Here is a 119,681-nt window from a genome sequence, read left to right as displayed (position 1 = left end):
AACTGTGAAAACATATCATATATTTCAGATTCTTCAAATAGCCACCCTTTGCCTTGATGACAGCTTTGCACACTCTTGGCATTCTCTTAACCAACTTCACCTGGAATGCTTTTCCAACAGTCTTGAAGGAGTTCACACATATGCTGAGCACTTGTTGGCTGTTTTTCCTTTACTCTGCGGTCCTACTCATCTCAAAACATCTCAATTTGGTTGAGGTCGGGGGATTGAGGAGGCCAGGTTATCTAATGCAGCACTCCGTCACTCTCCTTCTTGGTAAAATAGCCCTTACACCGCCTGGAGGTGTGTTGGGTCATTGTCCTGTTGAAAAACAAATACATTCTCCTGAGTGGTGCAGTGGTCTAAGGCAAGCTGTGCAGTTAGAGATCCTGGTTGGAGTCCAGGCTCTGTCGCAGCCGGCCGCGACCGGGAGACCCATGGGGCGGCACACAATTGGCCCAGCGTCATTGGCCCAGCGTCGTCCGGGTTAGGGGAGGGTTTGGCCAGCAGGGATGTTCTTGTCCCATCGAGCTCTAGCGACTCCTGTGGCGAGCCGGGCGCAATGCACACTGACAGGGTTGCCAGGTGTATGGTGTTTCCTCCGACCCATTGGTGCGCCTGGCTTCCGGGTTAAGCAGGCATTGTGTCAAGAAGCAGTGCGGCTTGGCTGGGTTGTGTTTTGGAGGACGCACGGCTCTCGACCTTCGCCTCTCCCGAGTCCATACGGGAGTTGCAGCGATGAGACAAGACTGTAACTACCAATTGGATACCACGAAAAAGGTGTAAAAGTAACAAACAATTGTTTTTATTTTTTTATAATAATTTATTAAAACAAATGATAGTCCGACTAAGCCCAAACCAGATGGGATGACGTATAGCTGCAGAATGCTGTTGTAGCCATGCTGGTTAAGTGTGAATTCAAAATAAATCACAGACAGTGTCAACAGCAAAGCATCCCCACACCATAACACCTCCTCCTCCTCCATGCTTTATGGTAGGAAATACACATGCAGAGATCATCTGTTCACCCACACCGCATCTCACAAAGACATGGCAGTTGGAACCAAAAATCTCAAATTTGGGCTCCAGACCAAAGGACACATTGATTGTGTTTAATGGCCCAAGAAAGTCTCTTCTTCTTATTGGTGTCCTTTAATAGTGGTTTTTTTGCAGCAATTCAACTATAAAGGCCTGATTCACACAGTCTCCTTTGAACAGTTGATGTTGAGATGTGTCAGTTACTTGAACTCTGTGAAGCATTTATTTGGGCAGCAATATCTGAGGCTGGTAACTCCAATGAACTTATCCTCTGCAGCAGAGGTAACTCTGGGTCTTCCATTGCTGGGGTAGTCCTCATGAGAGCCAGTTTCATCATAGAGCTTGATTGTTTTTGCAACTACACTTGAAATATTCCGTATTGACTGACCTTCATGTCATAAAGTAATGATGGACTGTTGTTTCTCTTTGCTTATTTGAGCTGTTCTTGCCATAATATGGACTTGGTATTTTACCAAATAGGGCTATCTTCTGTATACCCCCCCACCTTGTCAAAACACAATTGATTGTGTCAAATGCATTAAAAAGGAAAGAAATTCCACTTTTAATAAGGCACACCTGTTAATTGAAATGCATTCCAGGTGACTTTCTCATGAAGCTGGTTGAGAGAATGCCAAGAGTGTGCAAAGCTGTCATCAAGGCAAAGGCTGGCTACTTTGAAGAATATAAAATATATTTGGATTTGTTTAACACTTTTTTGGTTACTACATGATTCCATATGTGTTATTTCATTGTTTTGATGTCTTCACTATTTTTTTTTCAATGTAGAAAATAGTAAAAATAAAGAAAAACCCTTGAATGAGTAGGTGTTCTAAAAGTTTTGACCGGTAGTGTAGAGCCTTCAGTGCTTTTTTCCCGTGGGCTGTGGCCCCCCTTGTCTGAATTTGGTCAATATGTCCTCCAAAAGACTTTATAGCCCACTGTGGCAAAGACTATACTTTCAGGAGTTAAACAACACAATAAAAAATCACCTTGTTTGTCTCATTCTTCCAATCTAGCTAGTGACTTTATAAAACACAATATTTGGTATTTGTATTTTATATTATAACAACGATATAGGAAAGCATCTGGTGGCAAAGTAGCCAAAAACATAAAATTATTAATTCATTCAAGGTTTACAAATATGCCCAATCAATAGAACATTATGTCAGAAAACAATAGTCTAAACCCAATGTCTCTACCAAATATGGTTGAAAAGTTACCGATGATTTACTCTGAGATATTTAACCTCACAACACCAAATATGGAACACATACAACCAAGTGCGGTGCAGTCTAAACTAGTAATGGTCACAGCAAATGATCATTATTATTTCATCAACACTGTCAAGTACAAGTATATGAATGTTATAATATTGTAGAGAACAAGCTAATGATTAATTCTATGTAATTTCTAATGACATAAGGCAAAGAAAACAACGTTTGGACATGAATTTCGTAGCTCCCTCCTGAATTGACCCTTTTTCTCTCTACATTGTATAGCAAGTAAGTGAATATATAAAAAGAATATGTCATTCATCAGACGCTTTTATCCAAAGCGACATACAATAAAACCTGCTGTCGTTTATGTATGGGTGGTGACGGGAATCGAACCCACTACCCTGGCGTTGCAAGCGTCATGCTCTATCATGGTCATGGGTGCACCTCAGCCACGCTCAAGGTCCTAAACAATATCTTAACCGCCATCTATAAGAAACAATACTGTGCAGCCGTATTCATTGACCTGGCCAAGGCTTTCGACTCTGTCAATCACCACATCTTTATCGACAGACTCAACAGCCTTGGTTTCTCAAATGGTTGCCTCGCCTGGTTCATCAACTACTTCTCCGATAGAGTTCAGTGTGTAAAATCGGCTTCCTGTAGTCCGGGCCTCTGGCAGTCTCTATGGGGGTGCCACAGGGTTCAATTCTTGGTCCGACTCTCTTCTATGTATACTTCAATGATGTCGCTGTAACGATTGTCATCTGGAGAAGGAGAAGAGGACCAAGTAGCAGCGTGACAAGTATTCATTATACCTTTTAATCAATAAAAACACTTATACAAAAAACAACAAAGCGACAAACGAACAGTTCTGCAAGGTGACATACACTAAACAGAAAACAACCACCCACAAACAAAATTGGGAAAACAGGCTACCTAAGTATGGCTCTCAATCAGAGACACCGATAGACAGCTGCCTCTGATTGGGAACCATACCAGGCCAAACACATAGAAATAGAAAACCTAGACCTACAACATAGAATACCCACCCACATCACACCCTGACCAAACTAAAAATAGAAACATACAAAACAATCTACGGACAGGGCGTGACAGTACCCCCCCCCCCCCCAAAGGTGCGGACTCCGGCCGCAACACCTGAACCAATAGGGGAGGGTCTGGGTGGGCATTACACCGCGGTGGCGGCTCTGGTGCGGGACGTAGACCCCACTCCACCTTAGTCTTGGCCCCCTTATGTAGCGCCTCTGGAGACCCTTGCCGCCGACCCCGGACTGGGGACCCTTACAACGGACCCCGAATAGGAGGGAAACTCTGGCAGCGCCGGACAGGCGGGAGGCTCTGGCAGCGCCGGACAGGCGGGAGGCTCTGGCAGCGCCGGACAGGCGGGAGGCTCTGGCAGCGCCGGACAGGCGGGAGGCTCTGGCAGCGCCGGACAGGCGGGAGACTCTGGCTGCTCCGGACAGGCGGGAGGCTCTGGCTGCTCCGGACAGGCGGGAGGCTCTGGCAGCGCCGGACAGGCGGGAGACTCTGGCTGCTCCGGACAGGAGGGAGACTCTGGCTGCTCCGGAAAGGAGGGAGACTCTGGCTGCTCCGGACAGGAGGGAGACTGGCTGCTCCGGACAGGAGGGCGTCGCTGGAGGCTGAAGATATCCCTCTAGTGGTGTGGGAGCTGTGCTTTGGCAAAGTGGGTGGGGTTATATCCTGCCTGTTTGGCCCTGTTCGGGGGTATCATCGGATGGGGCCACAATGTCTCCTGACCCCTCCTGTCTCAGCCTCCAGTATTTATGCTGCAGTAGTTTATGTGTCTGGAGTACTTCTCCTGTCTTATCCGGTGTCCTGTGTGAATTTAAGTATGCTCTCTCTAATTCTCTCTTTCTTTCTCGGAGGACCTGAGCACTAGGACCATGCCTCAGGACTACCTGGCATGATGACTCCTTGCTGTCCCCAGTCCACCTGGCTTTGCTGCTGCTCCAGTTTCAACTGTTCTGCCTGCGGCTATGGAACCCTGACCTGTTCACCGGACGTGCTACCTGTCCCAGACCTGCTGTTTTCAACTCTCTAGAGACAGCAGGAGCGGTAGAGATACTCTTAATGATCGGCTATGAAAAGACAACTGACATTTACTCCTGAGGTGCTGACTTGTTGCACCCTCGACAACTACTGTGATTATTATTTTTTGACCATGCTGGTCATTTATGAACATTACAACATCTTGGCAATGTTCTGTTATAATCGTTGTGCGTTACCAGGGTAACCGGGGTAAACTACCAAGTGTGCTGCTAGACTAGCTCAACTATGCTCTAGTTAAACTACTGGCCTTTTATTGTCCATAAATATAGCAAGTAAACTTCAACACGTTCCGTGAAGACACATAAGAAATATACCTAGCTACGAATCTGTTGATTGTGTTATTGAGCATTTTGCCCAGGATATTTTCTAACACAAAAATGTCACAGTTAGAAAACGGTATCGTTAGTAGCTAGCTAGATAGGTGATGTTGTAAATTGCTTGGCTAATTTCGCTCGAATTCAGTGTTCACAGACCATCAGGATGTCGGTTCCTTTGTCTGGGGTAGAGCTGCTCAGAGTGTGTACAGTGCTCCAGGACTGTGAGGCACAGCTGTCAGTGCTGGGTCACATCATGCCCGACACCTACAGGGGTCGTCCAGAAGCTGATAAGGTATTATCTGATTATCCTCAGCTAACATTATACGCGGAGCTAATGTCAGTTGGCTTTTTCAAGCGATGAAGCGTCTTTAGCAAATGAATGGTATGCTTGCTATCTAAGCTGTAATTTTCTCCTATTCAGCCCGTATTCATATGTTTTTGTGGAAGTTTGTGTCAGCCGACATTGCACAGGTCCTTGAACAGCAGAAAGGGGCAGAGCAGAACCTGAAAGCAGCCCGTCAGTTTGAGAGAGAGTCTGGGAGACTGTCAGATGCCACCCGTGAGCTGCACAGATCCCAGAAGGAACTGAACCGCACACTAGAGGAGAACCCACTGTCCCCTGACAACCTGGCCAAGGTGCAGAGAGACAGGTGGGTTCCAGATAGCTCTTGTTCGGGGCTTTAGTGCACGTTCCGACTTGGACCAGAGCTAGGTTCCAGACAATTTAATAAAATAGAAGCCCACAACTCTGTGCTTCAAACAGAGATGTATTATGATTTATTATGCACACGAGACAACTTTTCATTGGGATCTTTTTCAGGTCAACCACTGAACTAAACACATTGCCATTGTTTACATTTGTCAAACATTTCCAAGGTGCAGAGCAGACTGTATTAACTGTGAATCCAAAAAGTACCCTGTATGCCATCTACCTCATACATAACGATCATGCTCTCTCTCTCTCTCTCTCTCTGTCTTCCTGGCATACAGTCAGTTTGTGGCTCACGTGATTGCTGATGTGTTGGCAGAGCTGCAAGAGAAAGGGACCTTTCACAGCTTGCTTTTCGCTGTGGGAGAAGAGAAAAGAAGGAAGGCCAACCTCCAGGACATAATAATCAGGTCAGGTTATGGTCAATATGAATATGTAGGCTAATAATTCATTGTCTGTGCAGGCAATAGTCAAATTCTTTCAAAACCCACACAAAGAGGAGGCTGCTGAGGGGAGGGTGGCTTGTAATAATATCTGGAATGTTGTAAATGGAATGGTATCAAACGCATGGATGTGTATGATACCGTTCCAGCCATTTCTATGAGCCTGTTTTATTTTGATTGAAAACAGAGCTATAATTTGTCTTTGCTTATTATAGGACTTGCATACAGTGTCTGCCTTAAAATTCAATCTAAAAAGGGATTACATTTGATGTTTTTTCCGATAGATCTACACAACCTACTCCACATTTTCAAAGTGAAAGAAAGTTATAGAACATTTTCCCCAAAAATAAATATGTAGTGAGGGCCAGCCAGCGAGAGCATAGCAAACATGTCGCAGTGGTGGGTAGTATATGGGGCTTTGGTGACAAAACGGATGGCACTGTGATAGACTACATCCAGTTTGCTGAGTAGAGTGTTGGAGGCTATTTTGTAAATGACATTGCCGAAGTCAAGGATCGGTAGGATAGTTAGTTTTACGAGGGTATGTTTGGCAGCATAAGTGAAGGAGACTTTGTTGCGAAATAGGAAGCCGATTCCAGATTTAATTTTGGATTGGAGATGCTTAATGTGAGTCTGGAAGGAGAGTTTACAGTCTAACCAGACACCTGGTATTTGCAATTGTCCACATATTCTAAGTCAGAACCGTCCAGAGTAGTGATGCTAGTCGGGCGGGAGGGTGCGGGCAGAAATCGGTTCAAGAGCATGCATTTAGTTTTACTAGCATTTAAAAGCAGTTGGAGGCCACGGAAGGAGTGTTGTATGGCATTGAAGCTCGTTTGGAGGTTTGTTAGCACAATGTCCAAAGAAGGGCCAGATGTATACAAAATGGTGTCGTCTGCGTAGAGGTGGATCAGAGAATCACCAGCAGCAAGAGCGACGTCATTGATATATACAGAGAAAAGAGTAGGCCCGAGAATTGAACCCTGTGCCACCCCCATAGAGACTGCCAGAGGTCTGGACAACAGGCCCTCCAATTTGACACACTGAACTCTATCAGAGAAATAGTTGGTGAACCAAGCGAGGCAGTCATTTGAGAAACCAAGTCTATTGAGTCTGCCGATAAGAATGCGGTGATTGACAGAGTCGACAGCCTTGGCCAGGTCAATGAAGACGGCTGCACAGTACTGTCTTTTTTCGATGGCGGTTATGATATCTTTTAGGACCTTGAGCGTGGCTGAGGTGCACCCATGACCAGCTCGGAAACCAGATTGCATAGTGGAGAAGGTATGGTGGGATTTGAAATGGTCAGTGATCTGTTTATTAACTTGGCTTTTGAAGATTTTAGAAAGGCAGGGCAGGATGGATATAGGTCTATAACAGTTTGGGTCTAGAGTGTCTCCCCCTTTGAAGAGTGGGATGACCGTGGCAGCTTTCCAATCTTTGGGGATCTCAGACGATACGAGAGGTTGAATAGGCTAGTAATAGGAGTTGCAACAATTTCGGCAGATCATTTTAGAAAGAGAGGGTGCAGATTGTCTAGCCCAGCTGATTTGTAGAGATCCATGCTGTCCCCAGTCCGCCTGGCCTTGCTGCTATTCCAGTTTCAACTGTTCTGCCTGCGGTTACGGAACCCCTACCTGTCCCAGACCTGCTGTTTTCAACTCTTAATGATCGGCTATGAAAAGCCAACTGAGATTTATTCCTGATTATTATTTGACCATGCTTGTCATTTATGAACATTTTGAAAATCTTGGCTCTCTCTAATTTTCTCCTTCTCTCTTTCTTTCTCTCGGAGGACCTGAGCCCTAGGACCATACGTCGGGACTACCGGGCGTGGTGACTCCTTGCTGTCCCCAGTCCGCCTGGCCTTGCTGCTATTCCAGTTTCAACTGTTCTGCCTGCGGTTATGGAACCGCCACCTGTCCCAGACCTGTTGTTTTTCAACTCTTAATGATCGGCTATGAAAAGCCAACTGAAAATTATTCATGATTATTATTTGACCATGCTTGTCACTTATGAACATTTTTGAACATCTTGGCATAGTTCTGTTATAATCTCCACCCGGCACAGCCAGAAGAGGACTGGCCACCCCTCATAGCCTGGTTCCTCTCTAGGTTTCTTCCTAGGTTTTGGCCTTTCTAGGGAGTTTTTCCTAGCCACCGTGCTTCTACACCTGCATTACTAGCTGTTTGGGGTTTTAGGCTGGGTTTCTGTACAGCACTTCGAGATATTAGCTGATGTACGAAGGGCTATATAAAATAAACTTGATCCAGATTTTGCAGCTCTTACAGAACATCAGCTGTCTGTATTTGGGTGGGGGAGGCGGCGAGGGGGGGGGCTTGGGCAAGTTGCTGCAGGGGGTGCTGAGATGTTGGCCGGAATAGGGGTAGCCAGGTGGAAAGCATGGCCAGCAGTAGAAAAATCCTTATTGAAACTATCGATTATCGGAGATTTAACGGTGGTGACAGTGTTTCCTATCCTCAGTGAAGTGGGCAGCTGGGAGGAGGTGCTCTTATTCTCAATGGACTTAAGTGTCCCAAAACTTTTTGGAATTAGTGCTACAGGATGCACATTTCTGGTCAAGGGCAGTCAAGTCTGGGGTGAACCAAGGGCTATATCTGTTTTTAGTTCTACATTTTTTGAATGGGGCATGCATATTTAAGATGGTGAGTAAAGCACTTTTGAAGAGCAACCAGGCATCCTCTACTGACAGGATGAGGTCAATATCCTTCCAGGATACGCGGGCCAGGTTGATTAGAAAGGCCTGCTCGCTGAAGTGTTTTAGGGAGCGTTTGACAGTGATGAGGGGTGGTCGTTTGACCGTGAACCCATTACGCACGCAGGCAATGAGGCAGTGATCACTGAGATCCTGGTTGAAGACAGCAGAGGTATTTAGAGGGTAAGTTGGTCAGGATGATATCTAAGAGGTTGGTTACGGATTTAGTGTTGTATCTGGTAGGTTCCTTGATAATTTGTGTGAGATTGAGATTGAGCATCTAGCTTAGATTGTAGGACGGCCGGGGTGTTAAGCATGTCCCAGTTTAGGTCACCTAACAGTACGAACTCTGAAGATAGATGGGGGCGATGAATTCACATATGGTGTCCAAGGCACAGCTGGGGGCTGAAGGGGTCTATAACAAGCGGTAACGGTGAGAGACTTGTTTCTGGAAAGGTGGATTTTCAAAAGTATAAGCTCGAATTGTTTAGGCACAGACCTGGATAGTATGACAGAACTCTGCAGGCTCTCTCTGCAGTAGATTGCAACTCCGCCACCTTTGGCACTTCTACCTTGTCGGAAAATGTTATAGTTAGGGATGGAAATTTCAGGATTTTTGGTGGCCTTCCTAAGCTAGGATTATGACACAGCTAGGGCATCCGGGTTGGCGGAGTGTGCTAAAGCAGTGAATAAAACAAACTTAGGGAGGATGTTTCTAATGTTAACATGCATGAAACCAAGGTTTTTTACGGTTACAGAAGTCAACAAATGAGAGCGCATGGGGAATGTGAGTGATGTTGGGGGCTGCAGGGCCTGGGTTAACTTCTACATCACCAGAGGAACAGAGGAGGAGTAGGATAAGTGTACGCCTAAAGGCTAAAAGAACTGGTCGTCTAGTGTGTTTGGAACAGAGAGTAAAAGGAGCAGATTTCTGGCCGCTGAAGAATAGATTCAAGGCATAATGTACAGACAAGGGTATGGTAGGATGTAAGTACAGTGGAGGTACGCCTAGGCATTGAGTGACGATCAGAGAGGTTTTGTTCTTAGAGGCACCATTTAAGCCAGGTGAGGTCACCGCATGTGTGAGGGGTGGAACAAAAGGGCTAGCTAAGGCATATTGAGCAGAGCTGGAGGCTCTACAGTGAAATAAGACAATAATCACTAACCAACATAATGACATTAGGGAGAGGCATGTGTAGCCGAGTGATCATAGGGTCCATTGAGTAACTTGGCGAGCTGAAGACACGGCAATTCAGGCAGCTAGCAGGCCGGGGCTAGCAGGCTAGCAGATGGGCCTCAGGGGGACGTCGCAACGGAAGAGCCTGTAGAAACCCCCTCGGACGGTTACGTCGGCAGACCAGTTGTAATGGATCAGCGTGGATCGGTGTCGGCAGTAAAGGGGTCCAGGCCAATTTGCAAAAGAGGTATTGTAGCCCAGGAATTGACTGATGGATCTCTGCGGCTAGCCAGGAGATGGGCCTAGCTCGAGGCTAGCTCCAGGCTAACTGGTGCTTGCTTCGGGACAGAAACGTTAGCCAGTTGTAGCCACTCGGATAGCAGCTAGCTAGCTGCGATGATCCGGTGTAAAGTTTCAGAGCTTGCGGTAGGAATCCGGAGATGTGGTGGTGAAAAATCAGTCCGATATGCTCTGGGTTGATATCGCGCTGTGCAGACTGGCAGGATTTGATCGGGCTGAGGCCGACGTAAATCTTAAATACTTGGTGGAAGCACCTTTGGCAGACATTACAGCTGTGAATTCTACCAACTTTGCACAACTCTTAGGGCAAAATATATCCATTTTTTTTGTCAAAATTGAGAAAGTTCATTACATTTGGTTGGGGATCATTGACAGAAAGCGATATTTAAACCTCGTCTCTGATTTTTTTTAAGCAGATTTAAGTCAGGACTGAGACTAGACCACTCAGGAACAGTCAACACCTCTTGGAAAGCCCTTCTGGTGTCTTTTGCATAAAAATGTGTGTAGTTGTTCACAGAAGACTGAGGTGGGTTTCTCTGTAACTTTTTAACTGGGCTTTTCTTCTTTCATATTTATTTTGATCCTAACAAACTCCTCAGTTCCTGCCGGTGACAAGCATACCCATAACATGATCCCAATACTTGGAAATACAAAGATATCAACAACATTGCATTCACTCCATATTCCTGGCCTGTATGACAAAGTGAAAAGAAATAGCCGATGTTAAAAAAAAATCCACTAGATGGGAACGGAGGTAAGATGGCAGACTCTACACAGCGGTGCAGATTGCCTCAAGATAAAATCATAATATTCAATATCTGTAAGACTAAATATTAGAACTTTACATACTCGTGGGTAATAACCTTCAATCTGGATAACACAAAACAACTCATCAGGCTTAAGAAATGTATCGACAAATATTACAACAACAAGCAACACCAAAGATGACAGAGTAAACAAGGAGAACCAATCTCCAAAAGAAAATGAGACTGACGGACACAGACGATTTATGCTTTTCACTACCGGGAATGGTAAGGGTGGAAACCAATCTGTTAAAATCGATCGACGACAAACTGCATACTTGAATTAGTTAGGAAAGATATAAAGGAGTTGAAGGCGAGCCTCGAGACGAGTGACGAAAAAGCTGCGACAATGGAGAAAGAAACAAACAAGCTTAAAGGGACAGTCAATAAGATTGAAATGGACGTTAAATGAACTTAAAGGAGAACATCTTTCTGAGAGAAGCCTTACTTGACATACAGAATAGATCTATGAGAGAAAATATGGTACTTACTGCTATCCAAGAAAAAGGAGAAGTTCCTGAAAATGTGGTGAAGGAATTCCTTCTTACAGCGCTTCAGAACCCACGCGAAGCTGTTGACAAAATCCAACTTGAACGTGTACACTGTTTCGGACAGAGAGGACCCGAGATATGAGCGCTCAATCTTTGCCAAATTTGCTTTCTTTAAAGATAAAATAATGGTTGAAAGCCTGGGTAAAAGACTCACTGGCATGAAAATAGGCATGAATGATAAGTTCCGAAGGAAATTGCAGAACGGCGCAAAGCTCTGTACCCAATCTTCAAGGAGAAGATATTAAAAAGGAAAAGTGTAGCTCTCGTAGTCGATAAACTGTATATTGATAACCAAATGTTCCGAGACACAGACTACTCCATGGCTATTCTAAATATTACAAAGTTCCCATAGAGGATTCTAATAATGGAACACTCAATATTAGCCATGGTCGGGATTGTAATTTAAAAAAATATCTAGAAAAGCAATAAAATACAACAATTTAAATAAATAAACTACAACTACACTATACCATTCTAGGTAGGGAATGTTGGAAAAATAATTAGTATTAGACTTTCCATTTATTGTATTTTATGAATTGATAAGATAGCATTGAAGAAAGGATAATTAACTAAATTGTACATCTTAAAATACAAGGAACTGGAACACAAAAGTACTGAATCAACATGGAAGAGATAAAACACAGAGGACACAGTATGTGGGTATGTGCAGGAGTATTGTGATGGAAGGTGGGGTGTGTGTTTTTGTGTTTGAAAAAGTGTGGAGTTGAGTCAGTGAAAAAGGATAGTGGTTGCAAATCCCAGAGCCCATGTGTGCTTGTGAGCAGGGGTTATGAGAGCTTTCAATTTTGTGCAGATGTGGGATATACATTTTAAAATATATTATACATGTAGTTGATTTATTTATTGGCCTATACCCAACCCTATACCTGAGCGACCCATACGCTAAGGAGAAGTCCTTATCTGTTTTATGGACCTACCGTAAGTAGCCTATACGCAGCCAAATCAGAAAGATGAATGTGGTCTGAGACCTACTAAAGCAGCACGACACACTCAAGATTCTGAGCCTGCCTGGCAGGGTTGGTCCTACAAAGCCAAATCCCCCTGATGGGAGAGCATAATATACAAGGAAATTCTCAAAGCTGCTAATGAGAACCTTGAAGACCTTGTACCTAACTGGTGGAGATTCCAGTGGGGTGTCCCCACCCAGACAGTGGCAGTGCTGGCAACACTAGCTGCAGTAACCAATGGGGAGGGGGTCACACTCGGACAATCAGAGAGGGGGCATATTATTGTGGCCCTGGTGGCAAAGGTCTGACAACACAGAGATGCTTGGGAATATGGTCACAACGGGGGACCGTTGGGGTGTAGCTGAGTTTCATCAGCTAGGACGTGACAATGGTTAATCAAATCTCCCTATTATTGCTACGTTTTGCATGCCTTCTCAAACAGCTTCAACTGTATATCAAGTTCTTTCTTGAGTTGGGCTCAGTGATGGAACAACTGAATAGTGGGGAACAATTGGAGGTTTACTTAGTAGCAATGCAAATATCATGGTATAGCTATATGGACACTCAATCACTATGGTACTTTTAAATGGTGAGTTTACAAACATATATTATGATAAATAGATTTGAAACTTGTATCTCAATATGGTAAATGGTGAAATAAGTATAGCCAGTTATAATGAATGGCTTAGCAGATAATAAGAAAAGACGATCAGTATTTACCTGGCTAAAAGAGAAGAAGTTTAATATATATTGTTTACAGGAAACTCATTCAACTATTTTAGATGAAGTTGTGTGGAAAAAGGACTAGGGAGGCGAAATATATTTCTCCCATGGGCAAAGAAACTCGAAAGGGGTAATGATATTAATTAACAGTAATTTTGATCCGAATGTGCAAATTGTCCAAACAGATCATCAAGGTAGATGGGTGAATGTAAATATGTTATTGGACCATAAACAGATATGGCTCATTAACCTTTACGGACCAAATTATGATGATCCACGCTTCTTTGAAAATATATATAATAGTTTATCAACCATACAAGCTATACAAGACTGTATTATCATGGTGGGAGATTATATTACGGTTTTAAATACCGCTATGGACCGTAAAGGAAATGACACTACAAACTATCCCCTTCATACACTTAAGGAAATCCCGAATATCATGGATATATTGGAACTAGTGGCTATATGGAGGCTTAAATATCCTGACCTAGTGAGATATACATGGCAGAGGCTCAATCAATTTAGTCGTCTTGACTACTTTCTCTCTGGCACCAAAAGTTAGTGTTGATAGGGGACAGATTGCAGTCGGAGCATCAAATAATTGGCATATATATTACTCTTACAGAATTTCCACGTGGGCGAGGATATTGAAAATGTAGTTAAAGCCTAATGGATGACAACTTGTTTTTAACTAGAACAGAAGTATTTATAACTGACTATTTCCGACAAAACATAGGTATTAGAGGTCGACCGATTATGATTTTTCAACACCGATACCGATTATTGGAGGACCAAAAAAAGCTGATACCGATTAAATCGGCCGATTTTTATATATATATATACATATATATATATATATGTGTGTGTATGTAATAATAACAATTACAACAATACTAGATTAACACTTTTATTTTAACTTAATATAATACATAACTAAAATCTATGTAGTCTCAAATAAATAATGAAACATGCTCAATTTGGTTTAAATAATGCAAAAACACAGTGTTGGGAACAAAGTAAAAGTGCAATATGTGTCATGTAAAAAAGCGAACGTTTATGTTCCTTGCTCTGAACATATGAAAGCTGGTGGTTCAATATTCCCAGTTAAGAAGTTTTAGGTTGTAGTTATTATAGGAATTATGACGCGTCGACTATTTCTCTCTATACCATTTGTATTTAATGTACCTTAGACTATTTGATGCTCTTATAGGCACTTTAGTATTCCCATCCCAATCTCGGTAGTTGATAGGCTTGAAGTCATAAACAGCACTGTGCTTCAAGCATTGCTAAGAGCTGCTGGAAAATGCAGGAAAGTGCTGTTTGAATGAATGCTTACGAGCATGCTGCTGATTTACCGATTGTTATGAAAACATGAAATCGGCCCTAATTAATCAGACGACCTCTAATAGGTATAGAAGATCCCCTTATTGTATGGGACAATTTTAAATCCAATTCAGTACTCATCTCTAAAACAAAAGCAATTTAGGTCAAAATAATACATATTTTTTATTGAACCTTTATTTAACTAGGCAAGTCAGTTAAGAACAAATTGTTATTTACAATGACAGCCTAGGAACAGTGGGTTAACTGCCTTGTTCAGGAGGAGAACGACAGATTTTTACCTTGTCAGCTCGGGGATTCGATCTTGCAACCTTTCAGTTACTAGTCCAACGCTCTAACCACTAGGCTACCTGCCACCCGGGCTTAGTGGGACTATCATTTGTTTTTCAACAGGACAATGACCCAACACACCTCCAGGCTGTGTAAGGGCTATTTGACCAAGAAGGAGAGTGATGTGTGCTGCATCAGATGACCTGGCCGCCACAATCCCCCGACCTCAACTAAATTGAGATGGTTTAGGATGAGTCGGACCACAGAGTGAAGGAAAAGCAGCCAACAAGTGCTCAGCATATGTGGGAACTCCTTCAAGACTTTTGGAAAAGCATTCCAGATGAAGCTGGTTGAGAGAAAGCCAAGTGTGCGCAAATCTGTCATCAAGGCAAAGGGTGGCTATTTGAAGAATCTCAAATGATTTGTTTAACACTTTTTTGGTTACTACATGATTCCATATGTGTTATTTCATAGTTTTGATGTCTTCAAAATGATTCTACAATGTAGAAAATAGTAAAAACAAAGAAAAACCCTTGAATGAGTAGGTGTAATTTTAAATACATTTGCCAACATTTCAAAAAAAATAAAAAAAAATAAAGGGTTATTGTGTGTACATCGTGAGAATTTTTATTTATTTAATACATTTTGAATTCAGGCAGTAACAGAATAAAATGTAGAATAAGCACTGTGCAAGGCATTTGGAAAATATTCAGACCCCTTGATTTTCCCACATTTTGTTACGTTAGACTTATTCTAAATTTAAAAAATCCTCAATCTACACGCAATACCCCATAATGACGTGAACAATTTTTTTATTTTGTTTATAAAAATAAAAAAACGTGCCTTTTTTACATAAGTATTCAGACCCTTTGACATGAGACTCGAAATTGAGCTCAGGTGCACCCTGTTATCATTGATCATCCTTGAGATGTTTCTACATCTTCATTGGAGTCCACCTGTGGTAAATTCATTTGATTGGACATGATTTGGAAAGTCACACACCTGTCTATATAAAGTCCCGCAGTTGACAGTGCATGTCAGAGAAAAAACAAGCCATGAGGTCAAAGGAATTGTCCGTTGAGCTCCGAGACAGGATTGTGTCAAGGCACAGATCTGGGGAAGGGTACCAAAGAAAATTCTGCAGCATTGAAGGTCCCCAAGAACACAGTGGCCTCCATTCTTAAATGGAATAAGTTTAGATCCACCAACAATCTTCTTAGAGTTGGCCGCCCGGCCAAACTGAGCAATCGGGGGAGAAGGGCCTTGGTCAGGGAGGTGACCAAGAACCCGATGGTCACTCTGACAGAGCTCCAGGGTTCCTCTGTGGAGATGGGAGAACCTTCCAGAAGGACGACCATCTCTGCAGCACTCCACCAATCAGGCCTTTATGGTAGTGGCCAGACGGAAGCCACTCCTCCGTAAAAGGCACATGACAGCCTGTTTGCCAAAAGGCACCTAAAGGACTCTGAGCATGAGAAACAAGATTCTCTGCTCTGATGAAACCAAATTGAACTCTTTGGCCTGAATGCCAAGTGCCATGTCTGGAAGAAACCTGGCACCATCCCTACAGTGAAGCATGGTGGTGGCAGCATCATGCTGTGGGAATCGCTGCCAAAGGTACTTCAACAATGTACTGAGTAAAGAGTCTGAATACTTACAGTACCAGTCAAAAGTTTGGACACACCTACTCATTCAAGGGTTTCTTTATTTTTACTATTTTCTACATTGTAGAATAATAGTGAATACATCAAAACTATGAAATTACACATATGGAATCATGTAGTAACCACTGGGTTGAGATTGGGTGATTGTGGAGGCAGGTCAACTGATGCAGCATTTCATTACTCTCTTTCTTGGTCAAATAGCCCTTACCCAGCATGGAAGTGTGTTGGGTCATTGTCCTGTTGAAAAACAAATGATAGTGGGACTAAGCGCAAACCAGATGGGATGGTGTTTCACTGCAGAATGCTGTGATAGCCATGCTGGTTAAGTGTGCCTTGAATTCTAAATAAATCACTGACAGTGTCACCAGCAAAGCACCATCACACCTCTTCCTCCATGCTTCACAATGGGAATCACACATGCGGAGGTCATCCGTTCACCTACTCCGCGTCTCACAAAGACACGGCGGTTGTAACCAAAAAGTTTGCAAATTTGGACTCATCAGACCAAAAGGACACATTTCCACTGGTCTAATGTCCATTGCTCGTGTTTCTTGGCCCAAGCAAGTCTCTTCTTATTGTGTCCTTTTGTATTGGTTTCTTTGCAGCAATTCGACCATGAAGGCCTGATTCACACATTCTCCTCTGAACAATTGATGTTGAGATGTGTCTGTTACTTGAACACTGAAGCATTTATTTGGGCTGCAATTTCTGAAGCTGGTAATTCTAATGAACTTATCCTCTGCAGCAGAGGTAACTCTGGGTCTTCCTTTCCTGTGGCAGACCTCATGAGAGAGAGTTTCATCATAGCGCTTGATGGTTTTTGCAACTGCACTTGAAGAAACTTTCAAAGTTCTTGAAAATGTCCACATTGACTGACCTTCATGTCTTAATGATGGACTGTCGTTTCTCTTTGCTTATTTGAGCTGTTCTTGCCATAATATGGACTTGGTATTTTACCAAATAGGGCTATCATCTGTATACCACCCCTGCCTTGAAACAACACAACTGATTGGCTCAAATGCAATAAGAAGGAAATAAATTCAATAATTTAACTTTTAACAAGGGACACCTGTTAATTGAAATACATTCCAGGTGACTACCTCATGAACCTGGTTGAGAGAATGCCAAGGTCTACTCACACTTACACATTGAGCCTGATTGCTGTCTGTGTGTATTGCAGGGAGGAGGGCAGCCAGCAGAGGATCAAAGCTCTTCAGAGACAGCTGCTTGACATCCGCAAGGAAAAAACTCTGGAGCTGCAGGTACCATAACTGAGGAAGACAACGGAGACACATTCCTTCACGTGCCCGATATGATTTTCAATCTAGTAATGGGCAAGATTAGAATTAGGCTACACATTGACTGACTCTTGGTGGTGCTCCAAGTTCCTTGAGGGTGTCAGACGTCGATGTCTTTGAAAATCGGGGTGCCTCCCTGTTTTTCATTCTCAGGTAAATACATGACAAAGTATTGGCAACTTATGTAATACTTTGCCCAAACTGTCTTAATGTTGTCCCTTTAGCGACGTGAAGAGATGACTGCCCACCTGAAGGACCAGCTACAGGGGATGAAGGCTAAAACTGGGCTGGAGAGGAAGTATGTGAAGAGCAGCGCGGAGCTGCTGGTGTACCAGGGACAGAAGATCAACACACACTCTGAGAAGCAGCTGGAGGATGAGATCAGGGTGTGTGTCTTTGTGGTACTGTCCAGAATCATCCCCTAGCCCCTAAGGCTGTGTTTACACAGGCAGCCAAATCTGATCTTTTGCCCAATTAGTGGCAAAGATCTGATCTTATTGGTCAAAAGACCAATTAGTGGTAAAAGATCAGAATTGGGCTGCCTGTGTAAACGCAGTCTAAGTGCCTCATGCAGTGGCGGATTGGCAATTCTGGCATATGCCAGATGGGCTGGACCATTTTTGTTGTTGGGTAGGCTGGTCGAAATTGACACACACACACAAATATATATTTTTATATAAAGACATGGCCGGCGGCCCATGGGCCTGTTAAGATTTGTTATACAGAGTTTTGCGCAATTTCTATGTTATACTAATCTATAATGCGCTTTTGGCTGACCAGTGGGCAACAGCCATCTAGTTAATGTGTATTGAGTTTCCACTTCCTCTGATGTTGAACCTCAAGTTAATTAGCCTATGATATTACTTAGTGCACATATGTATTTAAATGTTATGTGTCAACACTGCTCCCAGTGTCTAATTAGGGTGTGTAGGGTCAGGGTGTGTGTGGGGGGGGTGAGTTGGCAGCGCATGTAGTGATGTGGGCTGGTGTGGATGAAATGCCAGGGATGAATTATTGTTCCAGTCCACCCATGAAGATCTCATAGAATTGGGTAGGTATTGCTTTTTGCTAATACCTACACATTTCTTGTAGCTATCCCATCCTTTCAGATCTACACAAGTGGCTAGGGGGTGTTTCTGGACAGAGCCTTTGGTGTGACTTGGCTACAGACTTTGTAGTAACTGTGAGGTTTGGCTGTACAGAGATGGTTACCACTATATGTGCATCTGTGTAATCATTGTTCCTCTGTCCTCAGCTACAGCAGAAGAGGTTGGAGGAGGAGAGGAGAGTTCATATGGAGACGGAGACTTTCCTCAAGGAACATCAGACAGTACGTGTGCAGTGGTGGTTGGAAAATGGCATGACATGACTTGTGTATAGGAGCATAATTGATCTTTTGTGTGACATATACAGTACCGGTCAAAAGTTTTAAAATACCTACTCATTCCAGGGTTTTCTTTATTTTTACTAATTTTCTACATTCTAGAATAATAGTGAACACATCAAAACAATGAAATAACACATGGAATCATGTAGTAACCAAAAAAGTGTTAAAAAACAACAGGACAATGACCCAACACACCTCCAGGCTGTGTAAGGGCTATTTGACCAAGAAGGAGAGTGATGGAGTGCTGCATCAGATGACCAGGCCTCCACAAAAACCCCGACCTTACCCAAATTGAGATGGTTTGGTATGAGTCGGACCGCAGAGTGATAGAAAAGCAGCCAACAAGTGCTCAGCATATGTGGGAACTTCTTCAAGACTGTTGAAAAAGCATTCCAGGTGAAGCTGTTTGAGAGAATGCCAAGAGTGTGCAAAGCAGTCATCAAGGCAAAGGGTGGCTATTTAAAGTATAAAATATATTGATTTTTTTGAACACTTTTTTGGTTACTACATGATTCCATATGTGTTATTTCATAGTTTTGATGTCTTCACTATTATTCTACAATGTAGATAATAGTTAAAAAATAAAGGAAAACCCTTGAATGAGTAGGTGTTCTAAAACTTTTGACCGATATTGTATATTGGGTGTAGTAGGATGACTTGGTACATTCTTTGAGCTGCCATCTAAATGCTGTTATTTTATTGCAATAGTAGAATCCCAAATCAATCCCTAGCACCTATTCAGGGTTCGGCAACCTTTACGACAGCAATAGCAATTAAAACATTTTTAATCACAAAAAATGCGTTGTGGGAGCTGTACAAGAAATTGATGAGCCCTTGTCTCTAGAGCAATAGCGGCCATAGCTGGGATTTAGCACCACGAATAGCTGCAGATCAAATCACTGCAAAATCTGACTTTCAGAACCACAAAACAGTGGACAGCGGCCGTCAGCAGAGCCATATTTGTCTGTCAGGTGAAGCTGCAACATTGTGTGTTTGTGTGCACCTCTCAGAGTCTGGGGGAGAAGCTGGAGGTGTGGATGGAGCGCTATGAGAGAGACATGGAGGACAAGCAGCAGGAGCTCAACAGCCTGAGGAACAACAAAGCTAACAATCTCTCCCAGCTCCAGGAGCTGGCCAAGAAGGTGAGGACAAAGCCTGGGTTGATTTCATTAGGCACCAAACAGGGAAAAACAGACTGAAATGGGGAGGGACCACCTGGACTTTTCTAAAAAGAAACAGTAGTTTTCATTTTCCATTGAATAATGTGCTTCGGTGTGCCCTAATGAATACAACCCTGGTCTGCATGGCTCACAACCCATTTCTTTCTGTAGTATACAGTTTAACGCACTGACACTAGGTAATGAATAGGATAGTAGGCCTGATATACACTGAGTATACCAAACATTAGGAACACCGTCCTATTATTGAGTTGCACATCCCACCTGCAAATAAACTGTTATTACAAGTCCTCAGATCATTAAAGGGGAAATCTGCAGTTGCTACATACGTTTTTTAAACTTTTAAATGAATTGTATACTACATAGCCAAAAGTATGTGGACACCCCTTCAAAGTAGTGGATTCTATAACTAAACCGAGATAGACCACAGTCTGTCGTTTTCAATATATTGTCGCGTTCTAGCATGCATCTGCATATTTCCGTTGGGGAACGCCTACTCTGTGAAGTGCGCCTGTGCAATAACTCAATTCACCCTTGCACTCCTAAACAACGCAATTTTAAAAAACTTTTACCCTTTTGCAAAGTCTACAAAACATAGTCCACTCTGTTCATAACAGATTGTAGTTTTGGGAACAAAAAACTGTATTGAGATCAAATGTTTCATCAAGGAGAAAATGTGCAGAATGACGGCCAAAATCCACCTTCTCCAACTGCAGGTCAGTGGGCTTCCTCTCACTACCATATTTGGTACTGAGTGGAAACGCCAAGCAGATGCTTCACATCTGGTGAAATATCTGTCTCATTGTTCTGTGACACAATCTTCATAGACAAACATTGGCAGTAGAATGGCCCTTACTGAAGAGTTCAGTGACTTTCAACGTGCAATTGTCATAGGATGCCACCTTTCCAAAAAGTCAGTTTGTCAAATTTCTGCCCTGCTAGAGCTGCACTGGTCAACTGTAGGTGCTCTTATTGTGAAGTGGAAACGTCTAGGAGCAACAACAGCTCAGCCGCGAAGTGGTAGGCCACACAAGCTCACAGAATGGGACCGCCGAGTCCAGAAGCGCGTAAAAATGTCTGTCCTCGGTTGCAACACTCACTACCGAGTTCCAAACTGCCTCTGGAAGCAACGTCAGCACAAGAACTGTTCATCAGGAGCTCCATGTAATGAGTTTCCATACATAGCTTATTACTAAAATAGACTGCAAATTGCCGCTTTTAGAAAGTATACCCGTATGGAACAGAAATTGTACTCTGGATATTGACTCGGTCTTTGTACTTTCTTCTGTTCCAGTACAGAGACATTGAGCAGGTGGTCATCGAGGACAGGATGGAGAAAGAGGCCCTACGCAGGAAGCTGGAGAAGGAACATATGGAGCGAGACGCAGCCACCAAGGTAATCATTGAACAATCTTTAATAAATCACCACCACCTGCCCAGCAAGGAAACCAATCACATCCAGTGGCAGTGCAGTGTTTAATGCCATGCATCTTGTTCACAACTGTACTCTCCTCTTCTTTTGTTCATTACACTAAATCATTTTCTTATTCCCTGTCTGTCACTTGCAGATCCAGTCGTGGTGGAGGGGAACATTAGTGCGACGCGGCCTGGGCCCCTATAAGAAAGGCAAGACGCCCAAGTCCAAGGAGGGAAAGAAGGGAAAGAAGGGAAAGAAGAAAAAGTGAGGTGTCCCTTCTTCAAGAGCTCCAGTGAAAGGAAACCAAAAAAAATTCTCAATACAGACATGTTACTTTTCATCAATGTTCAATTCCTGATTACAGACAATCTAAGTCGACACTGGCCTGTAGGCAAATATATCTTCAATGAGAAAAGCTTTTTTTTTTTTTTTAACAGAGTAAAGTTGGCATGGTCATTTTGAATACTACTACCACCATTACCAGGTTCTTACTTATATGCAGTCTAACACAAGGGCAAGAATGGTAATAAACAAGCGTACTCATGAGACTGAAATGGGTAACTTTTATTAATGCACTTTAAAGAATTCCAAATATTAATTCCAGAAAATAATAATTCAATTTTGTACATGTTTTCAGGGACAATTTCTCAGCAAACGGTGTAAAAAGTTAAAAAGACCATGTTGCGGTCATGAAAGAAGGTCCTCTCTTTATCTGGTACCTACTTGTAAACATATGGAATGTATCTATTTTACTGTACAAATGTCACAGGGTCCAGACCCAGCAGTAGGGGCACATGATTTCTGCTGGAGAAAGCCCAAGTCAGTCGACATAAGTTAGGAGGGGTGAAAATATCTAAACAAAACATTTATAATATATTTAAAATCTCCTTTAACTTCCCTTTTCAGAACTCTGAGTCTTATCAAAAACAAAGTTAAAATGGCAAAAACATACCTCTGATATATTTTTTCACTTCAGAAGCTACGTAGGCTGATTCCCAGTCTACATCGCTTTTACTCTAGGGATGTGCATCTATGTAGGCAGCTCGCTTTTACTGTAGGGATGTGCATTTAAGTAGGCTGATTCCCAGTCTACATCGCTTTTACTGTAGGGATGTGCATCTATGTAGGCAGATTCCCAGTCTACATCGCTTTTACTGTAGGGATGTGCATCTATGTAGGCAGCCTATGTAGCTTTTACTGTAGGGATGTGCAACTAAGTAGGCAGCCTACGTAGCTTTTACTGTAGGGATGTGCATCTATGTAGGCAGCCTACGTAGCTTTTACTGTAGGGATGTGCAACTAAGTAGGCAGCCTACGTAGCTTTCACTGTAGGGATGTGCATCTATGTAGGCAGCCTACGTAGCTTTTACTGTAGGGATGTGCATCTATGTAGGCAGATTCCCAGTCTACATCGCTTTTACTGTAGGGATGTGCATTTAAGTAGGCAGATTCCCAGTCTACATCGCTTTTACTGTAGGGATGTGCATCTATGTAGGCAGATTCCCAGTCTACATCGCTTTTACTGTAGGGATGTGCATATATGTACACTGTAGGGATGTGAATCTATGTAGGCAGATTCCCAGTCTACATCGCTTTTACTGTAGGGATGTGCATTTAAGTAGGCAGATTCCCAGTCTACATCGCTTTTACTGTAGGGATGTGCATCTATGTAGGCAGTCTATGTAGCTTTTACTGTAGGGATGTGCAACTAAGTAGGCAGCCTACGTAGCTTTTACTGTAGGGATGTGCATCTAAGTAGACAGCCTACATAGCTTTTACTGTTGGGATGTGCATCTATGTAGGCAGCCTATGTAGCTTTTACTGTAGGGATGTGCAACTAAGTAGGTAGCCTACGTAGCTTTTACTGTAGGGATGTGCATCTATGTAGGCAGCCTACGTAGCCTACGTAGCTTTTACTGTAGGGATGTGCATTTAAGTAGGCAGCCTACGTAGCTTTTACTGTAGGGATGTGCATCTATGTAGGCAGCCTACGTAGCTTTTACTGTAGGGATGTGCATTTAAGTAGGCAGCCTACGTAGCTTTTACTGTAGGGATGTGCATCTATGTAGGCAGCCTACGTAGCTTTTACTGTAGGGATGTGCATTTAAGTAGGCAGCCTACGTAGCTTTTACTGTAGGGATGTGCATCTATGTAGGCAGCCTACGTAGCTTTTACTGTAGGGATGTGCATCAAAGTCGGCAGCCTACGTAGCTTCTGAAAGGAAAAATATATATCAGAGGTATGTTTTTACCATTTTAACTTTCTTTTAGATAAGAGTTCTGAAAAGGGAGGCTGGGAATCTGCCTACAAGATCCCTGACCCCATCAATCAGTGGTCCTTGGGTCAGTCTTCACCAGAGTATTATTGTCAGCTCTAAGGCTAGCACTCCCTCATCCCCCTCCCTGGGAACGAGAGGTTGTGTCTGCCTCATTAGAACTAAGAGTCAGTCCGTTAACCTGACTCTCTGTGGGTAACACTGCTCTAAGTAGAGCTGGGCCATGTTCATTAGGGCATGCAACTGAACTGCAATGTTTCTTATTGGACAAGTACAGGTAATCCCTGTTTCAGTGTGTTTTCTTCTGTTTGGTGCCTAATGAACACGACCTTGTCAATGGGGTTCACTAAGGACAGCGCTAGTGACAAATAAATACTGTTCCGGTCTGGCAGATTACTGTAACCGCTGCCAGACCAAATTAGCAATATGCACACCTGTGTGTGTAGCAAGAGCCACATTGTGTCTATAAGATGTGGTTGAACAATTCACCAAAAACAACTTGATCATGAGAAAAATTGGTGTCTTGAAGGTGTCTTGAACACTGTCAATAGTTAAATCTGTAGATCCATTTGAATGTCATACAAACTTGGCTACATGTAGTGATAAAAAGATTAGTTCTGTGCATGAGGGAGACACTGTCATATTCACTACTACTTGTCTACGGTCTCAACTCCCCATGTTGAACTCACATGTGAGGGTGATGAGGTGGTTTGTAAAAAATACAAGAAAAAAAGAAACAACGTTTGTTTGTAGAAAATAAAAAAGGTAGTGTATGTTTATCCCCAGTGCCTTAGCCCCAGAACCTGGCCGGCCCCAACAGCTCATCAGTAGAGTGGACTACAATAAGAAATAACCGTTACTGCAAGATAAAAACATAGATACTAATGCAAAGTTGCAGGCCTTGATGTCATGCTGTCAGTCAACCTGCCCATACATACACCCTTGATTAGAGACTTGACTGAGCTGTGCTCAAGGAAGAAGTTGCCTGTAAACACTGGTCTAGGATCAGCTTGAACCAATCCCACTCGTAACACTAACCTTTTAAGAGGCCTGTTTTCTTTTCTTATAGTACTTTTTATTTTACTTCCCTGGCCCAGCGCTTAGGGACATCGTCCAATCCATGTAGCTACACGAGAACGCAACTCCTTGTGGAAAAACACATGAATTACAGCTTTATACATGGGTGATTCTACAGAAGCGGTGCAAATTGCAATCCCAACCTGAAAAAAAAGATATATATATAAAAAAAATTAAAAGCTAAGTCTCCAAACTTAGAACATATCGTGATGTATATAGATGTCCTAAGGCAATACCAAATATATTGTTAAATTAATATAGTACAAAGTAATTGTTTATACACATTTCTTTTGAGAGGTGTTCTATTATATTGAAAGATACTGATCTAATAAGCAGTTGTTTATTTTTAAACATTTCCCCCAAAAAATGCTGTCCCACATTTTGACGTCACTAACTAAACACACACAATAAAAGACTGTGCCTTAAGCAACTCCTACAAATATCACCAGGTGTTGGGATTGCACCCCTCTCCAGCATGACCACATGGTGAGTAGTCTATCTGCAAACATTTCCGATAAAAAATTTTGAGCAAGTTGGTAAATCTTCATCTATTTTTAAATAGTGTCAGTACCAAACATCTCATATATCAAGAAATGTGTAAAGTACGCTTTTGGGATGTACATACAGTGCATTCAGAAAGTATTCAGACCCCATGACTTTTTCCCCACTCATCAATCTACACACAATACCCTATAATGACGAAGCAAAAACATTTTTTTTAAAACATTTTTGCACATGTATAAAAAAGAAAAAAATGGAAATATCACATTTACCTAAGTATTCAGGCCCTTTATTTCGTACTTTGTTGAAGCACCTTTTGCAGCGATTACAGCCTTGACTCTACAAGCCTAGCACACTTATATTTGGGGAGTTTCTTCCCATTCTTCTCTGCAGATCCTCTCAAGCTCTGTCAGGTTGGATGGGGAGCGTCGCTGCACAGCTATTTTCAAGTCTCTCCAGAGATTCCAGGCTCTGGCTGGGCCCCTCAAGGACATTCAGAGACGTGTCCTGAAGCCAGTCCTGCGTTGTCTTGGCTGTGCGCTTAGGGTCATTGTCTTGTTGGAAGGTAAACCTTCACCCCAGTCTGAGGTCCTGAGTGCTCTGGAGCAGGTTTTCATCAAGGATCTCTGTACTTTGCTCTGTTCATCTTTCCCTCGATCCTGATTAGTCTCCCAGTCCCTGCCACTGAAAAATGTCCCCACAGCCTGATGCTGCCACCACCACCATCTTTCACCTTAGTGATGGTGCCAGGTTTCCTCCAGACGTGACACTTGGTATTCAGGCCAAAGAGTTGGTTTCATCAGAGCAGAGAATCTTGTTTCTCATGGTCTGAGAGTCCTTTGGGTGCCTTTCGGCAAACTCAAAGCGGGCTGTCAAGTGCCTTTTACTGAGTGGCGGCTTCCGTCTGGCCACTCTACCATAAAGGCCTGATTGGTGGAGTGCTGCAGAGATGGTTGTCCTTCTGGAAGGTTCTCCCATCTCCACAGAGAAACTCGGGAGCTCTGTCAGAATGACCATCGGGTTCTTGGTCACCTCCTAGCTCTAGGAAGAGACTTGGTGGTTCCAAACGTAAGAATAATGGAGGCCACTGTGTTTTTGGGGACCTTCAATGCTGCAGACATTTTTTGGTACCCTTCCCCTACGGACAATTTCTTCGACCTCATGGCTTGGTTTTTGCTCTAACATGCACTGTCAACTGTTGGAGCTTATATAGACAGGTGTGTGCCTCTGCAAACCATGTCCAATCAAGTTGTAGTAACAGCTCAAGGATTATCAATGGAAACAGGATGCACCTGAGCTAAATTTCGAGTCTCATAGCAAAAGATCTGCATAGTTACGTAAATAAGATATTTAATTAAAAAACATTTTTTTAGATACATTTTAAAACAAAAAAACTGCTTCCGCGTTGTTAATATGGGGTATTGTGTGTAGATTGATGAGGTGAAAAAAATATTGTATGTTTTAGAATAAGGCTGTAACGTAAGAAGATGTGGAAATTAAAGATAGCTAGCAATATGTTAGCCAGTGGAGGCTGCTGAGGGGAGGACGGCTCATAATACTGTACTCTATATCATCTACTGCATCTTGCCATCTTTATGTAATACATGTATCACTAGCCACTTTAAACTATGCCACTTTATGTTTACATACCCTACATTACTCATCTCATATGTATATACTGTACTCTATACCATCTACTGCATCTTGCCTATGCCGTTCTGTACCATCACTCATTCATATATCTTTATGTACATATTCTTTATCCCTTTACACTTGTGTGTATAAGGTAGTAGTTGTGGAATTGTTAGGTTAGATTACTTGTTGGTTATTACTGCATTGTCGGAACTAGAAGCACAAGCATTTCGCTACATTCGCATTAACATCTGCTAACCATGTGTATGTGACAAATAAAATTTGATTTGATAATAATGGCTGGAACAGCGCAAATAGAATGGCAACAAACCATGTGTTTGATACCATTCCATGCATTCCGTTCCAGCCATTGCAACAAGCCCGTCCTCCCAAATGAAGGTGCCAACAACCTCATTTGATGTTCAAAATAAGTCAAACTGAAAAAGTCACAACCGAAACAATTGACACCATGGAGATATACAGAGGTTTCATCTTTGTATCTATGCCATTATGGCATCTGTGACAGAACGGGCAGTGCCATTGAGGCCATCTTCATATTTTAAAGTTGCATGCGCCATGATGGCAAAGGACAAATAAAAGTGATGGGGCAAAATGCATTCTGGATATCTTGAATGTTTAGTGTGGTGTGGAAAGTTGTCAGTCAAAACTGACTGAGCTACAGAGGACCACCATGTACCCACGTTCAAAATTGCACCTTGTGCATTATACTACTACAACGTTCAGGAGAAAATTGAAAGCCTGACTGAGTCCCCCCCCCCAAGACCACATTCGGTCTTTAACTTGTCATGGTCTCAACTCACTGGGTCTGGATCTTGGGACCAACAAAGTCCTGGTAGAAATCTTGGTCTTGGCTTCTGGATATTACCTTACTCTTTGGTTTACAAACAATAAGCAACCCAATTTGAAGAAGCCAATGCTCTCTGATCATTGGCTGATCACTTCCAAACCCATAGGAATCCCCACACAGTTGACTACTTTTAAATAGTGGAAGCCCTCAATGGCAATGTCTATACTGAACGAGTTATAGCTATCGGAGTCCTCCATTTATGTCTATGATTGACACCCTTGCCACCGAAACGCCTGTTATTTTGTCAATTTGGTTTGCAAATTATTTCTCCAATGAATCTATAATGGAAGGTTAATCAAAATAATCACTATTGTGCATTGCAACTTTTGCACTGTGTTTTGTAATAACACTTTTTGGGGGAGGGGGGGGGTTAAGGTAAATTCAGATAAATATTTCAAATATGCAATACAAACAAAGTGTGAGAGTAGTATATATGTCCACCTGAAATATGTTGGAAGACGTGTGCTGAAAGTTGGGGAAAAATAGGATACAAATGCTTTTTTTTTTGTCCCAGTTTGCACCACTTCTGTATAATGACCCTGAGGGTGGAAAACATTAAGAAAACCTGCTTTCTCCATGACCGACTGACCAGGTGAAAGCTGATCCTTTATTAAATCCACTTCAAATCAGTGTAGATGAAGGGGAGGAGACAGGTTAAAGAAGGAGTTTTTAGACTTGAGACAATTGAGACATGGATTGTGTATGTGTGCCATTCAGAGGGTGAATGGGCAAGAAGATATTTAAGTGCCTTTGAACGGGGTATGGTAGTAGATGCCAGGCTCACCGGTTTGTGTCAAGTTTTTACACTCTACAGTTTCCAGTGTGTATCAAGAATGGTTCACCACCCAAAGGACATCCAGCCAACTTGACAACTGTGGGAAGCATTGGAGTCATCATGGGCCAGCATCCCTGTAGAATGCTTTCGACACCTTGTAGAGTCTAGGCCCTGACGAATTGAGGCTGTTCTGGGGGTGCAACTGAATATTAGGAAGGTGTTCGTAATGTTTTGTACACATTTTGAGAAAGTATAAAGCGTAGATTCCCGGAGCGCCCTCTCTCTCTCTAATCCAGCATCGGTTTTTGATTCAGCCAGCTCCTGATTTGACCACAATAACAAAACAAAAAAAGACGGGTTCATTTAATAACAGCCATTTTAAGTGTTGGCAGCATCAATGTTCCCATGACGACAGACCACCACCGTTATTGTTGCTCTTTGTAGCACATGACCTTAAAAGGTTACTTATGCAACCGACAACTTCCTAGTCTCCTAACCCTTCCCCATACACCCACCCAACCCCTCTGACATGCAAGGATCTAACATGTGAAAGTAAAAGGAATATGAAAAATAAGATGAAATAATAATAGAAAATAAAACAACCCCTACTGAACATAGATAAGAGGAGGATGGAGAGAGAAGTCAAATGACTAATAATAGAAAATAAAAAAACACTCTTACTCGCCGTCCAACTGACTGTTTGTCTGGGACAATCTCGGTTGTCCATCTGTTCGTCCGTCAGTCTTTAGAGGCTGCAAGTCGTAAGCAGTCTGTGTGAGGACACAGAGGAAGAGACAGTCATCCCTTTCTTTGACGTACTCGTGCTCCCTCTTCTCTCTTAATTGGGGAAGACCTGTCTGGGAAGGCTGGGTGACCCTGTATGGTTGAGGGGGAGGGGGTTGAGGGGAAGTGGGGGGTGGTCGAGACGGAAAGCCATATAACGTACATTCGGAGAGCGAGAGGGTGGGTCCTGTATCTGTCCATCTATGAGTGAGTGTGGAACTCTGCTGCCCTACATGGCCAGAGGGTTAGTGGTGGTGGCAGGGGAGGTTGTGTATTTGGGCAGGGCCAGCTCCAGGAGCGCACGTACCGTCCCGGCCACCAGGGGGAGCCCTCTCTCCTCCAGGATGTGGAGGGGCAGGCACAGCTGGGTCTGAGGCCAGATGAAGAGCACACGCACACAGACAACAAAGGGAGGAGGGAAAACGGGAGAACAAAAAAGGGTATGTCAATGGATGGGTAAATAATAACAAACTACCAAAAGATAACAGAAATCAACACAAATGGAAATACAAACTCAACATAAGATGGAAAAGGAGGTGAATGGGATCCAAACGGCATGACCTTGAGGAGAGCATGGAAGCGGAGCAGGGAGCAGGTGTGCAAACACAGGCACAGGGTTACAATAAGTAGGGACTTGTGAACTGAGACACCCCCTGAACAACATATCCCACAGGAGCAAATATGGAGGGAGCAGGAGAGAGAGAGAACAAGCTGAACACAAGCAGAAGTAGCGAGGAGAGAAGACAGGCGGAAAAGAGGAAGGAAGTCACACCAAATATTTGGTTCATTTATTGTGAAAGGAGGAGCTCTGGGAAAGAGTTGAAAGGTCAACAACAGAAGACACAGGAGAGATAGGCACGTGGTTACACACACTGGAAGCAAACAGACCACTGACAGAGAGAACATACACACCGCTCTTCAGAGCCAGAGGAGACATTACTCCTTGTCATTCAGCATAGACCAACAAAACTACACACACAGCCTGCGTCCCCCAAATGGCACCCTATTCCCTATTGAGTGCACTACTTCTAACCAGGGGGCACATAGGAATCTGATTTAAAGTAGTGCACTATAAAGAATAGGGTCCTATTTGGAACAAACCACAGATTCACTCTGTCTCACAAAATATGTGCTTTGTCTTCGTATAGAACGGTATAAGAGCACTCATTGCGATATACAGTGCCTTCAGAAAGTATTCACACCTCTTGACTTTTTCCACATTTTGTTGGAACACACACAATACCCCATAATGTTAAAGTGGAATTATGTTTTTAATTAAAAATTAAACGCTGAAATCAATAAGTTTTTGTGACAAAATGTGGAAAAAGTCAAGGGGTGTGAAAACTTTCGGACGGCACTGTAGTCCTGCCATATCCTGGGGCTGATTGCAGTGGTGGGCCGTCAGGGCCAGCAAGGCCTTCTCTGCTGGTCTAAACATCATCAGAATATAATATATAATTTTTTTAAAATATATTTTCCCACAAATATGTATAAAATTATTCCCCAGAGTAAGGAGTTATACTCTTCATTTCATAGCTTTCCTCTTGGTTGCACTGCTTCCAGCCCCAGGTTGAGATTTGGAGGGCTGGTCTTTATGTTAAATCTTTTATCCAATCATATTCAGCCATCATGTGTTGCCAGGGGTCTAAAATCTGCCCTCAGGCCTTCAGAATCAACAGTGCGGGCGCTTGTAGCTTAAAGTGAATGGAAATGAAAATTTAGTGTCAACCAATCAGCTTTAGAGTTGGCTATTGTACGCCTGCTGGCTGGCTCCAGTGTTACACAGGAGCCAGCTAGCAGGCGTAGTGCGTGCACGTCTTTTGATTGGATTACCAATATTGAGAGGCAGGTCCTATGGGCAGGTCTATGCAGAACTTCAGAACTAGGAAACTGAATTTGATAAACTAATTAATTCACGTACTACTAAACTGTTTTTTCAATCCACAATGGCGGAAGGAGGAGAAGATATCGATTTGGTCGAGGATATAATTATAACGCCATTCTCAAGACGAACTTTTCAAGAAAAGTTAGACATTGTAAGGAGAGGTCGCCCGACGCCGATGCTACAAAGCCTGTCACAGGCGGGAAAGGGGTTCGTTCGCCACTTTCAAAGTTCCAACTACGAGCGCTATCAATGGCTCACAGGCTCCGAGAAGCACTGCAAACTGTACTGCTGGGAATGCCTATTATTTGCAAGTGATCGATTTGGTGTTTGGAGCCACACTGGCTTTGCAAACTTGAGTTGTCTAACCAAGGCAGCAACGAGACACCAAAAAACAGGAACTTTCTTTTAGGGGACACGATGAAAGTGCTGACTCCACAAACAAAGGGAACTACGTGGAGCTTCTTTCTTTTCTTTCTGAAAGCAACACAGATTTACAATACCACCTGTCCACTAACAAAGTGTTCATTGGGACGTCAGGCAAAATACAAAATGACCTAATTTATGCTATTGCTGAAGTGATGGGAGAAGAGATCAAAATGGAGATGAAAAAAGCTCCCTTTGTTGCTGTTATGGTGGACGAGACAACAGATGTGGGAAATGCAGCACAGCTCTCACTCGTCCTGCGTTATGTGACGGACACAGGAGTCAAGGAGCGATTTATCCGATTTGAAGATGTGACAAGCGGCAAGCGAGCTGATGACATTGCCGCTCTTATTTTCCGTTTCTTGGAGGAAAATGAATGTAGTCTGGATAAAGTTGTGGCACAGTGTTTTGATGGCGCAGCAGTCATGGCATCTGGACTCAATGTGGTGCAGGCTAAAGTTAAGGAGAGGGCACCGATGGCCTTATTCATTCACTGCTATGCACATCGACTAAATTTAGTACTGACTCAAGGAGCCTCAAAGCTTAAAGAATACAAGGTCTTCTTTGCCAACCTCAATGGCATTGCAGCATTTTTCTCACGATCCCCTAAGCGCACGCAACTGCTGGATGACATCTGCAAGCGTCGTCTTCCTAAGGTTGCACCAACGAGGTGGCAATATACATCTAGATTGGTCAATGCAGTCTTTGAAAAGAGAGTTGCCCTAAAGGAGCTGTTTAACCACTTACTGGAACATCATGATGACCATGACGGGGATACTGTGCTTATGGCTGATGGATTTAATGCACGTTTGGATGATTTTGAGTTTTGTTTTTTGCTTGAAACATTCAATGGGATTTTTAATTATTCGGATGTGCTTTTTGGAATTCTACAGAAACAAACTTTGGATGTACAATTCTGCCTGACAAGGGTGAACGAGTTTTGTGACACAATTGAGCGAGAGAGGCGCAGGTTCAGTCAAATCTACGATGACACAGCGTGCATCTCAAGTTCACCCAGCGCACGCAGAGGCCCAGCACAAGGAGACCCTCGCACATACTACCAACAACTCCACAGCAATATTTTGGACAACATTCTTTGCCAGATACGAAACAGGTTTCAAGACCACGAAAAATGAATGTTTCTCTCCCACCTGGACCCCCAGCACTTTCAGACCTACCGGAAAAAATTCCCGCAAACAGCCTTCTCCAGCTTAACAGAGAGTCACGGAACACTGTTCGACCTATCCAAGCTAAAAACAGAACTGACTAATGTATGCTATGACTGATTTTGAAGGGAAAAGTCCCTCTGATCTCCTTGATTTCCTTAAGCAGAAAAATCTGAATGAGGACATGGGGCAACTTTACACATTGGCATGTGTGACAGTGACTATCCCTGTGTCCACGGCGTCTGTCGAGCGGTCATTCTCGGCCTTAAAGCGAATCAAAACGTATTCCAGAAATGCTACTGGACAGACTCGGCTTTCAGCATTAGCCTCCATGTCGATAGAAAAGGACTTATTGGTGGAACTAAAACGCACAGATAGACTGTACAACAGAGTCATTGAAGTCTTCTTGAGGAAAGAAAGGAGGAAGGATTTTGTGTTCAAATAATCAGTCTTTGGTGAGTAGGCATACAATGCATTTTATTTTTTATTAAATGTGTATGTATGTTTCGCATTTTATTTCGTTAATATTAAATAGCCTATATATTAACAAAATAAAATGGCAAATAGCCTATGTTGCAAATTATTTGTTTTCTTTCTTTTATTTTCAGTGAATAGTTATGTGTCTTTATCATCACGGTGAAACTGCTTTGGGTGCGACAATGCGCTGTTTAGTGAACACACTGTATATTTTTTGGGGGACTTAAAAGCTCAAAGTTTGTGGACCAGAAATGGATAGAAGAAGAATATTAATATAACTCTGTTGCACTCGACTATGTTCTTGCCTATTAGGTGAACTGTACTGTATTGTACTCTTCCCCTGCAATTCTCTGAATAAAAATGTCAATTTCAAGGTGACGCAACGCCTGGTTATACTGCGTTTCTGTCTAAATGTATAGTGTCTAGAGCCATGGCATCATAATGATGGTAATAAGAGGTGGATTAATTCGGGTGGGACTGTGTAGGACCTCACTGAAGGCCCAGGCCCCAGGCCCATGGCACGCCACTGTAAAATGTATAATAGTATTATAAAAATGAACTGATTAAAAGGAATGAGTGGCGCTGAAGATATAGCGTCCAATCCCTCATCCCAGTAGGGGAGTATCAGGGGTGTATGTAGTAAGTCAGGTTGATGTAGGAACGAGTGGCGCTGAAGATATAACTGCCATAACCCTCTGTAGATTGTCAACTCCCAGGCTGCCTCTGGGGCCTTCCAATGGAATTATTGTCCGCAACAGTTCCATCTGTGTGTGATGATGGTGAACTGGATTTGTGGCACAATCACCCATTACGACCAAGAGCTGCGGCGCCAGTGGTTGGGGGAGCTGAGGTGGTGGTTGGAGGAGCTGAGGTGGTGGCTTGAGAGCTGATGGTGGTTGAAATTGGGGCGAAGAAATCCCTTACTGCTGTCAGATTGGCCCTCTGCATTGCCAGGGAACCCGAGACGAACAACTGCCGTTGTTCAGTCCTCAGCCCATGGTGGTTCCACTGACTGGCAAACACAGCAAGATCTCTGTTCACCCGTGGCAGGAACACAAAGTGCAGTGCCCACAGGTGCACCTCATTGTTGATGTCGATGATCTGCTCCGTCTCCAAGAAGGTGAACAGGTCATGGTAAACGTCGGAGACTCCATGCCAGACGTCCCCCCACAGCCGCTCTATCCTCTGGTTGTGAGTGCTCCTTCCTCAGAGGGCACTTCCCCTCTCAGCACACCTGAACTGCTCCATGAAGGCACAGATGCGGTTGTTTTCACCACCCGGTCACATCTCACCTGGGATGGTACTCCGTAGCTGGTGATGGCTGCTTCGAATGACTCCATGACTGTGGCGGTCCTGTTGTTGTCAGAGGCCTTCAGAAACACAACAAGTCTGCTGTAACCATCCACAGCACCATGGATAACAATGTTACACCTAAAAAACAAGATGCATTTGTTTTACAAAACCATTTTTTGTCTTTCTGTTTTTATTGATATCAGCTCTTTGATCCTCTCATCCAGCTGAGCATCTGACAACAGTGAGTAGGACCTGAAAAGCTGAAAATGACTAAATACAAAAATAACACAAAAAGATACATCAATCATGAATGTGATCAAATCTAGAGGGGATGTAGAGATCTCCCTCGTGTTACAATTGCTTTATTAGATTACAGTAACTTACCTCATGCGCAACTTGACCACAGAGTGCGACACATTGAGAACATCTGCCATTTGTCTGATGGTCATATGACAATCTATGAGGAACTCAAGCTGCTCCTTGGTGATGTGATACCGCCTCCCCTCCAAAGGCGCTTGACAGGACACTGAAATAAAAAATACAATAGATAATTACAAAATACACTCCTAAAAACTTTAGGTTAAAAGACTATAAGATCACCATATAGAATATAGGAACAACATTATAGGCCAACCAAATGTTTTTTCATTGATTGACTTGATACAGGAGACTTAACACAGGACAGGTGCTTCTACACCTGCATTGCTTGCTGTATGGGGGTTTAGGCTGGGTTTCTGTACAGCACTTCGAGATATTAGCTGATGTACGAAGGGCTATATAAAATAAACTTGATTTGATTTGACAAGTAAAATGATACAATCTCAGCCTTTGCCACACATGCCGTACAAAAAAAATGATATAAATATAACAACTTGGCATTTTCGTAAGGTTCCCGTTGTTGGATGTCATTTGCTTCTTGTAGGAACTCCTCTGCAACAGCAATTAGATTGCTGGCCATCTCTTCATCAATCAAATGACCACTTGCCCACCGAAGGCTCCGCAATATGGTCTCTAGCCTGAAAAATAGACCGCAGACCCGACGGGTCCAGTGACATTTTATCTGTATGTAGTTCCCCTAAAGTGTTCTCTTGTCTAAACTGTGCCAACTGAGCCTCCGACATATGAAGACAACCGTGCATTGACAGGCGATGCAGTTTTAACTAACGTACTTTAGCTACAAACTAGCTAAAAAAAGTATCTTAATTCAACATCGCTAGCTAGCTGACGTTACTGTACAGCAGTAACTAGTTAACGTTTTATAGATTCCTGTCACGCTCGTCTTTAGATGAACGAGAGGACCAAGGCGCAGCGTGATATAAATACATATTTTTAATAGAAGAAACAAACACTAATACAAACTAGACAAAACAACAAACGACCGTGAAGCTATCAAACGAAAGTGCAGACACAAGTAACTAACGTCAAAACATAGACAATTACCCACAACCTACCTAATGCCTATGGCTGCCTAAATATGGCTCTCAATCAGAGACAACAATAGACAGCTGTCTCTAATTGAGAACCAATCCAGGCAACCATAGACTTACATAAACACCTACACTGAACACAACCCCATGAACTCTACAAAAACCCCTAGACAATACAAACACCCTAGACTAGACAAAAACACACAAACATCCCCCATGTCACACCCTGACCTAACTAAAATAATAAAGAAAACAAAGATAACTAAGGCCAGGGCGTGACAATTCCATAATTAACGTTAGATTATGAACAATTAACTTTATCTAACTATCTTCAGTACAGTTAAATATCAATGGCAGGCAGATTTAACGTATTTAACGTTAGCTAGCTAACGCGGTTGGTAGTTAGGTAACGTTAGTGTTATATTATGTAGTTACTTTTTTTGCAGCCGTTACACCACTCACTCTCAACACCTACGTTAGATAGCTAACGTTAGCTAACATTAAGTTACCGTTACCTGGCTATTGATGGTTGAAGTCCATCTCTTCTGTCCGTGAGCAGCAGTCTGGTGTGCAATCAGAGATGGTAGATTTACAATTTTCAAGAAATTGGGCTGCTATTGTTAACTAACTAGCTAATTTTACCTCGGAAGAACAGAAGTTGAGTGAAAGTCTTTCATCAGTACCTGAGACCTGGGCGGAGTCCAAACGACCTTTAAGCAAATGTGATCATCAGTGCCAAAATCTTTGACTCATAGCATATGTATCGGTGAATCTTTGTGGCATATGAAATACGAGTGAGAATGTAAATATGTGCAATAACTACGTACAAAATTAATGAACGTGTTAAATTATTGTGTGACCTGGAGTCATATTCAGGTCCTGATTGCTAAAGAAGCTTATTTGACGTGTCAAATAGTGTTATTTGACGTGTATCTTTTTGACACGCAAAGACTCAAACGGCGTTCCATATTGCTGTCCACTTGCCTCGTGGCGCCGACTGGTTGGGATTTGTAAGGCAGACTTTCACAGTATCCTCAGAGTCCGATATTCCTTTGATTTCGTCTTTCAGTTGAAGCAGGCAAGACACTCCCTCATCCTCTGATTCCATTAAATCTTCCTTCTCACAGTAATCTTCCATCAATTTGCGCCGCAAAGCGCGATGTCTCTTTCCTTTTACTTCAGTCATCTACACCTCCTATTCCACAACTACACACAGGTGCCGTAAATTGTCCTCAGTTAAAGTCCATAAACTCTGTTCGATTTCATCCAACGTTTCCCTCTCTCGACTCATATTGTCCTACTCACGTGGCAACAACGACAATGCAGGCAATGGCAAGATAGCTACACTCCGTTAGGTGGTTAGCATGCTAACGTTAGCTAGCTAGCTACTCTCCCAATGTCTCTCACTCGTTGTCCGTTCCAGGAATATGGGCCGGTGCTCACATGAAAATACATCTCAGCGGTGCCTCCACATTTGTTACCCTTCCAATGAGCTTATCATATAAACTACAACGCGAAAAGTACGGTTTACTCCACTTTTTATCATGTCAGCACAGGTAACAACCGTTTACAGTCTTTCTTTAGTTTTCATTCTTACTCTTCACAATTCACTTAAACTATATTTATTTATTTCCCATGGACCTGTATTAAGCACCTTACATTTAAATGGTACCTGATTCAAAAGTTGTGGACAGAAATGTGGGTATACTATAATACAAGTTAAAATAATGACAAGCACATCTTGTTCTTTTTGAATTCAGGTTTTATTAAGTAAGGGTAGCTTGGTGATCATGTCTACATGTAACAGTATTGAGATCCCCTCTGGGACCAGAACTGGAATGAGTATTACTAAACCAATATACCCTGAACTATACAGACACACAGCAATGTAGTGCTGCTGACCTGGGTTCAGGACCCACTAGGGGAGTCACCCTACATTCTAAGGGGCGGCACGTAGCCTCAAGGTTAGATCATTGGGCCAGTTACCGAAAGGTTGCTGGCTAAAATTCCGTAGCCGACAAAGTGGGAAAATAAATAATGATGTCGCTGTGCCCTTGAGCAAGGCACTTGTGGGTGTCTCAGGGGGAGTTGGGATATGCCATTTTTTTTTTTTACCATTGCACAATTGTGTGTAAATTAAAATGCTCCATCATTCTTGCCAATGCAGGTTCGTAGTGTTGTAATACTGTAGCTACTCTTTGACTGGAGTTGGGTCTTGATAGGAGAGACTGAGTAAGAAGTAGTAAAGCCCCTGCCAACCAGGAGCTCTCAACACTCCTGTTCTAAGTCCTCTGTGAACTTCCTGACCTTGAACAAGACCTCCATGTTGACTGTGGGTTGCGTGGTATATAGTGAGGGCAGCATGTCGGACTGGAGGGCAGAGGGACACACACAGAAGACAAACAAAATCATGAGCATGGTTCAGCAATTACACAAATGTGAGAGTCAGTTTGCAATGCCTGGATGTGTATGTTGAAACAGCATGTTCCAGTATGTTTGTGAACAGTGAATGTGAGTATGTCTGTGCTGTGAATGTGTGTTTCTTACCATGCAGATGGGCTACAGCAGCTTGTCGCTAGGCACATCCATCCAGGTCAATTCTATGGCAGCCGGGTCACCTGGCGAGCACGGGGTCAGAAGGTCATCCACCATCAATTGACTGGTGGCACAGGATGGCCCTCGCACCTAGAGTACCATCACAAACAACAAAATATCTTAAAATCTCCTAAATTGTAGAGAAAGAGATTCACCTTTAGTGTGCTGTACAAGAGTGGACTTCAATAGAGTTACCATACAGTATTAGTAGAAACTTTTTTAATAAATCACAAATGACTGAAATTACAGGATAGACAGATAGTCCTATGTGTTCATATTATTATATTTCTACAATGTCAAAAGTGTGTATTATTTGCAACGAAACTGAACCCGTTTGCAAATAATTAACTCTGAGACGTCAATAGGGATCTGAGCATGGTACTTTCAAATTAGGCCTACTTTTCCACCCCAGACCGAGTAGGCCTACTGACGCAGAAAAATGTAAGCTTCAACTGCTGGCTAATCTTCTTCCTTGGCTTAACCCAACGAGAGGTCAAAAGTGTTTTCCAAAAAGCTGTCTGGGTTTAAATTTATTTTATTGTTCAGAACGTGAATAGCTTAATCAATTGATAGTGACAGAATTAGATTATTTCCAAATTAAACAACAATCCCAATATGCATCATCAATACTTTCCCGGGTATTCCTATTTTACAGCTTGTTTCTAGCATTAAGTATCGCGGACCAAAGCGCTGTTATAGATAACTGTATATAATCACATCCGTTTCATTTTCTTCAAAATCTTAAACTAACAGTGTACTTTTTGCCCTTTTCTTTAAGAAAAGGTAGGCCTATGGCATACCCTCTCATTCATAATAGCTGTAAGTCTTAACAGATACAGAGGTGGGCTATTTAAAGAGTGCATGGCGGGTGGAGGAATTGACTAACATATCTATGGATATAGCAGCCTATAGCCTCTTTTCATCTGTCAAACAGGTAGACCTACCTCTTATTTCTTAAATAGGAAGAAATAGGCTGCAACACATATCCCTAATTAAAATGAAGACGTTTAAAATGAATAATGTTTACTCAAATTTACATACTTTCAGCACCATGAGCTGTCCATTTCCGATTGATTGTGCCGTGGCTGCTGCTTCAAGTTTCAGCACCACAATGTAAGTTACTCGAATCTGACTTCTTGTGAGGTCAATAACTCTGATAAACCTTTTTTGATATACTCAGAGGACCGTTATTAGCATGTTTTAACCACTCCTTCATTATTACTGAAACAGGATTCAAAGTGGTAAATATAAAGATCCAGTCTATAAAAAAACTGGAGGCCCCTTACACTTCAGTGTTGTGATGCAAAAATGCTAGAAAAATTTATAGCGCATAGAATTAAAAGGTATTGTCGGACATTATTAATTATAATCAGACATGTTTTTTTACATGGACAATATATTTGAGATCATTGAGGCCCATGTTGACAAGATGTTGGGGAATCACTGGAGGGGAATATTGACCAACTGAGCATCTCAGTGTACATCTCAATAAACACAATAGGTGTTTTGTTACATTTCAGTCTTCTGTGAAATATTTAAAGTGTCATATTGGGGTGCAAACTCAACAATGAATACATTTAAACTACATCTGACATGTTACTGTTGTCTTCTTATTTAAGCCATTGACCATGTGTGTGAGGTGTAAACAGGATGTACATAAATGGGAATAAACACATGACATAGAAAATAAAAATATTGACATTTAGGAATTCAAAATGCACCTAAATATATTTTGTTCTGTCTATGGAATACATTAAAAAAACATGTAAAAAAATAAATATCTTAAATATGTGTATAAAATATACTTGTCTGTACAGTAAGTAAATGCAGGAAATCCAAAATGCACAAACATATTTTTTTGTAATGTCTAAAATAAAATATATGTGTATAATATATACTTGTCAGTAAAGTAAAGCAATGCAGAAGCAATAAGCATTGTAAACGATGATAGAACACATCAAATTAATGTGAACATGAGGACACAAAGGAGAGATTTAATTAAAAGATCATCTTTTAATATATTTTTAATGCTGAAAAAATCTATGTATGGCAAATCCACTCTGGGCAAATGGCCTGTTGGTCAAAAATAAAAAATAGTTAACATTCTTGCTACTTCAGCCATTTGCTATGTTAAAGTAAAATCTCAGTTAATGATGAATGGATACAATTTGGAAGGATTTTTCAGAGTCATACCTCAGTAGGGTAGAGTGTCAGGTGCCACAACCATTGGTGCCATGAGGTCAAAGTGTGAAGGAGGGAGCAAGCCAGAGAGCTGTCTAGGAAGCAGTCCAGGCCCATGGCTTGGAGGCTTTGAGTTAGTCCAATCATTGTAATTCATTGTAGGGTATCTGCTGCCCCATAGACCTGCTGGTAGTTTTGGAAGGTGTTAGCAGGGGATCACCAGGGACATCTATGATTGGCTGACAGTCTTGGTTAAACCACATGTATTCTAAAGCAATATTCACCTGCTTTCATAGAGTAAGGATTCACTCCTTTGGGGACACTGCCAGTGTTCCCCTGATATCCATATGTCCCCATCGGTGGAGGTGGTGGTACACACTTGTTCTGTAAAACACATCAACACATTTTCCAAATTGTTAGTAATATTATCACAGTTGAAATACAATGGTTGTTCACTGTTTTTAATTTCATTGAATTTAAGTATGTACCTCAGCCTTGGGCTCAGTTTTGTTAACCCATCTGTGCAGAGTTGGATCCCAGACAATCTGAGGAAGAAGATGTTAGCAATGTGAAGCAAGCCACAAAAAAAATAAAACAAAATCCACTCAATTGTCTCTACATAGAATATAGTGTTAAGAACCAGTTCCTTACAGATCTGTCTTTGTCCTCAGGTAGATGAACCTCCTTCTTATTAGCTCTTCCACTCCCAAAAACCCAGCTGAGCCAGCCTCCACTGTTATTGTGAACAGCAGGGGTCTCGGGCTCAGCCACCGGCCGGCTGCCAGTCTGGCACTGAGAAGTGGCCTCGGAGTGTTCCGGCTTGGTGATGGACATCATAGCAGGATGCTCAACATATCTAAGTCGGACATCTGTAATAAGTGGGAGAAGTCAGGCCACTCTGCTCATGTCACCATACAGAACAATTACTGGCTGACAGGTAGGAACGTCTGGCTCTGATACTCTGTTTACAACCCAATCTTAACCTACACGCAGGGAGGTTACTCCAGGACTCTGCGATCGCATTGTTTTGGTTGCAAAATCAACAATTCCCTGCATATTATGCGAGGGCTTACAAATTTGACCAATCGCCAAACTATTTCTGCATAAAATAGTCACATCATCACAATATTATCGCATAGAACTTCCCCATTACCACAGTACAAAAAGAGGGCTCGCAATTTCAACCAATCACCGCACATTTACTGCATAATATGGTTCAATCAAGCCACACATCAACACAGTTTTTTCCCTTGTCAGCGCATTTTTGCAACAAATTGGACAAAACAATTGCATATTGCTATGCAAAATGTCATAATTGTTGCTGCAAAATCTAGCATATTTATCCGCAAATATCCAAAAAATCCATGCGAAATCCTGGAGAGATTCACTGGAGTATGAAAATGTATACACTCACTACTGTAAGTCGCTCTGGATAAGAGAGTCTGCTAAATGACTAAAATGTCAAAGTAAAATGGAGCTAAACCTGTTTTATGTAGAAAATGCATGAAAGTATTACAGATATACACTCACATGAGCCATACATTTAACCTATCACCGCTAATTCTCACGCTATCACAATGGTAAATTCTTTACTAATTAGGTAAGTTTAAGTGACCTCTTCTCTTGGAATAGAAATCCACAGGTGGAGTACACGCTCCACCATCCCATTTCCACAGTGGTGCCACCGTGGGGATGATGGGAGGTGGTTGTGGATGATTGTGTCCATTCTTCACAGGGACACTGGTTGCGAGGAAGATCTCCTCCCTCTCTGCAGGGACACTAGCCTTTGGGACAATCCACTCCCTGTGCGCAGGGACGCTGGCCTTCAGGAGGATCAACTCCCTCTGTGCAGGGATGAGGCCTGATGCTCGGAGGATCTCCTCCCTCTGCGCAGTGATGCTAGCTGCTGAGAGAATCCCCTCCCTCTGTACAGGGACACTGGCTGTTTGGAGGATCCCCTCCCTCTGTGCAGGGACACTTGATTTTTGGAGGATCCTCTCCCTCTGTGCAGGGATGAGGCCTGATGCTCGGAGGATCTCCTCCCTCTGCACAGTGATGCTAGCTGTTTGGAGGATACCCTCCGTCTGTGCAGGTACACTGGCTGTTTGGAGGATCCCATTCCTCTCAGCAGAGACACTAGCCTTTGGGACAATCCCCTCCCTGTGCGCAGGGACGCTGACCATTGGGACAATCCCCTCCCTGTGCGCAGGGACGCTGGCCATTGGGACGATTCCCTTCCTCTGCGCAGTGACACTGGCCATCAGGAGGATCAACTCCTTTTGTGCAGGGATGAGGCCTGATGCTCTGAGGATCTTCTTCTTCTGCGCAGTGATAGAAGATGCTAGAAAAATCACCTCCCTCTGTGACGGGATGAGGCCTGATGCTCGGAAGATCTCCTCCCTCTGCGCAGTGATGCTAGGTGCTGAGAGAATCCCCTCCCTCTGTACAGGGACACTGGCTGTTTGGAGGATCCCCTCCCTCTGTGCAGGGATGAGGCCTGATGCTCGGAAGATCTCCTCCCTCTGCGCAGTGATGCTAGCTGCTGGCAGAACCCCCTCCCTCTGTGCAGGGACACTGGCTGTTTGGAGGATCCCCTCCCTCTCAGCAGAGACACTTGCCTTTGGGACAATCCCCTCCCTGTGCGCAGGGACGCTGGCCATTGGGACGATTCCCTTCCTCTGCGCAGTGACACTGGCCATCAGGAGGATCAACTCCTTTTGTGCAAGGATGAGGCCTGATGCTCTGAGGATCTTCTTCTTCTGCGCAGTGATAGAAGATGCTGGAAGAATCCCTTCCCTCTGTGACGGGATGAGGCCTGATGCTCGGAAGATCTCCTCCCTCTGCGCAATGATGCTAGGTGCTGAGAGAATCCCCTCCCTCTGTGTCGGGATGAGGCCTGATGCTCGGAGGATCTCCGTCTTCTTTGCAATGATTATAGCTGCTGGGAGAACCCCCTCCCTCTGTGCAGGGACACCGGCTGTTTGGAGGATACCCTCCGTCTGTGCAGGGACACTGACTGTTTGGAGGATACCCTCCCTCTGTGACGGGATGAGACCTGATGCTCGGAGGATCTCCTCCCTCTGTGCAGTGATGCTAGCTGCTGAGAGAATCCCCTCCCTCTGTACAGGGACACTGGCTGTTTGGAGGATCCTCTCCCTCTGTGCAGGGACACTGGCTGTTTGGAGGATCCCCTCCCTCTGTGCAGGGACACTGGCTGTTTGGAGGATACCCTCCGTCTGTGCAGGGACACTGACTGTTTGGAGGATACCCTCCCTCTGTGACGGGATGAGGCCTGATGCTCGGGGGATCTCCTCCCTCTGCACAGCAACTTCGGCTGCTGTGATGATCTGCAGGTATAATATAGAGAATATAGTCATTCCCTAAAAAATCAACCACTTGGAATCTATAACATCATTGACACATACACTGAGTGTATTAAACATTAAGAACACCTTCTCTTTCCGTGACATAGACTAATCAGGTGAAAGCTATAATCCCTTATTGATGTTAATTGTTAAATCTTCTTCTCAGTGTAGATGAAGGGGAGGAGGCAGGTTAAAGATTGATTTTTAGACAATTGAGACATGGATTGTGTATGTGTGTCATTCAGAGGGTGAATGGGCAAGACCAAAGATTTAAGTCCCTTTGAACAGAGTATGGTAGTAGGTGCCAGGCGCACCGGTTTGTGTCAAGAACTGCCATGCTGTTGGGTTTTTCCCGCTCAACTGTTTTCCCTGAGTATCAACAATGGTCCACCACCAAGGGGGAGGGCAACTCAATAGGAAGGTGTTCTTAATGTTTTGTTCACTCAGTGTAGATCAATCCCTAGCATATACTTTCATTTGTATGTGTACGATACTGTAAATACAAATTATATTAATGTTATCTACAATATATTATAATACCGTAAGCCTCCCTGCTGCAGGGGCATTTCCTCCAACAATTTTGAGCTGATTTTCTTCACTTGAGCAATATTTTGTATCTTTGTTAATTTTCACATTTATTGTGTTTGGAATGGCACTGTTACTACAGGAGATGATGCTATCATAAAGTATTTGATGTAAGTATGTAGGATAATTACCCATAATGCTCACTGACTGGACATTCAAAATTACCATGGCAATTATTGACGCATTAACATGCAATCGGAAACTTGGAACCTCAGAGTTAAAATGAATGTAAGTTATCAGTGTAAAGCTTCCTACTGGTTGATTCTGATACTTCACAAGTGGGAAACTTGAAATCATCATTCCATAACGAGTTAGCGAGTCAGAAATGTCAGAATTTCCTAGTTCCGACTTGAAGGGCCTTCTATAATGTAGGGCCGGTCAGTAACCAAATAATTTTACTGTGCCCAATCGCACACAGACTTTTATGGTCACACAAGTTGCCACCGGTGGATTCAAAATGAGTAGCCTAACAATTATTTACATGGCCCCAGGTACATTTGAAACCAAATGATTTTTCTGTGAGAAATCAATAATAGTTGCACACATAGGGTAACAGTGAGCAATTGACAGTGAGCAATGAGCAAGATAAGCATAGACGGGAAGTTGACAATAGCTTATTATTAGTGTAAATAAATTGTATTTCTATGGTTGCAGTCCTCAGATTAATTGCATTGAATTGAATTAATCAGATCCAATGATTTACTGCCCGTAGGGTGGGGTACCGCTAGTCATCATTATTATAATCACCATCTCAATCATTATCACCATACCATCATAGACTTATTCTTCTGTATCTGAGACTCATCTGACACTACCTTAGACATGGCAGTCTGCAACTCAATACACTGCCCCTGCATGGTGTTCAGCGTCCCCTGCATGTGGTTAATCGAATGCTTAACATCGTTCAGCAGGATCTGAATCTCAAGCCTGCAAGAAATCAGGCGGTTCAACATACTGAGATGACGAGAGGCTTCAGACCATGCCCATTGGACCATCTTTAGGATTCTTTCTCACTTAACACCAATCTTATTAGGAATGTAACTTTGTGCAGAAGATGTTACTATAGTGTTATTTAGAAGAAAAAAAGTGTACTTTGTCAGGTGCCAAAAGGATGACGGGATGTCTCCCTGCTCCAGTGAGCTCTGCTGGCAGGTCTTGCTCACTGTTGGAGGAACGGGAGCCAAATTAGAGGAAACATATCTATGGTTGTTCAGCAATGAAACATTCATGGCATAATGGGGATTGTCCCTCCCTGTGAAAAGAATAACAGCTGGGGTTTACTTTCTCACTTTTAGATAATGTAATACAATCTTTAAACCCATCAGAAGTGTAGTGCTTACCTCCATTAAAATATTGGTCCATGTTATTTATGGCTGCATTGTCCCAATGTTGACCACTAGTTCCAACTTGTGATGAGAGGGTCTTGATGAAACGATCAAGTCAACATTTTGTTAGACATTTCAGAGATAGCATTAACAATTGTACATGAGACAGTGCTTCCAGATATTGAGGTACCTTCCTTCTGAGATATGTAAAAAAAAAAAATATGGTGTGTGTACTCACATGAAAGGTATCCATGATTCTAGATTAAGCCAATCATGTACGTGATTACCATCCTATGGGTCAGCAATGGAATGATTGTTACACAGCTTTCAGGCAACTTTATGTCTTGGGCCTGGATGAATCATTGAAATGCAAGTAATGTTGTGAATTTGTGATTCATAATTGCCATTATAATTTTGAATATTCCATCAAAGTTATTTGTTTTGACAGTCAAAACAACTCAATTTTACGATTAATCACTTGAATTGAGTAACTTGAGTTGACGGAAGTAGCAACTTTATATTCTGACCTAAACACTGACTTGTGCAATGCCTAATGTATGCATGTTATTGGCCATTGGACTGCTCAGTCAAAACAACAAACTTTTACGATGAATCACTTGACTGGGGTAACTTAAATTCGGAACTAAAACATTAAAAGTAGGCTATAGCTTGACGCATATCCTTACCTTGGACAAGCGTATCCAAAAGGCCTATCCAGTTGTGCGTGAAGATACCTTTATGTAGATAAAAGCGCGGTACGGGTTGAGACACGCTCGGTATTGTGAATCTGTAACACTGCTATTAAAGCACGTTTTCATTTATAATTTACACTGTAGAATGACCTGCAAGCCAATCAGAATCGAGTTTTAAACAATACCGTGGTTTCCATGGAACGTCACAAACATATTAGGCCACTTGCGTCACAGATTAGTCACTGAACATGGGTTTAATAGCTATATTGGCTATATGTACAGTATATGCACATCGTATTGAATTGAGATTACATTTACTGCACCACTGTAATTATGTAGCCTAATCCTATGAGGATCATATGTAAAATGTCAGAATCATGGCACATGAAAACATAATTAAATTGACTGCAGATTATAAAATTCACTGTGACACAATATCAATGTAATTCCAATTAAATTACGTTGAACCAACGTGGAATAAACATTGAATTGATGTATGTACCCAGTGGGAAGTGATCAATTCGAAATTATTGAATACATACAGTACTACAAAGAAAGATATACAAAAATTGCTTCGAAAAGATCGAAAAACTCTAATTTCCCTGGGCCAACCAAACGTAAAATGTATGTACGGATTACTGTACATCGTTTTGGATGAAAGCGTCTGCTTTCAAATCTCTGACACAGACATATGTACAATCTCGCAATGTTTATTTCTGACGCTTTCACGTTTGCGGGATTTTGTGAAGTAAATGATGAGCAGGAGAGCTCCATGAAATCAGTGATATGGTAAAGATTGCGACATGAGAGGGTGTAACATTTCTAGCTGAGGAACAATTTTGGGGTTTTCTCACAAAGTTTATAGTTTTAGACTGCAGTTGCAATTTGTTTTTTTCACAAAAAATGATATCTAACCATACAATGAATAATTTTGTAATTAATCAAACCTTTGACTGATATTTTTGACTATTTCCAACGAACAAGCTAGCTATCGAAAAGTGTCAGCGTGTGTAGTTAAATTAGCCTGCTAACGTCTTCATAGCTAGTAGCATGTAATCAGGACATGACCAAACTGTTGCTGAGATAATGGATGTTGAAACTTCCAAGGAGAAAAGAGGCATTGTTGAAACTCACTCATATGCTTGCGGTGTAAAAAAAGGGGGGTGAATGCGATTCATACCCGAATACCCCAACCAAGGAGCAGCTTCCATTTGACAAAGAAGCTCTGAATCGTCTGTGGCCGATAATTGAGAGAGCAAGGAAGGAAGGGAAAAGGGCATACTTTGCGGGAGCTAAGGCTTTTGTTAATGGAAGGGAAATTCACGCTGACGCCTAGTTTGTTGACTGCTGGACTTGTCAAGTGAGTTGTGCAGGACTGAGTTTTATTTGCTAATTTGATAAAACTAGATATTTATTGAGGAAAGAGCATTGTTTGTGTGAGCCAAACTTTTTTTATATATATATTTTTTTTATGGCAGGGAAATTCGCACTGACACTTAATGTTAGCTTGATGGCTATTCGTTTTTACCAATCTATGGTACAATGTTATTTGCAATTGTATAAATATATATAATTTAGATCAACCACTTACGTGGTGCAAAGGTATGTTTCTATTTGCAACTAGTAAGACCTTTTCTTTTTATGAGAACCCGATTCATGTGAACGTATACAAGTTTAATATTCTTCATATAGTCACTTTGATAGTAAATGTCCATTTCTGTTTTTTTCTATTAATGCCAGGGGAATCTGTCATTTTTTGAAAAGAAGATCTTTATTTTTGTATTGTAAGGGTAAGAGTGCCGACTTATTTCATTCAAGAAACTCATGCCTGTTGAACAGATACTGCGTTTTGGAAGTGTCAATGGTGATGATATGAATGACATTTGGTTTTCATTTGGTACTAATCGGTCAGCAGGTGTTCCTATTTTAAAAGGCAACTTTAAGGCTCATATATTGAGTCATGAAGCAGATAATACAGGGAGATGGATTATACTATTGGTAGATGTCAACCATGTTCAATTCATTGTTGTAAATACTTAAGCTTCCAATAACAAGTCAAGTAACTGTATTTTATTTAGAGACATTGAGAGGAAAATAAGTAAAATTATGTCTAAATTTCCATTGGCCAAAGTAATATGGGGTGGAGATTTTAATACAGTATTACATGATAATCTAGATAGATGGCCTCCTATGGATAGCAATTCTGTTTGTGAGATAAGGAATATATATCTAAGGTTAGGTGTTCTAGATATTTGGAGACATAAGAACCCAGATAAGATTATGTTTACATGGAGTACCAAAGATTTATCTATACAATCCCGTATTGATTTCTGGCTGATATCTGAAGAGGAGCGTTTGTAAGATCAAGATGAAAATGGATGGAAGAGGGAGAGAGAAATACAAAATATTTCTTTACTTTAGAAAAAAGGGCAGGCGAAAAGACTTCCTTCCATATGTCAGTTAATGATTAATAATACTCCCAATGAAAATCCAAAATAAATCTCTCAGCATGTTTCCCAGTTTTATCAGAATCTGTATACATCAGCCCATCCAACTTCCAATATGGATCTTTTCTTAGATAATGTAGCAAACATTGCTAAGAAGATAGATAATGATTTCAGGGATTTTTGTGATGAGTTATCTGAAAATGAGATAAGACTGTATTAAAAGCCTTAAGGACAATAGGTCCCCTGGAAATGATGGTTTAATAAGCTAGATTCATAAATCATTCAATGATAAATTGATTCCTTTCATTCTTGCTATGCTTCCTTAAAGCAAGGTGTAATTACTTTGATTCAATGGACATGGGTGGGGGAATATTTGTGTGACGACCTAAAATGAGGGCAGAAGCTCACCAGCACCCCATCTTATATGTCCAACCACCCTGAACGTCAGACTCTATTGAAGCACATACAGTGGTGTAAAGTACTTAAGTAAAAATACTTTAAAGTACTACTTAAGTAGTTTTGGGGGGTATCTGTACTTTACTATTTATAGTTTTGACAACTTTTACTTTACTACATTTCTAAGGAAAATTATGTACTTTTTACTACATACATTTTCCCTGACACTCAAAAGTAATCGTTACATTTTGAATGGCTAGCAGGACAGGAAAATTGCCAGTTAGATGTACTGCCAAATTCACTAAAATTAAGTTGGAAGCGACTTATGGTAGAGTAATGAACATTCAATTCTCTGGCAGCAGCTCTGGTGGACATTCCTGCAGTCCGCATACCAATTGCACAATCCCTCAGAACTTCAGACGTCATTGTGTTGACGTGGCATTGTGTTGTGACAAATATGCACATTTTAGTGGCCTTTTGTCCCCAGCAAAAGGTGCACCTGTGTAATGATCATGCTAGTTAATCAGCTTCTTGATATGGTGCACCTTTCAATGTGGATGGATTATCTTGGCAATGGAGAAATGCTCACAATTCTTTTTTTTTTGGCGTACAGAACATTTCCGGAACCTTTATTTTCAGCTCATGAAACATGGGACCAACCTTTTACATGTTGCGTTTTTTTGTTCAGTATAGTTTATTACAAATATAGCCGTATACAGTCCTCCAGATATCTGTTGACAAGGACATACATCACTGTGTATTTGTTACTTTGTACATACAAAAATGGCCAAACTTTTTTTTGTTTGTTGTCATTTTCCATTGTTACTAACTTGTACTGGTTAAAAGTATAATTAAAGAAGAAGAAAAAACATGTATGTTTTGCAAACCATGTTTAGTACATCTAAAAGAGACAATGACAAATTTATGGTTCAACAAGATATTATAGTCATCAAAAGGGTAGAATTTTAGCATTGATATACTTATGATACAGTACTTTACAGCTTTGATTGGTCACAGAATATATGACATGAAGGGGTGATGTAATTATCTGAATTACTGTAGATTTGAATAGTTTAGTTAATCAAAAGTGAAGTATGGTTATAGGTCCAATGGGTGTTGTTCATATACCACTCTCAGACTCAAAATCAATATATTAGATACATACATATCATCATATTGACAGATTATTGCTATGAACTGCTGGTTGCAAGTTATATTACCCTGTTTGTATCTTTTGGAACAATGGCAATTAAGTTGATTAAAATTAAGTAGAATAGATAGATGGGCTACCACTGGTGTCACAGGCATCACAGGTCTTGACCACCATGTTGCGATGCTTCTTTAGGATCACGTTGTTGTTGTCATCGTAGAAGAGTACAGAGATGGGACTGAGCTTGGTGGGTGAGCAGCACGCTTTGGAACCTCATCCGGCTTCAGAAGGTGAACCTGCCATTGAAAACGGTAAATCAGACTCATTCATACATGCACTTTCATATAGTCAATGATAATATCCTGTTATAAAAGAGATATGGGTTATTTAAGCAATAAGGCCCAAGGAGGGGTGGTATATTGGCTATATACCACAAACCTCAGTGGTGCCTTATTGCTATTAGAACACCTACTCATTCAAGGGTTTTTCTTTATTTTTACTATTTATTTAACCTTTATTTAACCAGGAAGGGCTCATTGAGATTTAAAATCTCTTTTTCAAGAGCGTCCTGGCCAAGATAGGCAGCACCAAGTCATTACAAAAATGACAGACAAAAAACATGAAAAACTACAAGTAATCTAGTAGAAACCATTGAATCCACAAGAGTATAACAAAAATCAAAAACAGCAAATTAAAAACATTGACAGGTCAGGGAATCAGTCTCAAGATCATTCATCAGTGATTTAAAAATACCAATCGGGACAAGTTCTTCCAGTTTAAAAGTATTTTGTAAGGCGTTCCAAGACGATGGCGCAGAGTACATAAAAGCCCTTTAACCAAATTCAGTTCGGACATTTGGAACAGTTAGCAGGATAAAGTCCAGCGAACGAAGAGAGTACCCACCACATTTCTGAACAATAAAAATGCCCAAATAAAAAAGTAGTAAACCCAAAATGGCTTAATAAATCAAAGTATACCAGTGACTGAGCCTACGAGTGACTAGAGAAGGCCAGCCAACCCTGGTATACAAAGTGCAGTGGTGCATAAGGGTTTTGCAGTTTAAAATAAATCTCAAAGTACCATGGTAAAGGGTGTCAATTGATCTCAAACACTGAGCGGAAGCATTCATATATAAAATATCCCCATAGTCTAGTAAAGGCATAAATGTAGCTGATACTAGCCTCCTTCTGGCTTCAAAAATAAAACAGGCCTTATTCCTAAAATAAAATCCCAATTTCAGCTTCAATTTTTTTGTAAGTTGTTGAATATGCAATTTAAAAGAGAGGCCGTCATCAATTAAAATTCCAAGATATTTATATGAGGTTACAACCTCAATCTCCTTGCCCTGACAGGTAGTAATAGGTGAAAGGTTCAGAGGTCTATTTCTTGCTTTAGAAAACACCATTAGTTTAGTTATGTCAGTATTGAGGATAAGCTTCAATTGACACAAGGTTTGTTGAACAGTATAAAAATCAGTTTGCAAGTTCTGGAAAGCTTTTGTAAGAGATTCATTTAAATAAATAGTGAATAAGCGAGGACCAAGTACAGAGCCTTGGGGCACACCATTAAAGACAGACAATTTAACAGACATAAGCCCATCAAATTGAGTGCACTGAGTTATATTAGACAGATAGTTAGCAAACCATGCAACTGCATGCTCTGAAAGACCTACACTCGACAATCTCTGCCTTAGTATAGCATGATCAACTGTATCAAAAGCCTTAGAGAGATTAATAAAAAGTGAGACACAGTGTTGTTTTTTTGTCAAGGGCTTCAGTGATATAATTTAAACCTTCATGGCTGCTGTAATTGTGCTATACTTCTTCCTGAAGCCCGATTGGTACATTGATAAAATAGAGTTAGTAATTAAAAACTCTTTTAGCTGTTCACTCACAAGGGTTTCAAGTATTTTCACCAGGGGTGACAGCTTTGAGATTGGCCTATAATTATTTAAAAGAGTTGGATCTCCCCCTTTTAAAAGTGGTAGGAACAAATGCTGATTTCCAGATTTTCTGAATATCATTACATTCCAGGGTTAGATTGAACAGATATGTAAGTGGTTCAGCTATGAAATCAGCTGCCAGATTTAAAAAGCAGGGATCCAAAAGATCAGGACCTGCAGGCTTTCTCTGATCTAAGGATTTCAGGGCTAAATGTACCACCTGCACTGAGAATGGCAAAAAGCTAAAAGTTTGACCAGCTCTCACTGGTTCATCCACACAGGGTTGTACAGAGACAGAGGACACTGAATCAAACAGCCTACCAGATGATACAAAGTGCTCATTGAAACAATTCAGCATTTCAGTTTTGTCATATACAGCAAGAGTCCTTCAAAACACATGACGGTAATTCAGTAACATTACTGTTACCAGACATAGACTTAATAGCCTTCCAAAACTTTCTTGGGTCATTCAGGTTATCAGTGGTAACAGACATAAAATATTCAGACTTGGCCTTCCTGAGAAGAAAATAACACTTGTTTCGTAATTGCCTAAAAATAAGCCAATCAGCATCAGAACATGATTTCCTTGCTTTAGCCCAGGCTAGATTACGGTCGTGAATAATACAAGACAGCTCAGAAGAAAACCATGGATTATCCCGCCCTTTAACCCTGAACCTGCTGAATGGGGCATGTGTGTTTACTATTTGGGGAAAAAAACATAATGAAAGAATATCCAGGCAGTTTCCACATCAGGGATAAGCTCAATCTTGCTCCAGTCAAAATAAAACAAATCATGAAAGAAAGCCTGCTCATTAAAACACTTCAAATTTCTCTTACGAATAAAACGTGGGTTTATGTTAGGAACCTTAGTATTTCTAACAGCAACAACAGCATAATGGTCACTTAAATCATTACAAAAAACACCAACCGCAGAATATTTATGTGGAACATTTGTTAATATCAAATCAATCAGGGTAGATTTATCTGGGCATTTAAGATTTGGGCGAGTGGGTGAGTTAATCAACTGGGCAAGATTCATAGAATTACAAAACATTTTTAAATCATCAGACACCGGTTTTAACCAACACCAGTTGAGATCACCAATCAAGAACATTTCACTGTAAAGAAGTTTAGACATAAGGTGCGTCAAAGAAGAAAATGCTATTTTCTACATTGTTGAATAATAGTGTAGACATCAAAACTATGAAATAACACAAATGGAATCATGTAGTAACCAAAAAAGTGTGAAACATATCAAAACATATCATATATTTGAGATTCTTCAAATAGCCACCCTTTGCCTTGATGACAGCTTTGCACACTCTTGGTATTCTCTCAACCAACTTCACCTGGAATGCTTTTCCAAAAGTCTTGAAGGAGTTCCCATATATGCTGAGCACTTGTTGTCTGTTTTTTCTTTACTCTGTGGTCCTACTCTTCTCAAAACATCTCAATTTGGTTGAGGTCGGGGGATTGTGGAGGCCAGGTCATCTGATGCAGCACTCCGTCACTCTCCTTCTTGGTAAAATAGCCCTTACACAGCCTGGAGGTGTGTTGGGTCATTGTCCTGTTGAAAAACAAATGAATTATCCTGAATGGCGCAGTGGTCTAAGGCAAGCTGTGCATTTAGAGATCCTGGTTGGAGTCCAGGCTCTGTCGCAGCCGGCCGCGACCGGGAGACCCATGGGGCGGCACACAATTGGCCCAGCGTCGTCCGGGTTAGGGGAGGGTTTGGCAGGCAGGGATGTTCTTGTCCCATCGAGCTCTAGCGACTCCTGTGGCGAGCAGGGCGCAATGCACACTGACAGGGTTGCCAGGTGTATGGTGCTTCCTCCGACCCATTGGTGCGCCTGGCTTCCGGGTTAAGCAGGCATTGTGTCAAGAAGCAGTGCGGCTTGGCTGGGTTGTGTTTTTGAGGACGCACGGCTCTCGACCTTCGCCTCTCCCGAGTCCATACGGGAGTTGCAGCGATGAGACAAGACTGTAACTACCAATTGGATACCACGAAAAAGGTGTAAAAGTAACAAACAATTGTTTTTATTTTTTTATAATAATTTATTAAAACAAATGATAGTCCCACTAAGCCCAAACCAGATGGGATGACGTATAGCTGCAGAATGCTGTTGTAGCCATGCTGGTTAAGTGTGAATTCAAAATAAATCACAGACAGTGTCAACAGCAAGAATCTAAAATATATTTGGATTTGTTTAACACTTTTTTGGTTACTACATGATTCCATATGTGTTATTTCATCGTTTTGATGTCTTCACTATTTTTCTTCAATGTAGAAAATAGTAAAAATAAAGAAAAACCCTTGAATGAGTAGGTGTTCTAAAACTTTTGACCGGTAGTGTAGAGCCTTCAGGGCTTTTTTCCCGTGTCTGAATTTGGTCAACATGTCCTCCAAAAGACTTTATAGCCCACTGTAGCAAAGACTATACTTTCAGGAGTTAAACAACACAATAAAAAAAATCACCTTGTTTGTCTCATTCTTCCAATCTAGCTAGTGACTTTATAAAACACAATATTTGGTATTTGTATTTTATATTATACCAACGATATAGGAAAGCATCTGGTGGCAAAATAGCCAAAAACATAAGATTATGAATTAATTAAAGGTTTACAAATATGCCCAATCAATAGAACATTATGTCAGAAAACAATAGTCTAAACCCAATGTCTCTACCATATATGGTTGAAAAGTTAACGATGATTTACTCTGAGATATTTAACCTCACAACACCAAATATGGAACACATACAACCAAGTGTGGTGCAGTCTAAACTAGTAATGGTCACAGCAAATGATCATTATTATTTCATCAACACTGTCAAGTACAAGTATATGAATGTTATAATATTGTAGAGAACAAGCTAATGATTAATTCTATGTAATTTCTAATGACATAAGGCAAAGAAAACAACGTTTGGACATGAATTTCGTAGCTCCCTCTTGAATTGACCCTTTTTCTCTCTACATTGTATAGCAAGTAAGTGAATATATAAAAAGAATATGTCATTCATCAGACGCTTTTATCCAAAGCGACATACAATAAAACCTGCTGTCGTTTATGTATGGGTGGTGACGGGAATCGAACCCACTACCCTGGCGTTGCAAGCGTCATGCTCTATCATGGTCATGGGTGCACCTCAGCCACGCTCAAGGTCCTAAACAATATCTTAACCGCCATCTATAAGAAACAATACTGTGCAGCCGTATTCATTGACCTGGCCAAGGCTTTCGACTCTGTCAATCACCACATCTTTATCGACAGACTCAACAGCCTTGGTTTCTCAAATGGTTGCCTCGCCTGGTTCATCAACTACTTCTCCGATAGAGTTCAGTGTGTAAAATCGGCTTCCTGTAGTCCGGGCCTCTGGCAGTCTCTATGGGGGTGCCACAGGGTTCAATTCTTGGTCCGACTCTCTTCTATGTATACTTCAATGATGTCGCTGTAACGATTGTCATCTGGAGAAGGAGAAGAGGACCAAGTAGCAGCGTGACAAGTATTCATTATACCTTTTAATCAATAAAAACACTTATACAAAAAACAACAAAGCGACAAACGAACAGTTCTGCAAGGTGACATACACTAAACAGAAAACAACCACCCACAAACAAAATTGGGAAAACAGGCTACCTAAGTATGGCTCTCAATCAGAGACACCGATAGACAGCTGCCTCTGATTGGGAACCATACCAGGCCAAACACATAGAAATAGAAAACCTAGACCTACAACATAGAATACCCACCCACATCACACCCTGACCAAACTAAAAATAGAAACATACAAAACAATCTACGGACAGGGCGTGACAGTACCCCCCCCCCCCCCCAAAGGTGCGGACTCCGGCCGCAAAACCTGAACCAATAGGGGAGGGTCTGGGTGGGCATTACACCGCGGTGGCGGCTCTGGTGCGGGACGTAGACCCCACTCCACCTTAGTCTTGGCCCCCTTATGTAGCGCCTCTGGAGACCCTTGCCGCCGACCCCGGACTGGGGACCCTTACAACGGACCCCGAATAGGAGGGAAACTCTGGCAGCGCCGGACAGGCGGGAGGCTCTGGCAGCGCCGGACAGGCGGGAGGCTCTGGCAGCGCCGGACAGGCGGGAGGCTCTGGCTGCTCCGGACAGGCGGGAGGCTCTGGCAGCGCCGGACAGGCGGGAGACTCTGGCTGCTCCGGACAGGAGGGAGACTCTGGCTGCTCCGGAAAGGAGGGAGACTCTGGCTGCTCCGGACAGGAGGGAGACTGGCTGCTCCGGACAGGAGGGCGTCGCTGGAGGCTGAAGATATCCCTCTAGTGGTGTGGGAGCTGTGCTTTGGCAAAGTGGGTGGGGTTATATCCTGCCTGTTTGGCCCTGTTCGGGGGTATCATCGGATGGGGCCACAATGTCTCCTGACCCCTCCTGTCTCAGCCTCCAGTATTTATGCTGCAGTAGTTTATGTGTCTGGAGTACTTCTCCTGTCTTATCCGGTGTCCTGTGTGAATTTAAGTATGCTCTCTCTAATTCTCTCTTTCTTTCTCGGAGGACCTGAGCACTAGGACCATGCCTCAGGACTACCTGGCATGATGACTCCTTGCTGTCCCCAGTCCACCTGGCTTTGCTGCTGCTCCAGTTTCAACTGTTCTGCCTGCGGCTATGGAACCCTGACCTGTTCACCGGACGTGCTACCTGTCCCAGACCTGCTGTTTTCAACTCTCTAGAGACAGCAGGAGCGGTAGAGATACTCTTAATGATCGGCTATGAAAAGACAACTGACATTTACTCCTGAGGTGCTGACTTGTTGCACCCTCGACAACTACTGTGATTATTATTTTTTGACCATGCTGGTCATTTATGAACATTACAACATCTTGGCAATGTTCTGTTATAATCGTTGTGCGTTACCAGGGTAACCGGGGTAAACTACCAAGTGTGCTGCTAGACTAGCTCAACTATGCTCTAGTTAAACTACTGGCCTTTTATTGTCCATAAATATAGCAAGTAAACTTCAACACGTTCCGTGAAGACACATAAGAAATATACCTAGCTACGAATCTGTTGATTGTGTTATTGAGCATTTTGCCCAGGATATTTTCTAACACAAAAATGTCACAGTTAGAAAACGGTATCGTTAGTAGCTAGCTAGATAGGTGATGTTGTAAATTGCTTGGCTAATTTCGCTCGAATTCAGTGTTCACAGACCATCAGGATGTCGGTTCCTTTGTCTGGGGTAGAGCTGCTCAGAGTGTGTACAGTGCTCCAGGACTGTTCTGCACAGCTGTCAGTGCTGGGTCACATCATGCCCGACACCTACAGGGGTCGTCCAGAAGCTGATAAGGTATTATCTGATTATCCTCAGCTAACATTATACGCGGAGCTAATGTCAGTTGGCTTTTTCAAGCGATGAAGCGTCTTTAGCAAATTAATGGTATGCTTGCTATCTAAGCTGTAATTTTCTCCTATTCAGCCCGTATTCATATGTTTTTGTGGAAGTTTGTGTCAGCCGACATTGCACAGGTCCTTGAACAGCAGAAAGGGGCAGAGCAGAACCTGAAAGCAGCCCGTCAGTTTGAGAGAGAGTCTGGGAGACTGTCAGATGCCACCCGTGAGCTGCACAGATCCCAGAAGGAACTGAACCGCACACTAGAGGAGAACCCACTGTCCCCTGACAACCTGGCCAAGGTGCAGAGAGACAGGTGGGTTCCAGATAGCTCTTGTTCGGGGCTTTAGTGCACGTTCCGACTTGGACCAGAGCTAGGTTCCAGACAATTTAATAAAATAGAAGCCCACAACTCTGTGCTTCAAACAGAGATGTATTATGATTTATTATGCACACGAGACAACTTTTCATTGGGATCTTTTTCAGGTCAACCACTGAACTAAACACATTGCCATTGTTTACATTTGTCAAACATTTCCAAGGTGCAGAGCAGACTGTATTAACTGTGAATCCAAAAAGTACCCTGTATGCCATCTACCTCATACATAACGATCATGCTCTCTCTCTCTCTCTCTCTCTGTCTTCCTGGCATACAGTCAGTTTGTGGCTCACGTGATTGCTGATGTGTTGGCAGAGCTGCAAGAGAAAGGGACCTTTCACAGCTTGCTTTTCGCTGTGGGAGAAGAGAAAAGAAGGAAGGCCAACCTCCAGGACATAATAATCAGGTCAGGTTATGGTCAATATGAATATGTAGGCTAATAATTCATTGTCTGTGCAGGCAATAGTCAAATTCTTTCAAAACCCACACAAAGAGGAGGCTGCTGAGGGGAGGGTGGCTTGTAATAATATCTGGAATGTTGTAAATGGAATGGTATCAAACGCATGGATGTGTATGATACCGTTCCAGCCATTTCTATGAGCCTGTTTTATTTTGATTGAAAACAGAGCTATAATTTGTCTTTGCTTATTATAGGACTTGCATACAGTGTCTGCCTTAAAATTCAATCTAAAAAGGGATTACATTTGATGTTTTTTCCGATAGATCTACACAACCTACTCCACATTTTCAAAGTGAAAGAAAGTTATAGAACATTTTCCCAAAAATAAATATGTAGTGAGGGCCAGCCAGCGAGAGCATAGCAAACATGTCGCAGTGGTGGGTAGTATATGGGGCTTTGGTGACAAAACGGATGGCACTGTGATAGACTACATCCAGTTTGCTGAGTAGAGTGTTGGAGGCTATTTTGTAAATGACATTGCCGAAGTCAAGGATCGGTAGGATAGTTAGTTTTACGAGGGTATGTTTGGCAGCATAAGTGAAGGAGACTTTGTTGCGAAATAGGAAGCCGATTCCAGATTTAATTTTGGATTGGAGATGCTTAATGTGAGTCTGGAAGGAGAGTTTACAGTCTAACCAGACACCTGGTATTTGCAATTGTCCACATATTCTAAGTCAGAACCGTCCAGAGTAGTGATGCTAGTCGGGCGGGAGGGTGCGGGCAGAAATCGGTTCAAGAGCATGCATTTAGTTTTACTAGCATTTAAAAGCAGTTGGAGGCCACGGAAGGAGTGTTGTATGGCATTGAAGCTCGTTTGGAGGTTTGTTAGCACAATGTCCAAAGAAGGGCCAGATGTATACAAAATGGTGTCGTCTGCGTAGAGGTGGATCAGAGAATCACCAGCAGCAAGAGCGACGTCATTGATATATACAGAGAAAAGAGGAAGGCCCGAGAATTGAACCCTGTGGCACCCCCATAGAGACTGCCAGAGGTCTGGACAACAGGCCCTCCAATTTGACACACTGAACTCTATCAGAGAAATAGTTGGTGAACCAAGCGAGGCAGTCATTTGAGAAACCAAGTCTATTGAGTCTGCCGATAAGAATGCGGTGATTGACAGAGTCGACAGCCTTGGCCAGGTCAATGAAGACGGCTGCACAGTACTGTCTTTTTTCGATGGCGGTTATGATATCTTTTAGGACCTTGAGCGTGGCTGAGGTGCACCCATGACCAGCTCGGAAACCAGATTGCATAGTGGAGAAGGTATGGTGGGATTTGAAATGGTCAGTGATCTGTTTATTAACTTGGCTTTTGAAGATTTTAGAAAGGCAGGGCAGGATGGATATAGGTCTATAACAGTTTGGGTCTAGAGTGTCTCCCCCTTTGAAGAGTGGGATGACCGTGGCAGCTTTCCAATCTTTGGGGATCTCAGACGATACGAGAGGTTGAATAGGCTAGTAATAGGAGTTGCAACAATTTCGGCAGATCATTTTAGAAAGAGAGGGTGCAGATTGTCTAGCCCAGCTGATTTGTAGGGATCCAGATTTTGCAGCTCTTACAGAACATCAGATGTCTGTATTTGGGTGGGGGAGGCGGCGAGGGGGGGCTTGGGCAAGTTGCTGCAGGGGGTGCTGAGATGTTGGCCGGAGTAGGGGTAGCCAGGTGGAAAGCATGGCCAGCAGTAGAAAAATCCTTATTGAAACTATCGATTATCGGAGATTTAACGGGGGTGACAGTGTTTCCTATCCTCAGTGAAGTGGGCAGCTGGGAGGAGGTGCTCTTATTCTCAATGGACTTAAGTGTCCCAAAACTTTTTGGAATTAGTGCTACAGGATGCACATTTCTGGTCAAGGGCAGTCAAGTCTGGGGTGAACCAAGGGCTATATCTGTTTTTAGTTCTACATTTTTTGAATGGGGCATGCATATTTAAGATGGTGAGTAAATCACTTTTGAAGAGCAACCAGGCATCCTCTACTGACAGGATGAGGTCAATATCCTTCCAGGATACGCGGGCCAGGTTGATTAGAAAGGCCTGCTCGCTGAAGTGTTTTAGGGAGCGTTTGACAGTGATGAGGGGTGGTCGTTTGACCGTGGACCCATTACGCACGCAGGCAATGAGGCAGTGATCACTGAGATCCTGGTTGAAGACAGCAGAGGTGTTTAGAGGGTAAGTTGGTCAGGATGATATCTAAGAGGTTGGTTACGGATTTAGTGTTGTATCTGGTAGGTTCCTTGATAATTTGTGTGAGATTGAGGGCATCTAGCTTAGATTGTAGGACGGCCGGGGTGTTAAGCATGTCCCGGTTTAGGTCACCTAACAGTACGAACTCTGAAGATAGATGGGGGCGATGAATTCACATATGGTGTCCAGGGCACAGCTGGGGGCTGAAGGGGTCTATAACAAGCGGTAACGGTGAGAGACTTGTTTCTGGAAAGGTGGATTTTCAAAAGTATAAGCTCGAATTGTTTAGGCACAGACCTGGATAGTATGACAGAACTCTGCAGGCTCTCTCTGCAGTAGATTGCAACTCCGCCACCTTTGGCACTTCTACCTTGTCGGAAAATGTTATAGTTAGGGATGGAAATTTCAGGATTTTTGGTGGCCTTCCTAATCTAGGATTATGACACAGCTAGGGCATCCGGGTTGGCGGAGTGTGCTAAAGCAGTGAATAAAACAAACTTAGGGAGGATGTTTCTAATGTTAACATGCATGAAACCAAGGCTTTTACGGTTACAGAAGTCAACAAATGAGAGCGCATGGGGAATGGGAGTGATGTTGGGGGCTGCAGGGCCTGGGTTAACTTCTACATCACCAGAGGAACAGAGGAGGAGTAGGATAAGTGTACGCCTAAAGGCTAAAAGAACTGGTCGTCTAGTGTGTTTGGAACAGAGAGTAAAAGGAGCAGATTTCTGGCCGCGGAAGAATAGATTCAAGGCATAATGTACAGACAAGGGTATGGTAGGATGTGAGTACAGTGGAGGTACGCCTAGGCATTGAGTGACGATCAGAGAGGTTTTGTTCTTAGAGGCACCATTTAAGCCAGGTGAGGTCACCGCATGTGTGAGGGGTGGAACAAAAGGGCTAGCTAAGGCATATTGAGCAGAGCTGGAGGCTCTACAGTGAAATAAGACAATAATCACTAACCAACATAATGACATTAGGGAGAGGCATGTGTAGCCGAGTGATCATAGGGTCCATTGAGTAACTTGGCGAGCTGAAGACACGGCAATTCAGACAGCTAGCAGGCCGGGGCTAGCAGGCTAGCAGATGGGCCTCAGGAGGACGTCGCAACGGAAGAGCCTGTAGAAACCCCCTCGGACGGTTACGTCGGCAGACCAGTTGTAATGGATCAGCGTGGATCCGTGTCGGCAGTAAAGGGGTCCAGGCCAATTTGCAAAAGAGGTATTGTAGCCCAGGAATTGACTGATGGATCTCTGCGGCTAGCCAGGAGATGGGCCTAGCTCGAGGCTAGCTCCAGGCTAACTGGTGCTTGCTTCGGGACAGAAACGTTAGCCAGTTGTAGCCACTCGGATAGCAGCTAGCTAGCTGCGATGATCCGGTGTAAAGTTTCAGAGCTTGCGGTAGGAATCCGGAGATGTGGTGGAGAAAAATCAGTCCGATATGGTCTGGGTTGATATCGCGCTGTGCAGACTGGCAGGATTTGATCGGGCTGAGGCCGACGTAAATCTTAAATACTTGGTGGAAGCACCTTTGGCAGACATTACAGCTGTGAATTCTACCAACTTTGCACAACTCTTAGGGCAAAATATATCCATTGTTTTTGTCAAAATTGAGAAAGTTCATTACATTTGGTTGGGGATCATTGACAGAAAGCGATATTTAAACCTCGTCTCTGATTTTTTTTAAGCAGATTTAAGTCAGGACTGAGACTAGACCACTCAGGAACAGTCAACACCTCTTGGAAAGCCCTTCTGGTGTCTTTTGCATAAAAATGTGTGTAGTTGTTCACAGAAGACTGAGGTGGGTTTCTCTGTAACTTTTTAACTGGGCTTTTCTTCTTTCATATTTATTTTGATCCTAACAAACTCCTCAGTTCCTGCCGGTGACAAGCATACCCATAACATGATCCCAATACTTGGAAATACAAAGATATCAACAACATTGCATTCACTCCATATTCCTGGCCTGTATGACAAAGTGAAAAGAAATAGCCGATGTTAAAAAAAAATCCACTAGATGGGAACGGAGGTAAGATGGCAGACTCTACACAGCGGTGCAGATTGCCTCAAGATAAAATCATAATATTCAATATCTGTAAGACTAAATATTAGAACTTTACATACTCGTGGGTAATAACCTTCAATCTGGGTAACACAAAACAACTCATCAGGCTTAAGAAATGTATCGACAAATATTACAACAACAAGCAACACCAAAGATGACAGAGTAAACAAGGAGAACCAATCTCCAAAAGAAAATGAGACTGACGGACACAGACGATTTATGCTTTTCACTACCGGGAATGGTAAGGGTGGAAACCAATCTGTTAAAATCGATCGATGACAAACTGCATACTTGAATTAGTTAGGAAAGATATAAAGGAGTTGAAGGCGAGCCTCGAGACGAGTGACGAAAAAGCTGCGACAATGGAGAAAGAAACAAACAAGCTTAAAGGGACAGTCAATAAGATTGAAATGGACGTTAAATGAACTTAAAGGAGAACATCTTTCTGAGAGAAGCCTTACTTGACATACAGAATAGATCTATGAGAGAAAATATGGTACTTACTGCTATCCAAGAAAAAGGAGAAGTTCCTGAAAATGTGGTGAAGGAATTCCTTCTTACAGCGCTTCAGAACCCACGCGAAGCTGTTGACAAAATCCAACTTGAACGTGTACACTGTTTCGGACAGAGAGGACCCGAGATATGAGCGCCCAATCTTTGCCAAATTTGCTTTCTTTAAAGATAAAATAATGGTTGAAAGCCTGGGTAAAAGACTCACTGGCATGAAAATAGGCATGAATGATAAGTTCCGAAGGAAATTGCAGAACGGCGCAAAGCTCTGTACCCAATCTTCAAGGAGAAGATATTAAAAAGGAAAAGTGTAGCTCTCGTAGTCGATAAACTGTATATTGATAACCAAATGTTCCGAGACACAGACTACTCCATGGCTATTCTAAATATTACAAAGTTCCCATAGAGGATTCTAATAATGGAACACTCAATATTAGCCATGGTCGGGATTGTAATTTAAAAAAATATCTAGAAAAGCAATAAAATACAACAATTTAAATAAATAAACTACAACTACACTATACCATTCTAGGTAGGGAATGTTGGAAAAATAATTAGTATTAGACTTTCCATTTATTGTATTTTATGAATTGATAAGATAGCATTGAAGAAAGGATAATTAACTAAATTGTACATCTTAAAATACAAGGAACTGGAACACAAAAGTACTGAATCAACATGGAAGAGATAAAACACAGAGGACACAGTATGTGGGTATGTGCAGGAGTATTGTGATGGAAGGTGGGGTGTGTGTTTTTGTGTTTGAAAAAGTGTGGAGTTGAGTCAGTGAAAAAGGATAGTGGTTGCAAATCCCAGAGCCCATGTGTGCTTGTGAGCAGGGGTTATGAGAGCTTTCAATTTTGTGCAGATGTGGGATATACATTTTAAAATATATTATACATGTAGTTGATTTATTTATTGGCCTATCCCCAACCCTATACCTGAGCGACCCATACGCTAAGGAGAAGTCCTTATCTGTTTTATGGACCTACCGTAAGTAGCCTATACGCAGCCAAATCAGAAAGATGAATGTGGTCTGAGACCTACTAAAGCAGCACGACACACTCAAGATTCTGAGCCTGCCTGGCAGGGTTGGTCCTACAAAGCCAAATCCCCCTGATGGGAGAGCATAATATACAAGGAAATTCTCAAAGCTGCTAATGAGAACCTTGAAGACCTTGTACCTAACTGGTGGAGATTCCAGTGGGGTGTCCCCACCCAGACAGTGGCAGTGCTGGCAACACTAGCTGCAGTAACCAATGGGGAGGGGGTCACACTCGGACAATCAGAGAGGGGGCATATTATTGTGGCCCTGGTGGCAAAGGTCTGACAACACAGAGATGCTTGGGAATATGGTCACAACGGGGGACCGTTGGGGTGTAGCTGAGTTTCATCAGCTAGGACGTGACAATGGTTAATCAAATCTCCCTATTATTGCTACGTTTTGCATGCCTTCTCAAACAGCTTCAACTGTATATCAAGTTCTTTCTTGAGTTGGGCTCAGTGATGGAACAACTGAATAGTGGGGAACAATTGGAGGTTTACTTAGTAGCAATGCAAATATCATGGTATATTAGCTATATGGACACTCAATCACTATGGTACTTTTAAATGGTGAGTTTACAAACATATATTATGATAAATAGATTTGAAACTTGTATCTCAATATGGTAAATGGGGAAATAAGTATAGCCAGTTATAATGAATGGCTTAGCAGATAATAAGAAAAGACGATCAGTATTTACCTGGCTAAAAGAGAAGAAGTTTAATATATATTGTTTACAGGAAACTCATTCAACTATTTTAGATGAAGTTGTGTGGAAAAAGGACTAGGGAGGCTAAATATATTTCTCCCATGGGCAAAGAAACTCGAAAGGGTTAATGATATTAATTAACAGTAATTTTGATCCGAATGTGCAAATTGTCCAAACAGATCATCAAGGTAGATGGGTGAATGTAAATATGTTATTGGACCATAAACAGATATGGCTCATTAACCTTTACGGACCAAATTATGATGATCCACGCTTCTTTGAAAATATATATAATAGTTTATCAACCATACAAGCTATACAAGACTGTATTATCATGGTGGGAGATTATATTACGGTTTTAAATACCGCTATGGACCGTAAAGGAAATGACACTACAAACTATCCCCTTCATACACTTAAGGAAATCCCGAATATCATGGATATATTGTAACTAGTGGATATATGGAGGCTTAAATATCCTGACCTAGTGAGATATACATGGCAGAGGCTCAATCAATTTAGTCGTCTTGACTACTTTCTCTCTGGCACCAAAAGTTAGTGTTGATAGGGGACAGATTGCAGTCGGAGCATCAAATAATTGGCATATATATTACTCTTACAGAATTTCCACGTGGGCGAGGATATTGAAAATGTAGTTAAAGCCTAATGGATGACAACTTGTTTTTAACTAGGACAGAAGTATTTATAACTGACTATTTCCGACAAAACATAGGTATTAGAGGTCGACCGATTATGATTTTTCAACGCCGATACCGATTATTGGAGGACCAAAAAAAAGCTGATACCGATTAAATCGGCCGATTTTTATATATACACTGCTCAAAAAAATAAAGGGAACACTAAAATAACACATCCTAGATCTGAATGAATGAACTATTCTTATTAAATACTTTTTTCTTTACATAATTGAATGTGTTGACAACAAAATCACACAAAATGATCAATGGAAATCAAATTTATCAACCCATGGAGGTCTGGATTTGGAGTCACACTCAAAATTAAAGTGGAAAACCACACTACAGGCGGATCCAACTTTGATGTAATGTCCTTAAAACAAGTCAAAATGAGGCTCAGTAGTGTGTGTGGCCTCCACGTGCCTGTATGACCTCCCTACAACGCCTGGGCATGCTCCTGATGAGGTGGCGGATGGTCTCCTGAGGGATCTCCTCCCAGACCTGGACTAAAGCATCCGCCAACTCCTGGACAGTCTGTGGTGCAACGTGGCGTTGGTGGATGGAGCGAGACATGATGTCCCAGATGTGCTCAATTGGATTCAGGTCTGGGGAACGGGCGGGCCAGTCCATAGCATCAATGCCTTCCTCTTGCAGGAACTGCTGACACATTCCAGCCACATGAGGTCTAGCATTGTCTTGCATTAGGAGGAACCCAGGGCCAACCGCACCAGCATATGGTCTCACAAGGGGTCTGAGGATCTCATCTCGGTACCTAATGGCAGTCAGGCTACCTCTGGCGAGCCCATGGAGGGCTGTGCGGCCCCCCAAAGAAATGCCACTCCACACCATGACTGACCCACCGCCAAACCGGTCATGCTGGAGGATGTTGCAGGCAGCAGAACGTTCTCCACGGCGTCTCCAGACTGTCACGTCTGTCACATGTGCTCAGTGTGAACCTGCTTTCATCTGTGAAGAGCACAAGGCGCCAGTGGCGAATTTGCCAATCTTGGTGTTCTCTGGCAAATGCCAAACGTCCTTCACGGTGTTGGGCTGTAAGCACAACCCCCACCTGTGGGCGTCGGGCCCTCATACCACCCTCATGGAGTCTGTTTCTGACCGTTTGAGCAGACACATGCACATTTGTGGCCTGCTGGAGGTCATTTTGCAGGGCTCTGGCAGTGCTCCTCCTTGCACAAAGGCGGAGGTAGCGGTCCTGCTGCTGGGTTGTTGCCCTCCTACGGCCTCCTCCACGTCTCCTGATGTACTGGCCTGTCTCCTGGTAGCGCCTCCATGCTCTGGACACTACGCTGACAGACACAGCAAACCTTCTTGCCACAGCTCGCATTGATGTGCCATCCTGGATGAGCTGCACTACCTGAGCCACTTGTGTGGGTTGTAGACTCCGTCTCATGCTACCACTAGAGTGAAAGCACCGCCAGCATTCAAAAGTGACCAAAACATCAGCCAGGAAGCATAGGAACTGAGAAGTGGTCTGTGGTCACCACCTGCAGAACCACTCCTTTATTGGGGGTGTCTTGCTAATTGCCTATCATTTCCACCTGTTGTCTATTCCATTTGCACAACAGCATGTGACATTTATTGTCAATCAGTGTTGCTTCCTAAGTGGACAGTTTGATTTCACAGAAGTGTGATTGACTTGGAGTTACATTGTGTTGTTTAAGTGTTCCCTTTATTTTTTTGAGCAGTGTATATATGTGTATGTAATAATGACAATTACAACAATACTAAATTAACACTTTTATTTTAACTTAATATAATACATAACTAAAATCTATGTGGTCTCAAATATATAATGAAACATGCCCAATTTGGTTTAAATAATGCAAAAACACAGTGTTGGGAACAAAGTAAAAGTGCAATATGTGTCATGTAAAAAAGCTAACGTTTATGTTCCTTGCTCTGAACATATGAAAGCTGGTGGTTCAATATTCCCAGTTAAGAAGTTTTAGGTTGTAGTTATTATAGGAATTATGACGCGTCAACAATTTTCTCTATACCATTTGTTTAATGTACCTTAGACTATTTGATGCTCTTATAGGCACTTTAGTATTCCCATCCCAATCTCGGTAGTTGATAGGCTTGAAGTCATAAACAGCACTGTACTTCAAGCATTGCTAAGAGCTGCTGGCAAATGCAGGAAAGTGCTGTTTGAATGAATGCTTACGAGCCTGCTGCTGCCTACCACCGCTCAGTCAGACTGCTCTATCAAATATAAAATCATAGACTTAATTATAATATAATAAACACAGAAATACGAGCCTTTGGTCATTAATATGGTCAAATCCGGAAACTATCATTTTGAAAACAAAATGTTTATTCTTTCAGTGAAATACGGAACCGTTCCGTATTTTATCGAACCGGTGGCAACCCTAAGTCTAAATATCAATCAATCAAGTTTATTTTATATAGCCCTTCGTACATCAGCTAATATCTCGAAGTGCTGTACAGAAACCCAGCCTAAAACCCCAAACAGCAAGCAATGCAGGTGTAGAAGCACGGTGGCTAGGAAAAACTCCCTAGAAAGGCCATATTGCTGTTACATTGCACAACCTTCAATGTTATGTCATAATTATGTAAAATCCTAGCAAATTAGTTCGCACCGAGCCAAACTGTTGCATATACCCTGACATTGCTTGTAATAAAACGCAAGAGAAGTGACAATTTCCCTAGTTAATATTGCCTGGTAACATGAATTTATTTTAACGAAATATGCAGGTTTAAAAAAATATACATTTGTGTATTGATTTTAAGAAAGGCATTGATGTTTATGGTTAGGTACATTCGTGCAACTATTGTGCTTATGTTAAATCTTCACCCGTTTGGCGAAGTAGGCTGTGATTAGATGATAAATTAACAGGCACCTCATTGATTATATGCAACGCAGGACAAGCTAGTTAACCTAGTAATATCATCAACCATGTGTAGTTAACTAGTGATTATGTGAAGATTGATTGTTTTTTATAAGATAAGTTTAATGCTAGCTAGCAACTTACCTTGGCTCCTTGCTGCACTCACATAACAGCTGGTCAGCCTGCCACGCAGTTTCCTCGTGGAATGCAATGTAATCGGCTTCCAAAAATGGCGATTACCGATTGTTATGAAAACATGAAATCGGCCCTAATTAATCAGATGACCTCTAATAGGTATAGAAGATCCCCTTATTGTATGGGACAATTTTAAATCCAATTCAGTACTCATCTCTAAAACAAAAGCAATTTAGGTCAAAATAATACATATTTTTTATTGAACCTTTATTTAACTAGGCAAGTCAGTTAAGAACAAATTCTTATTTATAATGACAGCCTAGGAACAGTGGGTTAACTGCCTTGTTCAGGAGGAGAACGACAGGTTTTTACCTTGTCAGCTCGGGGATTTGATCTTGCAACCTTTCAGTTACTAGTCCAACGCTCTAACCACTAGGCTACCTGCCACCCGGGCTTAGTGGGACTCATTTGTTTTTCAACAGGACAATGACCCAACACACCTCCAGGCTGTGTAAGGGCTATTTGACCAAGAAGGAGAGTGATGGAGTGCTGCATCAGATGACCTGGCCGCCACAATCCCCCGACCTCAACTTAATTGAGATGGTTTAGGATGAGTCGGACCACAGAGTGAAGGAAAAGCAGCCAACAAGTGCTCAGCATATGTGGGAACTCCTTCAAGACTTTTGGAAAAGCATTCCAGATGAAGCTGGTTGAGAGAAAGCCAAGTGTGCGCAAATCTGTCATCAAGGCAAAGGGTGGCTATTTGAAGAATCTCAAATGATTTGTTTAACACTTTTTTGGTTACTACATAATTCCATATGTGTTATTTCATAGTTTTGATGTCTTCAAAATGATTCTACAATGTAGAAAATAGTAAAAACAAAGAAAAACCCTTGAATGAGTAGGTGTAATTTTAAATACATTTGCCAACATTTCTAAAAAAATAAAAAAAATAAAAAAAAGGGTTATTGTGTGTACATCGTGAGAATTTTTATTTATTTAATACATTTTGAATTCAGGCAGTAACAGAATAAAATGTAGAATAAGCACTGTGCAAGGCATTTGGAAAATATTCAGACCCCTTGATTTTCCCACATTTTGTTACGTTAGACTTATTCTAAATTTTAAAAATCCTCAATCTACACGCAATACCCCATAATGACGTGAACAATTTTTTTATTTTGTTTATAAAATAAAAAAAACGTGCCTTATTTACATAAGTATTCAGACCCTTTGACATGAGACTCGAAATTGAGCTCAGGTGCACCCTGTTATCATTGATCATCCTTGAGATGTTTCTACATCTTCATTGGAGTCCACCTGTGGTAAATTCATTTGATTGGACATGATTTGGAAAGTCACACACCTGTCTATATAAGGTCCCGCAGTTGACAGTGCATATCAGAGCAAAAACAAGCCATGAGGTCAAAGGAATTGTCCGTTGAGCTCCGAGACAGGATTGTGTCAAGGCACAGATCTGGGGAAGGGTACCAAAGAAAATTCTGCAGCATTGAAGGTCCCCAAGAACACAGTGGCCTCCATTCTTAAATGGAATAAGTTTAGATCCACCAACAATCTTCTTAGAGTTGGCCGCCCGGCCAAACTGAGCAATCGGGGGAGAAGGGCCTTGGTCAGGGAGGTGACCAAGAACCCGATGGTCACTCTGACAGAGCTCCAGGGTTCCTCTGTGGAGATGGGAGAACCTTCCAGAAGGACGACCATCTCTGCAGCACTCCACCAATCAGGCCTTTATGGTAGTGGCCAGACGGAAGCCACTCCTCCGTAAAAGGCACATGACAGCCTGTTTGCCAAAAGGCACCTAAAGGACTCTGAGCATGAGAAACAAGATTCTCTGCTCTGATGAAACCAAATTGAACTATTTGGCCTGAATGCCAAGTGCCATGTCTGGAAGAAACCTGGCACCATCCCTACAGTGAAGCATGGTGGTGGCAGCATCATGCTGTGGGAATCGCTGCCAAAGGTACTTCAACAATGTACTGAGTAAAGAGTCTGAATACTTACAGTACCAGTCAAAAGTTTGGACACACCTACTCATTCAAGGGTTTCTTTATTTTTACTATTTTCCACATTGTAGAATAATAGTGAATACATCAAAACTATGAAATTACACATATGGAATCATGTAGTAACCACTGGGTTGAGATTGGGTGATTGTGGAGGCAGGTCAACTGATGCAGCATTTCATTATTCTCTTTCTTGGTCAAATAGCCCTTACCAACAGGAAGTGTGTTGGGTCATTGTCCTGTTGAAAAACAAATGATAGTGGGACTAAGCGCAAACCAGATGGGATGGTGTTTCACTGCAGAATGCTGTGATAGCCATGCTGGTTAAGTGCGCCTTGAATTCTAAATAAATCACTGACAGTGTCACCAGCAAAGCACCATCACACCTCCTCCTCCATGCTTCACGATGGGAATCACACATGCGGAGGTCATCCGTTCACCTACTCTGCGTCTCACAAAGACACGGCGGTTGTAACCAAAAATCGCAAATTTGGACTCATCCGACCAAAAGGACACATTTCCACCGGTCTAATTGTGTCCTTTAGTATTGGTTTCTTTGCAGCAATTCGACCATGAAGGCCTGATTCACACATTCTCCTCTGAACAGTTGATGTTGAGATGTGTCTGGTACTTGAACACTGAAGCATTTATTTGGGCTGCAATTTCTGAAGCTGGTAATTCTAATGAACTTATCCTCTGCAGCAGAGGTAACTCTGGGTCTTCCTTTCCTGTGGCAGACCTCATGAGAGAGAGTTTCATCATAGCGCTTGATGGTTTTTGCAACTGCACTTGAAGAAACTTTCAAAGTTCTTGAAAATGTCCACATTGACTGACCTTCATGTCTTAATGATGGACTGTCGTTTCTCTTTGCTTATTTGAGCTGTTCTTGCCATAATATGGACTTGGTATTTTACCAAATAGGGCTATCATCTGTATACCACCCCTGCCTTGAAACAACACAACTGATTGGCTCAAATGCAATAAGAAGGAAATAAATTCAATAATTTAACTTTTAACAAGGGACACCTGTTAATTGAAATACATTCCAGGTGACTACCTCATGAACCTGGTTGAGAGAATGCCAAGAGTCTACTCACACTTACACATTGAGCCTGATTGCTGTCTGTGTGTATTGCAGGGAGGAGGGCAGCCAGCAGAGGATCAAAGCTCTTCAGAGACAGCTGCTTGACATCCGCAAGGAAAAAACTCTGGAGCTGCAGGTACCATAACTGAGGAAGACAACGGAGACACATTCCTTCACGTGCCCGATATGATTTTCAATCTAGTAATGGGCAAGATTAGAATTAGGCTACACATTGACTGACTCTTGGTGGTGCTCCAAGTTCCTTGAGGGTGTCAGACGTCGATGTCTTTGAAAATCGGGGTGCCTCCCTGTTTTTCATTCTCAGGTAAATACATGACAAAGTATTGGCAACTTATGTAATACTTTGCCCAAACTGTCTTAATGTTGTCCCTTTAGCGACGTGAAGAGATGACTGCCCACCTGAAGGACCAGCTACAGGGGATGAAGGCTAAAACTGGGCTGGAGAGGAAGTATGTGAAGAGCAGCGCGGAGCTGCTGGTGTACCAGGGACAGAAGATCAACACACACTCTGAGAAGCAGCTGGAGGATGAGATCAGGGTGTGTGTCTTTGTGGTACTGTCCAGAATCATCCCCTAGCCCCTAAGGCTGTGTTTACACAGGCAGCCAAATCTGATCTTTTGCCCAATTAGTGGCAAAGATCTGATCTTATTGGTCAAAAGACCAATTAGTGGTAAAAGATCAGAATTGGGCTGCCTGTGTAAACGCAGTCTAAGTGCCTCATGCAGTGGCGGATTGGCAATTCTGGCATATGCCAGATGGGCTGGACCATTTTTGTTGTTGGGTAGGCTGGTCGAAATTGACACACACACACAAATATATATTTTTATATAAAGACATGGCCGGCGGCCCATGGGCCTGTTAAGATTTGTTATACAGAGTTTTGCGCAATTTCTATGTTATACTAATCTATAATGCGCTTTTGGCTGACCAGTGGGCAACAGCCATCTAGTTAATGTGTATTGAGTTTCCACTTCCTCTGATGTTGAACCTCAAGTTAATTAGCCTATGATATTACTTAGTGCACATATGTATTTAAATGTTATGTGTCAACACTGCTCCCAGTGTCTAATTAGGGTGTGTAGGGTCAGGGTGTGTGTGGGGGGGGGGTGAGTTGGCGGCGCATGTAGTGATGTGGGCTGGTGTGGATGAAATGCCAGGGATGAATTATTGTTCCAGTCCACCCATGAAGATCTCATAGAATTGGGTAGGTATTGCTTTTTGCTAATACCTACACATTTCTTGTAGCTATCCCATCCTTTCAGATCTACACAAGTGGCTAGGGGGTGTTTCTGGACAGAGCCTTTGGTGTGACTTGGCTACAGACTTTGTAGTAACTGTGAGGTTTGGCTGTACAGAGATGGTTACCACTATATGTGCATCTGTGTAATCATTGTTCCTCTGTCCTCAGCTACAGCAGAAGAGGTTGGAGGAGGAGAGGAGAGTTCATATGGAGACGGAGACTTTCCTCAAGGAACATCAGACAGTACGTGTGCAGTGGTGGTTGGAAAATGGCATGACATGACTTGTGTATAGGAGCATAATTGATCTTTTGTGTGACATATACAGTACCGGTCAAAAGTTTTAAAATACCTACTCATTCCAGGGTTTTCTTTATTTTTACTAATTTTCTACATTCTAGAATAATAGTGAACACATCAAAACAATGAAATAACACATGGAATCATGTAGTAACCAAAAAAGTGTTAAAAAACAACAGGACAATGACCCAACACACCTCCAGGCTGTGTAAGGGCTATTTGACCAAGAAGGAGAGTGATGGAGTGCTGCATCAGATGACCAGGCCTCCACAAAAACCCCGACCTTACCCAAATTGAGATGGTTTGGTATGAGTCGGACCGCAGAGTGATAGAAAAGCAGCCAACAAGTGCTCAGCATATGTGGGAACTTCTTCAAGACTGTTGAAAAAGCATTCCAGGTGAAGCTGTTTGAGAGAATGCCAAGAGTGTGCAAAGCAGTCATCAAGGCAAAGGGTGGCTATTTAAAGTATAAAATATATTGATTTTTTTGAACACTTTTTTGGTTACTACATGATTCCATATGTGTTATTTCATAGTTTTGATGTCTTCACTATTATTCTACAATGTAGATAATAGTTAAAAAATAAAGGAAAACCCTTGAATGAGTAGGTGTTCTAAAACTTTTGACCGATATTGTATATTGGGTGTAGTAGGATGACTTGGTACATTCTTTGAGCTGCCATCTAAATGCTGTTATTTTATTGCAATAGTAGAATCCCAAATCAATCCCTAGCACCTATTCAGGGTTCGGCAACCTTTACGACAGCAATAGCAATTAAAACATTTTTAATCACAAAAAATGCGTTGTGGGAGCTGTACAAGAAATTGATGAGCCCTTGTCTCTAGAGCAATAGCGGCCATAGCTGGGATTTAGCACCACGAATAGCTGCAGATCAAATCACTGCAAAATCTGACTTTCAGAACCACAAAACAGTGGACAGCGGCCGTCAGCAGAGCCATATTTGTCTGTCAGGTGAAGCTGCAACATTGTGTGTTTGTGTGCACCTCTCAGAGTCTGGGGGAGAAGCTGGAGGTGTGGATGGAGCGCTATGAGAGAGACATGGAGGACAAGCAGCAGGAGCTCAACAGCCTGAGGAACAACAAAGCTAACAATCTCTCCCAGCTCCAGGAGCTGGCCAAGAAGGTGAGGACAAAGCCTGGGTTGATTTCATTAGGCACCAAACAGGGAAAAACAGACTGAAATGGGGAGGGACCACCTGGACTTTTCTAAAAAGAAACAGTAGTTTTCATTTTCCATTGAATAATGTGCTTCGGTGTGCCCTAATGAATACAACCCTGGTCTGCATGGCTCACAACCCATTTCTTTCTGTAGTATACAGTTTAACGCACTGACACTAGGTAATGAATAGGATAGTAGGCCTGATATACACTGAGTATACCAAACATTAGGAACACCGTCCTATTATTGAGTTGCACATCCCACCTGCAAATAAACTGTTATTACAAGTCCTCAGATCATTAAAGGGGAAATCTGCAGTTGCTACATACGTTTTTTTAAACTTTTAAATGAATTGTATACTACATAGCCAAAAGTATGTGGACACCCCTTCAAAGTAGTGGATTCTATAACTAAACCGAGATAGACCACAGTCTGTCGTTTTCAATATATTGTCGCGTTCTAGCATGCATCTGCATATTTCCGTTGGGGAACGCCTACTCTGTGAAGTGCGCCTGTGCAATAACTCAATTCACCCTTGCACTCCTAAACAACGCAATTTTAAAAAACTTTTACCCTTTTGCAAAGTCTACAAAACATAGTCCACTCTGTTCATAACAGATTGTAGTTTTGGGAACAGAAAACTGTATTGAGATCAAATGTTTCATCAAGGAGAAAATGTGCAGAATGACGGCCAAAATCCACCTTCTCCAACTGCAGGTCAGTGGGCTTCCTCTCACTACCATATTTGGTACTGAGTGGAAACGCCAAGCAGATGCTTCACATCTGGTGAAATATCTGTCTCATTGTTCTGTGACACAATCTTCATAGACAAACATTGGCAGTAGAATGGCCCTTACTGAAGAGTTCAGTGACTTTCAACGTGGAATTGTCATAGGATGCCACCTTTCCAAAAAGTCAGTTTGTCAAATTTCTGCCCTGCTAGAGCTGCACTGGTCAACTGTAGGTGCTCTTATTGTGAAGTGGAAACGTCTAGGAGCAACAACAGCTCAGCCGCGAAGTGGTAGGCCACACAAGCTCACAGAATGGGACCGCCGAGTCCAGAAGCGCGTAAAAATGTCTGTCCTCGGTTGCAACACTCACTACCGAGTTCCAAACTGCCTCTGGAAGCAACGTCAGCACAAGAACTGTTCATCAGGAGCTCCATGTAATGAGTTTCCATACATAGCTTATTACTAAAATAGACTGCAAATTGCCGCTTTTAGAAAGTATACCCGTATGGAACAGAAATTGTACTCTGGATATTGACTCGGTCTTTGTACTTTCTTCTGTTCCAGTACAGAGACATTGAGCAGGTGGTCATCGAGGACAGGATGGAGAAAGAGGCCCTACGCAGGAAGCTGGAGAAGGAACATATGGAGCGAGACGCAGCCACCAAGGTAATCATTGAACAATCTTTAATAAATCACCACCACCTGCCCAGCAAGGAAACCAATCACATCCAGTGGCAGTGCAGTGTTTAATGCCATGCATCTTGTTCACAACTGTACTCTCCTCTTCTTTTGTTCATTACACTAAATCATTTTCTTATTCCCTGTCTGTCACTTGCAGATCCAGTCGTGGTGGAGGGGAACATTAGTGCGACGCGGCCTGGGCCCCTATAAGAAAGGCAAGACGCCCAAGTCCAAGGAGGGAAAGAAGGGAAAGAAGGGAAAGAAGAAAAAGTGAGGTGTCCCTTCTTCAAGAGCTCCAGTGAAAGGAAACCAAAAAAAATTCTCAATACAGACATGTTACTTTTCATCAATGTTCAATTCCTGATTACAGACAATCTAAGTCGACACTGGCCTGTAGGCAAATATATCTTCAATGAGAAAAGCTTTTTTCTTTTCTTTAACAGAGTAAAGTTGGCATGGTCATTTTGAATACTACTACCACCATTACCAGGTTCTTACTTATATGCAGTCTAACACAAGGGCAAGAATGGTAATAAACAAGCGTACTCATGAGACTGAAATGGGTAACTTTTATTAATGCACTTTAAAGAATTCCAAATATTAATTCCAGAAAATAATAATTCAATTTTGTACATGTTTTCAGGGACAATTTCTCAGCAAACGGTGTAAAAAGTTAAAAAGACCATGTTGCGGTCATGAAAGAAGGTCCTCTCTTTATCTGGTACCTACTTGTAAACATATGGAATGTATCTATTTTACTGTACAAATGTCACAGGGTCCAGACCCAGCAGTAGGGGCACATGATTTCTGCTGGAGAAAGCCCAAGTCAGTCGACATAAGTTAGGAGGGGTGAAAATATCTAAACAAAACATTTATAATATATTTAAAATCTCCTTTAACTTCCCTTTTCAGAACTCTGAGTCTTATCAAAAACAAAGTTAAAATGGCAAAAACATACCTCTGATATATTTTTTCACTTCAGAAGCTACGTAGGCTGATTCCCAGTCTACATCGCTTTTACTGTAGGGATGTGCATTTAAGTAGGCAGATTCCCAGTCTACATCACTTTTACTGTAGGGATGTGCATCTATGTAGGCAGATTCCCAGTCTACATCGCTTTTACTGTAGGGATGTGCATTTAAGTAGGCTGATTCCCAGTCTACATCGCTTTTACTGTAGGGATGTGCATCTATGTAGGCAGATTCCCAGTCTACATCGCTTTTACTGTAGGGATGTGCATTTAAGTAGGCTGATTCCCAGTCTACATCGCTTTTACTGTAGGGATGTGCATCTATGTAGGCAGATTCCCAGTCTACATCGCTTTTACTGTAGGGATGTGCATCTATGTAGGCAGATTCCCAGTCTACATCGCTTTTACTGTAGGGATGTGCATCTATGTAGGCAGATTCCCAGTCTACATCGCTTTTACTGTAGGGATGTGCATTTAAGTAGGCAGATTCCCAGTCTACATCGCTTTAACTGTAGGGATGTGCATCTATGTAGGCAGCCTATGTAGCTTTTACTGTAGGGATGTGCAACTAAGTAGGCAGCCTACGTAGCTTTTACTGTAGGGATGTGCATCTAAGTAGGCAGCCTACATAGCTTTTACTGTTGGGATGTGCATCTATGTAGGCAGCCTATGTAGCTTTTACTGTAGGGATGTGCAACTAAGTAGGCAGCCTACGTAGCTTTTACTGTAGGGATGTGCATCTATGTAGGCAGCCTATGTAGCTTTTACTGTAGGGATGTGCATCAAAGTAGGCAGCCTACGTAGCTTTTACTGTAGGGATGTGCATCTATGTAGGCAGCCTACGTAGCTTTTACTGTAGGGATGTGCATCAAAGTAGGCAGCCTACGTAGCTTCTGAAAGGAAAAATATATATCAGAGGTATGTTTTTACCATTTTAACTTTCTTTTAGATAAGAGTTCTGAAAAGGGAGGCTGGGAATCTGCCTACAAGATCCCGACCCCATCAATCAGTGGTCCTTGGGTCAGTCTTCACCAGAGTATTATTGTCAGCTCTAAGGCTAGCACTCCCTCATCCCCCTCCCTGGGAACGAGAGGTTGTGTCTGCCTCATTAGAACTAAGAGTCAGTCCGTTAACCTGACTTTCTGTGGGTAACACTGCTCTAAGTAGAGCTGGGCCATGTTCATTAGGGCATGCAACTGAACTGCAATGTTTCTTATTGGACAAGTACAGGTAATCCTTGTTTCAGTGTGTTTTCTTCTGTTTGGTGCCTAATGAACACGACCTTGTCAATGGGGTTCACTAAGGACAGCGCTAGTGACAACTAAATACTGTTCCGGTCTGGCAGATTACTGTAACCGCTGCCAGACCAAATTAGCAATATGCACACCTGTGTGTGTAGCAAGAGCCACATTTGTGTCTATAAGATGTGGTTGAACAATTCACCAAAAACAACTTGATCATGAGAAAAATTGGTGTCTTGAAGGTGTCTTGAACACTGTCAATAGTTAAATCTGTAGATCCATTTGAATGTCATACAAACTTGGCTACATGTAGTGATAAAAAGATTAGTTCTGTGCATGAGGGAGACACTGTCATATTCACTACTACTTGTCTACGGTCTCAACTCCCCATGTTGAACTCACATGTGAGGGTGATGAGGTGGTTTGTAAAAAATACAAGAAAAAAAGAAACAATGTTTCTTTGTAGAAAATAAAAAAGGTAGTGTATGTTTATCCCCAGTGCCTTAGCCCCAGAACCTGGCCGGCCCCAACAGCTCATCAGTAGAGTGGACTACAATAAGAAATAACCGTTACTGCAAGATAAAAACATAGATACTAATGCAAAGTTGCAGGCCTTGATGTCATGCTGTCAGTCAACCTGCCCATACAGTCAACCTGCCCATACATACACCCTTGATTAGAGACTTGACTGAGCTGTGCTCAAGGAAGAAGTTGCCTGTAAACGCTGGTCTAGGATCAGCTTGAACCAATCCCACTCGTAACACTAAGCTTTTAAGAGGCCTGTTTTCTTTTCTTATAATACTTTTGATTTTACTTCCCTGGCCCAGCGCGTAGGGACATCGTCCAATCCATGTAGCTACACGAGAACGCAACTCCTTGTGGAAAAACACATGAATTACAGCTTTATACATGGGTGATTCTACAGAAGCGGTGCAAATTGCAATCCCACCCCGAAAAAAAAAATATATATATATATATAAATTAAAAAAAGCTAAGTCTCCAAACTTAGAACATATCGTGATGTATATAGATGTCCTAAGGCAATACCAAATATATTGTTAAATTAATATAGTACAAAGTAATTGTTTATACACTTTTTTTGAGAGGTGTTCTATTATATTGAAAGATACTGATCTAATAAGCAGTTGTTTATTTTTAAACATTTCCCCCAAAAAATGCTGTCCCACATTTTGACGTCACTAACTAAACACACACAATAAAAGACTGTGCCTTAAGCAACTCCTACAAATATCACCAGGTGTTGGGATTGCACCCCTCTCCAGCATGACCACATGGTGAGTAGTCTATCTGCAAACATTTCCGATAAAAATTTTGCGCAAGTTGGTAAATCTTCATCTATTTTTAAATAGTGTCAGTACCAAACATCTCATATATCAAGAAATGTGTAAAGTACGCTTTTGGGATGTACATACAGTGCATTCAGAAAGTATTCAGACCCCATGACTTTTTCCCCACTCATCAATCTACACACAATACCCTATAATGACGAAGCAAAAACAGTTTTTTTTAAAACATTTTTGCACATGTATAAAAAAGAAAAAAATGGAAATATCACATTTACCTAAGTATTCAGGCCCTTTATTTCGTACTTTGTTGAAGCACCTTTTGCAGCGATTACAGCCTTGACTCTACAAGCCTAGCACACTTATATTTGGGTAGTTTCTTCCCATTCTTCTCTGCAGATCCTCTCAAGCTCTGTCAGGTTGGATGGGGAGTGTCGCTGCACAGCTATTTTCAAGTCTCTCCAGAGATTCCAGGCTCTGGCTGGGCCCCTCAAGGACATTCAGAGACGTGTCCTGAAGCCAGTCCTGCGTTGTCTTGGCTGTGCGCTTAGGGTCATTGTCTTGTTGGAAGGTAAACCTTCACCCCAGTCTGAGGTCCTGTGTGCTCTGGAGCAGGTTTTCATCAAGGATCTCTGTACTTTGCTCTGTTCATCTTTCCCTCGATCCTGATTAGTCTCCCAGTCCCTGCCACTGAAAAATGTCCCCACAGCATGATGCTGCCACCACCACCATCTTTCACCTTAGTGATGGTGCCAGGTTTCCTCCAGACGTGACACTTGGTATTCAGGCCAAAGAGTTGGTTTCATCAGAGCAGAGAATCTTGTTTCTCATGGTCTGAGAGTTCTTTGGGTGCCTTTCGGCAAACTCAAAGCGGGCTGTCAAGTGCCTTTTACTGAGTGGCGGCTTCCGTCTGGCCACTCTACCATAAAGGCCTGATTGGTGGAGTGCTGCAGAGATGGTTGTCCTTCTGGAAGGTTCTCCCATCTCCACAGAGAAACTCGGGAGCTCTGTCAGAATGACCATCGGGTTCTTGGTCACCTCCTAGCTCTAGGAAGAGACTTGGTGGTTCCAAACGTAAGAATAATGGAGGCCACTGTGTTTTTGGGGACCTTCAATGCTGCAGACATTTTTTGGTACCCTTCCCCTACGGACAATTTCTTCGACCTCATGGCTTGGTTTTTGCTCTAACATGCACTGTCAACTGTTGGAGCTTATATAGACAGGTGTGTGCCTCTGCAAACCATGTCCAATCAAGTTGTAGTAACAGCTCAAGGATTATCAATGGAAACAGGATGCACCTGAGCTAAATTTCGAGTCTCATAGCAAAAGATCTGCATAGTTACGTAAATAAGATATTTAATTAAAAAACATTTTTTTAGATACATTTTAAAACAAAAAAATTGCTTCCGCGTTGTTAATATGGGGTATTGTGTGTAGATTGATGAGGTGAAAAAAATATTGTATGTTTTAGAATAAGGCTGTAACGTAAGAAGATGTGGAAATTAAAGATAGCTAGCAATATGTTAGCCAGTGGAGGCTGCTGAGGGGAGGACGGCTCATAATACTGTACTCTATATCATCTACTGCATCTTGCCATCTTTATGTAATACATGTATCACTAGCCACTTTAAACTATGCCACTATGTTTACATACCCTACATTACTCATCTCATATGTATATACTGTACTCTATACCATCTACTGCATCTTGCCTATGCCGTTCTGTACCATCACTCATTCATATATCTTTATGTACATATTCTTTATCCCTTTACACTTGTGTGTATAAGGTAGTAGTTGTGGAATTGTTAGGTTAGATTACTTGTTGGTTATTACTGCATTGTCGGAACTAGAAGCACAAGCATTTCGCTACACTCGCATTAACATCTGCTAACCATGTGTATGTGACAAATAAAATTTGATTTGATTTGATAATAATGGCTGGAACAGCGCAAATAGAATGGCAACAAACCATGTGTTTGATACCATTCCATGCATTCCGTTCCAGCCATTGCAACAAGCCCGTCCTCCAAAATTAAGGTGCCAACAACCTCATTTGATGTTCAAAATAAGTCAAACTGAAAAAGTCACAACCGAAACAATCGACACCATGGAGATATACAGAGGTTTCATCTTTGTATCTATGCCATTATGGCATCTGTGACAGCACAGGCAGTGCCATTGAGGCCATCTTCATATTTTAAAGTTGCATGCGCCATGATGGCAAAGGACAAATAAAAGTGATGGGGCAAAATGCATTCTGGATATCTTGAATGTTTAGTGTGGTGTGGAAAGTTGTCAGTCAAAACTGACTGAGCTACAGAGGACCACCATGTACCCACGTTCAAAATTGCACCTTGTGCATTATACTACTACATCGTTCAGGAGAAAATTGAAAGCCTGACTGAGTCCCCCCCCCCCCCCCCCAAGACCACATTCGGTCTTTAACTTGTCATGGTCTCAACTCACTGGGTCTGGATCTTGGGACCAACAAAGTCCTGGTAGAAATCTTGGTCTTGGCTTCTGGATATTACCTTACTCTTTGGTTTACAAACAATAAGCAACCAAATTTGAAGAAGCCAATGCTCTCTGATCATTGGCTGATCACTTCCAAACCCATAGGAATCCCCACACAGTTGACTACTTTTAAATAGTGGAATCCCTCAATGGTAAAGTCTATACTGAAACGAGTTATATCTATCGGAGTCCTCCATTTATGTCTATGATTGACACCCTTGCCACCGAAACGCCTGTTATTTTGTCAATTTGGTTTGCAAATTATTTCTCCAATGAATCTATAATGGAAGGTTAATCAAAATAATCACTATTGTGCATGGTTCTTCCTTTATTGCAACTTTTTCACTGTGTTTTGTAATAACACTTTTTTTTGGGGGGGGGGGTAAGGTAAATTCAGATAAATATTTCAATTATGCAATACAAACAAAGTGTGTGAGTAGTATATATGTCTACCTGAAATATGTTGGAAGACGTGTGCTGAAAGTTGAGGAAAAATAGGATACAAATGCTTTTTTTTTTGTCCCAGTTTGCACCACTTCTGTATAATGACCCTGAGGGTGGAAAACATTAAGAAAACCTGCTTTTTCCATGACCGACTGACCAGGTGAAAGCTGATCCTTTATTAAATCCACTTCAAATCAGTGTAGATGAAGGGGAGGAGACAGGTTAAAGAAGGAGTTTTTAGACTTGAGACAATTGAGACATGGATTGTGTATGTGTGCCATTCAGAGGGTGAATGGGCAAGAAGATATTTAAGTGCCTTTGAACGTGGTATGGTAGTAGATGCCAGGCTCACCGGTTTGTGTCAAGAACTGCAACTCTGCTGTTTTTTTTACAGTTTCCAGTGTGTATCAAGAATGGTTCACCACCCAAAGGACATCCAGCTAACTTGACAACTGTGGGAAGCATTGGAGTCATCATGGGCCAGCATCCATGTAGAATGCTTTCGACACCTTGTAGAGTCTAGGCCCTGACGAATTGAGGCTGTTCTGGGGGTGCAACTGAATATTAGGAAGGTGTTCGAAATGTTTTGTACACATTTTGAGAAAGTATAAAGCGTAGATTCCCGGAGAGCATTCTCTCTCTCTAATCCAGCATCCCTTTTTGATTCAGCCAGCTCGTGATTTGACCACAATAACAAAACAAAAAAAGACGGGTTCATTTAATAACAGCCATTTTAAGTGTTGGCAGCATCAATGTTCCCATGACGACAGACCACCACCGTTATTGTTGCTCTTTGTAGCACATGACCTTAAAAGGTTACTTATGCAACCGACAACTTCCTAGTCTCCTAACTGTTAGGGTTGCGAATGTTCAACTGAGATAGGAACAATAGCACACCTGAACTTGGTTAAAATAATTGTTTAATTCAAAAGTTAATAAATGGCAAATACAATTTCCGTATATACGGGTTCAATGTTTCATCACGCAGGATAAGACAGAGAACTGATTTGTTTCTGACAAAGATATTATATTATACTCTGACAGAGGTTAGTTCCCACTTCCGAGCCGGCCTGTCAGAGTAGAGACTGGGCGTGGTTTAGACTCACCCAGCCTATCGTTGATGTTGGCACACAAGCTGGTCCCAGCTTCTTTGCGCTTTCTGATGTCCTGTCACTGTTGCTGTGTAGATTACGCTTCTTCACCCCAGAGACTGGGGTCAGACAGTTTTATAACATTGTCTGAGATATCTGCACCTGTATACAATGTCCACTGTTCTCGCTCAAGGCTAACTACAGCTTCCCAGCTTCTTATCTGAGCTAACCGTTACTTCCAGCACACACACACACACAGACATCCAGGCGCCCAAACAGTTTGTCAATATCAAATCACATTTGTTATAGTATTCAATCACATATAATATAGTTGCTGATCATGTTTATAGTAATGGGTTATAGTGCATGACTCAGAACCTCACATATGTTTTTCGTGTGTATCGTTTATCTGTTATTGTCTGGTCAGCAGTCTCCTGATTCACCCCCCTCCTGTGTCTCTCTAAGATTAGCACAGTCTCGGCCACATAGTACAGCGCCCACACTACTGATACATTTGTTGCATACACACACATATTTCATACACACACACATTTCAGACTGCTTGTTCATGGTTAGGCCCTGAGCACTGGTAAAAGTGAGAACAATGGAAAATGCAGGTTCACAAGAGTCAGCAATTCAAACTTTAATGCATAAGAAGCCCTACTAGCTTATAGTTAGTTAAGTATGTCAAAAAACCTTATAAAAACCCCACAATCCCCCGTTTGACACCGAAAGGTGTCAACATAAACATTTTTGATTAACATAGACATTTTTTATTACATAAACATTTTTGATTGACATTTTTATTTTTGATTCCCCCGTTTGACACCTGTAAGGTGTCACAACCATTAAACATTTCATCCCTATTCCATATACTAGGTGGGTTCGTTACCACCCAGGAACTTAAAACCTTCTTAGGGAGAACAGTGTTATTAATAAACCTCTTTTACAGCAAACCATGGGTCATCCTCAGTCAAACCCCTCTGTTCATTGGTCTCTGCATCCTCCCCACTAGCTGCAAGCAGGGGCATCATGCCAGAAGCTTTGGCAGCGTCTGCAATAGATTTCTTGGCACAAGGTAAAATGCAAGCAGCACAACAGAAAAAACGAAGAATTATTAGGTTTAGAAATCCAGTAACCATCAATACAGTGTACTCACCAAACCAACCACCCAGCCAGGAGAACAGTCCACTCTCCTCCACACCTGCAAGACCCTTCATCTCCACAGATAACTTTTCCAACCCGCTCAGATCTTTTGAAATGCTCCCATCCAGACTGGTAGTGTTAGGGATAAACGTGCAACATTGTTCTCCAAACATTTTACAAACACCCCCCTGGTTGGCCAGAATCATGTCTAGTGCTAGTCTATTTTGTCTACTGGTTCGATAGGTGGCATCCAATTGTTCAGCTATCTCCTTAAGTGCAGTGTGGGTGTAGTGAATCATTGTTGATTATAGTAGATATAATTGATCCAGGCATTCTGCTTAGCATCAACAATAGCTGGGCCAATAATGGGCAATAAATGCCACAGGCCATCATTCCTGTTTAATGTCTGGAATTCGTGGGGGAACCCTATTGGGACCCCCAACAGGTTGGTGTGGATGTTATCTGTACTCTCGGACCAAGGAGCGTCACGTTTCTGCCGTCTCCTGGGTTGGTCCCAAGCCTCTGTCATGTGCAGCTCCCAAAAGTTGGTTAGCTGTAACCTTAATAATAGTCAATGGTGTTATCAGACTGGCCAAAGCACATGTGCCCTGACAATCTCCTTTCAAAATGGGGTCAACCGCCTGGCAGGTCCACACATCCACCATACATCAGCAACACCTCTAGTTAATAGTGACATTAGTGATGCAGTCAGTAGTAGGGAGCCTCCCATAGTCTATACCTCTACCTGTACCAGTGTTACAGCTGTAATTTCCCCATATGCCTTAACCCCCCATGGTGTCTTCTGGGAACGGACTTCTGGGAACACAAGACTCAGAGTTTTACACAGGGTTGAATTTAGCTTAAACTTTCCAATATGCACATCCAACCTTCCCCATTACTTAGGGCAAATGGGTGAGCAGCCAGAATAGGTCTGGCATGTCCACATATGACACAGTCCTTTCTATTAAGTGTTTTATAGGCCAACCACATATTCTCCCTACCCTCTTAACCAGAATCAGATTGGTCACTATCTGAGATGTCTTTCACATTTATTACCTGTACCAGATTGGAGAGCTTAGGTGATGGCGTGGGACTTGGTCTTGGAGTGGTGGAGGAGGCCGGCTGAACCCTGGTCCGTTGGAACTGGTGGTGGTTCTGGCAGTACTGTGATGGCAACATCCCCATCGTATCCTAATCAGACAGCTCAGGACTACAAGCAATCCTGTAAAGCCCCACCCTCTCCCAGAGAACACATCATCAGCCAGAGACCAAGCAACACTTTCACTTCTATGAATGTACACAGTGAGGAAAGGTCGGGGGCAGGGAATTCTTCATTAAGGAGTTGATCCCCGAACTCTATTAGTAACGGTTCTTCTCCTTAACTCTGTGATCATTCGGCAGTGTCAGTGTGTCTCACCCTCCAAATGCGATATGCCCCCAGGTCGAGTGAATCACCTTCTCCTTTAATTCACCTGTAATGCATAAAATCTTGGACATACAGGTTTGGTTAACAAACAGTTTCTCATTTGTTCTGATTTGTTAGCTAGAATTTTTTTTTTAATAGTTTATTATCCAATAGGCCCCATCCTATCCTAGACCACATAGTAGGCCCCATCCTATCCTAGACCACAATGTACCCCTCCCCCGTTTGATACCTGGCACTGGCCAGGTAACAACCTTACCTACTCTAAATAATGACTTAGGTAAGATTAGTAAAATATTCTTATGTTCTACATTATTGAACTGTCAAGTGACCTATCTACTTTAAAATGTATCTGTGCTGCTTATATATGTTAAACCCCTTCTCTCCTATCTTATTCCACAGCCTACCTTGCTCATTTCCTGGTCCCCCCTCCCCACTCTGCTCTCAAACCTTCAAGGTCTCAACAGTGCGGGGTAGACCCATCTGTCTGCCTTTTTCTAATAATAGTTCCTTTAGCAATATTAACTAAGTGTCTCACTGTTTTGACTTTATCATGGATTTAAAAATAACAACATGTCTTATAGTGTCAATCTCTAAAGTCCTTACATAACCTTAATAAACCTATCCCTATCCTATCAATAATTTTAATACTATTTAAATAAGCTCTCTCCCCCCAGGATCACTCCTCTAAGAACTGAAACCTATTACTTTCCTGCCCTATTGGCTTAAAATATCTCCTGTTCAAACCTCAATGTATCATATCATCCCATATTTATTATCGATGACAAATGGGATTTTTTCTGTTGTAATACCAAATCAATAATAGCCAATTCAAAACCTTCATAGCCAATGTTTAAAAACAGAATCCTGACTCCTCAGTGGTTCAAACTACAATTATGTTCAAGAGCTTAAAACTCCATTATATGATTTACCTCAAAATTAGTATTCCAAATGACCACAAATTCATTATTCTCACTACATCCCCCCGTGAGTGATCAAATCACAGGAAAATGCAATGAAAACAGGTCAAAAGGTTACACCTCCCCCTTACATTCGTGTTCCATCCCATGTCTAGACATACCAAAAGAACCCTTTATCTTAAAAAAGTCCCTTGTCTAAATAAAACTCAGAAAATAAAACTCCTAATATTATCTTGTCTCTCGGAACACGGAAACCCCTTAAGCCAAACGTTTACCACAAAAACAAAACCTAATAATTATGATAATACCCTCAAATCATTCGTTTTAAATTTCCCCGATGTTTCATGTACTAATCATACAACTGTGATAAACGTGTACTGTCCCTTTAAAAACTCCCTGCCAGCCATACCAGGTTGCGGGCCGGTCATTGTTCCCCATAATGAAAACAGATCACGTTTAGAATACGTTTACTTTCTGTTCGAATTCTCTGGTGTTACCTAAACAAAAACCAATCACTTTTAGCAACTTTTGAAAAGTATCTCAAAGCTATAATGCACACATTTTCCCTCTAAATTACACAACCAATTTTCTCTAGCATAATTTAATACGGCCACACCCGGTGGGGAAAGTACAAATTGTATCCCGTTCCTCCTATAATACCCAATGCTAAATTCAAAGTTGTGGTTAAATATATGGATTTGCCAATCATTATCAAATGTTAAATATACAGGTTTAGTACTTTTATCAAATAGATTAGTATAGTTCAAATAAAGATATGCGTTTACTAGCGCTCAACCTGTGTTCAGAACGCAGCAACTAGCCAATACAATACCAAAAATGACTGTCTTATTCATGCCTCTAGGCAAAACATCTAGTTACTCCAACTGAGTTTTGCATCAAAACTATCATATAAGTAAAATCAACTTCTCAACTTTCTCTACTCCAAAGTGTAAACGTACCAAAATTTAACCTAAATAAGTTATTAACTGTATTCTCTCTACTCCGAATTGGTTTTAAGTTTTCTGTTATGTGGCCAGCATTCAAACAGGCTCCCCGTCGACTGGGAGCACGTTGAGCGCTGCAATACTGCCATCTTCTGTCCATTCTCTGCATAGCTTTTCTCCCATCCACCTTTTCAATTTGAGCCATATGAGGTAGTTATTTTTTATTTTTTTTGCTTAATTTTATCGTTATTTTGTTCTTATCTATTATTACCCAGTGACTAGTGTGTCTGTGACTAATAATATGAGAATATAGTATGTGGTTAATGTGTAACTTAAGTATATATGGTTATGCAATTTATATACATGTCCTTACTTTTCCTTGCATAAAAGCCTGATACAATACATACAGAGGGATACAATCATAAAGCAACAGACATACAGTGTGACTTATCTTATTTCCAACACGTCTTATTCAATCAGTAAACTTATCTTATCTCCAAAACATTGTTGTTCGGTAATATGCGCATATAAACCCAACTTAAAATATTTTGCCGTTTACTTGTTACAGGGAACTTGTCTTACTCAGTGTATTGCCGTCGAGGGTCCACTACACCTAGACTTATCTTATATCCAATACTTCTGCCTTTCCCTGGACTATGTTGCCGTCCACTTTTAGTCGAGGGTCCACTACACCTAGACTTATTAATCGACAATTTATCTTATATCCCACATACCATGTAAATACATAAAAATCCGTGAAGTCGGTATATTGCCGTTCAATTATTAGAACTTGTCTTATTTCCAATATTCCGCCATTCACGGTGGTTATGTGGCCATTGTCCTCAATCACTTCCCTAAAGTCTTATAGACTTTTAATAAAACAACCCTAGCCTAGATACATACACGCACACAAACAGGCTTTTAATATCACGTCATACACAGTCATTCCATTGTCATTCTGTTGGCCAATTGAAAATGCATTCGCCATCAAGTAGTACGTAATTAAATAATACGTAGTTAGTTTTATCCTTACTTTGTTGTAGTGAACATATGGTTCAAAAATTTAGTAACTTACACCAGTTAGGTTTTCTCACAAAATAAATTTGGTTAAATCCAATATGCAGAATTTCAGTTTTGAAACAATAGGCTCTGCTTACCTGTTTTTTAGTAGACCCGGGCTTTTTGTGAGAGGACCCCATCTGGCGACAGTCTAGGCCAAAGGCTGGATGCCTCAATGTCCAGCGTAGTTCCCTCAGTTCACGGTCGGGGTCACCATTTGTTAGGGTTGCGAATGTTCAACTGAGATAGGAACAATAGCACACCTGAACTTGGTTAAAATAATTGTTTAATTCAAAAGTTAATAAATGGCAAATACAATTTCCGTATATACGGGTTCAATGTTTCATCACGCAGGATAAGACAGAGAACTGATTTGTTTCTGACAAAGATATTATATTATACTCTGACAGAGGTTAGTTCCCACTTCCGAGCCGGCCTGTCAGAGTAGAGACTGGGCGTGGTTTAGACTCACCCAGCCTATCGTTGATGTTGGCACACAAGCTGGTCCCAGCTTCTTTGCGCTTTCTGGTGTCCTTTCGCTGTTGCTGTGTAGATTACGCTTCTTCACCCCAGAGACTGGGGTCAGACAGTTTTATAACATTGTCTGAGATATCTGCACCTGTATACATTGTCCACTGTTCTCGCTCAAGGCTAACTACAGCTTCCCAGCTTCTTATCTGAGCTAACCGTTACTTCCAGCACACACACACACACAGACATCCAGGCGCCCAAACAGTTTGTCAATATCAAATCACATTTGTTATAGTATTCAATCACATATAATATAGTTGCTGATCATGTTTATAGTAATGGGTTATAGTGCATGACTCAGAACCTCACATATGTTTTTCGTGTGTATCGTTTATCTGTTATTGTCTGGTCAGCAGTCTCCTGATTCACCCCCCTCCTGTGTCTCTCTAAGATTAGCACAGTCTCGGCCACATAGTACAGCGCCCACACTACTGATACATTTGTTGCATACACACACATATTTCATACACACACACATTTCAGACTGCTTGTTCATGGTTAGGCCCTGAGCACTGGTAAAAGTGAGAACAATGGAAAATGCAGGTTCACAAGAGTCAGCAATTCAAACTTTAATGCATAAGAAGCCCTACTAGCTTATAGTTAGTTAAGTATGTCAAAAAACCTTATAAAAACCCCACATAACCCTTCCCCATACACCCACCCAACCCCTCTGACATGCAAGGATCTAACATGTGAAAGTAAAAGGAATATGAAAAATAAGATGAAATAATAATAGAAAATAAAACAACCCCTACTGAACATAGATAAGAGGAGGATGGAGAGAGAAGTCAAATGACTAATAATAGAAAATAAAAAAACACTCTTACTCGCCGTCCAACTGACTGTTTGTCTGGGACAATCTCGGTTGTCCATCTGTTCGTCCGTCAGTCTTTAGAGGCTGCAAGTCGTAAGCAGTCTGTGTGAGGACACAGAGGAAGAGACAGTCATCCCTTTCTTTGACGTACTCGTGCTCCCTCTTCTCTCTTAATTGGGGAAGACCTGTCTGGGAAGGCTGGGTGACCCTGTATGGTTGAGGGGGAGGGGGTTGAGGGGAAGTGGGGGGTGGTCGAGACGGAAAGCCATATAACGTACATTCGGAGAGCGAGAGGGTGGGTCCTGTATCTGTCCATCTATGAGTGAGTGTGGAACTCTGCTGCCCTACATGGCCAGAGGGTTAGTGGTGGTGGCAGGGGAGGTTGTGTATTTGGGCAGGGCCAGCTCCAGGAGCGCACGTACCGTCCCGGCCACCAGGGGGAGCCCTCTCTCCTCCAGGATGTGGAGGGGCAGGCACAGCTGGGTCTGAGGCCAGATGAAGAGCACACGCACACAGACAACAAAGGGAGGAGGGAAAACGGGAGAACAAAAAAGGGTATGTCAATGGATGGGTAAATAATAACAAACTACCAAAAGATAACAGAAATCAACACAAATGGAAATACAAACTCAACATAAGATGGAAAAGGAGGTGAATGGGATCCAAACGGCATGACCTTGAGGAGAGCATGGAAGCGGAGCAGGGAGCAGGTGTGCAAACACAGGCACAGGGTTACAATAAGTAGGGACTTGTGAACTGAGACACCCCCTGAACAACATATCCCACAGGAGCAAATATGGAGGGAGCAGGAGAGAGAGAGAACAAGCTGAACACAAGCAGAAGTAGCGAGGAGAGAAGACAGGCGGTAAAGAGGAAGGAAGTCACACCAAATATTTGGTTCATTTATTGTGAAAGGAGGAGCTCTGGGAAAGAGTTGAAAGGTCAACAACAGAAGACACAGGAGAGATAGGCACGTGGTTACACACACTGGAAGCAAACAGACCACTGACAGAGAGAACATACACACCGCTCTTCAGAGCCAGAGGAGACATTACTCCTTGTCATTCAGCATAGACCAACAAACTACACACACAGCCTGCGTCCCCCAAATGGCACCCTATTCCCTATTGAGTGCACTACTTCTAACCAGGGGGCACATAGGAATCGGATTTAAAGTAGTGCACTATAAAGAATAGGGTCCTATTTGGAACAAACCACAGATTCACTCTGTCTCACAAAATATGTGCTTTGTCTTCGTATAGAACGGTATAAGAGCACTCATTGCGATATACAGTGCCTTCAGAAAGTATTCACACCTCGACTTTTTCCACATTTTGTTGGAACACACACAATACCCCATAATGTTAAAGTGGAATTATGTTTTTAATTAAAAATTAAACGCTGAAATCAATACGTTTTTGTGACAAAATGTGGAAAAAGTCAAGGGGTGTGAAAACTTTCGGACGGCACTGTAGTCCTGCCATATCCTGGGGCTGATTGCAGTGGTGGGCCGTCAGGGCCAGCAAGGCCTTCTCTGCTGGCCTAAACATCATCAGAATATAATTTTTTTTTAAATATATTTTCCCACAAATATGTATTAAATTATTCCCCAGAGTAAGAGTTATACTCTTCATTTCATAGCTTTCCTCTTGGTTGCACTGCTTCCAGCCCCAGGTTGAGATTTGGAGGGCTGGTCTTTATGTTAAATCTTTTATCCAATCATATTCAGCCATCATGTGTTGCCAGGGGTCTAAAATCTGCCTTCAGGCCTTCAGAATCAACAGTGCGGGCGCTTGTAGCTTAAAGTGAATGGAAATGAAAATTTAGTGTCAACCAATCAGCTTTAGAGTTGGCTATTGTACGCCTGCTGGCTGGCTCCAGTGTTACACAGGAGCCAGCTAGCAGGCGTAGTGCGTGCACGTCTTTTGATTGGATTACCAATATTGAGAGGCAGGTCCTATGGGCAGGTCTATGCAGAACTTCAGAACTAGGAAACTGAATTTGATAAACTAATTAATTCACGTACTACTAAACTGTTTTTTCAATCCACAATGGCGGAAGGAGGAGAAGATATCGATTTGGTCGAGGATATAATTATAACGCCATTCTCAAGACGAACTTTTCAAGAAAAGTTAGACATTGTAAGGAGAGGTCGCCCGACGCCGATGCTACAAAGCCTGTCACAGGCGGGAAAGGGGTTCGTTCGCCACTTTCAAAGTTCCAACTACGAGCGCTATCAATGGCTCACAGGCTCCGAGAAGCACTGCAAACTGTACTGCTGGGAATGCCTATTATTTGCAAGTGATCGATTTGGTGTTTGGAGCCACACTGGCTTTGCAAACTTGAGTTGTCTAACCAAGGCAGCAACGAGACACCAAAAAACAGGAACTTTCTTTTAGGGGACACGATGAAAGTGCTGACTCCACAAACAAAGGGAACTACGTGGAGCTTCTTTCTTTTCTTTCTGAAAGCAACACAGATTTACAATACCACCTGTCCACTAACAAAGTGTTCATTGGGACGTCAGGCAAAATACAAAATGACCTAATTTATGCTATTGCTGAAGTGATGGGAGAAGAGATCAAAAAGATCAAAAAGCTCCCTTTGTTGCTGTTATGGTGGACGAGACAACAGATGTGGGAAATGCAGCACAGCTCTCACTCGTCCTGCGTTATGTGACGGACACAGGAGTCAAGGAGCGATTTATCCGATTTGAAGATGTGACAAGCGGCAAGCGAGCTGATGACATTGCCGCTCTTATTTTCCGTTTCTTGGAGGAAAATGAATGTAGTCTGGATAAAGTTGTGGCACAGTGTTTTGATGGCGCAGCAGTCATGGCATCTGGACTCAATGGGGTGAAGGCTAAAGTTAAGGAGAGGGCACCGATGGCCTTATTCATTCACTGCTATGCACATCGACTAAATTTAGTACTGACTCAAGGAGCCTCAAAGCTTAAAGAATACAAGGTCTTCTTTGCCAACCTCAATGGCATTGCAGCATTTTTCTCACGATCCCCTAAGCGCACGCAACTGCTGGATGACATCTGCAAGCGTCGTCTTCCTAAGGTTGCACCAACGAGGTGGCAATATACATCTAGATTGGTCAATGCAGTCTTTGAAAAGAGAGTTGCCCTAAAGGAGCTGTTTAACCACTTACTGGAACATCATGATGACCATGACGGGGATACTGTGCTTATGGCTGATGGATTTAATGCACGTTTGGATGATTTTGAGTTTTGTTTTTTGCTTGAAACATTCAATGGGATTTTTAATTATTCGGATGTGCTTTTTGGAATTCTACAGAAACAAACTTTGGATGTACAATTCTGCCTGACAAGGGTGAACGAGTTTTGTGACACAATTGAGCGAGAGAGGCGCAGGTTCAGTCAAATCTACGATGACACAGCGTGCATCTCAAGTTCACCCAGCGCACGGAGGCCCAGCACAAGGAGACCCTCGCACATACTACCAACAACTCCACAGCAATATTTTGGACAACATTCTTTGCCAGATACGAAACAGGTTTCAAGACCACGAAAAATGAATGTTTCTCTCCCACCTGGACCCCCAGCACTTTCAGACCTACCGGAAAAAATTCCCGCAAACAGCCTTCTCCAGCTTAACAGAGTCACGGAACACTGTTCGACCTATCCAAGCTAAAAACAGAACTGACTAATGTATGCTATGACTGATTTTGAAGGGAAAAGTCCCTCTGATCTCCTTGATTTCCTTAAGCAGAAAAATCTGAATGAGGACATGGGGCAACTTTACACATTGGCATGTGTGACAGTGACTATCCCTGTGTCCACGGCGTCTGTCGAGCGGTCATTCTCGGCCTTAAAGCGAATCAAAACGTATTCCAGAAATGCTACTGGACAGACTCGGCTTTCAGCATTAGCCTCCATGTCGATAGAAAAGGACTTATTGGTGGAACTAAAACGCACAGATAGACTGTACAACAGAGTCATTGAAGTCTTCTTGAGGAAAGAAAGGAGGAAGGATTTTGTGTTCAAATAATCAGTCTTTGGTGAGTAGGCATACAATGCATTTGATTTTTTATTAAATGTGTATGTATGTTTCGCATTTTATTTCGTTAATATTAAATAGCCTATATATTAACAAAATAAAATGGCAAATAGCCTATGTTGCAAATTATTTGTTTTCTTTTATTTTCAGTGAATAGTTATGTGTCTTTATCATCACGGTGAAACTGCTTTGGGTGCGACAATGCGCTGTTTAGTGAACACACTGTATATTTTTTGGGGGACTTAAAAGCTCAAAGTTTGTGGACCAGAAATGGATAGAATAAGAATATTAATATAACTCTGTTGCACTCGACTATGTTCTTGCCTATTAGGTGAACTGTACTGTATTGTACTCTAACATTAACATTAAGTTACCGTTACCTGGCTATTGATGGTTGAAGTCCATCTCTTCTGTCCGTGAGCAGCAGTCTGGTGTGCAATCAGAGATGGTAGATTTACAATTTTCAAGAAATTGGGCTGCTATTGTTAACTAACTAGCTAATTTTACCTCGGAAGAACAGAAGTTGAGTGAAAGTCTTTCATCAGTACCTGAGACCTGGGCGGAGTCCAAACGACCTTTAAGCAAATGTGATCATCAGTGCCAAAATCTTTGACTCATAGCATATGTATCGGTGAATCTTTGTGGCATATGAAATACGAGTGAGAATGTAATCAATGTGCAATAACTACGTACAAAATTAATGAACGTGTTAAATTATTGTGTGACCTGGAGTCATATTCAGGTCCTGATTGCTAAAGAAGCTTATTTGACGTGTCAAATAGTGTTATTTGACGTGTATCTTTTTGACACGCAAAGACTCAAACGGCGTTCCATATTGCTGTCCACTTGCCTCGTGGCGCCGACTGGTTGGGATTTGTAAGGCAGACTTTCACAGTATCCTCAGAGTCCGATATTCCTTTGATTTCGTCTTTCAGTTGAAGCAGGCAAGACACTCCCTCATCCTCTGATTCCATTAAATCTTCCTTCTCACAGTAATCTTCCATCAATTTGCGCCGCAAAGCGCGATGTCTCTTTCCTTTTACTTCAGTCATCTACACCTCCTATTCCACAACTACACACAGGTGCCGTAAATTGTCCTCAGTTAAAGTCCATAAACTCTGTTCGATTTCATCCAACGTTTCCCTCTCTCGACTCATATTGTCCTACTCAAGTGGCAACAACGACAATGCAGGCAATGGCAAGATAGCTACACTCCGTTAGGTGGTTAGCATGCTAACGTTAGCTAGCTAGCTACTCTCCCAATGTCTCTCACTCGTTGTCCGTTCCAGGAATATGGGCCGGTGCTCACATGAAAATACATCTCAGCGGTGCCTCCAAATTTGTTACCCTTCCAATGAGCTTATCATATAAACTACAACGCGAAAAGTATGGTTTACTCCACTTTTTATCATGTCAGCACAGGTAACAACCGTTTACAGTCTTTCTTTAGTTTTCATTCTTACTCTTCCCAATTCACTTAAACTATATTTATTTATTTCCCATTGTAATAAATACCATTTAAAATAACACAAGCATATTGCTATTACGTTGTTATAACTAACTTCTTTCAAAACAGGGTTTTTCACAAACTCATAAGCACATATTTCATGACACAATATGTTCTGCATTTCATGAGATACTGAGACCCACACACACCCAAGGACAGAGGGCTGGCACAAACCTTTCATAAACACTGATAAAACAGGAAAGGCCTTGATCAAAAGGGTGCTTGGGTCTGCATTTCACGAGATACTGAGACACACACACACCCAAGGACAGAGGGCTGATGCAAACCTTTCATAAACACTGATAAAACAGGAACATCTACGCACACACAAAATCTCCTCTTTAGGCTGAACATTTTACAGAGACACACAGATATGACAGGAACATCTACGCACACACCTAATCTCCTGTTTTAGCTGAACATTTCTGAAGACAAAGAACTCTACTCAGAGCCAATGGGACAGTGATACTAGCCTGAAGGGGACCTCGCCCAACTCATCAGGACCAACCAGAAGACCAGATCTACCTGACTCAACCTACTTCATTTATCAAATATAATGTCTGCACACAATGTTTCGGGGCTTCTTTCTGATAGTTCCATTCGAGCTTGATGAACGAGTCCGTGCACGCTATTTCAGATATCTTTACCTCTGAATAAACTGCTTTTTATTAAACCTTATCCACCCTGTCCAGAGTCTCTACTTAGTCTCAGTTCTCCAGTAAACTTGTGATATCAACAAATTTGGTAGCAGAGGATGGTTTTCTTCTCTGAATTCGGTCCATAAAAAGTTGATAGAGAAAAGAGACAAGTGAGAGACGGATCAGAAAGGAAGGGTGACCTGTCCGAAGGAGCAGCCGGGAATCCAGCTCGCCTCAGGAAACTGATCTATAAGGCCTACAAAACAAAGGTAAGCAGAACCTGTTAAATCAAAAATCTGCATATTGTATATTAGGAAAATCCAAATTAAAGATCAGAAGTACTGAGGTTGAGTATGGGTTACTGTTAAATTTATGATAAATGTCTATTGTAAATGTAAAAGTAAACATGTAAAGATATCTGAGATATAGAGAGTCACATAGTCGGGTAGAAGCCGTGAGACTCAGAGTCACATAGTCGGGTAGAAGCCGTGAGACTCTAAAGTAATTAAAAAGAGATTCACATAGTCGGGTAGAAGCCGTGAGAATCCAAATAACTTATAGAGAGTCACATAGTCGGGTAGAAGCCGTGAGACTCAGATTCACATAGTCGGGTAGAAGCCGTGAAATCTAAGTAAATGTGTGTTGTAAAAAGATTCACATAGTCGGGTAGAAGCCGTGAGAATCCAAGTAATTGTGTTATAATTGTAACTGACTTGATAAAAAGATTCAGATAGTCGGGTTGAGTGAGAATTCCGTGAGAATCCAAGTCTAGAAAAGGTTCCCCAGACTTAACAACATTTGATTGGTTAAAACACTTGGAAGTTACCTAGGGGGAATCAACAAAATAAAATAAAAATACAAGTTCAGATAGTCGGGCAATGGTTGACTTGGCACTTAACTAGATGCACTGTGAAGAACTTAAACTGAGATCATGTATTAATGTTGTTATGTAATAAAATACAAATGTGGAAATGTTAATTTGAATGTTGTGTAAGATTGGCCTTTTCACGAGACTCACTAGTTGATAACTTTTGGGAGGACAGCTGAGTCTTCTTTTGGCCCCTGGTACAGCCGCCGAGCTGAAAACTGACTTGTATTTTTCCTCTATTGTGATGTTGGTATTTCAATAATTCCTAAAATTGAATTGATAATTATTTTAGAAGCGCTTGAGTTTGTTAATATATTGTTCCAGAAGGGCGATTCTGATACCTTTTGGGAAAATATATAACAACTCGAAAAACTGAAAAACGATAATAACTTTTGCAAAATAATTCCTAAAATTGAATTGATAATTATTTTAGGAGCGCTTGAGTTTGTTAGTATATTGTTCCAAAAGGGCGATTCTGATACCTTTTGGGAGGATATATAATAACTCGAAAAACTGATTAACAGTAATAACTGCTAAATAATTCTTTGTGTACGAGTGTGGGGCACCAGAGATAAGTCGGTGTCAGCGCCGAGAATACATTGCTGGTCTCGGCCAGTGACGGGCTAAGTGCACCAAGATAGTAAAACCCCAGATATAACCTAACTGATAAAATGGCCACCACCACCGTCCCAAAACTTAAGATAAATGAATTTTTAGACCAAAGAATCATGGGTTGGGGCAGTACCAACGGCGGGGGAGGATGCTAGGTCAGTCATTAAGTGGCTGCGAACAGAACTCATACCTAGGTATGGTATCCCACGACAAATCCGATCTCAGGGTCTCGTGTAACGCGCCAATCAAACTTTGAAGGCTAAGATAGCCAAGGTATGTGCAGGTTCGAAGTTGACATGGGTTGAAGCCCTGCCTCTGGCGTTGATGGCCATGAGAGCCTCTCCAGGGGCAGGCACCCATCTCTCTCCTCATGAGATAATGACTGGAAGAGTCATACCTGGTCCACCAAGAGAGGGAGGTCATATGCCCGCTCTTGATGTAAATATGTGAAAAAACTGACGGAACTTTCTGCAGCTCTCTCCAAACAGATTCACAAGGTCCGAGAGGGGGAGCTGACAGGAGATCCGGCACCGCTGAAGGTAAAGGTTGGTGACTGGGTGAGGGTGAAAGTCCACAAGAGAAAGTGGCTAGAACCCAGGTGGACTGGACCGTACGAAGTGAAGGAGGTTACTTCACACTCAGTCCAGGTCAAAGGTAAATCGGGCGCACCTTGGCACCACCTCACACATTGCACTCCAGCTCCAATTCCTTCCAGAACACTGACAGAAGTCAGAGCTGATTTGAGCGGCCTAAATTCGATTCCAAATGAAGATACTCCTGACTCAGGTGATGCGGCATCAAACTCCGCCTCCCCTGAAAAAGGAACCTCACCCAGTTAGAGGGACATTTCTCCCTCCCTGGGCAAGGCTAGGGATATCTGGCCCCGTATTTGTGATATTCCTCCACACACTCATAACTCTTAGAATAGTCTGGGGGTGGAGAGCTGTACAGAGAATGGACAGAAGATGGCAGTATTGCAGCACTCAACGGTCTCCCAGCAAACGGGGAGCCTGTTTGAATGCTGGTGACAGAGAAAAACTTAAAACCAATTCGGAGTAGAGAGAATACATTTAATAACTTATTTAGGTTAAATTTACAGACTAATGATATTATTGTTATGGATTGGCTGACATCCGATATAAATTTAGCGAAGTATATGGTAAGTTTACACTTTGGAATGGAGAAAGTTGAGAAGTTGATTTTACTTATACGATAGTTTTGCTGCTAAACTCAGTTGGAGTAACTAGATGTTTTGCCTAGAGGCATGAATAAGACAGTCATTTTTGGTATTATATTGGCTAGTTGTTGCGTTCTGAACACAGGTTGAGCGCTAGTAAACGCATATCTTTATTTGAACTATACTAATCTATTTGATAAAAGTACTAAACCTGTATATTTAACATTTGATAATGATTGGCAAATCCATATATTTAACCACAACTTTGAATTTAGCATTGGGTATTATAGGAGGAACGGGATACAATTTGTACTTTCCCCACCGGGTGTGGCCGTATTAAATTATGCTAGAGAAAATTGGTTGTGTCATTTAGAGGGAAAATGTGTACATTATAGCTTTGAGATACTTTTCAAAAGTTGCTGAAAGTTATTGGTTTTTGTTTAGGTAACACCAGAGAATTCCAACAATAAGTAAACGTATTCTAAACGTGATCTGTTTTCATTATGGGGAACAATGAACGACTCGCAACCTGGTATGGCTGGCAGGGAGTTTTTAAAGGGACAGTACACGTTTATCACAGTTGTGTTACATGAAACATCGGGGAAATTTAAAACGAATGATTTAAGGGTATTATCATAATTATTAGGTTTTGTTTTTGTGGTAAACGTTTGGGTTAAGGGGTTTTCCGTGTTCCCAGAGACAAGATATCTTAAAAGAATACACTCATATTGGAATAGGAGTTTTACTTTCTGAATTTTATTTAGGCAAGGGACTTTGTTAAGATAAAGGGTTCTTTTGGTATGTCTAGATATGGTATGGAACACGAATGTAGGTGTAACCTTTTGACCTATTTTCATTGCATTTTCCTGTGACTTGATCACTCACGGGGGGATGTAGTGAGAATAATGAATTTGTGTCATTTGGGATACTAGTTTTGAGGTAAATTGATTATAATAGAGTTTATAACTCTTGACCATAAGGTTAGCATTTGTTTTGGCCATTAGAAGATTTATAGGTTTATTAGGTTATGTAAGGACTTTAGAGATTGACACTATAAGACATGTTGTTATTTTTAAATCCATGATTTCAGATAAAGTCAAAACAGTGAGACACTTAGTTAATATTGCAAAGGAACACATAGTTGTTATTGACTATTATTAGAAAAAGGCAGACAGATGGGTCTACCCCGCACTGTTGAGACTTTGAAGGTTTGAGAGCAGATTGGGGAGGGGGTACCGTGAAATGAGCAAGGTAGGCTGTGAAATAAGAGAGGACAGAAGGGGGTTAACACATATAAGCAGCACAGATACATTTTAAAGTAGATAAGTCACTTGACAGATAATTGGTAAAGGATAGATATGAATGGACACCCAAACTCAAGGGACAATTGGACATGTGGAAAATGAAAGGGACGTTATAATATACTAAGTCATTATTTAGAGTAGGTAAGGTTGATACCTGGCCAGAGCCAGGTATCAAACGGGGGAGGGGTACATTGTGGTCTAGGATAGGATGGGGCCTATTGGATAAATAGGTACATTGTGGTCTAGGATAGGATGGGGCCTATTGGATAATAAACTAATTTAAAATTAAAATTAAAATTAAAATTAAAAAAAAAAAAATTCTAGCTAACAAATAGGCATAGAAGTTAAATATATAATCAGATAGAACAAATGAGAAACTGTTTGTTAACCAAACCTGTATGTCCAAGATTTTATGCATTACAGGTGAATTAAAGGAGAAGGTGATTCACCCGACCTGGGGGCATATCGCACTTGGAGGGTGAGACACACTGACACTGCCGAATGATCACAGAGTTAAGGAGAAGAACCGTTGCTAATAGAGTTCGGGGGTCAACTCCTTAATGAAAATTCCCTGCCCCCGACCTTTCATCACTGTGTACGTTCATAGAAGTGAAAGTGTTGCTTGATCTCTGGCTGATGATGTGCTCTCTGGGAGAGGGTGGGGCTTTACAGGACTACTTGTAGTCCTGAGCTGTCTGTTTAGGATACGATGGGGATGTTACCATCACAGTACTGCCAGAACCACCACCAGTTCCAACGGACCAGGGTTCAGCCGGCCTCCTCCACCACTCCAAGACCAAGTCCCACGCCATCACCTAAGCTCTCCAATCTGGTACAGGTAATAAATGTAAAAGACATCTCAGATAGTGACCAATTGGGGACTGAAACTGGTTATGAGGGAAGGGAGAATATGTGGTTGGCCTACAAAACACTTAATAGAAAGGACTGTGTCGTATGTGGACATGCCAGACCTATTCTGGCTGCTCACCCATTTGCCCTAAGCAGTGGGAAGGTTGGATGTGCATATTGGAAAGTTTCTATTATAATAAGCCAAATTTAACCCTGTGGAAAACTCTGAGTCTTGTGTTCCCAGAAGTCCCTCCCCAGAAGACACCATGGGGGGTTAAGGCATATGGGGAAATTACAGCTGTAACACTGGTATAGGTAGAGGTATAGACTATGGGAGGTTCCCTACTACTGCCTGCATCACTAATGTCACTATTAACTAGAGGTGTTGCTGATGTATGGTGGATGTGTGGACCTGCCAGGCGGTTGACCCCATTTTGAAAGGAGATTGTCAGGGCACATGTGCTTTGGCCAGTCTGATAACACCATTGCCTATTATTGAGGTTACAGCTAACCAACTTCTGGGAGCTGCACATGACACAGAGGCTTGAGACCAACCCAGGAGACGGCAGAAACGTGACGCTCCTTGGTCCGAGGGTACAGATAACATTCACACCAACCTGTTGGGGGTCCCAATAGGGGTCCCACACGAATTCCAGACATTAAACAGGAAAGATGGCCTGTGGCATCTGATGCCCATCATTGGCCCAGCTATTGTTGATGCTAAACAAAATGTCTGGATCAATTGTTAAATACACCCACACAGCACTTACGGGAATGGCTGAACAATTGGATGCTACCTCACAAACCAGTAGACAAAATAGACTAGCACTGGACATGATTCTGGCCAACCAGGGAGGTGTATGTAAAATGTTTGGAGAACAGTGTTGCACGTTTGTCCCTAACAATACTAGTCCGGATGGGAGCATTTCAAAAGCTCTGAGTAGGTTGGCAAGGTTATCAGTGGAGATGAAGGGTCTTGCAGGTGTGGAGGAGAGTGGACTGTTCCCTTGGCTGGGTGGTTGGTTTGGTAAGTACACTGCAATGATGATTACTGTGCTGTGCTGCCTGTATCATACCTTGTTTGAAGAAGTCTGTTACAGATGTGGCAAGGGCCTCTGGTATGATGCCGCTGCTTGATGCTCCAGTAGGAGAGGCTGATACGGAATCAAGCTTTCGCAGGAGAGTGTGCCTGACAGAGGAGGACCCTTGGTTTGCTGTAGTTGATGTTGTCGAATGAATAAAAAGTGATGTTTGTCCTCCCTGTTGTGAAGGTTTGAAGTTCCCGGGTGGAGACAGCCCACCTGGTACAGGTTGTATAGAGGGATGGACCTGAGGGTTTAACATGTTCTCGCGTTTTTGGTTACTAATGTGTGATTGGCCACTCCAGGTGTAGCACTTGGTGTGGTCTCCTTTTTGTCCTTGCTCATTTACCCATACTTGAGGGGGCTTATTGTTTTCATTATATCCTTATTTTTTCTTTGCTTGCGGCAGACGAACCAGATTTTGCTTTACTATTGTCACGTCTCTGGTGAGACGTGAAGAGGGGGAATTAAAACTTTATCTTCTGATAAAGTTTGCCCTATTCTGCCATTTATAGCTTTTGTCACGTCTCTGGTGAGACGTGAAGAGGGGGAATCAAAACTTTATCTTCTGATAAAGTTTACTCTATTTTTGCCATTTATAGCTTTTGTTATAGCTTTTGTCACGTCTCTAGTGAGACGTGAAGAGGGGGAATTAAAACTTTATCTTCTGATAAAGTTTGCCCTATTCTGCCATTTATAGCTTTTGTCACGTCTCTGGTGAGACGTGAAGAGGGGGAATCAAAACTTTATCTTCTGATAAAGTTTACTCTATTTTTGCCATTTATAGCTTTTGTTATAGCTTTTGTCACGTCTCTGGTGAGACGTGAAGAGGGGGAATTAAAACTTTATCTTCTGATAAAGTTTACCCTATTCTGCCATTTATAGCTTTTGTCACGTCTCTTGTGAGACGTGAAGAGGGGGAATCAAAACTTTATCTTCTGATAAAGTTTACTCTATTTTTGCCATTTGTAGCTTTTGTCCTAGCTTTTGTCACGTCTCTGGTGAGACGTGAAGAGGGGGATTTGTAATAAATACCATTTAAAATAACACAAGCATATTGCTATTACGTTGTTATAACTAACTTCTTTCAAAACAGGGTTTTTCACAAACTCATAAGCACATATTTCATGACACAATATGTTCTGCATTTCATGAGATACTGAGACCCACACACACCCAAGGACAGAGGGCTGGCACAAACCTTTCATAAACACTGATAAAACAGGAAAGGCCTTGATCAAAAGGGTGCTTGGGTCTGCATTTCACGAGATACTGAGACACACACACACCCAAGGACAGAGGGCTGACGCAAACCTTTCATAAACACTGATAAAACAGGAACATCTACGCACACACAAAATCTCCTCTTTAGGCTGAACATTTTACAGAGACACACAGATATGACAGGAACATCTACGCACACACCTAATCTCCTGTTTTAGCTGAACATTTCTGAAGACAAAGAACTCTACTCAGAGCCAATGGGACAATGATACTAGCCTGAAGGGGACCTCGCCCAACTCATCAGAACCAACCAGAAGACCAGATCTACCAGACTCAACCTACTTCATTTATCAAATATAATGTCTGCACACAATGTTTCGGGGCTTCTTTCTGATAGTTCCATTCGAGCTTGATGAACGAGTCCGTGCACGCTATTTCAGATATCTTTACCTCTGAATAAACTGCTTTTTATTAAACCTTATCCACCCTGTCCAGAGTCTCTACTTAGTCTCAGTTCTCCAGTAAACTTGTGATATCAACACCATGGACCTGTATTAAGCACCTTACATTTAAATGGTACCTGATTCAAAAGTTGTGGACAGAAATGTGGGTATACTATAATACAAGTTAAAATAATGACAAGCACATCTTGTTCTTTTTGAATTCAGGTTTTATTAAATAAGGGTAGCTTGGTGATCATGTCTACATGTAACAGTATTGAGATCCCCTCTGGGACCAGAACTGGAATGAGTATTACTTATAGAATAACTATCTTCAAAGTAATGACTCGGGATGTCGGGTTTGATATGAAAGCTTCTTTTAGTAATAATTCTTGATCACGTTACATTTAACAACTTTAGATTCTACAGAGCAATGTCAGTAAGATGCTAGCGCAAAGGAGCTAAAAATCACCTGTTAATTGCACTTAACTAGCGCGTTAACTCTACTTCCTGTCGCAAGGCATTCTGGAACTTGCAGTCAAAAGCGTAATTCAATACTAACCAATACAATTACATATGTAAATAACTGTAAAGAAATATCTTTAGATACAGCTCAATGAATTAACTTAAACATTAACTCTGTAACACATTAAAGTTACAACATCCTCCCCCCCCGATGAACAACTGTGTTCATCTAGATCTCTAGGCAGTATATCAACTGAATAGGTCTCCTCAACAAAGTCCCTGAAACAGTACGAACTGAACATGATCTAACTAGGCCATCTCAGCCTGGAAACAGTTCCTCAATCTTTCCTAGTTTCCAGGTTTGTCTGGGTGTGTTATCTTCTCCTATGAGTACAACGTCACCCGCTTTCAGTGGGGTGGGCTGTGGTGTATCACAGCGGTGTGCTGACTTTAGATCCAGCAAGTAGTCTCTTCGCCAACTGTTCCAGAAGCTGGTCACAAGTCTCTGCCTGTACTTCCATCTGCGTGTCATGTCCTCCTTGTTTAGCGTTGGGAGCTGAGTGTCAGCAGGAAATGGCTATGGAGGCCCAGAGGTTAGTCGTTTACCCACCAGGAAGTGTGCTGGGGACTAGCGGTTGTGGTTCATCCACATCATTGTGCACGAAGGTCAGAGGCCTAGAATTTAGAATTGCTTCAACCTCTGTCAGGACTGTGCACATCTCTTCAAAGTTGAGTGAAGCTCTCCCAAGAACCTTTCGCAGACATGTTTTCACTGACCTGACAAGTCTTTCCCAGAATCCGCCCCACCAGGCTGCTCGCTCGGCGATGAACCTCCAGGTGATGCCCCTTTCTGAGAAGAAAGCCAAAAGTTGGGGCTCTTCGATTGCCTTCCACAGCTCTTTCAAGTCCTGATCAGCTCTCTTGAACGTTTTTGCATTGTCTGAGTATCTTTACTTGTTGGGCAGAACCCATGGGTGCTGCTCTCTGAATGTGAAGCTGGACTGTTGCAGTCTTCCTCCTACACTGAGTAGTTCGTGTTCGTCCAGGAACGGTTTCAGTTCTCTGATTTTACATTCATTGTTTAGGCTTTTTCCTGCCTTCAGTAGTTTGATCTCCTGTCCAAAACTCTGTTGTTGTGTTACCTTAATCCAGTACTTTTCTGCATCGAACAGTTCGTCAGCAGTCAGTTCACCTTGTATCTTTATGGTTGTACGAGCATTGGCTATGAATCTCTTTATCCAGGCGGTGACTCTGAACACTCTTTTCAGTTTGCTGTACCTTTCAAGCTCCAACACAGGTTCAGTAATGTCTGTGCAGTTTGCTGCGAGTTGTACAGTAACCTGGCAGCTGGACTTGAGTTCTATATTCACCTCTTCCGGAACCTTGTTATCATCAGTCTCTTCGGACTGATTGGGTGATATCAGAATTCTGGGTCCATTCCACCATAGCTCGCTCTGTGTCGAGTTTCGAACAGTTTGTCCTCTTGTAGGGAGGTCAGCTGGATTAGTTTTCCCTTCAATATGTGACCATGACTCTGGATTGGTCAAGGACTGGATCTCCGTCACTCTGTTCGCAACAAACTGTTTCCATTTCTGAGCTGAGCTGCAAATCCAATGCAGCACGATCATCGAGTCTGTCCACATTTGGATCTGTTTTTCTTCCAATTTCAGTGTGGTCATCAAGTTGTTTGCGAGTCTCGCTCCAATCACAGCTCCCATGAGCTCCAGGCGTGGCAGCGTCATTTTCTTGAGTGGGGCTACCCTGGACTTGGATGCGACTAGACTTGTTGTTTCCCTGTCTTGTGACTCACCTTGCAAGTAAGCTACTGCACTGTAAGCCCTTTCACTTGCATCACAGAACACGTGTAGTTTCAGAGTGTGGCTATTCTGTGGCCGCATGTCTGTTCTGGACCACCTTGGTATGGTGAGCTGGTGTAACTGGGGTAGTTCTGAACACCACTGTTGCCATTCTCGTTTCAGATCAGGTGGTAATTCTTCGTCCCAGCTGAGTCCCCTCTCCCACATTTCCTGGAACATGCACTTGATCCTGATGGTGAAGGGAGTTAAGAAACCAAGAGGGTCGAAGATACGTGCAGACAACTGTAGAACACTTCTCTTTGTGTTTTCCTTTAGAATGCTCAGTAGCGGCCTGAGGTCAAACACAAAGTCATCTGTTTCCGGTCTCCATACTAAACCTAAAACCTTCAGCACTAATCCTTGTGTTTCTAGCGTCAACGGGTGGTCAGTTGTCGTACTCTCCTCACATTTTGTTTTTAATTCAGGAGAATTGGTCATCCACTTGCAGAGGTCCATGCCTGCAATCGACAACATTCGCTTTGCAGTTGTTGTCACAAGGTAAGCCTCTTCAACATTGCGTGAACTTGCAATGAAATCATCTACATAGAGTGACTCTCTCAGTATCTCTACAACTTCTGGTTGTTCTGTTTCATATTGTTTCAGGTGCTTCCTGATTGTAGCTGCCAGCAAAAATGGACTTGGGGAAGCTCCAAATACCACTCTTTTCATCCTCAGCACACGCAGCTCCTCTTCCTTTTCTCCCCTTGGTGGGCCTGTGAGCCATAGAAATCTCACGGCGTCTCTGTCTCTCTCTGCTAGGGATATCTGCAGGAAAGCTTTCTTGATGTCTGCCATGAATGCGATCTCATGTAGTCTGAACTTTATCAGAACGCTGAGCAGATTCGGATTCAGGTTCGGTCCTGTGAGTAGACAGTCATTGAGGGATGGACAGCCATCTTCATGGGACGAGGCATCAAACACCACTCTCAGTTTTGTTGTCACCTTGTCTTCTCGAAGTACTGCATGGTGAGGTAAGTAGTATTTTACGTTGTCTGCACTTGATGCGTTGTCCTTGGGCACGTCCTCTGCCATATCCTGTTGTAAGTAGTCCTCTACCACTTCATTGTATCTGCTGTACAACGTCACATCCTTCTTCAGTCTTTTCTTCAGACCTTCAAACCGTTTCTTGGCGATTCTATAGTTGTCTTTGAGTTCTGGCATTTCTCGTTTCCATGGCAACTCCACGTGGTATCGACCATCTTTGAAGGTGGTTGTTTCCTCGAACCTCTGTAGAGCCTCGGTTTCCTCTGTGTTCTGTGTTTTCTCGCTTATAATACCCAGAGACTCAAGCTCCCAGAATGTATGCAGTTGTTTGGAGACTAGTGTGTCTTCATCAAGTGGGATGAACATGCAAGTTGCCTCGGCGACACTTGACATGAACACGGGTCCCTGCACCGACCATCCAAAGGTGCTCTCTAAAGCAACCAGCGTCTCCGTCAGTCGCTCCACTCTGCCTGATACTATCTGCCAGTAGTAGTCTGCTCCTATCAGGACAGAGAGTTCAGTATCATTGTCATCTCCTGAAAAGTCTGCAAGCTGCAGTCCCTTTCTATTGAGCTCATGTCGAATCTGTTCACCAGGAACCTTCATCACAGCTGTGCACACTTGTGGGGTTTCAATTGCCTCTATCTCTATTCTCTGCTGTTTGTCCCAGACATTCTCCAAGATGACTTTCACTGTGTTGCGTTGGGACGTTGCTGGGGCAGAGGAGCCAAACGTGTGAAGAGTGAGTGCCTCTTGTCTGATTACTGGTAGCTTCAAGCCCTTCACAAGGTTTTCATGTATGAAGCTTCTCTGACTGCCTCCATCTAGTAAGCAACGAGCTATCTTCCTGCCCGATGGGCCTTCTACCCATGCCTTTGCCGTTTGTAGCAACACAGTGTTCTGTCCATCTGGTTTCATCTTCACTGAATGGGGAATAACTGAGGAAACAACAGCATCTACAGAAACAGTAGGGGGTTGCACCTCACTCCTCTTACCGGTACACACAGCAATGTGATGTCTGCTTCCACATGTTGCACATGACACATCTTTGACTTTACAGAATTTTGCTATGTGTCTCTGTCCTAAACATACAAAGCATCTTCCCATTTTCTTTAGTTTCTCTTTGCGTGTAGCAATATTGTGGTCAGGGCAGTTTTCTGATTTGTGGTCTGCACTGTCACAGAATAGACAGTTTTGTTCCTTCTGGCTGGCTGTATGCAGTGCTGCAGCAGAGGGCATGTTGGGTCTTTTTGTTTTCATTTCATTGGAGAAGCATGACTTGTTCCATGGTTTGCTCTCTTTCTGTTGGTTGCATGATCTTGTCATTTGTAGCGCTCTCTCCCTGCTCTGAACCTCCTTCTGTAGGAAACTGACAATCTCAGACACTTTCCATTCATCATCTACTCCCCTCTGACGACTATAGTCAAGAGCTATGTCCTCTGGAATCATCTGCAGTAAGATTGGGCATAGTAGGCTTCCATAGGTTTCTGACACTACACCCAGTGATTCCAGGCTCCTAATCTGAATTTCACATTCATCATATAGCTGCCTCAATGCATTTAGATCAGAGGATTTCTTCACAGGGGTGAGATTCAGCAGCTTTGACATATGAGCACTAATCACAAGATCTTTCCTTCCAAATCTGCTCTTGAGTAGAGCGATTGCATCATCATAGTTACTGTCTGTTAACATCAGTCCTGCTACTGCCTTTGCAGCTGGTCCAGTGAGATATGTTTTCAGATAGGTAAACTTCTCTTTATTACACAGTGAATCATTGTTGTGAATAGCAGTCTCATACTGACTCCAAAACTCCTGCCACATACTGACATCTCCATAGAATTTCTCAATAATCAACTTTGGTAGCCTTACTGATTGTCTCTGTGATCTGTTGGAGTTAGCGTCACTCACCCGTGCTGGTAGTGGATTGAGATCCTGGTTTTTCTTTATCACTCGTTGTGCACGGCTCTTCAGCATGATCACGCGCTCTTTGTAATCCTCAGTGCATGCAATCTCTGCCTCCAATCCGTCCAATGGCGTTAACTGTTCAATTCCACGATCAAGTTCAAACAAACTGTTCTCCTTAGCTAACAGCAATTCCAACAATGTACTCAAGTGATCGGTATCCGGATTCGACTGGGATATTTCCACGTCAATCTGATTCAAAATCCGTGTTGTGGCACCTCGAATGGTACCCCGCTTTCGTCTCATTCTTTCGGTTTCATGCCGACGTTCCTCCTCAGCCATTTCAGCCGCTTCTTCGTCGCAGCTCAGTTCCCGGGTTTCGGCACCAAAATATATAGAATAACTATCTTCAAAGTAATGACTCGGGACGTCGGGTTTGATATGAAAGCTTCTTTTAGTAATAATTCTTGATCACGTTACATTTAACAACTTTAGATTCTACAGAGCAATGTCAGTAAGATGCTAGCGCAAAGGAGCTAAAAATCACCTGTTAATTGCACTTAACTAGCGCGTTAACTCTACTTCCTGTCGCAAGGCATTCTGGAACTTGCAGTCAAAAGCGTAATTCAATACTAACCAATACAATTACATATGTAAATAACTGTAAAGAAATATCTTTAGATACAGCTCAATGAATTAACTTAAACATTAACTCTGTAACACATTAAAGTTACAACATTACAAAACCAATATACCCTGAACTATACAGACACACAGCAATGTAGTGCTGCTGACCTGGGTTCAGGACCCACTAGGGGAGTCACCCTACATTCTAAGGGGCGGCACGTAGCCTCAAGGTTAGATCATTGGGCCAGTTACCGAAAGGTTGCTGGCTAAAATTCCGTAGCCGACAAAGTGGGAAAATAAATAATGATGTCGCTGTGCCCTTGAGCAAGGCACTTGTGGGTGTCTCAGGGGGAGTTGGGATATGCCTTTTTTTTTTTTTACCATTGCACAATTGTGTGTAAATTAAAATGCTCCATCATTCTTGCCAATGCAGGTTCGTAGTGTTGTAATACTGTAGCTACTCTTTGACTGGAGTTGGGTCTTGATAGGAGAGACTGAGTAAGAAGTAGTAAAGCCCCTGCCAACCAGGAGCTCTCAACACTCCTGTTCTAAGTCCTCTGTGAACTTCCTGACCTTGAACAAGACCTCCATGTTGACTGTGGGTTGCGTGGTATATAGTGAGGGCAGCATGTCGGACTGGAGGGCAGAGGGACACACACAGAAGACAAACAAAATCATGAGCATGGTTCAGCAATTACACAAATGTGAGAGTCAGTTTGCAATGCCTGGATGTGTATGTTGAAACAGCATGTTCCAGTATGTTTGTGAACAGTGAATGTGAGTATGTCTGTGCTGTGAATGTGTGTTTCTTACCATGCAGATGGGCTACAGCAGCTTGTCGCTAGGCACATCCATCCAGGTCAATTCTATGGCAGCCGGGTCACCTGGCGAGCACGGGGTCAGAAGGTCATCCACCATCAATTGACTGGTGGCACAGGATGGCCCTCGCACCTAGAGTACCATCACAAACAACAAAATATCTTAAAATCTCCTAAATTGTAGAGAAAGAGATTCACCTTTAGTGTGCTGTACAAGAGTGGACTTCAATAGAGTTACCATACAGTATTAGTAGAAACTTTTTTAATAAATCACAAATGACTGAAATTACAGTATAGACAGATAGTCCTATGTGTTCATATTATTATATTTCTACAATGTCAAAAGTGTGTATTATTTGCAACGAAACTGAACCCGTTTGCAAATAATTAACTCTGAGACGTCAATAGGGATCTGAGCATGGTACTTTCAAATTAGGCCTACTTTTCCACCCCAGACCGAGTAGGCCTACTGACGCAGAAAAATGTAAGCTTCAACTGCTGGCTAATCTTCTTCCTTGGCTTAACCCAACGAGAGGTCAAAAGTGTTTTCCAAAAAGCTGTCTGGGTTTAAATTTATTTTATTGTTCAGAACGTGAATAGCTTAATCAATTGATAGTGACAGAATTAGATTATTTCCAAATTAAACAACAATCCCAATATGCATCATCAATACTTTCCCGGGTATTCCTATTTTACAGCTTGTTTCTAGCATTAAGTATCGCGGACCAAAGCGCTGTTATAGATAACTGTATATAATCACATCTGTTTCATTTTCTTCAAAATCTTAAACTAACAGTGTACTTTTTGCCCTTTTCTTTAAGAAAAGGTAGGCCTATGGCATACCCTCTCATTCATAATAGCTGTAAGTCTTAACAGATACAGAGGTGGGCTATTTAAAGAGTGCATGGCGGGTGGAGGAATTGACTAACATATCTATGGATATAGCAGCCTATAGCCTCTTTTCATCTGTCAAACAGGTAGACCTACCTCTTATTTCTTAAATAGGAAGAAATAGGCTGCAACACATATCCCTAATTAAAATGAAGACGTTTAAAATGAATAATGTTTACTCAAATTTACATACTTTCAGCACCATGAGCTGTCCATTTCCGATTGATTGTGCCGTGGCTGCTGCTTCAAGTTTCAGCACCACAATGTAAGTTACTCGAATCTGACTTCTTGTGAGGTCAATAACTCTGATAAACCTTTTTTGATATACTCAGAGGACCGTTATTAGCATGTTTTAACCACTCCTTCATTATTACTGAAACAGGATTCAAAGTGGTAAATATAAAGATCCAGTCTATAAAAAAACTGGAGGCCCCTTACACTTCAGTGTTGTGATGCAAAAATGCTAGAAAAATTTATAGCGCATAGAATTAAAAGGTATTGTCGGACATTATTAATTATAATCAGACATGTTTTTTTACATGGACAATATATTTGAGATCATTGAGGCCCATGTTGACAAGATGTTGGGGAATCACTGGAGGGGAATATTGACCAACTGAGCATCTCAGTGTACATCTCAATAAACACAATAGGTGTTTTGTTACATTTCAGTCTTCTGTGAAATATTTAAAGTGTCATATTGGGGTGCAAACTCAACAATGAAAGTCGCTCTGGATAAGAGCGTCTGCTAAATGACTTAAATGTAAATGTAAATTTAAACTACATCTGACATGTTACTGTTGTCTTCTTATTTAAGCCATTGACCATGTGTGTGAGGTGTAAACAGGATGTACATAAATGGGAATAAACACATGACATAGAAAATAAAAATATTGACATTTAGGAATTCAAAATGCACCTAAATATATTTTGTTCTGTCTATGGAATACATTAAAAAAACATGTAAAAAAATAAATATCTTAAATATGTGTATAAAATATACTTGTCTGTACAGTAAGTAAATGCAGGAAATCCAAAATGCACAAACATATTTTTTTGTAATGTCTAAAATAAAATATATGTGTATAATATATACTTGTCAGTAAAGTAAAGCAATGCAGAAGCAATAAGCATTGTAAACGATGATAGAACACATCAAATTAATGTGAACATGAGGACACAAAGGAGAGATTTAATTAAAAGATCATCTTTTAATATATTTTTAATGCTGAAAAAATCTATGTATGGCAAATCCACTCTGGGCAAATGGCCTGTTGGTCAAAAATAAAAAATAGTTAACATTCTTGCTACTTCAGCCATTTGCTATGTTAAAGTAAAATCTCAGTTAATGATGAATGGATACAATTTGGAAGGATTTTTCAGAGTCATACCTCAGTAGGGTAGAGTGTCAGGTGGCACAACCATTGGTGCCATGAGGTCAAAGTGTGAAGGAGGGAGCAAGCCAGAGAGCTGTCTAGGAAGCAGTCCAGGCCCATGGCTTAGAGGCTTTGAGTTAGTCCAATCATTGTAATTCATTGTAGGGTATCTGCTGCCCCATAGACCTGCTGGTAGTTTTGGAAGGTGTTAGCAGGGGATCACCAGGGACATCTATGATTGGCTGACACAGTCTTGGTTAAACCACATGTATTCTAAAGCAATATTCACCTGCTTTCATAGAGTAAGGATTCACTCCTTTGGGGACACTGCCAGTGTTCCCCTGATATCCATATGTCCCCATCGGTGGAGGTGGTGGTACACACTTGTTCTGTAAAACACATCAACACATTTTCCAAATTGTTAGTAATATTATCACAGTTGAAATACAATGGTTGTTCACTGTTTTTAATTTCATTGAATTTAAGTATGTACCTCAGCCTTGGGCTCAGTTTTGTTAACCCATCTGTGCAGAGTTGGATCCCAGACAATCTGAGGAAGAAGATGTTAGCAATGTGAAGCAAGCCACAAAAAAAATAAAACAAAATCCACTCAATTGTCTCTACATAGAATATAGTGTTAAGAACCAGTTCCTTACAGATCTGTCTTTGTCCTCAGGTAGATGAACCTCCTTCTTATTAAATCTTCCACTCCCAAAAACCCAGCTGAGCCAGCCTCCACTGTTATTGTGAACAGCAGGGGTCTCGGGCTCAGCCACCGGCCGGCTGCCAGTCTGGCACTGAGAAGTGGCCTCGGAGTGTTCCGGCTTGGTGATGGACATCATAGCAGGATGCTCAACATATCTAAGTCGGACATCTGTAATAAGTGGGAGAAGTCAGGCCACTCTGCTCATGTCACCATACAGAACAATTACTGGCTGACAGGTAGGAACGTCTGGCTCTGATACTCTGTTTACAACCCAATCTTAACCTACACGCAGGGAGGTTACTCCAGGACTCTGCGATCGCATTGTTTTGGTTGCAAAATCAACAATTCCCTGCATATTATGCGAGGGCTTACAAATTTGACCAATCGCCAAACTATTTCTGCATAAAATAGTCACATCATCACAATATTATCGCATAGAACTGACCCATCACCGCAGTACAAAAAAACAGAGGGCTCGCAATTTCAACCAATCACTGCACATTTACCGCATAATATGGTTCAATCAAGCCACACATCAACACAGTTTTTTCCCTTGTCAGCGCATTTTTGCAACTAATTGGACAAAACAATTGCATATTGCTATGCAAAATGTCATAATTTTGCTGCAAAATATTTATCCGCAAATATCAAAAAAATCCATGCGAAATCCTGGAGAGATTCACTGGAGTATGAAAATGTATACACTCACTACTGTAAGTCGCTCTGGATAAGAGCGTCTGCTAAATGACTAAAATGTCAAAGTAAAATGGAGCTAAACCTGTTTTATGTAGAAAATGCATGAAATTATTACAGATATACACTCACATGAGCCATACATTTAACCTATCACAACTTATTATCAAGCTATCACAATGGTAATTTCTTTACTAATTAGGTAGGTTTAAGTGACCTCTTCTCTTGGAATAGAAATCCACAGGTGGAGTACACGCTCCACCATCCCATTTCCACAGTGGTGCCACCATGGGGATGATGGGAGGTGGTTGTGGATGATTGTGTCCATTCTTCACAGGGACACTGGTTGTGAGGAAGATCTCCTCCCTCTGCACAGTGATGCTAGCTGCTGAGAGAATCCCCTCCCTCTGTACAGGGACACTGGCTGTTTGGAGGATCCTCTCCCTCTGTGCAGGGATGAGGCCTGATGCTCGGAGGATCTCCTCCCTCTGCGCAGTGATGCTAGGTGCTGAGAGAATCCCCTCCCTCTGTACAGGGACACTGGCTGTTTGGAGGATCCTCTCCCTCTGTGCAGGGATGAGGCCTGATGCTCGGAGGATCTCCTCCCTCTGCACAGTGATGCTAGCTGCTGGGAGAACCCCCTCCCTCTGTGCAGGTACACTGGCTGTTTGGAAGATCCCCTCCATCTCAGCAGAGACACTTGCCTTTGGGACAATCCCCTCTCTGTGCGCAGGGACGCTGGCCATTGGGACGATTCCCTTCCTCTGCGCAGTGACACTGGCCATCAGGAGGATCAACTCCTTTTGTGCAGGGATGAGGCCTGATGCTCTGAGGATCTTCTTCTTCTGTGCAGTGATAGAAGATGCTAGAAAAATCACCTCCCTCTGTGACGGGATGAGGCCTGATGCTCGGAAGATATCCTCCCTCTGCGCAGTGATGCTAGGTGCTGAGAGAATCCCCTCCCTCTGTACAGGGACACTGGCTGTTTGGAGGATCCCCTTCCTCTGTGCAGGGATGAGGCCTGATGCTCGGAAGATCTCCTCCCTCTGCGCAGTGATGCTAGCTGCTGGCAGAACCCCCTCCCTCTGTGCAGGGACACTGGCTGTTTGGAGGATCCCCTCCCTCTCAGCAGAGACACTTGCCTTTGGGACAATCCCCTCCCTGTGCGCAGGGACGCTGGCCATTGGGACGATTCCCTTCCTCTGCGCAGTGACACTGGCCATCAGGAGGATCAACTCCTTTTGTGCAAGGATGAGGCCTGATGCTCTGAGGATCTTCTTCTTCTGCGCAGTGATAGAAGATGCTGGAAGAATCCCTTCCCTCTGTGACGGGATGAGGCCTGATGCTCGGAAGATCTCCTCCCTCTGCGCAATGATGCTAGGTGCTGAGATAATCCCCTCCCTCTGTGTCGGGATGAGGCCTGATGCTCGGAGGATCTCCGTCTTCTTTGCAATGATTATAGCTGCTGGGAGAACCCCCTCCGTCTGTGCAGGGACACTGACTGTTTGGAGGATACCCTCCCTCTGTGACGGGATGAGACCTGATGCTCGGAGGATCTCCTCCCTCTGTGCAGTGATGCTAGCTGCTGAGAGAATCCCCTCCCTCTGTACAGGGACACTGGCTGTTTGGAGGATCCCCTCCCTCTGTGCAGGGACACTGGCTGTTTGGAGGATACCCTCCGTCTGTGCAGGGACACTGACTGTTTGGAGGATACCCTCCCTCTGTGACGGGATGAGGCCTGATGCTCGGGGGATCTCCTCCCTCTGCACAGCAACTTCGGCTGCTGTGATGATCTGCAGGTATAATATAGAGAATATAGTCATTCCCTAAAAAATCAACCACTTGGAATCTATAACATCATTGACACATACACTGAGTGTATTAAACATTAAGAACACCTTCTCTTTCCGTGACATAGACTAATCAGGTGAAAGCTATAATCCCTTATTGATGTTAATTGTTAAATCTTCTTCTCAGTGTAGATGAAGGGGAGGAGGCAGGTTAAAGATAGATTTTTAGACAATTGAGACATGGATTGTGTATGTGTGTCATTCAGAGGGTGAATGGGCAAGACCAAAGATTTAAGTCCCTTTGAACAGAGTATGGTAGTAGGTCCCAGGCACACCGGTTTGTGTCAAGAACTGCCATGCTGTTGGGTTTTTCCCGCTCAACTGTTTTCCCTGAGTATCAACAATGGTCCACCACCAAGGGGGAGGGCAACTCAATAGGAAGGTGTTCTTAATGTTTTGTTCACTCAGTGTAGATCAATCCCTAGCATATACTTTCATTTGTATGTGTACGATACTGTAAATACACAAATTATATTAATGTTATCTACAATATATTATAATACCGTAAGCCTCCCTGCTGCAGGGGCATTTCCTCCTACAATTTTGAGCTGATTTTCTTCACTTTAGCAATATTTTGTATCTTTGTTAATTTTCACATTTATTGTGTTTGGAATGGCACTGTTACTACAGGAGATGATGCTATCATAAAGTATTTGATGTAAGTATGTAGGATAATTACCCATAATGCTCACTGACTGGACATTCAAAATTACCATGGCAATTATTGACACATTAACATGCCATCGGAAACTTGGAACCTCAGAGTTAAAATGAATGTAAGTTATCAGTGTAGATCTTCCTACTGGTTGATTCTGATACTTCACAAGTGGGAAATTTGAAATCCTCATTCCATAACGAGTCAGAAATGTCAGAATTTCCTAGTTCCGACTTGAAGGGCCTTCTATAATGTAGGGCCGGTCAGTAACCAAATCATTTTACTGTGCCCAATCGCACACAGACTTTTATGGTCACACAAGTTGCCACCGGTGGATTCAAAATGAGTAGCCTAACAATTATTTACATGGCCCCAGGTACATTTGAAACCAAATTATTTTTCTGTGAGAAATCAATAATAGTTGCACACATAGGGTAACAGTGAGCAATTGACAGTGAGCAATGAGCAAGATAAGCATAGACAGGAAGTTGACAATAGCTTATTATTAGTGTAAATAAATTGTATTTCTATGGTTGCAGTCCTCAAAGATTGAATTGCATTGAATTGAATTAATCAGATCCAATGATTTACTGCCCGTAGGGTGGGGTACCGCTAGTCATCATTATTATAATCACCATCTCAATCATTATCACCATACCATCATAGACTTATTCTTCTGTATCTGAGACTCATCTGACACTACCTTAGACAAGGCAGTCTGCAACTCAATACACTGCCCCTGCATGGTGTTCAGCGTCCCCTGCATGTGGTTAATCGAATGCTTAACATCGTTCAGCAGGATTTGAATCTCAAGCCTGCAAGAAATCAGGTGGTTCAACATACTGAGATGACGAGAGGCTTCAGACCATGCCCATTGGACCATCTTTAGAATTCTTTCTCACTTAACACCAATCTTATTAGGAATGTAACTTTGTGCAGAAGATGTTACTATAGTGTTATTTAGAAGAAAAAAAGTGTACTTTGTCAGGTGCCAAAAGGATGACGGGATGTCTCCCTGCTCCAGTGAGCTCTGCTGGCAGGTCTTGCTCACTGTTGGAGGAACGGGAGCCAAATTAGAGGAAACATATCTATGGTTGTTCAGCAATGAAACATTCATGGCATAATGGGGATTGTCCTTCCCTGTGAAAAGAATAACAGCTGGGGTTTACTTTCTCACTTTTAGATAATGTAATACAATCTTTAAACCCATCAGAAGTGTAGTGCTTACCTCCATTAAAATATTGGTCCATGTTATTTATGGCTGCATTGTCCCAATGTTGACCACTAGTTCCAACTTGTGATGAGAGGGTCTTGATGAAACGATGAAGTCAACATTTTGTTAGACATTTCAGAGATAGCATTAACAATTGTACATGAGACAGTGCTTCCAGATATTGAGGTATCTTCCTTCTGAGATATGTAAAAAAAAAAAAAATGATGTGTGTACTCACATGAAAGGTATCCATGATTCTAGATTAAGCCAATCATGTACGTGATTACCATCCTATGGGTCAGCAATGGAATGATTGTTACACAGCTTTCAGGCAACTTTATGTCTTGGGCCTGGATGAATCATTGAAATGCAAGTAATGTTGTGAATTTGTGATTCATAATTGCCATTATAATTTTGAATATTCCATCAAAGTTATTTGTTTTGACAGTCAAAACAACTCAATTTTACGATTAATCACTTGAATTGAGTAACTTGAGTTGACGGAAGTAGCAACTTTATATTCTGACCTAAACACTGATTTGTGCATTGCCTAATGCATAATCTATGTATGTTATTGGCCATTGGACTGCTCAGTCAAAACAACAAACTTTTACGATGAATCACTTGACTGGAGTAACTTAAATTCGGAACTAAAACATTAAAGTAGGCTATAGCTTGACGCATATCCTTACCTTGGACAAGCGTATCCAAAAGGCCTATCCAGTTGTGCGTGAAGATACCTTTAGGTAGATAAAAGCACGGTACGGGTTGAGACACGCTTGGTATTGTGAATCTGTAACACTGCTATAAAAGCACGTTTTCATTTATAATTTACACTGTAGAATGACCTGCAAGCCAATCAGAATCGAGTTTTAAACAATACCGTGGTTTCCATGGAACGTCAAAACATATTAGGCCACTTGCGTCACAGATTAGTCACTGAACATGGGTTTAATAGCTATATTGGCTATAT

At 42.1% G+C, this 119,681-nt stretch overlaps 3 protein-coding genes and 2 long non-coding RNA genes across 9 annotated transcripts; 2 read left to right on the top strand and 3 right to left on the bottom strand.

Moving 5' to 3' along the window:
• Positions 1-4,439: 4,439 nt before the first annotated feature.
• LOC120042815 (dynein regulatory complex protein 9-like) lies at positions 4,440-22,156 on the top strand. The gene is made up of 9 exons (XM_038987625.1): positions 4,440-4,952; positions 5,108-5,310; positions 5,651-5,779; positions 17,509-17,590; positions 17,851-18,012; positions 18,882-18,956; positions 20,024-20,155; positions 21,486-21,587; positions 21,760-22,156. Exons 1-9 carry the CDS (start codon positions 4,824-4,826, stop codon positions 21,874-21,876), a joined length of 1,131 nt encoding a protein of 376 aa, XP_038843553.1. The 5' UTR covers positions 4,440-4,823; the 3' UTR covers positions 21,877-22,156.
• Positions 22,157-29,088: 6,932 nt separating this feature from the next.
• LOC120042812 lies at positions 29,089-37,612 on the bottom strand. Of its 2 annotated transcripts, XM_038987623.1 has the most exons (5): positions 37,175-37,612; positions 36,874-36,900; positions 35,148-35,289; positions 34,763-34,901; positions 29,089-29,889 (listed from the first exon to the last, which is right to left on the bottom strand). In XM_038987623.1, the coding sequence occupies exons 1-5, from the start codon at positions 37,374-37,376 to the stop codon at positions 29,749-29,751; spliced, it is 651 nt and encodes a 216-aa protein (XP_038843551.1). In that variant the 5' UTR covers positions 37,377-37,612; the 3' UTR covers positions 29,089-29,748. The 2 variants fall into 2 exon arrangements, with proteins under 2 accessions (XP_038843551.1, XP_038843552.1); XM_038987624.1 differs by lacking the exon at positions 36,874-36,900 and having other exon boundaries at positions 37,175-37,609.
• On the top strand, positions 33,408-76,981 carry LOC120042811 (dynein regulatory complex protein 9-like). Of its 3 annotated transcripts, none has more exons than XM_038987621.1 (11): positions 33,408-33,448; positions 41,638-41,903; positions 58,046-58,192; positions 58,348-58,550; positions 58,891-59,019; positions 72,446-72,527; positions 72,788-72,949; positions 73,821-73,895; positions 74,963-75,094; positions 76,426-76,527; positions 76,700-76,981. In XM_038987621.1, the coding sequence occupies exons 3-11, from the start codon at positions 58,064-58,066 to the stop codon at positions 76,814-76,816; spliced, it is 1,131 nt and encodes a 376-aa protein (XP_038843549.1). In that variant the 5' UTR covers positions 33,408-33,448; positions 41,638-41,903; positions 58,046-58,063; the 3' UTR covers positions 76,817-76,981. The 3 variants fall into 3 exon arrangements, with proteins under 3 accessions (XP_038843549.1, XP_038843548.1, XP_038843550.1); XM_038987620.1 differs by lacking the exon at positions 33,408-33,448 and adding an exon at positions 37,476-37,746; XM_038987622.1 differs by lacking the exons at positions 33,408-33,448; positions 41,638-41,903 and having other exon boundaries at positions 57,681-58,192.
• On the bottom strand, positions 41,114-42,603 carry LOC120042813. 2 transcript variants are annotated; one of them, XR_005476241.1, is made up of 4 exons: positions 42,582-42,603; positions 41,455-41,511; positions 41,251-41,350; positions 41,114-41,152 (listed from the first exon to the last, which is right to left on the bottom strand). It is a non-coding gene; the product is annotated as an uncharacterized LOC120042813 (long non-coding RNA). The 2 variants fall into 2 exon arrangements; XR_005476242.1 differs by lacking the exon at positions 42,582-42,603 and adding an exon at positions 41,618-41,668.
• Positions 76,982-111,047: 34,066 nt separating the features above from the next.
• On the bottom strand, positions 111,048-113,709 carry LOC120042810. Its single transcript, XR_005476240.1, has 3 exons — positions 113,607-113,709; positions 111,320-111,457; positions 111,048-111,142 (listed from the first exon to the last, which is right to left on the bottom strand). It is a non-coding gene; the product is annotated as an uncharacterized LOC120042810 (long non-coding RNA).
• Positions 113,710-119,681: the final 5,972 nt, after the last annotated feature.

The sequence above is a fragment of the Salvelinus namaycush genome, unplaced genomic scaffold, assembly GCF_016432855.1.
Source record: "Salvelinus namaycush isolate Seneca unplaced genomic scaffold, SaNama_1.0 Scaffold786, whole genome shotgun sequence".
NCBI classification, from domain to species: domain Eukaryota; kingdom Metazoa; phylum Chordata; class Actinopteri; order Salmoniformes; family Salmonidae; genus Salvelinus; species Salvelinus namaycush.
Note: the sequence above shows the minus strand (reverse complement) of the source record. Positions and strands in the feature narration are given on the sequence as shown.

Bases quoted from the DNA above. Each gene is read 5' to 3' on its own strand.
- LOC120042815 (XM_038987625.1), top strand. From the start codon at position 4,824: ATGTCGGTTCCTTTGTCTGGGGTAGAGCTGCTCAGAGTGTGTACAGTG. The intron at 18,013-18,881 runs GTGTGTGTCTTT...CTCTGTCCTCAG, and splicing joins AGCTGGAGGATGAGATCAGG to CTACAGCAGAAGAGGTTGGA. The intron at 18,957-20,023 runs GTACGTGTGCAG...TGCACCTCTCAG, and splicing joins TCCTCAAGGAACATCAGACA to AGTCTGGGGGAGAAGCTGGA.
- LOC120042811 (XM_038987621.1), top strand. From the start codon at position 58,064: ATGTCGGTTCCTTTGTCTGGGGTAGAGCTGCTCAGAGTGTGTACAGTG. The intron at 59,020-72,445 runs GTCAGGTTATGG...TGTGTATTGCAG, and splicing joins CTCCAGGACATAATAATCAG to GGAGGAGGGCAGCCAGCAGA. The intron at 73,896-74,962 runs GTACGTGTGCAG...TGCACCTCTCAG, and splicing joins TCCTCAAGGAACATCAGACA to AGTCTGGGGGAGAAGCTGGA.
- LOC120042812 (XM_038987623.1), bottom strand. From the start codon at position 37,376: ATGACTGAAGTAAAAGGAAAGAGACATCGCGCTTTGCGGCGCAAATTG. The intron at 35,290-36,873 runs GTACTGATGAAA...TTTTTATTTCAG, and splicing joins GGACTCCGCCCAGGTCTCAG to TGTCCTGTCAAGCGCCTTTG. The intron at 29,890-34,762 runs GTGAGATGTGAC...ATCTGGCCTCAG, and splicing joins GCTACGGAGTACCATCCCAG to ACCCAGCTGTGCCTGCCCCT.